Here is a 122,000-nt window from a genome sequence, read left to right as displayed (position 1 = left end):
ATCGGGTAAGTGTGCAGTCTGCAGTCGGTTAGGTCTATATTTCCTTCATACTTTCCATATCCAACAATATAAGCTAAAATAAAACTTGATAATAATGAAGATCCCATACACTTTTCAACTAATTTTATTTTGATTACATATGTATAAAAAGGAAGAGTTTATATTTGCATGCTGAAGAGTCCTTGCAGTGGATGGGTGGGAGTGTGGAGGAAGAGGACCAGAGATGGCCCCTGTGGGTTGCCACCACCCTCCTGGGGATGAGCCTGGGGGAGCATGGCTGTCAGAGGATGTCACTATGATGGCTATGAGTGATTGGGATTGCGAATCGGCAGGGCGTGTGCTGACAGGGCAGGGGGAGACGCGGCCTCACCTGGGAGAGGACTCACTGGCAGGATGTGAAACGCTACGGAACAAGGTGAGCGCAGGGGTCACCTGCTTACCTCGGGGTCACCTGTCAACTGTCACCGCTCCCGTGCGCCGTTCTCACGTACGATCGGAAATAAATTGTGTCAGAAAAGTATCCCTTTGTCTGAGATGGAAGTCCGGGTGAGGCGGGGAGGGGGTTCTTTGTGAGGCTCTGCGTGAGGTGATGCTCCAGACAACAACGGGTCCGGCTGAAGAATAGCAGAGCAGCAGGGGGAGGAACATGAGCAAACAATCAAGACAAACAAGCAAAACAAACAAACATGGCGTTTATAATAAATGCAGTGTTTCTGTATTATGCACACACATACATGAACGATCTGGGGACATCAAAGCCCCCACATGCAGATCTTTCACTAGAAACAAATCAACCATTAATATTTCATTGCTGTGTTTTCCCTTGCACGGATGCCTCGAAAACACTGGGTGCTGCCAGCATACAGCGCATTCCAGAGTCTGACTCATGTCTCGAAGGATGCGTCCGGTATCATTGATGTCAGCAGGGGTGGCAACACTTATTAGAATAAATGGCAGAAGGGGAGATAGTCCTCAACAGCTTACAGTCTCTCTGAATTCCTCCTTGCCACCGCCATCACCACCACCCCCGTCTTTGTTTGACTATGTTTATAAGACCATGCCCTTAGCATGTCTTATGAGAGGCAGGCTTCTGCTGTTGCCCTTTGACAATTGATCTGGATTGATCACTTAACTCTTTGCTCTGCTAAAATGGAAAAGCAACAGTACGAGAGACTCAGATAGATGGAGCGCGAGAGAGAGATGAGAGAGAGAGAGAGAGAGAGAGAGAGAGAGAGAGAGAGAGAGAGAGAGAGTACAAACAGGGGCGTGGACAGTTCCACAAGGTCAGTGATGTCCAGCCTTTTGTTTTGCAGATCTGAGATCAGCAGCTGGGGCCACGAGGGGACAGACAGTATAACTGGTGCTGGCCACTGGTGCAGGAACAGATGTTCTTTACAATGGACATGCGTGTTGGCCGCCCCGCTGCTTATTCACTAAAGCCAAGAGGCAGAATTTAGTGGGAGACATAAAAGATAGAAAGAAAGAAAGAAAGAAAGAAAGAAAGAAAGAAAGAAAGAAAGAAAGAAAGAAAGAAAGATAGATAGATAGATAGATAGATAGATAGATAGATAGATAGATAGATAGATAGATAGATAGATAGATAGATAGATAGATAGATAGATAGGTAGAAGGATGGATAGAACGATAGAGAGATAGGTAGATGGATAGATATATAGATATAGACAGACAGAAAGACAGACAGACAGATGGAAAGAAATATAGAGAGAAAAACAGCAACATATAATAATATAGGACATACATATACCTGCATTACAACTGTAGTTGTTCCCAACAGTACATCTGATAGGACCAGTGAGGTTTACGTTTCAATGGCTGTGTTAATGGAAACACGCTAAACAATGGACTTGCCCATGGCTTATATTTAATCACACTCCCATGACTCTTTCCTTCTTGTAAAAAATAAATACAAGCAGTTTGTCCAAATGATTTTTGGATGTAACTTGATGGCTCTGACCCCCTCTCTCCACACGTACGCATGCACACACACAAATACACACACGCGCGCACACACACACACACACACACACAACACACACACACCCCCCCACACACACACACACACACACACACACACACACACACACACACACACACACACACACACACACACACACACACACACACACAGAAATGCACACAATGTCATGATGCTTTTCACATTCAATTGAAAAAGTTCATTCTAGTAACTTCCTGTCATTGTGAGTTTATGGAAGTCTGATATATAGCCCCTTCGTTCAGGGACCAAGGACAGACATTAAGGTGAGGTATGGTTCAACAGGAGTTAGGAAGAGGACTCTCCCAGGGCTATTGTCCTCCCATCAGTTCCTGTGGTTAAATATGGGCCTACCTTGTATACGTTGATTGTATGTGTGTGTGTGTGTGTGTGTGTGTGTGTGTGTGTGTGTGTGTGTATTCCTTTGCCTTAATTACTTTTAAATAGACAGCAGGTATGAACATTTTGAGTCCGCGTGGAATAAACTAAACCCCCTCGTAGAGGATCTAACAATGGGTGAGGGTGAAGGGGGCCGTTTAAATCAAACAACAGAGAGCCCTGAAGCATATTTGTGCTCAATGAGAGCCGGTTCTCTTATAGCAGCCTGTTGATATGTGAAGGGTTCCTTTATTGGTTAATTATAACTATTTGCTACCCTCTGCTGGCATAAAATGTAATCGGCCTTTTCTATAGATTTAAACAAGGTTCTTCCAGTTTCTACATTTATAATATTATGGTAGCTATTTCGTTTCCTGCATGTTCATTTGAGTGTGAATAAACTATTTGATTTCATTTAATCTGATTCAATGATTATGATATATCAGGCGATGCTAGCGTTTTGAATGGTTACATCATTCCCTTTTTACTATTACTTTAGTTTAATTACTTTAATGTTCATTTAAACTTTCATGTGACGTAATTTTGGTTTGCTTTCACATATCACGATTCCACCATGAATCGATCTACATCCTATTCAATACACATGCACACATTACAATACATCTATGGATTTATTTGTTAAATTAGACTTTGTTGAATATTGGTGAATCATTAAGGTCATTGTTATTATATATTTTTATGAATGCCCTGAGAAATTCTGAAGTCATTTAAATGCATTCATTGAATTCTTCAATGTATTGCCTATATAATCAGCCACACACATTCAAATAGCCTCTCTCTTGTTTACATTAGTGTTATTCTTAATATCTAATGTATGTGAATACAATCAACCCTGCAGACGCTAGATGTCCCCCCTTCCCCGGCTACAGCGCTCAGCTCATGGGTTCGACGCGGCTTCCATCCAGAGGAAGGAGTCACCATTTTGAACACCAAATTGTTCACAGTACACCCGCCTTGAATCCTGGAACTATGCCGCGGGGCCGGCCTCGCAAACTGAGAGTTAAATCCAGCGACGAAACAGGTAACAAGTACCAAAATGGCACAAATAAAAAGTACAGATTCTAAGCTACCTAAATTGGACCCAGGAAGGAGCGATAACTGTTCTGCGACTAATATATTCCCACTTGAATAGAGTGTATATAGTCCCCGGATATAGTATTGCGGGTGGCCATTGCTTTGTGCAGGGAAGGAGTGATTGAGGCGGAATGATATTTATAACGTCTCGGTGGCTCTACTTATTGGGTTCCAGTCCAATTTGGTGTCCGCGTAGGAAGGACCTGCCTCCCGCTTAGTTCTGTGTTACGACTTTATTCATTCGCGTTTATTACAATCGCAACGTTGGCGTGTTGGTGCTAACACTGCTGTGTTGCTGCCATACATGCTAACTCGCTAAAGCGTTAGCACGCGTTGTTTGGATGGTCAGGGTGTTAAGAGACTCGCATCTAGCCGAGCGAGTGTGCGGCAGTTGGGGCTGCTGTCCAACAAACAAATGTCCCACCTGGCGCACAACAAGCACACGTTAAGACGAGGATGTTCGTTGTGATAATTAGCTTGCTGCCCCGCAGGTGCAGTTGCTAGTTCATGTTAAGTTCGGTGACAGCAGGTGCCAGTGGATGCTCGTCAAATTATCAATTTGTGCGTACATAATAAACGCCTACATTGTGTCAATGTTTTCAAGCCTGTGTTCATTAAGTGCAAAAGCTTGCGTGACAACTGGTTTAGAGTTTCCAGCTCCAGACGCGGCTTCTGCGACGCGTGTCAGAACGGTGAAAAATTAGCTACTTTTGATGGGGCTCCGTAGAAAGATGACATCAAGGGTCAACTCACTGTGCATGCAAGGGCGTGCATTTAATTGCAAACGTATATGGTCGTATAACAAATAAAGTCATAGCAACTCTGCAATGTGCGTAGCTAGGCAGCATGCACTGAAAGGCTCCTATGCGACTGAGGGTGTGTGTATGGTTGGGTGTGTGCTTGTGTGATAGTGAGGTGTTCACCACAGATAGTTAACGATGATGCCCAGTCTGGTCACAAATGTCTTCTTAGTTTTAATTCTGCATGTTTTAATCTGGTATAAAGCAACTATATAAATGAATTACAAAATCAAGTTTTAATTTGTTATGCAGTAAAAAACTGAGTGTCAGAATAACATCAATTTCACACACCAAAAACTGCTCTTAGGAAACAGCATTCACATTTTCAGATGTAGGTAGAGGAGGCAATAGGATTCTTATCTATATATTTTCACGGTTTGAAGTTGAATTATTCTTTATTAATAGCTAATAATAATGGGTGAAAAGAAAGATGAAATATAACTTCTAGAGCTTCGGACCAAATAGAAATCTAAACTCTTCTCTCTGAAAAGCAGAAGACAGCACAAGTGAATCCAAGTCGGAGAACTGCAACGATGGAGAGGTCCGGGAGAAGACATGCAACATGTGCTCTCAGGTGTTCACCACAGAAAGCCAACTACAGAGGCATCTCCGTGACCATGAAGCCAACGACAAGGCAAGTCAATCCAGCACTTTTGGGGCTAAATAGTCCTTATTCTACAGACTTCGGAACAGTGAATCCTCAATACAAATGTTGTGTTTTGGATGACTTCATATACTTTTATCCATAATTGAACTGATTGTGAAAAAAAAGTTATCAACTGTTAGTTTTTCTATATACTGCCTCATACAAATGACATCATCCTAGTTGAAGCAATCAGACTGTGTTTCATTCAAGTCTCTATTAGGTAAAATCCATTTTGGGCCAATACCAAGTAAACAGGAAATATTGTAGCATCAAATTATGGGTATGTCTCTGTTTGTTGGTTGGTCTTCCATTTGTGTTGCTCTTAAAGCATGATGAGCCCCTAATAGCAGCTCAAACGGTTGGAAGAAAAAGAATCTGACCTGAAGGTGAAGCGGGTAGCGGCTGGGGGGGTCATCAAAGGTGGACTACAGGCAGCTGTGTGACATTTGAAATGTGAACGTTTCCAAAGTTCTGTTGAAATATACACATCTGTCATCTCTGTGTGCATAGTTTAATAATTACGTTTAATATTAAGTTTCAAAATCAAAGTAGACAGATCGTTGTTAGTGTGTGTGCGTATATTTGTCTGAGAGACCGTCACACAGTATTGAAGAATCTGTTTTCAATATTGTCAGACAAAATACTGACTTTTAAAGACCAGATTTTTTGTACTTTATTTGTGCTAGTCTTGGTGTGTTTAACTTATAATGTAGAAGTAAAGGCTTTAGAGTATAATGCATCATTATTAAGGATATGTTTAATATGTGCTTTTTTTGTGTTCAATATAGATAAAGAACCATTATCAGCAAGCTGTAAAACTGGCAGCCTGTCTCCGATGTCTAAAAGCATATATTTTATTTTAATAGTGTGCAATAATCATAATATGCATAATAGCTCCATGCAATAGCTTTGAGCTACGAGCACAAAATGCTGTGCTGGGAAGAATTGATATGATCCAGTCCATTAACTGCTTTGTTTACTGAGATGTGAAAACTTGTGTTACTGTGTTATGTGTCACTGCTATCTTTTTAAAATGATCTCTTTAACAACCTCTCATTACAATTTACAGACGTATACCTTACTGTTTTTGTTATTGCTCACTTCAGAATTCAAAGCATATATTTGTTTTGAGACTAGTCCTTTCTCTTTTAGTGCAGGCAATTCAATTGTGTTTTTGTATTTATCTCTGCTTGAGTCCTCATTCATCTGGCGATTTTTAAAGTCACATAAATGCACATACAATCACTGTTGATGTAACTGCAGTGCCTCGCGATTCCAAAAGCAGGATTGAACTTGAGCGAATCCTGGTCTCCTGTGGGTCTCATAAATATTGCATTGTATTCTCTCTTGTTACCACACTTTTGACCTTACAGCCTCATCGATGCGGCCAGTGCCCACAGTCGTTCAATGTGGAGTTCAACCTCACCCTTCACAAGTCCACGCACACGACTTCCGACCCCACCTGTCCTGTGTGCCATAAGAAATTCTCCCGAGTGGCGAGCCTCAAAGCCCACATCATGCTGCACGAGAAGGAAGAGGTGAGACCACTTCATAGTGGATGACTGAATACATGTTTTATTGAGAAAGTGTGCATGGTGTAGAAAAGGGCTTCTCAACCTTAGGGTCACGACCCCATGTGGGGGCGTGCCGACGCAGTTTTGGGAATTGTTCTCCGTCGGGACCTAGGACCGGGCCGGCAGTCCAAGGACTTTCCGCCTTTGACTGTATGTATGGCATAAGAACATGGTTTATTATTATTATTATTATTATTATTATTATTATTATTATTATTATTATAATGATGATGATGATTATTATACTGTATGTGACGGGGTCATGAAATGTAAAACCTGAAATGGGTTGTAGGTCAAATAACGATGAGAACCCCTGACATAGAGGTTCAGGATTCCAAAACGTCTCTAACAAATCAATGCCGAAAAAGGTCCCAAATGAGCTGTTCTTCTGAACCATTGAGGAACCAGGTCTATTGAATTAAAACATAACTCACTTTAGAAACCCAATTATTTCAAGAGCAACGTGAACCTCAGCCTCACCACGTCCAATGGTAAATGGTACCCAATTCTTGAAGAAGCTGGGGTTAGTTGATCCTGATTAATGCTGTTGGTTTGGATTGTTAAGGCTCCCTCTGAGGACCTCCTATAATGGAGTGGTAGCCCACCTCAACGTGCATTCAGCGAGTTCCTATCATCTGTACCATTTTGCTGCCGCCGCCCACCGGCCCGATCCAATCACACGCTGGTCCTCCTGCAGAACCTGATTTGCGGCGAGTGCGGCGATGAGTTCGTCCTTCAGAGCCAGCTCTCGTCCCACTTGGAGGAGCACCGCAAGGAGCTGTCTGGGGTCAAGGTGTACACCTGTAAGGCGTGCCGAAAGGAGTTCCAGTCGTCGGCCCAGCTCAAGGAGCACATGAGGAGCCACGTTCGGATGAGGTGAGACACCCAGCGTTGGCCGCAGACAGGACAACAAGGAGCGCCGTGATTATGGTAACTTGTGGACGACAAAGTCAAGGTTTTCTTGTGATTATCTAGGGAAGCGGAGTCACAGATTCAGCTGGAAACACACGGCCCAAAACACACCAGTGATCAGTGGCACCGCTTTAGAATGTCAATATAATGGCAAAGAGGAAGTTCAGGGCTGTATTAATGCGACGTAAGGCACTTTGATTTGCATTCGGTCGTTAGCGGCGCTAACCTCGCTGACATAACGTGCAAGGTGAGAAACATTCTCAATATAGTTGAATCGCTAAAGGTTGGCTCGATGGGAGTTTAATCAAGTGAAGCTCCGCTCACGCATCCAAGCACAGCTCAGTCATTTCCGGCCGTTTAGACTATAAACTGTTGTGGCTGTTGGTTTACTGTGCTGCTGTTGAGTTGAGCTGAGTTGTCTAGACAAGTGCAGAGATTTTTAACACCTTTCTTTTTTGAACACTTGCGTAAGATGTTTTCTTAAGATGGTTTGTGCTTACTCCCCAGAACACTCACCGCCAATACCAGGAACTACAAGAAATACATAGATCGGAGCGGCTTCACAAACAGCTGTCACCACTGCGGGAAGACCTTCAAGAAGCCCAGCCAGTTGGTCCGCCACATAAGAATACACACTGGTTAGTTCCGGCTGACTGGATGCATATACATCCATCCATCCATCCATCCATACATCCATTCATCAAGTCATCCATTCCTCCAATCATTCATTCATTGCATGTCCATCCATTGTGTTGACCATCAAGCCATCCATCAATTGTTCCATCCATCCATCCCACCTCCCATCTATCCAACTGACACCTGAGAAGGGGAGCAGCTTTATGTTGTGTTACACGTCCGGCCAACAGGGGTCACCAGTGACTCTTTTTATTTTTATTTTTTTATGCTTTATTAATGGTACTCGCTCTACCCGGTGAGCCACCTGTGCACCTCCTCCAGTGACTTGTTTGAATTGATAACTCCAATTCAAGTTCAGTTCAAGAGCATTGCACTCACAACACTAGCTGTTGTAAAAACACTCTGTTTTCTTTTGTTTGTCACACAATACAAATCACTTTATTGTTAACGTTTGGAACAATACATCAGTAAATCATGAATTCTTTAAAGGTTAAACAAAAATGCAGTGACCTTAATTTACAAGAGAACAATGCCTCCTTTTATCAAAATGAACACTACCAGCCATTTTTGTTATCTTTCATATACATGTACCTCGAAGTACCTAATTATGCACATATTATGTCAACTGATCTCCAGAATGTGCCTGACATTCTGAGTTGTTTTTCTTTGTCTGCCTTTTTTGACATTTGTCCGGTCTCCTGGGTGGAGGACTAACGGCAGATAAAGATTTTGGCTCTTTGCTGTGAATCCTAGGCAGATGTTTGTTTGGGGTGACAGGGCAAAGGGATGCTCGGGGCGTACATGTGTGACAGTCAGGCGGGAACCAAACAAACTAACACACACACACACACACACACACACACACACACACACACACACACACACACACACACAAACACGGTCACGCACTCACTCACAACCACAAAACAGGTTGTCTTTTAGTTATTTAGGCTATTGCCAAATCTTTAAAGAATCACACCACACCTATGTTTAGTTTATGTTCTTCCTGTTTTAGTCTTGTTTTGTTTTCTTGCCCTCTTCTGAACACAGCATACAAAGCACGCATAGATCTGAGAGTGGATGCATAGATATGTGAAGTTGAATACAATATTATTCACTTTATTTATGCTTGTTACATGTGCAAAATTTGTGCCATGCGAAATTCATACAACCTCACAGAGATACATCACATTCTAGGAGCACTTGCCATAGCTCAGTGTAAGGCATAAAAAAGTAATAGAACACTTTGATATAAAGGTTTATGTTAGTAGTAAAACAGTATGAAGAGTTACATTTACATTCATTATTTTTTCAGTGCAACGTTGAGGGATTGAATGTGCACTATCGTCAAACTCACTATAACATATTGTTGTTGCTCTTTGCTGCCATCCTTCCAATTTCTTTCTCTCTGTCTCTCTCTTAATTTCTCTCTCCATCTCTCTCTCCTGCGCAAAGGGGAGAGACCCTTCAAGTGCCCCCACTGCAGCAAGGCCTTCAACCAGAAGGTGGTGCTGCAGACCCACATGGTGAAACACACCGGGGAGAAGCCTCACCTCTGCATGTTCTGCCCTGCGTCCTTCTCCCAGAAGGGCAATCTGCACTCCCACGTCCAGAGAGTCCACTCGGAGGTACAGACAGTGGGTGGGCGGGTCGGTTGCAGGGTGATGGTGTCTAACTGCTAAATGTTTTTCCTCCGAAGCAGCTGTAGTAAGGTTAAAGTCGGTCTCCAGCTGCCGAACGCTATTGTAGTCCACTGCAACATTGGTGTTTTTGTGTGGAAAACCTGCATCCACTTGTCATGACGTTGCATGTGCTGCTGCTACTGTTCTATTGGAATTGAACATGTGGAAATGGCATTTCATTGCTTGTTTTAAGGAGCACTTGTTTGTCCTTTTGTAACCATCCAGTTTTCAGGGTTGCGTCATTTCCATGTTTGTGTTTCCATTGGGTGTTACACAAAGGTAGACCCTTATTTGTATTAAAACACATGCTTCAACATAATCATTTAGAGTTATGATTCATAGGACCCATTCTTCTGAATTCCACAAATTAAAACATTTTGCAGGTGTCTAAACAAATAAGACACCTGCATAATGTGTATGTGAATTATGTATATCATATGCGCTGTATAATACTAACCATATTAAGAAAGAACAACAAACTGCTAAGCAGCTTGAGTCGTAAAGAGTAAGATTGAAGAGTTATTTGATTGTGATTTGTTAGAAACGGCATAGCCATCCCACAGCCATTAGTTAGTGAAATGAGCTTTGAGAATATCTGTTTCAAGCAGACTGTGCCTCTCGTTGAGCCGATTGGGATTTTCATTTTGACCATCCAGATCATTCCTGAGTGTCTCTTCCATGATTGGTTTGGACTATCTGTCCTTCGTTTCACCACCAGGTGTGGGAAATGCTACACTTCTCAATGGAGGAGAACCGTAGGGAGGCCCAGAGCAGATAGTGAGGAGCAATCTCTTCGGTTGTTTAGTTTCAAAATTGCCTCTCTCTTTGCTGGTCTCTGCCTTTACAAATCTCAAATTTTACCTAACAGCAGCTTGAATGCACTATTCAATGTTGTTTTTTAAAAATGTTCTTCATTATAGAACATGCCTCCCTCATCTCCATTGTCTGACTCAATCTGAGCTACTATGAATCAGTCCAAAGGGCCATATTTCCATATTCCATGGTTTACTTTTCTTCTCTTTAGCATCTTAACGGGCAAAAAAATTATATTCTGTGGTATTCTGTGTCCCACTTCTACAGTCCCATGTCCTTTGTAACGTCCCTACCAGGAGAAAGAGCCTGGGGGGGCGTCTTTGATTGATCTTAGTACCTCCAGCACCAGGACCCAAGGGCTGCTCACAGCACGCCGCCGCTACACTGAAGACAATTTAGGATAAACGACTTAAACAGCCACACGCATATTCACACACACACACACACACACACACACACACACACACACACACACACACACGCGCATTAATCCTTTCAGTGTTAAAATGCTTCCCATATGATCGTCTTTGTTTGGGGAATCATTAATATAATGTATTAAGCCCCCCACAGCCTTTTGATTGGTAAATAACAGATGAAAAGACCTGCAAAGTCCGGTCGTCGAGAAATCAGGGATGCAAACCTGTCACCTTTCGGCGAAATTCGCCGTTTTTGTTCCGAAAAAGGTCATTTGTGTGATTCATGGAGATCTGCAATACAAATATTTCGGGGGGGGGGGGGGGGCGTCCAAGTAATCGGCGAACGCAAGCTGTCATAAATATTTATTCCAAGCTTGTTCGTTTGGCAAACCCGTGTAATCATGTCATCTTCGGGTCTGTAGCTGCCTTGATGCCGTACTAGACAGGAGTGACGTTGGTACGCTTCAAAAACGTCAGGCTTTCTAACGTAGGCTAACATGCTAATGTCAGACAGTTCGCTGACATACGCATCGCAAATCACAACCATTTTTGCTGGTTACAATAACGGTGTTATCGGATAGTACAGTGTCTATTTCTCAGGAACTTTTAAAAAGTCTAAGCGAGAAAACAACGTTAAATGTACCTACCATACCTTCACATTAAAAAAGAAAACCTAAAATAAATAATGGAAAATCAATGGAGCAAAGGCTTACTCTGATATCGATGTAATGTTAGCGAATGAGGGGTGAGAAGCCCCCTACCTCCCCTTGCTAATATTTATTCAGTTCGTCCAGTCAAATCTATTCTTGAGGTTCCAAATATTTTCAAAGCAGTTTGTCTTTCAATGTGAGGAGTCGATCGAGTTATTTTATGTTCCGTCGTTTGAAGCAAACCTTTTAGCCCTGGCATTGGTCTCCCATTATTTATACCTTCACTGGAAGGGAAGTCCATTTTCCAGGCTCTCGCCAGCCCCCTTCAGTGAGGCAGAGGTTAGGTATGCCTTCCATGCTTTTTCACTGTGGTTTTATGTCTAAATAGCTTCTACACATACGTGAAATACACTACCTATTCTATGGATACAAACGACATAATAAAATACAAATATAAATTGTAAAATAAAATACCAATATTTCAGGGATGACAAACAGTGAGAAAGCAAAAGGCATGCGCTCAACCCAGTGTGTGAGGGATTGTCGCTGCCTCATCTCGCGAGTCTCCTCTCTGTATGAACAGGACATGGTCAAATTCAGCGATTTTGATTATTAAAATGTTTGGGATCATTGTAATCATATAAAAATGACATTTAAAGCACAGATCAGTAGATACATACTTATATGTATTTTATTTGATCATTATTTGTTTTTTGCGTTTCATAATGACTTTTGTTTAATGATGACGAGGCGGAATTACGCGTTGAAACGCACCGTTACGTCCCGTTAGCAAAAATTTAGAAAAAATTGTTCACAACGGTCCTTCATGCCGGCTGTCCAGCGAGACAACCTTACAACACTTAAGGAAGCTGCTCTTGTTTTACGGTAAGCAATCTGTATATTATATACAATACAATAAGTAATTATGCAGGTTACCTTGTCAAGTTAGTTTTTTTTCTTTTGGCTTGCCAACGTAGTTAGCTAGCCAATATTTAAAATGCCTTTTTATACCTTAACTGTTTTATAATATGCCTGTTTATTGCAATGTAAAGCACGTTTTAGTTGTTCTAAGTATGAAAGCCTAGCTAGCAAATTCGCCACTCTCCCACTTCAGTTTGTTTTCAGAATGAGAGATTTTGAGGAGGAGGATGCCATTACTGTGGCTCAACTAGAGGCAGGAGTAAGGTGCAAATGGTCCTGGTCCTGGCTGAAGCTAGACTCTAAGAGCAATGTAAAGGGAGTAGAATATGTGTTTCCACTTTCTCAATTTTTCTGTTTTCTGACCTACACACAGACCACCAGTGGGCTTCAGACCAGTCGAAATACCTGATTGAGATCTGTGAGTTTATGGGCATTCAGGGAACGATCCCACAACGGTTTGTGGCACATCGGTGGCTGTCGGTTTATGATGTGGGGATCAGCACTCGCCGAATGTTGCCGGCATACAAGGTGCTCTACTATGGATTCCTTAGCAAGTCAGACCAGACCCTCTACGAAGAAGTCCTACAGGAGATCTACAAGGGCCATAGTGTTGGTGAGCGGGCAAAGGCCAGGATCAACTATTTCCACCAGGATCTCTCCAAAAAAGGAATGACACAGGTTGGTAAGGACAGAAAAGAGAGGGTGGTGAAGAAACTCTGGTTCGAGAGTCTCAACACTTACCTCCAGCTGAGCGCTTACCTTGGTGTCCTTCCAATCCTCAAGGAGTATGTGATGGTGTTCCAGGGTAGCCAAACCCTTGTCCACAAACTGCATGACAAGCAGCTTGGAGTGGTCACCAACTTCATGGCATGCTTTGTCAAGGCTGAGCATCTTCACACCACACCGAAGAAGCTCATGGAGATGGAGTTCAGGGACAAAATGCTGCCTCTCAGGGAGTTTTATGTCGGACCGGTGGCTGAGAAACTCAAGGCAGAAAATCCAAGTCATCCGATTGTGCTGCAGTTTCTCGACACAGTGAAGACTGCATACATGTCAACAGCAGCCTACATGCAGAAAAAGCTGCCACTGAACAGCAGGACCCTACAGGCACTGTCTGCTCTGGACCCATTGGTAAGAGGCCACTCAGAGACTGGAATACTGCTGAAGCGGCTGTCAGGGCCAGGGATGATGGGCCACTTGGTGCCACCCCAGTGTGACGTGCCACTGGAAGTGGTGAAATTCAATGTGGATTCTACCCTTCCCCTGTACAGCGATGGTGACAACATGGTGAACTGGTGGGCAAAAGTGATGGACACTGGCCTAAACCATGTGGTTCGAGGGGCTCTCTCCATTTTCCACGGACCCATGGTAGAATCATCATTCAGTGCCATGGGAGACATAATAACCAACAAAAGCACCAAAATGAGCATGGCAACCTACAATGCTATCCAGACAACAGGTGCCCTCAGGTCCAGGAGTCAGACGGCCATCCAGATGTTTAAGAGAGATGATGTGAAGCTCTCCAGGGTCGATAAGGTCCTCTGCAGGAACATCCACACTGCAGGAACATTGGACAAGGCTCGCAGACAACAGGCCATGTTGAAAAAAAAAGAGAGGCAGGAAGAGTTTGAGTGCCAGCCATCAACCAGTGGCGAGCAAAGCAGGAAGACTGCAGTGGAGGAGGACAGGCAAGCCAAATTGAGGCACATAACCGCTCAAAAGCGGAAAAAGGCACTGGAAGTACTGGTACAGGCAAAAAAGATTTGAGATTTTTGTGTACCTGACATGTTTATTTTATTTAGTTTTGCATGTAGCTCAATATTGTATACAAAGGTTTATTTAAATATTTGGTTGTGTTTCTGTCAAGGGATGCTGGGTTGGGGTGGGGGGAGCCAAATGGGAAGGGAGTTAAGTAGGAAGTATTTCAAATGTTTATTCTGTGAGTTACCCATGTCAAATTCTAATAAACGGAAGTAAAAAACAAAGAACTGGCTTCATTTCTCATTCCCTTGTTCGGAAAAGAATCAAGGACGAGTTAAAGGGGTTGTGAAAGTTGATAACCATCCAAGCTAAATAGCCGCAACTTATTTGTGTTTTACTGGAATAACATTGAAGCATATGCAATATATATATATGTGTGTGTGTGTGTGTGTGTGTGTGTGTGTGTGTATATATATATATATATATATATATATATATATATATATATATATATATATATATATATATATTCCGCGAGGGGGTTTGGGTCCTTGTCACCTTTTTCATCCCTGATGAGTTTGCACCCCTGCAGAAATGAAACAATTTGCTTACATTTTTAATGGCTCACATATTTGAACTTAAACATCTTCTTGTAGCACAGTTAAAGTTAAGTGAAACCCTAGGGACGTTACGATCAATCGTTTCTCCCAGTGTGTCTTCTGCTCTCATAGATTAAGCTGTCAAAAGGTTGCTTTTAGTTCAAAGTCCACAAAAAATAATCCTGTAAAAAAATCCGGACTGGGCATATTGTTATCCTGCCAACAGGATTTTCTAGAGATGTTGGTAAAATGCATGTAGAATAAGCATAATCTAAATGAGAGAGAGAACACATCAATGAAATGAACTTTGCAGGGTAGTCAAGCTGAGTTTCGTGTTCAACGTGTTGGATGAACAATGGGCCTCCTCCATTGTCTTTGGTCCCACCTGGACCAAACAAGCCAGATATACGCAAATTAATGGATATCCAATTCAGTTGTCAGTTGTGCTCTCAAAAAATTACAAGCTGTTTACAAACGGCCCCCCTTACACAAGGCACACAAACACACAAAGACCTTCTATTTAACAACATTTATTTGGAAGAGTGTGTCAAGGCATTACGGGGGCTTTTGTCGTACCAAGCAAAGTGCCAATGATGATGGGCGGCCGGTTGATTCAATTAGCAGTGGAAATCCAAACAGCAGGGCCGTTTGAATAATGCATCTTATTTGCACAAGTGTTCGTCAATGGCCTTTTTCCTCAGAGGACACTGGCTTTATGAATAAATTATGGTCAGACGTTATATGCGAAGCGACTCATGACCAAACACAGCACGCAGTGGATGCGAGAGTGGAAAGCCGGCGTTGTTTGTTCCTCGCATGTTGATGCAAAGAAAGGATCAAGCCAAACATGGGGCTCTGGGTTCCTTCCAAATGTCCCTGAGATGGATGGAGCCGCTCCTTGTGACTATGCAGGGGGCTGCTGGGGGGTCGGCCTGCTGCTACAGGGCTAACTGAGGATAATAGCCATCCTTCCTGTTTTTTTCCTGTGCTCCCTCTCAGACCAAAGGCGTGCCACTGTTCCCTTGTATGGACTGCAGCTGTGTGTTCAAGAAGCTGGGCAGCCTCAACGCCCACATCAGCAAAATGCACATCTCCATGATCGAAGAGCCTTCCAGCACCTCGGTGAGAACACAGTATGAGCACAGAGTATCAAAGCACAGACGATAAACCTAGAGATTTTCGATTATTTCTTTTTTATATGGCTCCCACACAAGTAGGATTTATCCTTCCTTGAAGACAGACAGCAAAACCTAACAGGCCTTTTTATATGCCTTCCCCACAACTAAATATTTGCTTATCTTTCATGTCGAGCCATGATTTTGTGTTGTTTATTTGTATTATTTGCGGGTGATGGACTGTCACGATTATCAAAAATTGTGACAGTCCATCACCCGCTCCAATTACATGGAATTGCAGACAGACTCTTTCTCTTCTCCTCTCTCTTTCTCTGAATGAAATGAATGTAAAGACAGTCCCCTCCATACAAAACAATCAGTCAAACCCATATTTCCATGAGAAACCAATATAATGAATGTTTTTCAGTAGCATGCGTCATTCTTGCCCCAGACCAATTTACCAGGCAGTCTGACTGAAGTCAAGTTTGAAGTTCAGACTCCAATGAACTCGGTGGATTAATTTGAAGTTCAGCCACTCTTGTGAAGCATAAACAACAATAAATAAATAACAAATGCATTCTTTTGAGTAGCTTACGTTATGCTAGTTTAATCACAGGTTTTTCTTCAGTGTCATTTCTGGCAGTATTTGCCTAATAGTAATTAAGAATTATGGCGCCGGTTTAAAACGTTGTGCCAGTGTGGATACAAAAATGGCATGCCTTTCCCGTTCATGAAAATACGAACCATTGGAAACACTGAAAACAAATTCGGCCTGCTGTACCTCAACCCGTGAACATTTGGAAGATTATCTACCAGATGCCTGGGTGAGATGCTTAACACAGATGCCTCTGTTAGGCAATTAAGAGTTAGATTTGTTCAAATTTGTTCCAAATCATGATTCAGCAACTTACGCAACACTTTCTCTTTATTCTCTTGGAAAATAGTCGATGAAGCTTAGTCTGCTGCCATATTCTATTGCAAATACTCTCACAATTACAAAATGTTAATGCTCCACTTAAAGCCTCCAACCTTCAATCAGAAAGTGTTGGATTTTTGAAGTAACACTGCTAGCCCCCACCCCCCTGCCCATAAACTTTATCAAAAAGTATAATCATATTTATAATTAATGCCCTTGGAGAAATAACGGCAGAAGTAAAGTATTAGCAACGCAGAGAATAACATGCGTCATTTCCTGCAAACTTGCCCCTGTGCCGCTGTGTGGGTGGGGCTCCCCTCTCTGTCCCCTCACCACCCTGCGTCTCCTCCCACAGGAAGCGGAGGCGGTGTGCCAGGCGGCGGCGTCGGGGTCGGAGGTCGGCCAGGAGGGCGTGACCGACGTCATCCAGCAACTGTTGGAGCTGTCGGAGCAGGTCACCAACGAGCCGGCTCCGCCCCAGCCGGTCCCCGAGCCCCCCTTGGAGACCCTGGAGACCGCCATCAACCAGGACATCTTGCAGGTGACGCACGCATGCACACACGCATGCATGCACACACACACACACACACACACACACACACACACACACACACACACACACACACACACACACACACACACACACACATACACGTTTAGCACACGCACAAAAAAACACACATAATCATATAGGACACACGCACAGATGCACATATACACATATGCAGGAGGGCACCCACACATTCGCACACGTATACAGAGAGAAACGCACGCACGCACGTAATATTTCATTCACACATGCATGCACACATTTACACCTACACATTCACACACACACAGACTCTCTCTCAAGCACACGCTTTCTCACACACACTTTCTTTCTCAAACACGCCTGAAATTTGCATGTCGCTCACAGTGGCTGTCAGCTTAGCCCACATAAAGTGAGTGGAAGTGTTTGAGCTCAGCAGCGTGAACACATCTTCCAGCGTTCTCATCCACCTCATCAACGTGGTTGGTGGTGGAGTGCTGAGATAGACTGTAGGGAAAAGTGGTATTTTATTTGAGTATATTTTCGTCCTCCCCCTCTCTTTCGGCGTCACCGTGGCTCAATCTCTCCTCAAAGTGGTGGAGGTGGAATCGGTCGGCGGTATGGTAATGAGAGTTCCCCAGGAAGGTCTCTAGATGGCTGCTGCAGCGGCCGTGAATGGCGCCTCTGCCCCTCGGACACAATGGGCAGTAATTCTGAGAGAGGCGTTGGGGTGAATTCACTACTCTGTAATGCCTCAGTCTTTTTAAACACAGCTTTTCAACAACCCCCAAAATAAACCTGGATGTATTTGAGAAATGAAGATATTGCTGGTTTAAGCACCAGGAAAACACGGGTACATGCCTATTACGGTCAAGAGATCAGGTTTTTTTTCACCTTTCAAAACTTTTTGGAAACACTTTTCCTTAATAGCTCTTGAATTGCAGTTGATTATGGCGCTGAAGGCAGATTGAACCGTCCTAATTATTAACACACCAATGATGTCACTGTTTTGTCATATTTAACCCATTTGTGCCGGCTGCTGCGCGGCACAACATTGTATCTACTAGTTACAATGTTGCGCCGCGCAGCAGCCGGCACAAATGGGTTAAATAAGAATTGCAAATGCATGGCAACACATGCGTTGTGCTCATGTGAAAGCAACAGATGAGGAATTTAGTCAAATACTTACTGTGCTATTTTGTCCATATTTTAAATACGAACCATGTGGTCCACAGCAAGCCCTGGAGAACAGCGGCCTCAGCGTGGTCCAGACCCAGAGCAATGGAGCCCCCGCGCAGTCCCAAGGCCAGCCAACAGAGGGCGCCACCGCAGATAACAAGAAGACACTCGGCCAGGAGAGGTCGGCCAAAGAGAGGAAAAGGAGCATATTCAGAAAGCCAATACAGATGCCAGGTAGGATATGGCTCGCCAGTCCTTTAGTCTGAGTTGTATTCCCATTCTTTGCACTCAAAGAATGGGAAACCCCATTTTTCAATCCAGACACCGTTTGACTGCACCATGATATGTTTATGTGTATGGCTAAACGCGTCTAATATATCTTCACTTTGTCTTCATTGTATGGATGATTAGTTGATGGATTGATCGCTGGGAAATTTATCTTATCTGATTTGGTAATTGATTCATTTATTTATTTACATTACAGTACATTACAGTCATTTATTTACATTACATTACAAACATTAAGTGCAACAATTTTGGCTCAATGTTGCAGTTTAATTCAAATATTTGGTTCATAAATCATAATAAAAGGAATGGTTTAGTTTTTCCTGGCTGCTTGGGAAAATCAAGTAAGCACATTTAAGACATCATTTTGGACCCTGGTAACTTTTGCTATTTTTCCAGGACATTTGATATACTCAATTATTAATTGATTGATTCAAGGGGAGGGGAGCAATCATGAGATTAATCGGCTATGACGATAATCGTTGCTGCTCTTCTTAATGGATATTGTGACTCACTGATTCCATCTTGATTCTTTATGAGACACGGCAGCCACGATTTACAACCCACCTCCTGCTCCTCCTCCTCCTCCTCCTCCTCCTCCTCCTCCTCCTCCTCCTCCTCCTCCTCCCCCTCCTCCACCCTCCCGCTCCTCCCTCCAGGCTCCATCCGGGAGGAGAACGGCGTGCGCTGGCACGGCTGCCCCTACTGCGCCAAGGAGTTCAAGAAGCCCAGCGACCTGGTGCGCCACATCCGCATTCACACCCACGAGAAGCCCTTCAAGTGCAAGCAGTGCTTTCGGGCTTTCGCCGTCAAGAGCACCCTCACGGCGCACATGAAGACGCACACGGGCGTCAAGGCCTTTGAGTGCCAGTACTGCTTCAAGTGCTTCTCCACCTCAGGCAGCATGAAGGTGCACATGCGCCTGCACACAGGTGAGCCATGGCTGGGTGGGGAGGGGTGGGGAGGCTCGGATAGGCGGCCTATTGGATGGCAGCGTGGACGACATGCACTGATGAGTAGGGGGAAAGAAAAGCAAATTCTGTTTTGTTATTTAGTTATAGATTTGGGGGCCCTCATATAACCTGACTCGACTCGATCCATAATTTGTGGCATTAACAGCAACTTTAATGCAGAGCAGATTGTGGACGGATCCCTAGCTCTGGCTAAGCATCGTAAAATAAACCTCTGCTCTTTGACTACCAACGAGCAGATGCGCTCGAAAGTGTCTGCCATTTCCTGAAACCTTTTGTTGCCAATGGTTATTACACGGCAGCATGAACCACATTGTGTATGGAGACACTAACGGGTAGTGGGTCTGTGTTATTTGCAGCCTCAAAACGCTGCGGTGAGACTTGTTGTTGCCCTCATACTCAGCGGAGCTGAGTGAATTATATAGGCAGGAAAACAATGGCTTTCACTGGCACAATGGCCATCAACCAGAGCCTCTCATTTGCATTCATATGTTTGATTACCGTTTTTCTTTGCTTGAGGCCGTTGTTCTTGAGAACAAAGTGAACTTAAGCGTATATACTTGTGCTCTAATTATTTGCCAAATATGGCATGCCTCTCGTTCAATATAATGGGTCACGGTAATTTCTATGCACACGTCGTTTTTTAATTGGATGCACGGCGATAATGACTCCCTTTCCCGATTCCACAATGAAAACGGTTTAAACAATTTTGCCGTCGCTTTACATAAGATGACCTTTATTGGTTGTCGTTGGTTTTCTTTGGGTCGGACGCCTCAAACCCCCAGCATAAATGCCTGCTGGGTGCTGAGGGCTACTTGAAGAAACTAAATTAAAAACCCCTTGCCAAGAATATTGTTTTGTTTTGTTCTTTTCTTTTTTTCAAGGTCGGTAATTTGTTGTGTTCATCATTACCGAGAGCATCATCTTCTTATCGCAAAACAAAGAGCATTCCGCACAGCGAAGAACACATCCCATGTTTTGTTTATTTTTAGCTTATCCGTGTTAACCCACAGGCAGGGTTTGTTGCCACACGCGTAACTGATGCAAGACCTCTGAGATGTAATGATTCCCCCAGTGTTTGAAATGTTTTGTCACCGAGTCTGATTTCCTGTGAAATAATGGAGGAAATTATAGGAAGAAAAGAAGCCATAACACCCCACGACAATTACCGATCCATTACCACCGCCACTATCCATAACCACCGCCACTATCATCTGTCAACATAACTGGTTTCGAAAAAAAATATGTTACTCCATATGGTGGCTTTTCCTGGGGGTTTTGCTTAGTGTTTCATACTCGTATAATGTGTTTTCTAGTTGGCATTGTTCAAACGTTTGCCTTCCATAACTTCTTTTCATTGGCTCTTCCGGGAATTAATAAGCACAACGTACATAATTTAAAGGATCGATGCAGAGGAAGTAATCAAAGTGCACCAATGAGGACGTCACTGCAATATGGATTTAACTGAATGTTTGATTAAGTCATCCAGACACTTTTTTTTCTTTCCCCACATCTCTTCAATCAACTCAATACCCTAATTGTCCCATGGGGAAATTAGTGTTGGCTCATGCTACAATTAAAATACTTCAGGCAACAACCTATCAACAACCTGACAGAGTGAGCAAATGTATCGCCAAGCCATCGTCTTATTTTGCAACACTGCAATTTTTGTCTCTAGACCCGGCTCCCCAGGCACGATATTGCATAGCTTATAATATCGCACATTCCTAATATTATACCTTGAAAAGTTATATTCCATCATGTCTCAATTGCAGTTGTCTTGTTCCAAGAAACAAAGCAGCATTTGGTTATAGATCTAATGTCATTGTGTGATTGTTGTATTCCCTCCGAGTGTGCGCCACGTCCCATTGTCTTGTTCCAAGAAACGAGGCAGCATTTGTTTATTGATATGATGTGCTCATTGTTTTATATTCTTCTCAAGGCGTGCGGCCATTCAAGTGTCCTCACTGCGACAAGTTCTTCCGAACTTCGGGCCACCGGAAAACGCACGTCGCCTCGCACTTTAAGAGCCTGCAGCAGAAGAAACACAAATTCCCCCGCAAAGCTAACAAAGCCAAGGCATCCAAGAACAACCTCCCCCTATCAGACATCCCCCTGCAGGAACCCATTCTCATCACAGACCTGGGTGAGTCCATTTGGGTACATGTCAAGAACACTTCTGTCCTCTTACGTTCAATTTGGGAACATGTCATGACACTTCTGTCTATTTAAGGTCAATTTTGGTACATGTCGAGACATTCCTGTCCACTTTGAGTCAATTTGGGCACATGTCAAGACACTTCTGTCAATTTAACATGGGTACATGTTGTTAGGAAGCAGCTGGACATTGGGGATCGAACCCAGAACTTATCGGTTGGTAGAGGAACACCCTTGCCAATATACTACCGTACCCCTTCATAGGGAGCGACATAATAAAAAAAACAATAATCAGGATTATAAGGATAGTAGCCATATTAAATACAATAATAGCAATAATGATAGTAAGAATGAAGAAATCAATCATACGTTGAAATGTCCTTATTTTGGGTTTAGTGCTGTTTAATTTCCTTTGTGTCTTCTGTCTTGCGTCGTGCAGGGCTGGCCACGTCGCAGAGCGCTCGCCTGGGCCTGCAGCAGTACCTGGAGATGGTTGGCATAGACCGGCCATACAAGTGTCAGTTCTGCAGCAAGGCCTACAAGAAGTCCAGCCACCTCAAACAGCACGTCAGGTGCAGTGTGTTCAAGATCTTTAGCTTTTCATTTTTCTCCCCCTCATCACCAGCCTTGTGATATAATCCTGATATTTGCCCCTGGTCTTGGCTAGGCAGCAATTGTGTTTTTGAAATATTGCCACAGCCTTCCGTTTTTCTCTTCATCCCTCTTCATCAGAGGGACTCGTGTGTTTCCTGCACTCTTGCAAAAGATTTTGGGAAGTAAAGCAAATACCTATTCTCCTCTGAGAACATAATCCATTTTGGATAAAAAATTTTTGGTTGCTAAACTCTCCTCAGGCACATGCTAACTCAGAAATGGTCTCAGGAGGCTACCTCTTCGCACTCCTACAGTAAACAACGCAGTAAACAGTGTAGGTTTAAGACAATCAATCAATCAATGTCAAAGAATGTCTTGAAGGGTGTTCTGGAAGTGCTGGGTCTAAATCAAGGCTTTCCAGAATCTAGCGTCCCACACATCTGACATCGTCAACCGTCCATCTTTCTCGCTCTGTCTCTCTGTCTCTATCTGTCTATTTCTTTGTCTGTGTCTCTGTCTCAATCTCTCTCTCTCTCTTTCTCTTTCCATCACCATCTCCATATTCAACACTGTCAGGACAGAGAGAGGCGATGAAGGCAACGGGCCAAATGAGGAGATAATGGAATGGTTTTCTGAGGCATGATTTGAAAGGGGGTGGGGGTGGGGAGGGTAACACACTGGAAGGCTTTTATTTTTAAAGTGAAAGATCTCAAAAGAGATGAGAACAGAGCCATTTGGCTGGAGAGATGTTCCCCCCCTCCGGCAAACACATGATTGTAAACTCATAAAAATTCAAGCTAGCCAATTATATGTGATGAGAAGGAGGCAGAGAACACATTCAAACTTTGAGTCTAGCTTTACGGAAAGTAATATTCATTCTGTAGTCGGATTCGGATCTCAAATATCAAAATACAGTGATTAAAATGCTTTTATACTTTTTATGCGTTTTAATAAAATTTCTTTTACTATGTTAGCATTAGTATTCAGCCCGTATTACTCTTGTCTATGAAGCTTCCCTTTCATGGAAATTACATCTCTATCTCACTCACACATTCATGGCTTGACTTCCAGAGACCACACAGAACCGACTTTAATAGTCTTACCAGCAGGGCTAAGGTTAAACATTTTCCTTTTTTTTCCTCATTGTGAGTGACCTCGTATGGCGATCTTGGCTAGAGCAGAACATTAACCTTAAAAAGAAATCGCTAAAGCTTCCGTTTTTCTTTCCTGCCGAGGCCGGGTAGTACCGTGCCCTTTCCATTGATGGGGAGAGGGGCCGTTCTGAAATCCTATTTTATTGTAGTTTCTCTCGCTCTCTCTCTGCCACAACATTATCTTCAGTTAAACCAGGGCAGGGATAGATTGTCATTGCTACGGACTGATAGGAGCGTTTGAAGAAACCCAAATGAAATGACCACAGCAACATACAGAGTTAGTCGGCCTACAGATCGACAATAGGAACAGCATAAAGCATACATATTGGGCCTCAACCGGGAGGAACACTACACTACTCACCTACCACTCACACTGCCCCATTCATTATTAACATCACTTTCTTTTGTTGTTAAACGTTATGAGCATTCTCATAGGTGCTTGATGTGAGTTGTTACTTGTACAGCAAAGGGTAGTAATGCTGCAGGCCGATCTTATGACCGAATAAAGATGAATCATCTGTGCAATCTCGATTTGACTGTTTCTTTTTACTGCTTTATCATCATGACATTTACAATGTTAACATATTGTCTACATTTTGAGTGATAATTTCCCATTGTTCTGAAACAATATTTCTCTCTCGTTGGGTTATTGAAATGCGGTGCTTGGTACCCCATACTAATCTGTAGTTTGTGTGTGTGTGTGTGTGTGTGTGTGTGTGTGTGCGTGTGCGTGTGCGTGTGCGCGTGTGCTTGTGTGTGTGCCCCCCCCCCCCCCCCCCCAGGTCCCACACAGGGGAACGGCCCTACAAATGCATCCAGTGCAGCCGAGGCTTCGCCTCTTCCGGTGTGCTGAAGGCCCACATCCGCACCCACTCGGGCCTCAAGGCCTACAAGTGTCTGGTGTGTGACACCACCTTCACCACCAGCGGCAGCCTGCGGCGTCACATGACCACGCACAGTGACCTGCGGCCCTACATGTGCCCCTACTGCCAGAAGACCTTCAAGTCTTCGCCCAACTGCAGGAAGCATATGAAGACGCACAGGTGTGTGTGTGTGTGTGTGTGTGTGTGTGTGTGTGTGTGTGTGGGGGAACACCTGGCCATGTGCACAATCGCAAATGGCGTTGGATTGTTAGATAGATTTTTGTAGGGGCCCATGGTTGTCGTAAGAAGGGGATGTTAATGTTGGAGACGTAGCCCTACACACTAAATGCTTAGTGACCGTGGCCGTCTCCTGGATATTAATAAAGTTGATGAAGTTAATCGCTCGCAATTCCGTCTCATCAAGAAATAAACACTGATTATTGCTCATTATGACTACATAATGAGCAATAGTCTCTATGAGAATATAACAATCTATATAAGATAAGTGGACATAAGCACGGATTGATTTGCGTAAACTAAACAATGCGTATAAAGCACATCGACTTGAGTCGATTTGATTGCTTCTCTGTGGGAAGATAATGGTATGATTGCTCCCTTCCACTGCCGTCAATTCCTATTGACTGCACCATAGCGCCCAAGTTTCAACTGAAGGCCAAATTACACTTCTTCTTCCTGACGCTTCTCGGAGGCCTGTTCACAGCCTTTTGGCCGGTCGCTGACCGTCACATATGCAAAGACTTGAAGTCCTCCCAGGGGTTAGTGGTTAGGTATGTGTTGCCTTTCTATGAGGAGGTTTGTGCCGACTTAGCGCTAATTGGTCGAGCAGGGAACAGGCAAAGAGGGCAACCAGATACGAAAATAAAAATTAAGCAATATTTTCTGCTGGTTGCGATACACCAACCGCTTTTAAGCACAATGATCTATAACTTTTTGGACATCGTTCCACTGGCGCCAGCTCAGTCTCGCCATTCGCTCTCCAGGTTTACTCGTCAGTTCGTGTACATTTTGGGTCGGTATTGCTTTACTGCCTTTACCCCTTTTGTTCGTGGTGACGGGGATGGCTGGACAAATTGCAGAGAGACCCCCTAAGCCCAGTCACAACAGAATGATCTATCGCGAACGCACTTTACGTCAAATTTTAAATCGAGCTGAATGGTGAAAATATCAAGAAATACCCTTTCTGACACCCAGGTATGAGCTGGCCCAGCAGCTGCAGCCCCAGCCCCCTGAAGACTCCCTGGGGGGGACCACCGTGTCCCACGAGATCCAGGTGGAGATCGAAGATGAGGACCTGGAAGGCCAGGCGGCCTCCGGGGGCGGGGAGCAGCAAGGCATGCTGGAACTAGGCCAGGCGCAGGTGGTGGGCGGCGGTCAGCAGGTGACTCTGGAGGCGGAGCTTAGCGAGCAGCCGCTGATACAGACAGAGGGTAAGGCCGTCAACCCGACCCTTTTCATCTGGCTGTGACTCCATTTCTCTTCTGGGAAACACTTCTCTTCTCACAATCTTCGTGGTCATGACCCCGATGAGTCAGAGAGTCTGATTATCAGCACAGAATAAACCCATCCAAATCCTTCTCTCTAGACGTTCTCGTATTCGCGATTCACCTTTCCTTCAGTCAGTCTGTGAATGTGTGTTTATGTATGTTTGTGTGAGTGTGTGGGTGTGTGTGTGTGTGTGTGTGTGTGTGTTTGTGTGCGCTCGCTAGTAAGCTTAGGTTTATCCCGAGCACCATTATTCTTCCTCATTAATCAAAAGCTTGTGGGGAAGGCTTATATAGTTACGGCATATGGAGTTTTGAATGTTGAAGGTTAATTGCATCATTGGATTTGCATGAAAAGTAGTGCAGTCCCGGGCCCCCGATGGCTCACATTGCTATAGCTCGTGTGGATTCTGCTCCTCCTAGCGCCAATGTCAAGGGCTGTGTTAAAGCATTGCTGCTCTTGCCCCTTCGAGCGCCTCAAAGGAGTGGCTGGTGGACAAACCCCTGTGGGCAAAGTGCTGTTCATTTCCAGTGCAAACCCCCCCCCCCCCCCCCCTTTTTTTTCTTTGTTGTCCAGACTGAATGCATATGTATGTTTAATCCCGACGCCATCCCTTGTCTGCATTCTCAGCATCGGCTTTTTGTCTGCTTTTTTCTTTATTCTATGCAATCCAAATCGTACTTTCCCTCCCTAACCACCCCAGACCCTAGTACCATCAGGGGGCATCCATTCAGAGGCAGTTCAGGATTTGTGACCCTCTGAATATTTTAGCTGGGGTCGAAGGCATGCACAATGGATTTTAAACAACAGAAACATAAATAATTAGAATGTAATGATTTATTGTTGTGTAGACCAGTGTGACATTGGCAGATGTGTTGGACTCAGGCAGCTCACTCAATTGGCAGTTGCCTCAGCTATTATTATATTTCATTGTTTCTAGGAATTTTTCCCTCAAAATCTCTCATTTGTATTGTGTGTTTAATGGCTATACATAATGCATAGTCGGCCAGTCCTTACTCTTTGCACCAGGGGGAGCATCCCTGAGGAGAAAGACTTTCTATTAAATCTCTAGTTGGAAAGTTGGCTTTTAGAAAGTAGTCAAACAAAGTTTTGTTGGCCTTTCTGAGCAGCTTGTAACATTAATTTATACAGCAGCTTGCAGCATGAATACCTGATCATTGTATCGTCATTTCACCTGCTAAAATGTCATTTTTATTTGAGAATCAAAACTCTCCCTCTACTCTCCTCTCATCTTACTCTACTCTACTCTACCTCTCCTTCCTCTTCCTCTTTCCTCTCCTTTTTTCTCCTCTATCCTCTCCTTCCTTCTGCTTGAATATATGGTAGAAAGTGTAAGGACCCAAAGCCTATATACCGCTTTATATATACTCTGTATCGATCCCAATGTGGAGCTGTACTAGTCTAACCTGCTGCGTCCCCTTCCCCCTTGCTTTGTCCCTTTACTAGATTCTTATGTGAACAATCAACATGCTCTGCCCCAAAACATCAGCCAGTTTGAGACTCAAACGCTTCCTCAGCCAACCTATGACCAGCAAGCTCTCACGCAAGGTACACACACACTCACACACTCACTCACTCACTCACTCACTCACTCACTCACTCACACACACACTCTCTGTCTCTCTCTCTGTCTCACTTACACACGCATGTTGTGCTGTACGTTCCAAAACATAATGTTTAGCCTCAATCACAGCGTATTATTCAGCAAGAACAATCACAGCTAGAGCGATGGCCGACACTTTGATCCAGCTCTGGTCAGTTGGTTTGTCTGAGGTTCTGCGTTTCCTCCTCCTTCCAGGCTTCACCATCACCGAGGGCTATACTCAGCAGCCCCACTTCTCCAATGTCCAACAGCTCCAGGACTCCAGCACGCTGGAGTCCCAGGCCCTGTCGTCAAGCTACCACCCCCAGAACCTGCTCCATGTGACCAGCTCAGAGGTGGTGAGTCCCCCCGTCCCCACTTCCCCTTGGCGAGGGCCCTACCTTCATGCATTATTCCTGTATTCCTCCATCCATGAAAGTGTCTGTGATGGCAGGTTTGTAGGGTGAGAGCACATGTTGACGGGACGACCAGGACAATATGAGAAAACGCAACGACAAGCCGATGGCTGTGGATACACACAGGCAGAATTACACACGCATGCACTCACACCCACACACGCATACCAAGAAACAAATGGCTGTTATTTGTGAAGTCTGTTATTTGTCTTGTCATGTCTCGTTTGGTCTCAAAGTCCTTCCCGGTGTGTTGTTGTTGTTGTTGATGGTGCAGACAGCTGAGCTGCTCCAGCAGAGCGACCAAACGGAGCTGCAGCTGACCGAGTCGCAGGACTACCAGGAGGAAGAGGACAACAGCAAGAGAGCCTACAGGTGGGTGTGTGCGTGTTTGTGCGTGTTTGTGCGTGTGCGTGTGTGTGCGTGTGTGTGTGTGTGTGTGTGTGTGTGCGCGAATGCTTTTGTGCGTGTCTATGTCTATGCATGTGTGTGTGTGTGTGTGTGTGTGTGTGTGTGTGTGTGTGCGTCTGTGTGTGTGTGTGTGCGTGTGTGTGTGTGTGCGAATGCTTTTGTGTGTGTGTGTGTGTGTGTGTGTGCGCGTGACAGCGTGAGTGTGCGTGTGTGTGGTGGTGTGCATGCATGTGTGTGTATGAGAACACACCTTTTGGTACCGTAGCTTGTTTTTGTACGAGTGCTTTACTCCAAACACTCTGGGATAGAGCATTATCTAATATCAGCGGGGGAGCATATTTCTGTTGTTGCATTCGTTCTTTTGAGGGGCGATAACAGATCATTTGAGGTTCCCCTGGGAAAAAAACTAAAGATTATTTGATGTGATTTGATCTGCTACTATCTTACCTGAGGAGAAAAAAAACAACAACAAACCTAAAATACACCACCAAATAGTCTTGGTCTCCCTCGGTTATCTTTTAGAGCAGTCCTCCGAAGCGGCCAGGGTCAGCCCTCATACATTATGCAGTTTTCCACCATCTCTCGGTCTGTTCTTGTTGTTCCTTCCCTATCTTAAGAAGGGAATGATACAGAGTCTTAAAAGGAACCATTACTCAGTTAATTGCGTCGCTTGTGATCATGTGTTTGATGATAGTGGTAGTACGGTGCCTGTGTTTGGTAGGTCACGAGGCAGTCAGCCCGCTGAGAGAGCACAATAGGAGGGCTCGATCAGAAACCCCCCCCCCCCCCCCTCGCGCCTCTTTCTCTCTGGATTGTTTGCGCTCTTCCCGCCAGGATGAAACCCTCTTAACATATGAAAGACTGAAGGAGAATGGAAAGAGGAGGTCAGGGACTTTAGCAAAGAACAACGACCCCTTTGATGTCTTCCACAAACGCCGGCCTCCTGCCCCTTAGCGATGCATTTTTACGTAAAAATTAATGATTAGGACCCACCTATCTTCACAATTTCCTGTTGCAGTTAAAAGCGGCTGCGTTTTTGGTACGTTTTGGGTCGCAGTTTGGTACATTCACAGCCTCCATGGTGTCCTTCAGAGGATAGTTCTGCCCTTTGATTTGCCCATCTCACCAACTGTAAATACACAGACTTTGAGAGCAGCGCCTGAGTTCTGCCGGCTCGGATGCTAGTGGGAGACAAGCCTCCCTCAACCGTGCTCCTTTAGAGCCAACCCGGCCTACAAAGCAGCGTTTCAACATTAGAGGAGCTGCTAAATAACCACTCGCCTGAGAGTCATTGTGTGTGTGTGTGTGTGTGTGTGTGTGTGTGTTTCTGCGTCTGTGCGCGTGTGTGTAGTACTTTTGTTTGGTGACTCGTGAAAATAAATCCTTTTTCACTGTGTTTTTTTCTTCATCCCCTGAGCTGAGAAGAGGTGTATATATTGGGGGTTTGATTCATGTATTGAGTGTAATTCTAAACTACCATGAATAACTGCATTCACGATTGGTCCACCAAATTGGTCAATGCGGACCGTGAAGGACAACCACTCTTTTGCTGTTCATTATTCAGTCACATTTAGCAGGCACTTCCAGCCAAGAAGAGACTTTCATTACAGTACAGGGCATTGTTTCTGGAAGCAGGTAGGGGTCAGGGGGCGTCTTGCTCATGGATGCCCACAGGTCTAACAGGGACATCTGCCACCAGGCACCGGCGGACAGATTAGACCATCTGCAAGCTTGAATAATTTAACATATTCAAACTGTTTATCTTGGCCAGTCAATTCCACTAAATTGCAGGTAGGTAGCAAGTAGACTGCAGACAGTGTGGTTCAACCCCCCCCCCCCCCCAACAACAACAACAACAACAACAACAACAACAACAACAACAACAACAACAACAACTGCAGCAATCTAACCCCCTACCCCACCACCCACTCCTCAGATGCAGTTGGTGTAACAAGGGCTTCAAGAAGTCCAGCCACCTGAAGCAACATGTCCGCTCCCACACCGGGGAGAAACCCTACAAGTGCCAGATCTGTGAGCGCGCCTTCGTGTCTGCCGGGGTGCTCAAGTCCCACCTGAACACACACACGGGTAAGACATACAAACACATGCACTCACACGCACTCACACAGACACGCACACACACGGTTAAACCCACAAATACATGCACATGCAAACAAACGCACTCACAAACACAGGCAAGACACACAAACACATGCAGAAGCGCACGAACGCACACACAAAGAAACGAACACACACGCAGTAGAACATGCACACACAGGAAAGACACACCATCACATGCTTGGACGAACACACACACACACACACACAACTACATACACACACACACACACAGTTAAAACATGCACACACACAGGTAAGACACAAAAACACACACGCCACACACAAACACACACAGGTAAATCATACACACACACACGGGTAAAACACAGACACACACGCCTGCACATCCTTAATCCACTAATCAGCCTCGTCTCTTCTGCTCTTCTCGTGTGCAGGGGTGAAGCCGTTCAAATGCAACGCGTGCAGCGCCCTGTTCACCACCAACGGTAGCCTGAACCGTCACATGGTCATCCACGTCAAGTCATTCAAGTGTGCGTTGTGCGGCGAAGGTTTCCGCACCAACCTGCTGTGCAGGAAGCACATGCGCAAGATCCACCACGTGGAGGAGAGAGGTGAGCTGCGGCTAATGCTGGTGACTCTGATGTTATTGTTAAATCACCGCCTCAGACCCTCATTCTGCTATGCTACCTGTATTTCCTGCCAAGGTTTTTTCAGTCTCTCTCTGGCCGGACAACGCAGACCGATTTTCAAATAAGCATTAGTTTCACATCTCAGTTAATTTTTTGAACTTCCAAAATGCCTCTGGATGCGATCGCATAGACCTGGTTCTAATCACTGCAACACAACGGTTGACACATCAGTGGCAGAGATTTGTTGTTTTCCAAAAATGCCTCATTGACGCTCCCTTAGGGCACCCTCGGGGTGTTTGTGATCCCGACAAACGGTTGTGTTCGGCCAGAAACCCGTCCAAACGGCCAGACGCATATGCCAAGCAAATGGAATACGAACTGGCAGATTCATCTGCTTCCTCGGCTAATTTGTGCATTCATGTGAATCACATTTCCACATTTCTAGTTGTTGAATAACCAACTGCTTCGGGTCTGAAACCGAAGCAGTTTCAGACCCTTTTGCTAACTTGTATGCGCCAACGCTATCAAACACCCCCAGTCGTAGATCTGGACGGAGCCAACATGGCGGTGGAGGAAGAGGAAGAGGAGGAGGAGGACGACGAGGATGACGACGAAGACGAAGAGAGTCGGGGGACCCTAGGCAAGCGGCGGGGCGCCAACATCATCACCTTCACGGAGGAGCAGGCGGCGGCGCTGGCCAACGACCCCGGCGACACGGCCACCGTGTCGGAGCGAGTGCTGTCGCAGTCGGCGGCGGAGCGTGACCGCATCAGCGAGATCAAGGACAAGGATGTGGAGCTGGAGGCGGAGCCTAAATTCGCCAACTGCTGCAACTTCTGCCCCAAGAGCTTCAAGAAGCCCAGCGACCTCGTCAGGTAAAGTTCACGTTTAGAATTATTTTTTTTCTTTGCGTTTGAATTATGTTCACACACTTGTTAGTCTTCATTCGAACATTGAAGTTTTCCACCTGGTTAGTATTTTTATCATTTTGTTGAACTGTTTTTGTCCTTTTTAACATGACTGGGTGATCGAACCATCTTAGCAGCCTCTCCTGGCCTCACCAAAACATCTTGCAAATCATGTTATATATAAAATAAGATAATCTTACTACTATAATAGCAGGCCTGTCGCACCAGTTACTCAAGTGCGCATGTGCCAAGCGCGAACGCAAATATATATACACCGCAAGCAAGCACATGCGCACGAACATACACGAAAACGCACACACATGCGCACACACTACACACACACAAACACAAGCACGCGCACACACCGCACGTCAACACAAAGGCAGTGACACATACACGGAAGAGCGCACGCACGCACGCACGCACGCACGCACAGGTAAAGACGTTTAACGGCTCCGCCATCGGCACACGCGCAGGTAAGAACGTACACACCGAAGCGACACTTGTCCAGGTAAGAAGTTGTTTTTAAATACGTCGACAAACTCTGCCAGGTAACACGTTCTGTCTTTAGACTGTAGAAATTGCGATAAAATAAGGGAAGAGACAATTTCTCACCTCGACAAGCAACGGCGTTCATTTGTTCATATAAAAAACGTTAAATTTAAACATCGCACCGACTGGCATATCAACACAGAAATCACGTGATTCTTAAAGAGACAGTGTCCCTATAACACAGAACGAAAGACATTTTTTATTTACTCTCTGTGATATGTTATGATTATTTTTCATTGTTCAATCCTGTTGTCCGTCACTTTAATAATAAATGGTTTATTTGCTGTAATTAATCGTTGATTTAAAAATTCTCCATCTAGCCCTTTCTTTCTTTGTTCCTCAAGCTCATGAATTAGCGAACAGCGGTTTAAAATGATTGGGGCAATTTTCACCTAGTTCTCTCAGCCCACGTCTTTCCATTTCCAGAGACAAATGTGTTAATATGGCCAGTGCGTTGCCACTTTTAATTTCCCAGCCGCCCGAATTTGTTTCCAAGAATTTGCAAGACTAACTGCAGTGGGGCGGTGATGGCAAGAGACGTTCCTGTGTGTGTGTGTGTGTGTGTGTGTGTGCGTGTGCGTGTGCGTGTGTGTGTGTGTGTGGCTTACTCCGCCTGAATTATATTTGGTTTTCATTATATTTTGTCTCCCAGTGAGCAAATATGACAAGGCACTTTTTCTTGTATTTAATGACCTCCCACTCCCCTGTCTCTTACCTGCTCTCTCTCTGCCTCTCTGTCTTTTAGGCACATTCGCATCCACACGGGGGAAAGGCCGTACAAATGTGACGAGTGCGGAAAGAGTTTCACCGTCAAGTCCACTCTGGACTGCCACGTGAAGACACACACAGGTCAGCCGCTGAGCTCTCCAACCACTCCGTGCAACTCAAAATCCAATCAACATCCCTGACCCTCTCTCTGTTCAGGGTCAGGGACAAATTCCGAATTCAGCTCCCGTCTGTGTTGGGGTCGTCACGTCTAGAGGAGAGCGTGCAGAGACCTGCTGTATTGGATTGTTATTATTATTTTGTTTTTGTCACTCCTCTCTCTGTCTCTCCTCGCTCCGTCTCTCCTCGCTCCGTCTCTCCTGGCTCCGTCTCTCCTCGCTCTGTCTCTCCTCGCTCTGTCTCTCCTCTCTCTGTTCCTCCTCTCTGTGTCTCTCCGTCTCTCCTCTCTCTGTCTCTCCTCTCTCTGTCTCTCCTCTCTCTGTCCCTCCTCTCTCTGTTTCTCCTCTCTCTGTCTACCCTCTCTCTCTCCTCTCTCTGTTCCTCCTCTCTGTGGCAACAACAGGAAGAGGCTTTCCTTTTTGATTTAGAAATTGCTGTATATCGATAAGATAGGAATCCAGACACGCCAGTCAACCTTTGACCGATAGTGCTGTCTAGCAGATTGGTCACAGATACCGTGTCACAGATACCATAAATGCTGAAAATGCAGCACAATTTAGAAAATGCTACGGCTTGCGCTGGTAAAATAACAACTCTTTACACTAGCAAATTCTTAAGTTGTGTTTACTCTGTTTAGAGATGCGAAAATGCCGCTTACACGTGTTTAGCCTCCAATACAGTCCTGGAAAGTAGGGAACATGAGGGCATCTTTGGCATGGTGGTTTCTTAACACATTCATCAGCTTTTCACTTCCCCTTGTACTAAGTCATTACGTTCATGTCATTAGTTGTGTGATTACGTAAATGCAATTCCACTTCCAGACGTCTGGGCAGGGAGACCCAGGAGAAGGGAATAGAGTGGAATGGAACGGTGGTCTTAAATGGAAATTCTCCTCTTACCAGAACCAATTTGTCAATGGACCCACTACGCTCTTCTGCCCTCAAAATTAATTAACTTTTTAACGTGAACGGTTGGATGTAATGTCAAGTTAAAAGATCATCTCATCAAGCAGATCTCTTATTATATAGTCTTCCTAGGTCTATTTCAAGTCTGCGGTTGAAAAGCAGTATATTTGTCAGCTGAGTGCCTCTAAAGCCTGTTTCTCTTTGGGTTTGTCTGCTGAGTCCTGCCTCTGAAGCCTGTTTCTCTTTGAGTTTGTCTGCTGAGTCCTGCCTCTGAAGCCTGTTTCTCTTTGAGTTTGTCTGCTGAGTCCTGCCTCTAAAGCCTGTTTCTCTTTGAGTTTGTCTGCTGAGTCCTGCCTCTGAAGCCTGTTTCTGCGTATATTTTCTCCACTGAGACCTGCCTCTAAAGCCTGTTTCTCTGTATTGGTCCACTGGGGTTTGCCTCCAAAGCCTGTTTCTCTGTGTGTTTCTCCGCTGAAGGTCAAAAGCTGTTCAGTTGCCACATGTGCAACACCTCCTTCTCGACCAAGGGCAGCCTGAAGGTCCACATGAGGCTGCACACGGGCTCCAAGCCCTTCAAGTGCCCCTTCTGCGAGCTCCGCTTCCGCACCTCCGGACACCGCAAGACCCACATCCAGTGCCACTACCGGCCCAACGTGGAGATCCGCCGGTCCAAGAGGAACGCCGCGGCCGCCTCCTCCTCTTCCTCCTCCTCCTCCAACTCCACCACCTCCACCTCCTCCATCGGGGGACACGCCAACCACCAGGGACAGGACGCGGACGGGGGCCAGGGCTCAGGAGCCGGCCGGCACCTCCACCTTCACCAGCACCACCACCAGCAGCTGGGCACAGAGGGCCTCCAGTCGGTGGGGCTCCTGCACGCCTCCAGCTCGGACCCCAACATCTACCTCCCGGGGAACCATGTGCTCACGGGCCAGTTCGACCCCAGCCTGCTGCAGCAGGGGCTGGTGGGACAGGCCATCCTGCCGGCCTCCATGTCGGGTAGGCTCCAGATCCGGGCCACAGTCCCAGAGTGTGGTCTGTTTGTGTTGACCAAGTGAGATCCCCATGCAAGGCGTTTGTTGCGGGGTAATATGAGATCAGAAAAGTGTGTACAGAATATAACATAATGCAACATAATATAATAAGGATGACAAATTGGTCCGAAATGAGAAACCAAACACGCACACGCACACACACAGTACATTTCCTGAGCGTAATTGAAAGGACAGCAGATAGATTTCTATTAGCACTGGGAAGTGGGGGTGTATCAGCGGGACCAGCAGGGCATCAAGCCTTTTCGGTCTGGTTAGATTGATGGGGTTGTTAACCGTTGAAACATTTTGGGACTAAAGGAGTTAGCTCCTTAAGCTTATGCAGATGTGGGAGTGGACCTGTCTGTGAGGGTCTCATATACTTCCATAGTTTTTGTCCTGGCTGAGGATGCACCCATCGATCTGCCATCCGTATATAGAAGTGCGAACCCGAAACATGCTGTGCGTGTAGCTTTGTGTGATTGCTAAGCGGTGGGGTTTCCAAAGTTAGCGCAGCGGGAAAGGAGATAATCAAGCAGCAGCCGGCGCTGAATGTGTTCGTGACGGATAAACGCATGAATGTCGAAAACAGCAGCCGTGAAATACATTTTGCACTCTGGGGCACGAAGAGGAAGATGGGGGAGAGGGGGGCGGGGCAGGGGAAATAAGATGGAGAACAAAATGAGGGGGTACAGGGGAGGACTCAAAGAGTAGGAAATTGAATATCATTTTCAAAAGCTCTTTTGTCACTCTTGCCAGGACTCCTGATATGTTATTTTATAACTGCCAGGGGGAGACAGCATAGAGTCTGGCCCTCGGTGTGTGTGTGTGTGTCTGCAATGCATGCATGGTCCTGAGTGATTATGTGTGTGTCTGTGTGTGTGATTGTCCTTAAAGTGGTGAATGAGGCTCCTTTTGGTCGCAGGGCTGTAAGGATCCCTGGGTCGGGCGGTAGTGACCTCATAGAAATATTACTTGCATCACTATTGTAGACTATAGTCTCTGTCCACTTAGTCTCTCTCTCTCTTTCTCTCTTTCTCGTTCTTTAGGTCTCTCTCTTTCACCCTGTCACTTTCATTAAATTTAATTTCATTTAATTTCATCAACATTCTTATTTTTTTAAAAACAAAATGGAAACCAAGCCATTTCATGGAAAATGTTGTTAAAGTGTTGAGACATCATTAGGTATAAACACTGTGGCACGGCATACTGTTATATCACTGGGGATCCCTGGTTGACAATGGTTGTGTGTGTGCGACTGCGTGGGTCTGTGTGCATTTGTATGTGTGTGTGCCTGCATGCGCGTGTGTGTTTCGCAGGGGGCGACCTGACCGTGTCCTTGACCGACGGCCTGGCCACCCTGGAGGGCATCCACCTGCAGCTGACCCCCACCAACCTGGTGTGTCCCAACGTCCAGATCTCGGGCATGGACGCCGGCACCACCATCAACAACATCACGCTGCAGGTGGGCAGCACCGGACCCCACAACTCCCCCGACCCCCAAAAGGAAAACTTTTAAAAAACGTACAGTTTCAGTCTTCCCTCCTGAAGCGCTGTGCCACATCCAGAAGAGTGTTATTAAAGCAGTTTAAAAAGTTTGGTATTGGAGAAGTTCCAGCCCTCCCTTGAAGCAATCTGTCAGAGATCTCTCCGTCTGCTGCGGTTGAGGGGGGGGGCAGCCGTATTCATAGTTATTGCTCACCAGGAGGCTGCCACCGATTTCCAATCCAGATGCCACGAGAAGTGAACTTTATCTAATGCCATAAAGAGAAGGCATTGATTTGGTTTCACAAGTTTCTCAACTGTTGCTCAACAATCCATTCTCTCTCTCTCTCTCTCTCTCTCTCTCTCTCTCTCTCTCTCTCTCTCTCTCTCTCTCTCTCTCTCTCTCTCTCTCTCTCTCTCTCTCTCTCTCTCTCTCTCTCTCTCTCTCTCTCTCTCTCTCAGATCGACCCCGCCCTACTCCAACAGACCCTGCAGCAAGGGGGTCTCCTCTCCCACTCGCTGGGGGCTGACGGGAGCCTCATCTCCCACTCCGGGGGTCACCTGATGACTTCAGGCACCGACCACGGGGGGCCCACCAACGTGGTCCTCCACCCGCTGACCAGCCTGGCCCTGCAGCCCACCACCATCAGCCCGGCGCAGGTCACCATGGCTGGCCTGGGAGACCCAGACGCCCCTGGTAGGTCATGGCCCAAAGAGGAGCACTGGAACCAATTGAATATGCACAAAATAAAATTGTGATTGAAAGAGTAAAGGTTAACATTTGTGAAGAGTACAAAGAGGAGCACTGGTAGTGCCCCTCTTTGTACTCCGTCCTTTACAAATATAAATCTATATTTTTTCAATCACAATTTTCTTTTGTGGCGAATAATATTCAATGCCAATAAAAGCATCTATTTTTGGAGCTCAATGTAATACCACAGTGAGAAACCCTGCTAGACGAGACAGGATTGTTCTGTATTCTTAAGCAAGAGTGCTTATCCTCAGCCAGATCAGAAGCACTGCCACCCACGGCAACACAGCCCAGGGTGTCTGTGGGTGATGTTCCCTTCGCGGTCTACCTACTTTGAAACACATGGAGAACAAAGAAGCAAAGACGCCCAAAGCTTGTCAGATCGAAGTTATTGCGAGACTGGAGAATGAAAGCCGTCGTTCAAAGAAGAGACAACAAAGAGATGAAACGCGGCATGACCGCCACAATTCAACAATTCACAATTCCCCCCCCCCAAGGCTCCCAGGATCTCAGCCACGTGATCGGAGCATCGGGGCTGATGGGTGGCGTCGGTGGAGGCGGGCACGAGATCACCCTGACCATCAACAACTCCAGCCTGACCCAGGCTCTAGCCCAGGCCCAGCATCAGGGCCAGGCCGTGGGGCCAGCCAACACCCAGGAGATCACGCTCACCATATCAGGTAAAACTGCCTTGACAACCGATACCACCCCTACGTACACACACCACCACGACGGTGGCGTCAACAGCGCGAGACAAAAGCCAGCATGTCGAGAGCCGTGGACGCAGGTCATGGTCAATGGTAAATGGACTGCATTTATGTAGAGCTTTTGTATTAACCATTTGCCGCCCAAAGCGCTTCACAATATCATGTCATTCAACCATTCATGCACACATTCACACTCCGACAGCGGCGTCAGACATGCAAGGCGATAGCCTGCTCGTCCGGAGCAGTTTAGGGTTAGGTGCCTTGCTCAGGGACACCTCGACACTCAGCTAGGAGGAGCCAGGGATCAAACTAGCAACCTTGCGGTTACCAGCCAACCCCCTCTACTTGCTGAGCTACATGCCGTCATGCTCGCGAACGCCCTTTAAGGCAAGAGCAGCATGCATCGTGCCGCAGGGGCCCTGTAATTTATGGTCGAGGCAGGATCGTGCAGTTCATTCATGGCGAATGTATATTAAGATTTAGGCATCTTGTTCAGAGACACTTCAGCGCTTGGCTAGGAGGGGGAGCCGGGGAGCGATCCAGCAACCTTCTGCTCGCCAGACAACCCGCTCCACTCACTTGAGCCTCCCGCCAGGTCCCTGAGGTAGGGGGTGAGATAGACCACTAACCAGGCACTTCAGCCGGCCCTATAATCCCCACCAGCTCCTCAGTCACAGATGGATGCCAAACATGAAACCGCACAGTGCATCTTTCTCGTTTAAATCTTTTTCTCCTCCACATATTTTTGACTTCCAACTGCCAATTTGATCTGTGTTTATATACTTTTCGCCGTGTACTTTAACACCCTTGGCTGCATGGGAGTTTTACTGTGGGTTTGTCTAAGAATTGAGCTCAGGGGGGAAGTCAAGGCCAATATTTAGATGATTTGGTTTATAAAGATGGAATACATACGTATGTATGTAATATTGTCACAGTAAGGTTTAAAACTACTTTTGGTGTTATTTTGGAGTTTTAAATAAAGAGACATCTTTGAAGAGAGCAGAAGCGAGCAAGATTTTGAAACTATTGACATAAACAGATAAGCGTGCCCTCCCTTTCAGTTTTTTCAGCCGTTGAGAAGTGTTCCATTTAACGCAACTTTGATTGAATGGAAGGCCAGAAACAAATCAGGGATGATGATGCCCTGATTGGTCATGAATGAGCAGAGTGCAGTCTCAAACCTCGATTGCCAAGGGCAGTCTGCTCAAAATAGATATTATAACAGAGCATTGTAATCACTTATAGCTGACAAATGCTATGGTTATTCTAAAAACGTACTCTCCATAACCTGTTACAAATATTTGTAACATTTAGAATAAAACATTAAGACAACTACAAAAATCGATGGCATTGCCTTACTTACCATTTGCTGTTTGAAGTCAACAGGCTTCAACAGTTCTCGTTACCATCATAGAGCGATAGCGGCGAGAGACAGTGTAAAAATATACACCAGTATACTTTATTGATTTTCTTGGCTATACATACATGTCAGAAAAAATGATAAATGCTGTATTAATTTACATTTGATGAACACTTGAATGGCGGGCAATTGCTTAAGATCTAAGAAACATGCATTGTATGTTTGAACAGTGAAGTTTGAACATGAATTAACCCAAGTTTTTCACCATGTTGGTTGGTAGGTCAGGACCTGCTCCCCCAGCACAGCGCCTCAGGTGGACAGGAAATGAACAGCGGGATCAGGCTGACATCCCCATTGAACTCCCAGACCACCAGCGCCACACTCACCATCCCCAGCGACCAGCTGCTGCCTCAGTGCCCCAACAACACCGGCCTGACAGGTAGGTAACAGCCATCACCACCTGTTTTTGAGGCTGATGTGGAAGAGACTAGTATGTAGTTCCTCTGACCTATAGCTGGTTCATGATAGAGACTAGTATGTAGTTCCTCTGACCTATAGGTGGTTCATGATAGAGACTAGTATGTAGTTCCTCTGACCTATAGTTGGTTTATGATAGAGACTAGTATGTAGTTCCTCTGACCTATAGGTGGTTCATGATAGAGACTAGCATGTAGTTCCTCCTCTAGCCTGCAGATGGTTCATGTTAGTGAAAATAATTTAGATCCAACAACGGCTTCTAGGCGGTTTACAGTAGAGACTTGCATAAATATCCTCTAAAGGCCTGCAGGAGGTTCACGGAAGAGACTAGCATGTAGTTCCTCTAACGGCCTGTGGTTAGTTTCGCTGGAGTTGAATGGAGAAAGAGTGACCCAACACCATTCCAGGTCAAAGGGTGGAAATGCTGGCCAGCCCTTATCTCTCTCTTTGTGTACACGAATGAGCCACGCTGAGCCAGCCTTCCTACTCAATGGGAGGTGCTCAATCTTACACGTTTTCACAATTTTCATACATTGTTATGGTAAATATGGAACTGTTTTCGTGACTTTTTACAGAAATCTCAAACAATCCAACCTCTTTGTTGAAGGATCAGCTACATCCCCAACAAACCAAATGTAGAGCATTTGTCTGAGAATCGCCCATTTTCAAACTTTGTAAAATATGAATACAGTAAATGGATACATAGAACCTGACTGCATTGTATGAAATATAACTACTTTATGGTGAATATAAGGCCAGCCCATTTCCAAACTTTGTAAAATATGAATACAGTCAATGGATACAAACAACATGACTGAATTGTATGGAATGAATTAATGATTAATTTATAATATTATTATCAGGTTTCTTAAAAATATATAAGCCTACACACATCGATACATATTTTAGGACCCGAATCAACGTTTTAATCAAAATATTTAGTTTGTAGTATTTGTTTGTTCCCTGTGTCAATGTGATGTTTATTCTTATTGTAAGCCTTCTGTGCTAACTGGGTTCAGGGTTTTTAGTTTGCAGGTTTTACATGCTGCAATTTGCTAGTTAATGTTGCACTGACAGAAATGCGTGTATATCTTCAAGATAAGAAGCAATGATGGAGTATGGTTTGGACTAGTTAGGGAAAAGGAGCTTCAATGGTTAATACCAGACTGTATGGATAATTCACACTCAATACTGATTTAACCCAACATATAATCAAATGTGATAGTTTTGGCTGTGATAGGCTCTGCACGTACCAATAAGCACAGCCAGAGAAACAGAGACAGCTACACTGTTGTCAGTCCTCTACCTCTATGAAGGTTACTAACCTTTGGATTACAAATAATTAGTTAAGACCCATGCTCATTAATGTATCATGGTGTTCTGTGTACAGAATACATGTTTAGACTGATTTGACTGCATGCTGATGGATTGCGAATGTAAGTTGTGGGATCTCCAAGGTAGGGCTGTGCGTCATCGGCAAGCAGGTAACGACATGGCTTATCACCGATAGGTCCTGAGGCTGGGCGCAGCCGAGGCACAGGGTTACGCAAGGAATGACATTCCTCTCGTCAGACATTTCCCTAAGGATGCGGACAGAAATATACAATGCTTATTCATGAGTCACTGTGTGTGCGCCTTAATCGCGACTCGAGTCCCAAGCAGCAAACTGAAATCCCCGTCTCTGATACATTCTCATGTACGTGTGCACATGCATCTTACGCAAATGTTGAAAAGTGTATCAAATCATCAATATGCATCGGCGTGTGTATTTCCCATGCGTTATATGCTAATGTTCACATCTGTGTCATGTACTCAATCTATGTTTACACTGGGCGCATCTGTGTACTTGTTAGCGTTTCTCCAGTCTTCCTGTCGCTGTCTTCAGAGGCAGGCGTCTCTTTGTAAGCTTTGTGACGTGCTTGATGTGTATGAATAGAGCACTGCCTCTCCTTCTCTTCCACTGTGTGGAGGGCTCTGTGATCAGCCGGTAACAGGCTTTGCGTCACCGAGACGCGAGCGAGATCCGTGGCGTCAAGAGCTTGGCGCCTTTGAAAACTGCTTGTCTGATTGTCTCTCTTGGAAAGGCTGAGGAATAATCAAATCCCCCCCCCATCCTCATCTATCATCTCTTCATTACCGCCAGCACTGAGCTCGAGAAGTAGGGGTGTTGATTAAGTTATTTAAATCGATGTGCCTGATGAGAATTGAGTTGTGTGCTCATCAGGTGTAAACCAGGAACACGTGTTGCATTGATTTGGCTTTGAAATGTAATATTTTGAGGCTTTTCAAATAGACAATCCATCTTTGCCTGTGTTTTCATATTTGTTCGCCTCAGTTATCTGTATCTGTTTACAGTATTTCAATCTGTGTCTGTCTCTCTTCTCCCCCTCTCTCTGGCTCTCTCACTCTCTCTCTCTCTCCTCCCCCAGTAACCAGCCTTCCGTCGAGCACCAGCCTATCACACACCGCCGTGTCACAGAGCCTGGTGATGTCACAGGGAGGCGTGGCCGCCGACGGCAGCGTGACTCTGACCCTGGCCGAGGCGCAGGGCATGTTGGAGGGGGTGACGCTCAACCTCAACTCTCAAGTATGTGGCCAGCATACCGCATCGTAGCATACCGCATCGTAGCGTGCTGTAGCGTATCGCAGCGCAGCGTGAGCTAGCCCACAGAGGTTTCGCGCCCCAAACTCACTTCTTGTGAGAAGTTCAAGCACAAATGTGGGGACCAACATTTAAAAAAATTGACTGAATGATGTTTGTTGTAACATTGAGAGTTCTGGGGGGAAAACGGGAGTAATTCAAGGTAATATTATCGTGATGTCCCACCCAGCTCCCAAACAGGATTTTTTTCACCTTCATTCTAGGGCCAGACGTTTCCAGGGGTGCTGACCGATGCGGGCCTGCAGGGGCAGTCAGCCGGCTCGGTGCAGCCGGTCCTCCTGGTCTGCCATCAACCCCAGGGGGCCAACGGAGCGCAAGACAACGGATTCCACGTCAGTGTATGTCTAGTGTATTGTGTTGTGTGTTCATGATCTCTCTTGTAAAATAACCTCCCCTAGCTAACCCGTGAATGAGTCATTCTCTGTGGTCACACACACACACACACACACACACACACACACACACACACACACACACACACACACACAGCAGTCTATTCTGAGCGTGTGCGTGACGCCTGTGCCACAGCTTGTGGAGGACGGGCCGGCGGTCCAGGGGGCGAAGGAGGCCCAGGAGGAGTCGCAGCTGAGGAACCGGTGCTTCTACTGCAGCCAGGTGTGTCAGAACGCCAACGCACTGCGGCGCCACTGCAAGCAGAACCACGGCAAGGACCGCTGCCACGTGTGCCGGGTCTGCACCAAGGCCTTCAAGAGAGCCACGCACCTCAAGGTACATGCACACACACGTACTAAAAAGCAGGCATGCACGCACGCATGCACACACACACACACACCGAAACGCAGGGGAATACACACACATGCACACGGACATGCGCGCACACATACACACGCGCACACACACACGCAAGCACACACACACACACACACACACACACACACACACACACACACACACACACACACACACTCCTGAACACTGATATTTCACCAATTTAGGATGCACCTGGGATTAACACGCGCACACATGCGTACACACACCCACGCACGGGTGCGCATGTGTGAGTGTGGGACTTGCACATGTTGACTTTTTAAAACCATTCGCTGAACCTTTAGCTGAACTTCTCTTAAGACTAGTCGGGGAGACCTTTGCTCTCTATATTCTCTGTTGGATTTTCTCTGTTCCAATCTCCACCAGTGTAAGCAAGGTATTTTGTGCTGTGTGCACTCAGTTCCCTTGACCTTTTGATTGGGCTGTGCTGCAATAAAAGGCCATTGCTTCCTCCACTTCACCTGAAATTCAAGAGGCCAAAAAAACGAAGTGGAACCGTTTCGTTTCGTCAACCGGAACCCTTATCCGGCCTTCCACAGCAAAGATGAATGAATCAGCACCACACAATCGACGAGGAGGGTACCAGCTGATGCGAACAAACTATCTTTTTGCGTCGATGAAGCAAGGACGTTTCTTTGTTTCTTTCTCAAGTGGGCTTTTCGAGAGACCTCCCTCAAACTCCCACTCCCGAATAAAAAGAACAAGCCTTTACTCCAGAGAATTTGATTTCAGGGTCACTCGCCTTCTCCCTTCTATGACAAGCCTCTTGGACTAACACACAGTGTAATGCATCTAAGGGCTGCGGAGCTCTGCCCACAAGCAGTGGGACCCCCCCCCCCTCTCTCTCTTGTCTTAGTAGCACAAACATTGCCATTTCTCTCCCCTGGGTGTTGACCCCTCCGCCACCACCAGCACCGCCACTACCACAAGCACCACCTCTACCATCACCACCACCTCCATCACCACCACAGCCAGCCTGCATTGGCAGAATAAAATGCTCTGCTGGATCTGTAACGATGCTCTCTGCACAGGCTAATGGCCACTCTGGACCAGACGAAACCCACAGACTCCCAGAACTTCCATTCTCCTTTATGTACCCTCTCATGGGTGCTTCACACATGCCAGCATGAAGACATGTTTTTTCCTCAAGTGCGTCCGATTTTGGCCAAACTGTAACGACGAGGGGTTCTGTAGCCTGATAATAAAAACAGAATCATGTTATAAATCCTTTTCTGGTCCTCCACTACATTAAATCAGCCCGGCCAACTGACAATTCTGAGAGACATGTTTTATTTGCTCTGGCTTATGCATCTGTTCCACCGCCCGTTTGGACAGATATCCAGCCGACCTGGCAAGGGTCGAGCCAATCACAGCCTTTTGTCTTGTGTGAGGTTTGACACAATGAATAGATGATCAAGATTGCTGCCACTGATTTGGAGCGGTCATTTGAATCCACTATCGCCACAGTGCTTAACGAACTGGACGGTATTGGTTCTCGTAAAGAAGATCAAACAATTGCACATAGAGCTTTTGTTGATCAGAAAGATGTGTTTGCCATACTTCAAACAGGATCGGTTAAAAGTTCAACTTACCAAAGCAGCCCCGGTTGATAACGCCTCATAACGGAAGATCGGAAAATCCACCTTAGTCGAAGAGATGGATTGCGGCCTTCATCTTTAATCGCATTTTTAAAAGCACATCCAGTGTTGGGAAAGATGAGGCCAGTTCCCTTTGGTAACCCAATTTGTTGCCTTTTGGATGGCCACATAGTATCATTTAATTATTGTTCCGAGGAGCTTTCACCTCTTTGTCTGATTTGGCAGGGGAACAAAGAATACTAATGACCAGGGTTTGGTGTGCCCATGCCTCGCAGCGTGAATAAAGCGGAGTAGTAAATGGCCTAATGGCAATAGATCTCTCACAGTAAGGGTTGGAGAAACCTTGAGGGTTATATTTTAAGGGCTGGTACACGCACGATCCCTTCATCACTGACAGCTGGGTAGATTAAGTCGATTTAGTTCCACTGCCAACTGAGAGAAATTGAATCTTACCCTGGTCATCACCCCCAGTCATGTCTTGTTGGTTTCCTCAAGCATGCACACGCATACGCACTCACATGCACACATACACATACACGCACAGACACAAACCCACACACACACACACACGGACACAAACCGCCCAACACACATGCATACACACAGACCCAGACACACACACACACAAACATGCACAGGTCAATGGTGAAACTATAAGACATGCGATCATTGAGGCATATAAGTGATTGTGGGAGTGGGGGATCAGTTCACGTGTCAGCTAAAGCCACCGTGTCATTAAAAAAGGGACTTATTGATTTGCTATAAACTTTCCGGTGTCTTATCCCTCCCTCTTGAGAAATCTGCAGCGTGAGCATCATCAAAAGCCCGGGGTGGGGGCCCTGGCTACACCTCACCTGTCAATCATCTCCATGTTTGCTCATATTTTCCTGCGGTGTGTTGCTGCGGGAATGGGTTTGTAGACGGCTTGGCAGTGGAGATGAGAGATAGGACAGGTGGGTCTGTGGCGAAGTGACAGGTCCTGCATGACGGCTTTATCCCAACCAGCCCCCCAGCTTGTAGGAATGTGTGGACCCTGCACAACAACACCCATAGAGACCGCATCAGAAAACACACATGCACGAGGATTCGCCCCGCTTTTTCCACATTGCCTTATGCTACAGCCTTATTCTATGTCATTTTTTGCCCTCATTCATTGGGGGACTCATTCCTCTCATTCACACAGTACCACATAATGTCTGACATCTATGGCAATAACAATGTCTTCTTATGCATGATTCTGGATCCCGTTTTACCCAAACTAGACTCTCCCCCAAGACCCCAGAGGGACTCCCACAGAGATGAGGTGTTGTTAGTGCTGCCAAAAGCTCCATGATTAATATGAGTATATATTATGAGTCTATTTGGTACCTAAAGCTCCATTATTATTCTCACTATTAACATTTGAATGAATGTGTTTGTCTCCATCAATATATATGGTGGTATTACATATCAAGTTTGTGCAGTTAGGGACTCCCAGCCTTTTGATGTGTGACTGCTCTGTATTCCTGCTGTCTGGTTATCATCTCAACATCACAACATCACATTGGGCCTCATCAGGCTGGCACTCTCTCTCCGTGTCCCTTGTTCGCCCCTATGTGTTTGTGTCCTACCTTGTCTGTTTTGTGTTTCGTATGGTAAGCTATCCCTATTTCAACAGCCTTCATTCCCGGACTACTTTACCCATTATTCTCTGTGGTTTAACATAAATTCTTCTGGAAATAAAATAGTTTATCTCTGGGCCGGAACATATGGGAAATTCATGCATGCTGAAAGAATGAGGGCACGCACACACACACACACACACACACACACACACACACACACACACACACACACACACACACACACACACACACACACACACAGACACTAAGATAAAAAAATACATATTAAAAGAAGGTTAGCAGCCTAGTTGTCCATGCCCGGATGCTAGGAAACCTCCTGCCTGAGGGAAGGAGGGTAAACAGTCCATGTGCTGGGTGGATGGAGTCCTCCATGATGGAGGCTGCTCTGTCCTTGCATCGGGTGATGTAGATGGTTGATAGAGATGGCAATCTTCAGCTGATGATTCGCTGGGCGGAGTTGACCACCCGCTGTAGTGCCTGCTTCTCTGCCGCTGTGCAGCTGCAATACCACACAGTGATACAGGAAGTGAGGATACTCTCCACCACACACCTATAGAAGGATTCAAGTATGGCCATGGACATGTCTGCCCCTTCAACGTCATTAGGATGTACAGCCGTTGATGGGCCTTCTTGATGATGTGCATGGTGTTATCCTGTGTTGGTAGGGTGCAGTTCTATTTGAATGTGTGAACCCTCCCCACAGCTGCGTTGTTGATGTAGAGGGGGGAGGGGTAGGGTCCTTCCTGCAGGAGTCCACAATCAACTCCTTCGTCTTCTTTGCTGTTCAGGATCAGGTTGTTTTCCCCGCACCACAGTTCCAGTCCGCTCACTTCCTGCCTGTAAGCCGTCTCATCCCCATTGCCGATAACACCTATCACGGCTGTGTCATCTGCAAACTTAACTATGACATTACTGTCGTAGTGTGCTCTGCAGTCGTGAGTAAGCAGTGTGTACAGTAGAGGGCTGAGCATGCAGCCCTGGGGACTGCCGGTGTTGAGGATGGTGGGTGAGGATGTAAGGTTATTAATCCTAACAGACTGAGGTATGTTGGTCAGGAAATCCAGTATCCAATTGCAAAGTGATGGAGCGAGACCGAGTGCTGACAGCTTGTTGATCAGTGTCTGTGGAATGATTGTATTGAAAGCAGAACTAAAATCAAGAAAAAGTAGTCTCACATATGAATTGCTAGGCTCCAGATGTGTGAAGGCTTGGTAGATAACGTCTGAATCTGCATCAGCAGTCGAACGGTGATGTTAATGGTGTTCTTGATATGTGTCATTACCACCCTCTCAAATGTTTTCATGACGATTGGGGTGAGAGCAACAGGTCTATAGTCATTAAGACAGGTGACCGTCTGGGCTTTTGGTTCCGGAATGACGGTGGATGTCTTAAGACATGTTGATACATTGGCCTGTGTCAGGGAGGTGTTAAGGCTGTCACACATCACCCCTGAGAGTTGGCATCCACAGTCGTTTAGGACCTGCCTAAACGACTGTGGATATCAACCTGGAACCTGGAATACCGTCAGGTCCAGCTGCCTATGGCTGCAATCCCAATGCCCGCACACAGCCTAACTTGCAGCGAGCACCGTCCGTTACTCACCAGCCAAAGTACTGCTTTATAAATGGAGAAAATGTAAAAAAAAAAAATCTCTTGCGCAAATAAGTGCAGTTGGAAGATATTGGCACGGCGACAGTGTACATTCTATAACGTGGAAGATACCATTTTCAGGAGCAAGATCAATATGGTATATTAAATCTGTATAGCGGGTTTCACTATCAAAGGGGACTAGAATTTCCCTTAAAATTGGGATGGCCAAGGTCACTTCTGTATTTTACTTTGTATTTGCAAATACATTTTTTCGTTGAACTCATTGAATCGTGGTCTTTCATGCAACATAGAAAAAATCATGTATAACTCAACGTTTGATAAAAATAAACTTGAAAATGATCAGAATTCCCCCTGAAAAAAGGCACTGGTGTAAAGGTGTGTTGCATAATTCTAGTACAAACACATTTCTTAACTTTATCATAAAGAGCCTCGAATCAGATGAGAACAACTGGGTGGAAAGCAGATATATCGGTTCTTGTTTTACTACCACATTAAATCCTGGTATCTTTCATTGCTAATGTGATTTGATTCGAGCTGAAGCACGACTCTCAGAGGGAACAGACAGGGGGATGTGAGCCATGCTGTGGGGTATTGGCTGTGTTGTTCTATGTGGAGTGCTGATGCTCATACCAAAGTGGAAATACCATACCAAACAAGGAGTCCTTTGAAGGAATCCCACTGATATGGACTTTGTAAGTTCATAAGTTCATAAATGAACTGAGACTTAGTGAGACACACATGACCTTTACCCTGTGTTTGGTGCAACAAAACACCTCCAGTGCTCTGTGAAATGAAAGGATGTGATTTTGAAGATTTTTTTAAGAACTGCTTAAGTGTTACAAATAATGACCTTTATTTAAAAAGGCTGAGGGAGGTCTCCCAACAATCATCACAAACGCTTTACAAAGCGTACAGGATCATTTCTGGTTTGGTTACAGATATCTATAGGAAGTGATGCACCCTTTTGGATATGCCACGCCCAGGGCCACACCCCCTATGGCTGATTGGCCTGAAAAGTGAACCACTTGTAACTTGGTTCGTAGCCAAACTACCCACCTAGTCTGGTGCAAATCCGTGCTCAATATTTAGAAAAATCCCTCACACAGACTAACAGACACAAAGACACGGACACAGAGGTGGACAGACACAGGGACAGAGAAAAACAGAGACGGGCAGACACACAGACACAGAGATGAACGACACACAGACAGATAGACACGGAGACGAAAGACAATCAAACGGCCAGAAAACATAACATCAGGTAAAAGTTTACGAAATTACAAAATAAACTGTACAAGACAGAGAAGAATGAAAGGATAAGGTGCAAAAGCGTTAAGAAACACAGTCCCTACCCGACCGTAGTTGATCGAAATTCATGAGTAATAGGTTTTCCTCTTTTCTCAAAGAGATCGAATTAGCTGGCAATACTTTTCTGTTCGTGGGTGTGAGTGGTTTTCAATTTGATCAGATGAAGCTTCAAATCTGGGGTTTTTAAAATAAAGCTCTAGCATAATAAAAGTAGAAAACTATCCGGATACTTTGTGATTGCACGGTGCGTGTGTCCGTGTGTGTGCTCACCCACCCTCTCCCCCCCCCCCCACCAGGAACACGAGCGAGTCCACCAGCCCGGGCCCTCGCCCAGCTCCCAGAAGCCCCGGGTCTTCAGCTGCACCTCGTGTGACAAGGCCTTCGCCAAGCGCTCCCAGCTGGAGAGACACAACCGCACGCACACAGGTAACGCCGCGGCACACAGCGTTGACACCGTGACACGCACAGGTAACACCGTGACACACACAGGTGACACTGTGTATCAAACACGCCGTGACACACACAGGTAACACCGTGACACACACAGGTAGCACTGTGACACACACCGGTGACACCATGACACACAGGTAGCACTGTGACACACACAGGAGACAGTGTGAATCACACATACCATGACACACAAAGGCAATGCAGTGACACACACAGGTGACGCTGCTACACACACACTCTTCACACACACGTCAGCTCTGGGTTCTGCAATGACGTGCATGAAGATTTCTGTTTTAAAAATATTGAAATTATTAAAAACATAGAGTACAGACTACATTAGAATACATTACGTCAAAAGTTTTTTTAAAATAGAGGCTTGTAAAAAGAATGGGCGATATGCACGTGGTTCCATCTGCGCTCGATTCCCACACATCACACAGAGGCGAGCAATCTTTCCATGTGTGTCCATGTGGATTAACCAACCATGAATGGGATCGCATCGATGGGGGCGCTAATTGATTGTGCTAATGATGATTCACCAATGAGGTGAGCATCTGTGAAGAACACAATCAAGCCCACTTGAGCATTTGAATAGTTGTTGTGGTGCATTAGATGCCAAGAAGACAAAACAAACTGCGGTTATATCTGTGTTTTTGCCCGGGGCTTTTGTGCGACGACAGCTTTAAAAACGTGCAACACAGGAACGCTCCCCAGTGTGACCGTGTCACTAAAAGCATAGCCGCGTGTTGTGAACAATCGGCGTAATCAAACTGTGTTTGAATCAATCAAACAGGGTTGATTACGTGTTTTCCGAGGGCTGCGAAATATGTATTTCGGTAAATACATGGAAATGCCCTTTTCCCTAAAGCACGGCGGAGACATTATGATAACGTGTCGGTAAATAATCTGTAATTCTAGTTAATTTGTCTGTGCATGTCGGTACTGGGGAGCCGCGGTCCAGGGGAAGACGATAACCTGCTGGCTCTGTATCGAGGGTTACACCAGGATACACTGAGGATACACTGCCTTTACGTAGGTTTTACAGGGGAAGCGAAACCAACAACGGTGTTTATTGTTTGTCTCAAAAGTGGTTGTATGTTTTTTAAAAGATCTTCAACTATGCAATGCAGGCCATTTTATCATTGTTAGTAAAACAAGGCTGTCATTAAGAGAAAATATTAAAAAAATGAACGGCGTCCGCCGACTAGTTTATGAGGGCCCTTCGAAGTGTTCATAAGGGGACAGCGCTGGCGAGGTGTTTGTGACTGTGTGGTGCATTTCGTACAGCACAGCGCTCATTATAACGCTCATACACAACCAAGGGGATGGCTTTAAAAAGTATCAGAGAGTTGGCCTGGGGCATAACCCTGGGGATCAAAGGTCCCCCGTCCTTCATAGAACTCTCAGCCCCTTTCTGTTCTTCTATTATATTTTTCAATCTAATAGTGTTTGAGTTGGAGCAGTTAAAAAGGGTTCACTTGTATTTTATGATGGTAAAGTAATCCATGGCTGGCAGTCAGTGGTTATTGGTTCTGGCTTGTTTGTTTGCTTTATCTCACCAACAGCGTTCCGCTGCACCTCTCCAGCTCAAGAGCGAGGAAGGGAGACGGGGGGAGAGAGTGCTCTAGAGCTGTTTTCTAAGTGGAACATTATCATAATTATAGTCTGTATTACTTTAGCACTGTCGCTTATTATAAGCTTTTATGGCTGGGTGTGTCCACCTGCTTGTGTGCGTGTGTGTGTGTCCTCCTGCGTGCGTGCGTGCATTTGTGCGTGCATGTGGTTGCATCACATCAGCTCATAACAACCAGAGTAACTGTTAGTAATGAGCTGATATGATGCAGCTGCTCAGCGATTGACTCTTCAGAGAATTCCACATCGGATCGACTGAACGCCACAGCGCCAAGCCCTCGAACGCCCGCCCTGATCCGTGGTGTGTGTGTGTGTGTGTGTGTTTGTATGCGTGCGTGTGCGTTCGCGTCTTTGTTCTTATGTCCCTACCCTCTCATCCTCCAGGCGAGCGGCCCTTCAAGTGTCCGCAGTGTGACAAGGCCTTCAACCAGAAGAGTGCCTTGCAGGTGCACATGGTGAAGCACACCGGCAACAAGCCCTTCAAGTGCGACGTGTGCAGCATCAGGTTCACGCAGAAGAGCAACATGAAGCACCACATGAAGAGGGCCCACGGCTACGGTGAGCACCAGACCCCCCCCCCCCCCCCAATCACACCCCCCTGCCCTCTTCGTGCTGGGGCTACTCCAGCGCCACAGGTGGAGCCGTCTGCAGAGACGTGCACACGTGTGGGGCCGGAGGGGGGAGAGGGCCCACCCTGGACGTCCATGACAGGAGCGTCGAGAGGGGTTGTTGTGTGGAAGTGTTTCACGCGAGCGAGTAAACAACTTTCTGGTACAACCTTGTACAAGGTCCCTTCCAGCACGCTGCCCTCCTTGTTTTCACTTGAAAAACCTTGAGGAACGTTTTGAATCAGATTGACTTGATGGAACGGAGGGCTCACGTGGTCTCGAGAGGCACACACACGTTCAGAGGTACATGCGAACACACGTTGCGCGTGCAGACGCAAAACACTGGCAGGCACCTTGGCATCTCGTTATTGTAACCCGCTCAGCTTTAGTGGGGCCTGTCTCTGCACTCAAATGAAAAAATGAAATGAAATCCCCCGTTGTTGGACATCGTGAATATTTCAGCAATAGCCAAACTCATTTAAAACGCATACAAGACAACAAACGCATAGACCCAACCCGGTATTTTCTCCAAAGAGGCTCCGGGCTGCCTTGTCACTTTCTCGAATTCATGCAATCGTTTCTCGTTCATCAGATTATTTCATGAAGCCGATCTAATGATCTTCCCGTCTGATTGACGACCACTTTCTGATTAAAGCGGAACGAGTAGCCCGAGGTTAGTTTGCATTTAAGACACACACACGCTCACACTCGCGCACACACCCAGACACACACCCAGACACACAACACACACACACACACACACACACACACACACACACACACACACACACACACACACACACACACACACCCTCCGGCAGTATGAGACAGTCCAATTATCGTCTCTGAAGACTGACCTTGAAGAGACTAGTCTATCTAGGAAGCTGCCTGCTCTCCCTACTCTCTCTCCACGTCCTCAAACGTTGTGTCCCATCTCAACGTATCAACGTCCCAACTTCTAGCTGAGAAGCATTCGGCCTCCTCAAGAACCTTTTCCCTCACGTCCGAAGGCGGTGGCGTCAAACAACCAGCAGCGGCGGAAAGGAGTAGATACCTTGTCGTCCATAACCTTTAATTTAAACGGGGTTCAGCATCAAGAGCACCACATGCGACCCTTGTTAAGGCGTAAAGTGTTAAGTGTTACATGCCCCGTTACATACGTTGTGCTTGACTCTGCCCTGAGCGCCGATCACTTGAACCGCCCGTCTATATCTGGCCGCTCTCAGCGGTGATTATGCCAACGACGAGGAATCATTTCTCGCCGTTGCCTAGTGTAGGAGACGGCCTCAGAAGCCACCGCGACGACAGCTAATGGGAAATAAGCGACATCATTACATCATTGGTAATAAAGGGAACATAAACGGATGCTTCAGACGGAGGGACTCGGAAAGCTCTTCATCCGGGCCAACTTTTCAAATGACTCCCCGAAGAGTATTGATAGCTGCATTGCTTAAAAGTTTGAATAATTGTCGACAATGTAATTGCTGAGTTTCCAGAAGACGGGGGCGGATGCGTGATGCTTATGAATAAATGACATCCGCTCTGGGTTTTATCTGGTATTGGAAACGAATAGTATTAGGATGCATACTCGCAATGCACTGATACGGTTTCCCCTTCTTTTTTTTGACAACGCCATTTCCAAGTTCTGAAACTAAAGTATCCTCCGAACAAACTTTAAACTTTGCTCGATTTTGAGTTGGTGTTTCCAGACGAAGTGGTTTGAATGGCAAAATCTGCAATGGACATTACCATTATTTTTATTCAACATGCACTTGATCCACAACAAACCCGCCTTACCCTTCCCCCACCCTGCCTCCCCCTCTCTCACCCTGCATCACCCCCTCCCCCCCCCCCACCCCGGTCTTCGTCCCCAACAGGTCAAATGCAGGATGGGTCGCTGGGCCAAGACGACCATGTGGGCCAGGCGGAGGTGACCACAGACCTGGACCTGGTAGTGGTCCCGGAGGCGTCCGAAAACTGGCACGTCTTCTCCTAACCTCCCCCCCCCCACCCCTCAGCTCCCCCTACTGCGACCAAGCATGAAACCCTTAGCTCTTCACTTTATAATGCAGGGAGCGCGGTGAGTATTCTGAAAGCACTTGAAGCAAGCACTATGTACAATTTAAAAGAACAAAAAACGAAGCGAAAAGAGTTAAACAAAGGACCTTCCTTTAGTCTGGAGTCCGTTAGATCTGTTGCAGACCTGGTGGCTTTTTGATGTTTCAGGGCCCCGGTGACTCATTAATGTTCAGAGTCATTGTAAATAAACACCCCCCTTTTTGATTGAGAGAGAAAGGACCTTATTTATACTCTATGTTTAAGTTTGCGTGTTTTTTTAATAGTTCAGTCTGGCATCATTTTGTTGTTATTTTTGTATTATTGTCAGTTTTTACACTGCATTGCATTTTGTAAATAATGTATATGGATATATTTTTGATTGAACACCAAGACACAAGGTGGTTTGTGAATATGTGAACGGTAGCATAGATTTCCATTTTTATGATAAAGCCAAACTAGTGTACAGCCTTTTTTAGTTGGGAAGATTTTATTTTGTATCGGTCATGTATTTAATAAAGTAAGGCATTTTTCTACGAATTTAAACTTGTCTTTCTATTTTATACCATGAAAAATAATCATTATTTAAATGAATTCCACTTTTGAATCCAAATAATGATTGCATTGTCCAAATGGGAAACACACTTTCTAGCATTATCCCTCTGATGTTCTCAATGCTAAATCATATTTACTTAAATAATAATCTCTCTCAGCTATTTATTCTCATAATAAGATTACTAGCAACTTTTTAGTGTTACGATATGTTATGTAAAATATGATATGCACAGGATATCAAAAACATCGACACTCATATTTGGTTTCATGGTTTTTAATTAAATTATTTTACATATTTGTTTCAAGTTAAGTGACTGGTCATGTTTATTACAGGTAGAGCATTCAGTTGATTACATAGGGGGCCTTGAGTTTTAATATACATTCATTCACAGGGCCCATAGTCCAAGGGAACTCAAATCTTGTGTACACACTTGATTATACAGCCTTCAGACCTAAGCACACGCAAGGAGTTGAGAAATGCATGACGGATAACAGTCCGTTTTTTGTATTTTTTCTACATGATAAACTATCGAAACCACATTATCTGGAACCATTCACCATTTACGAGTTAGGGCAACCTTTCAACATTCAGTAAAGAGCACCTTATTGAAATGTGTGTTGTTTTTTTAAATAATTTTATAATCCACACAGTAGAAAAACACAGCACCTAGTTTATATGTTGGTAGCGGAAAGCATAATGGATACAAATAGATGAATTGCATTTGAGTTGAATTAGTTGTGCTATGTGTCTGCAGTTGTCAAGGGAAATCCATTTTCCACCATCATTGTTCAGGCGCTGTCTTTTGTATCAGACTGAGCGCAGAGTAAATGTTGTTTCAGACAGCAACAACGGTTCACAACATAATGTTTATGACATTATAGAAGACTTCATCACACACTATTATTTTATGAATTGGAGAAAAAGAAACACAGCTGGGGACAATGTTAGACATTGCAGAATTATCCATTTTATTGGAATTCAATGCATTTATTGCAAACATAGATTTTATATCGCCCGATGTTTATTCAGTGTTCACCTCAAAGCTTTACAGCAGGTCACATTGTTTTATTAACAAACGTAGATCAGACATCACATTGAAGACAGAACACATGTTTGACCCCATGAGGGTCTAAAGATGAGAGGAGGAATACAAACATGATGAACATGTTCCATTAAAACGTGTAACGTTAAAACCATGTTAGATCGGTTTAGAACATAAATCATAGCGACACGTAAACAGGGTTCTTGGAGAAGACACGACAACGGAGAAGACGAGACAAAAAAACACCTCTTAAAAAATAAATGATTCAGAGCAAAACCCGTTCTTCACACACACACAAGGGTTGTCCGCGGTCAGGTCAGAAAGACCTGCGACCGGCCCTCTACTTCCTGTTCGGGTGACGTCCGCTTCAGCCAACTTTTATGTGAGCAAAACGACTAAAGACACAGACACTTTTGAAGCACATGTAACGAGAGGCCCAGCAGGTGTCCAATCTGCGCTGCGCTTGTGAGAGAATGCAGGAACCACTGCAGCAAACACAATACAACGCCGACGAACACTACATGGGACTCTGGGACTGGGGGGGGGGGGGGGGGGGGGGAGCAGGCACAGATTGTAATATCTAGCAGCCGCATGGGGAGAGGGAGGTGAGATCAAGGTGGTAAGGGTGAGGTCGTAGGACAGTTAAGGCAAGTGTTAGCGTGTTAAGATGCAGGAAACAGTTGAGGTTTTGGAGAGTGAGAGGCACGGAGATATTTTAGTTTCTTCATTTTTTTTTTCCCTCTCTCGTTCGTCCCTTGCTGTTGTTGTTTTTGTTGTTGATGACAGGGGTTGGGCCCGCGTTGCCGTTGGAAGAGGGTAAGCTTCCATCAGGGACTTCTTCAGCGCTTGGCTGGTGAAGCACTTCTGCTTCCCTGCAGGACGGATGGAGAAGCTGAGTTAGAGCATATCTGGGCATGTTCTTCCTTCTGACCGCTGGTACATCCAGAATTTATACAACAGTGGTTTCATTTGGAAATCTGCAATGCTAATCTATGGTTAGTAACTTTGTGAGCTACTTGCAGATGTTTTGCTATGAAGTCATTGAGCATTTTGTTAGCGATTGAACGCGCAGTAGTTTTTCTGATGAGAAAATAATTCCGAGCCACTATTATCTTTGACAAGAGAGAGATAAAATTTAAGAGAAAATCAAATGGAACTGAATAACAATATTTGCATGCCCCGGGTTAAAGCACGTTGCAAGGCAGGCCCTGCCAAATCGTATTTGCATTTTGACTTGAAACACAACGCCTGATGACGCAGACCCTAGCAGTTCCTCTTCAGTTGTTTTCTCCAAAAATAAATGTACAGATTAGGCTTCCTGTGTTTGTGCTAAACCTGTGTCACATGCAAAGAGATGCAATTTCCCCCTTGGCTAGATCAGATGGTCGGAGAATAGAAGAGAGGGAGGTTGTGAGTAGCAGGAAGATTATACAAATGAGACAAATCTTTGTGGAAAATGGCTTTAAAAGACCAGAAATCCACATCTTCTTTGTCTCCCCCTTCAGAAGACAAGGCCATGGAAGCAGCCTTTGTTCTGACGCTTTACTCTCTGCAATTGGAAATAAATTCATTATCTTCCATTGAAATTGGAGGAGGAAAGTGGAAGCTATTTAACACACAGCTAGAGTTCTGCGATGTAACGCAGAGACGTTGGAAGTGGAAATGGAGACCGATAGATTGGGAGAATACTTGGAAAAGAGGACGGCATTGGTGGGGTTTTGTGTCCGTTGCTGTTCTGGGCAGTGTTGCGTGTGATTATGTGCAGAGAGATGGTTAGTGTTCAGGGCGAGATTGAGCTCCAACTCAATGCTAATTAGCTGTACCAGAAGGGTTTAAAAATAAGTGGCACAAAAGTTAAACGCTGGATGCGCTAGACCGCGCTGATGCGGTCTTTAGGAAACGTGAAAACGTCTTAGGTCCAGCCAGACAGTAACTGTAATTCCTGGGGACGGGGACGGATGGACGGACACAGGAGAAACAAATTGTGGCAACAAATCGCCATAGATGTCCGGGAAACAGATTATAACAAACACAGTATAACTTCATCAAAAGAAGAGAGGCAGTTCAAGCCCATGGGAGTAAAAAACACAAAGGCCACAGATGGGGAGAGGGTGAGGCGGAGAGAGTGGGAAGTGTGTGGCGTTTTGGGACTAGTCTGGTGGAACTAGCCACCAGATTGTAAACAGGCTTGAGTGGATGGGAAAATCATCAGGCCGAGATGAGGGCTAACTCAGACCGCCTTTGATGACAGAGAGACACCCTTGAAGTGAAGGCTTCAGTGGGCCATCTTTTGTTTTAATCCTTTTCTTTCTTTTGCAGTTTTTTCGTCACCTTTCTTTGTAATCTTATTTTTTCTACACCATTCATTCATTGTTTCATTATCTTCCAACCACCCATCACACAATGTCCAAAAATCTGTTGGACACCGAGCTCCTTTTGACGAATAGCCTGACATCGGCTTAAGCCAACCTCATTATTCTTCCAGAACAGACCTCCATCTCCTTTGTTGTGTATTTACGACCATCCTCTGTCCATGTCCTGGTCACTTATTACAGCTTAGTGGTGGTGGTAGCAGCCCAGGCCTATTGTATATACGTATGGAAAGCCCAGCCTTGGATCTAAAGCGTTAATGCTGCAAAGCCTTTTAGCGTGGCCAGCAATATAGACCGCTATGCCCAGGGAGCCTCTGGTGATTTCGTCAGGCCCGGGTACACACGTCTCCTAAGCACTTTGGTGATGATGGAAATGGTTAGGTGGTGCAGCAGAAATATGTGTCGTATTGCATAACGGCTACTCACTCTGAGCACGATATCATCACTGTGGTAGGAAAAGAGCAGCGTCATTTAGTGAAAGAAGAAATTACATTCTTGAATGAGACAGAGACTTTGAGAGAACAAGACAGAATAACTTTAAAGAGAGTTGTATTCGTATGAGAACAAGATCCAATGGGAGTTGGTAGATGAGAGGAATGATTAGTAAAGAAATTCTATGCTTTAATCAAACCGATGCCAGTTGAGCAATAAACTTTGAACAGGGAGATTCTGTTTTTTAATAAAAAAAATACGTCAATAGGAGAAAAAAAATATAGTGGAGAAATGCTATTTGTTTCATCAAATCGACTTCTGGAAGAACGGGACCGACTTAGTGGAGGATGAGCGAGACACAGAGTTAGTGTAGAGAGGGGGGAAGAGGGAGGGAGAGAGAGAGCGAGGGATGAGGGTGAGGCTTTGGAGAGCTTCCATCGTTACCATTTTGAAGATCTTGGTCAGGCTGCCTTTACCATCCCCGGCTGCCGCCTTCTTTGCTTTTGGCTGTGACTTCTGGCTCCCCTGGGGAAACAGGTAGCATAGGAGGGGTCAACGCACAACCTCAGAACCTGGGATGAATGAGTGATGAGTCTCTCCAGGGCTTTAGCGCAAGGCCTTGAACTGACCCACAGGACGAGGGGTTGAATTGATTTTCCTTCCAGCCAGGAAAGATTTATAAAAAATATATCCTTTTCTTTTATTTTACAGGGTAGCAGGGGCTGGAGAAATGATCGTGGAGTTTGAACGGAGATTATAGATCTCCGTTCAAACTCCAGTGTGGAATCCAAACTCGGGGTTAATCAAGCTAATTTAGCTGCTGCAGGACTTGTTTTTCCAGAGCAGTTTTAACAATGTCCGCAGGCTGACATCTGAGTGATCTTGTTTATTCCTCATGGAGAGACTACTCAACTCAGGCGGATGGATGCTGAAATGTGAGCCCATTTCAAGTCCTAACTATTAGGATGAATTACAGTGAGTATGACGGTGGGTGGATGTGTGGGAGGGATTATATTATCACACACTTACCTTACCTAAGACTTCATTCATTCTCTCCTAACCATCACAAACATAAGCACACAAACAAACACACACACACACACACACACACACACACACACACACACACACACACACACACGAACACACACACACACTGACATCTATTGTTTTATGACTTATTCTGTCTGCAACAGACCGGGCTCTGCATAAGATATTTCTAACAGATGAATCGTGGAAAATTAAACCAAGAGAATGAAATTGGAAATACATTTGCCTATATCTTAAAAAAAAGTGTGGATTCACTTTAGCTACCCAGAGCAGAATTCCACTTAACAAGATGAGAAGAAAAAGAAAAAGGGCAGTCATGAATATACAAACAGAAACTGATAAGAGGCCTAGAAGGCAGACAATCGAGAATGGGACGATTGAAGATGAGGTTGGAATGTGTGGAGCGGTGAGATGAGTTTATCGATAACGGGCCAAAACTTATTTAGACGCATGGATAACGGGCCAAACTGCAGATGGGAAAGCCAAGCGCTGGAAATGGGAGGTGAGTGATTTCCTCATTAGGTCAAAGATGTCATGCACCAGAGCAGCTGGGTTGGACTGTCCCTACGGCCAGCTTTAAGAAGCTCTTCTTTTAAAGTTGTCCTATTTATTGATTTTACACTGATTCTACCAGGAGAGCCCTTTGAGATCACAACTAACCCATAACAGCACACGAACCATTAAAGAGGGCCACTTCTGTCCCTGAGCTCATCCTGAAACTTTTTTTTTTCACGAGGTCTGTGCGAGTAATTATATATTTTAGTAGGCTATCAGGGGGGCTAGGAGGGTGACACTCTGAGCTTCTGGGTGCATGACACCTCTGCTGTATATTCCACGCCCAGCACCTACCAGGCCCATCTTAGCTGCCATTCCAGTCCACTGGACATGCAGGACGCAGGGTTTGGAGGGTGAGTGGGGGAGAACGACACACAAAACAGCTATACACTTAGATCTTACTCAGAGCGAAGGGCAAGGGCAGGACAGGGCAGAGGGGCAGGAAAGGGTAGGCGTTGTCGTTTGGGAAAAGAGCACAGGTTCAACAACAGCAAGGTAAAAAAAGACCACATCAAGGTGTAGAAAGAGACAGGGAACACATCAGTTGGAGGAGGACCTACCACAAACGCTATTGCTTTGGTTCTATGTGTTCTTCAAGTTAAAAGGAGGAGTGAACACAACACATCATTACTGTGTTGAAGATATGTTTTTGCAAGGTCTACATTTAGAACTCAGAAAAGAGGGCAAGACAAGCAGGACTCACCCTAGACTTAGGTGGGGCAGGGGACACCTGGGGGAAGGGCGTTTGAACGACAGAGAGTTTGAAACGTTAGTGTACAGCAGAGGCCATAAGTCAGGCAGAGGAAACATAGTTCAGGAATGCAAGTGACGGACAGGAACCCTGTGTGTGTGGGGGGCGGGATGTCTTGTCATAGAGACTCACAATAGTTCTGAAGAACGTCACCACGGCGTTCTCGGTGCCGCGCTTACGGGGAGAGGCGGCGGTGGATTTCTGGGGGGCGGGGGACAGAGCTCCACGGAAGGACCCCTGGAGAGAGACAGGGGAGGATGATGGGAGAAGATGGTAAATAAAGCAGGAAAATTGGGGTGAAAGGAAGGCATTTAAAACACACCAAGGGGAATAGAACGCGGCAAAAATGTAATTGTCCTACGCTCACATACGTCTTCTCTCAAACCTATTAGACGTTGCTTTATCTTTTGGAAAAAAAAAAGGAAAAGCCCAATATGTCAACCTTCAAAGGGAGGAGAGTTGTCTAGTGAAGGCTCCAGTGAATGCCTATGAATAATGAAGGCTGTGTTGTTTGTGGCTGGTGTAGTTCAGTAGCTAGATTGAAAGGTGAATACAATTGTCACCCTCTGTGACTTTTCCTTTTCACTTCAAAGAAACTTCTTCCCTCATTCACATGCAATGGTTCACTGAGTCATTATGTGTGTGTGTCTGATGTTACATAAATGCAACATCAGTGTCATCATGTATTGATCAAAATGTTTAAATGTTTTTTTTCCTAGTATATTCCTGCATATTAGTGGAGGAAATAAGAAATAAGAAATCTGGTTCTTGTTTTTACCCTGGTCACTAGTGTATCATTGCTGTGTCTCGACCAGTGTATTCTTGGACATAAATAATGCTTGAGGAAATCTTCTAGAGAGACAATACATTCCATTATACATGTGCGGGCTCTTTGGTGTGTAGCCTGATTCCTGGTATATTTATCTCTATTATCTATTGACACCAAAGAAAAATGTCAGTGTACTACAGTGAACAGGGAGGCAGATGAAATATGAATTATTAGACACTGATGCGTGTTGGCAGATTGTTGCTGTGGAGTTGTGTTCCCTTTGATACAAGTATTCCCTTCTGCTCCTCACCTCCACTTCTCTCTTTCCCTCTCCTCTCCTCAACTCAAATCCTCTTCTTTCAACTTCTCTCAACTCAGCTTCTCTCAACTCCTCTTCTCTCATTTCCTCAACTCCTCTCTTTCCCTTCTGCTCCTCCCTGCTCCCTGCTTCTCAACTCCTCTTCTCTCTTCTCCTCTCCTCTACTCCTCTCTTCTCCATGCCTCAATTCCTTTCTTCTCCTCTTCTTGTTATTGTTGTTCTCTCAATGTACCTTACTTCTGCTTCTAAACTTTCAGGGTATGGCATTGCCAGGCCATCAGTGACCAAGAGCCCTCTGTGCAGCAAGGAAGGAGCTGATTGCTCTTTGATGTAGCAATGAGGGTAGAATGGAGCTGCGTGTGTGCACATTCAGATAGGAGACTTCAGTGTGTGTATGGGCCTGTCTCTGTGTGTGTGTGTGTGGCAGAAGAGAGAGGTTGAGCTGAGACTAGGCGATGGAAACACACACACACAGACACACACATACATACAGTACATCCCTGCCTGGATATGAAATACATCCCAGCGTAACCCCTTTCACCAATAATTAAGCAGAACACACACATACACACACACGCCCCCACACAAACCCGTTTCGAGTGATGTTCCGAGCTAAGCCTTCCCCCTGGAGAGATCCAGCAGTGTTGAGTCCCCTCAGATGCTCCAACATGTTTTATGTGTGAGGAGAACACTCGTGGGAGCAGCAGGGGGAGCACTCAGTATTCAGCACAATGTACCCCAATTTATTCAAGCTCCCAGTGCACTGCTAAATGATCCCTGCACTCCGAGGTCAGTAGGGCGGCGCTAGGCCAGCAATACACTTAATCACCGGCAACGTTCAATATTTAATCTAAAGGAGATGATGGAGACGAAACAGACACCCCGCCAACGCAGACCAAAGCAGATAAGGGCGCACCTGGAGTTGAAGCTTTTCCATAAAACACACCATTATCACTATCCCCCACAGACACCCCCCCAACCCCTTCTCTTCCCTTTCACACCAATATGGAACACAATCAACTGCTATTTTTTCCGTTCATACCAATCCATTCCCATCCTAAAGAAGGCTTGTTGATAATGCCGTTTTCGATAAGCATTGGTACAATAAGTGGTCAACATGACTGGGATGGTCGTTGTGTCCACTAATTGTGTGCAATTATTAAGCTGCATGTGCTTGTTAGGCTTAATTCTAGACTTGAATAAATATTTCTTGTATGTGCACTCTTCCTTAATCACTGTCTGGAAGGATCTATTAATTTTTGCTTTGTTTTTGGGTGCTTGACGAGAACCCAAATATTTTTTTGTTGTTGTTTACCCCAACCCTTTGTGAAAAAAATTATCAAAAAGTATATAATCAAAAAGAGAAATATATAGAACCAGTGTTGGCATGGACTGCGTACTGATCAATGTCATACAGGAAACAAGGAGGGCCAACACCTGGCAGGGACTTCCTGTTCACTTAGGCGCTGGAGCAAGTTGCAACCCCTGTTGGCCTCGAGAAAACGTGATGAGACACCTCACTGAAAAAGGCTGTGCTCAGAAGAAATTGGTCGTATGTGTCAAGGGGTTTATCTTCAGAGGCAAACATCATCGAATTGTACTGCTTGAGTATTAAACAAACTTTGTAGATGGATCAAGGTTGATGAGGACCTGACACAAGCGAGACCACACTTACCTGTCTCCCTTAGATTGTTAAATTGTGAATATATGTTTGTATATGTATAACAATATACTGTATATGTCAAATCAGGAATTATATGAAGTCGGTAAGTAAGCATTGGGTATACATTTTATCTTGTTATTCATTACCCTTACGCTTTACACCACAGCATGATGACTTTGACTAAAGAAAAGTTACAAAGTTTATTCTTTTTTTTTCAATTATTTACAGATCTAGATCTAGATCACCCACACACATTCCTTTCTTGCTCAGCGTGCAGAGCAAAATGCAAGTAACTTTAGGTGTTGGGAAAGCAGTTGGTTACCCCCCTGATCAAATTATTAGAGATAGCATATATCTAAAGCCAGCACCATGGCTACCTGCCCAGCACTGCTGGTTCCTCTGGAGGCTAATCAGGGCTAGTCTGGTCAATCCTCAGATGAGCGATCAGAAAGGGCTGGTTGAGGTGTAGGAGGGCCAATAGTGGCTGCTCATCCCTGGCCTGTGTGTGACTCAGTCCTGTTGATTACCACCGTCTTTCGGATGAGACGTTAAACCGAGGTCCTGACTCCCTGTGGTTGCTTGGATCCCATTGCACTCATCGTAAACGTAGGGGTGCTACTCATAGTGTCCTGGCCAAATCCCCAGCCTGGCTCTGGCCCTTGGTCTTTGATTGTATTCCATTAATCCTCACCTCTCGTCAGTGACAGCCAGTATGTGATGAGCGTTCTGACACATACTGGCTGCCATGCGTCCCCCAGGATGGTGCTACTTACAGATGGTGGATGTCATACCGCCCCCCGCTCACCACACACACACACACACACACACACACACACACACACACACACACACACAGAAACACACTATGTTAAGCACCTTGGTAGTCTATATGAATGCAATTATTGTTATTAAAGGTGACATATTATTCCACCAAGTGTGAGTGTGATTAGCCATTTCAAGCAAAAACTGTCTTTTCTGACATCAAAAGTGGGCGTGTCCACCTAGATGTATGACGGATAGATGAGCAACGTATGTTACAGTCCACTGGGTAGGCTGGTAGACTGATCTATCCAGCACACATCTAGGTGGACACGCCCACTTGTGATGTCAGGAGAGGCATATTTTCATAACGGCTTGTAATGGCTATTCACATTCGCACCTGGTGGTATAATTTGTCACCTTTAAAGTTGAGTTGTTTTAGTTTCTGTTGACCAACGAACCACCATTCAGTGTGTCTCTGACAGGAATCACGACCCTGCTGTTCAGCAGTGGCGTGAGGGCCTAATACTAACCCTCAGACGGGGAGAGTAAAGGACACCGCGTGGCGGGGACATGTTTAGAATTTACCACGAGGCTCCGAGACAAAGGTTAGTTAGTGGCAGGTACATCTGGGGAGAGAACAGGCGTCGGCTGTTACACCGAGGTAGGGTTAGCGTCCTGTTCAGAATGTGCCACAGCGACACGACACTGGGATACTTGTAACTAAGGATTTAGGAGGAAAGAGGATGGAGTAATTGCAACTTTAGTGATGGAAATACATGTTCTAGATGTGAACTTAAGTAAGGAATTATTTAACCTTGTGAACAAAAGCCCCCAGGCTACACAATGCTAGGATTACTCAGAGAAGAGTCTTATTCATAGTCCAACCCGGCTCAAAGCCTGGACCTGACGTAAATGGCAATATATCTTTTGCAGGTTATTGGACAGTTTTGTTAAAGGTTCACTAGATACAATCCATCAATGAAGAAAAAGTATAGGTGTATCCAAGAATATATATATATAGAATATATCTGATGAAACATCATGCGATGTTTGTTTCTAGCTTTGGAAAGGTATATTTTGGTGACAAATCAAATTTGTACTGCTGTCTTCATCGAGCTGTTAAATTGGAAGTACACACAGTTAAGGGGTTCAAACATTTCAAACATCTTGTTTAAAAATATATATATAACATTGCATGAATCCTTAGTTGCAAAAACTTTCTGACAAATGAGAGGGGAGAGGTCTTTTAATTAGCGGTGTTAGACATGCATTTTTACTTAAATTAATTACACAAAACATTAAAATATGAATCTGTAAAGGGCAAATGGTCAAAAGACAACACACTCAACAGCAAATACATAAAAGATTGAGAATGCAAAGTGTAAATTAAAGTTTTAATCAAACCACAATCCAGAATGTAATTATGGAACCCAGGGTTAGCGGTAAATATACTGGCTAATATTTAACAGGAGACCTAGAAATTGTTACAGGCAGAAAATAGTTAAGCATTAGAAAATAAAAAAGCACAGGGAAGATCTCCAAACTCTCTTCCATGCAAGTACGCACACACACACACACACACACACACACACACACACACACACACACACACACACACACACACACACACACCCACACACACACACACACAGATACACACAAACAAACCGGTACAATAGACGCAAAGATTTGTTTTAGAACAATAGAAATAGACAACCTGAGGTGTGTTAAATTTAGCTGACATCAAAAGAAGGGGAACCCTTCATTCAAGACACTGGGGGTAGATTACAGTGTCATCTTTTGATTCTTAAATATTTTTGGTATTAAAACTGCAGTAACAGTGAATTCCCTCGCCATTCTTATCTTTTGCGGTGTTATTTATGGTTAACTATCAGCTAGTAACAAATTTTTCTGGACGCAAGTCAAGAAAAGACCCGGAAAATGTAGGAATATATTATCTATCCTTATGGAGGGAAGTTCTGCTGGCATAGCTGGTGTTCATGCAAATATTGTTATCCCTAAAATGTTTCCTTATCCTGCTCATTTGAGATAGCGGATGAACTCAGTCCAGTATCATGTCCTGAGGATCTAACATTTTACTGTATCTGATTTAATGCACACTCAACAAAGGATACAATATAAGTACAAATATTTTGGATGTTCCTGAGGACTGGGTCTAGCCAGGTCCTGAAAGCGACACTCACGCCAATATGCAAAAATAACCAATAACTGAAGTGACACATTAGAGCGTAGTCTGAACTTAATTACTGTTGTGTGGTTTGCGCCGTAAGCAACAACCAACACACAACACAAATGTGTCACCCAACGTGGTGGAAAAAAACACTGGGGGTTAGTTTGCTGCATGGCCAGCACATTTTAATCTTGCAATGCGATTGTAATTCTATTTCAATCATTTTTTTCAGCAATAAAAGTAGAAAATGTTGCATTTCCCTGTATTTTGAATCACAGCAGAAAACGATTAGGCTTCAGGCATCAAAGGTAGGGCATTCATGTTCTCATTTATATTTGAGTCATCAAAACGCAGAGCTGCAAGGCAAACGGCCGGTGAAAACATTAACATATATTTCAAATGTTTCTTTTTGGACGAACTTCAAACTTTGTTTTTTTCCGAAGATGAAACATTTGAAAAGCCAAAGAGAACTTATTTCAACAATCTCCAGATATCCTATAACCTTTTTAATTCCAGCCCCTCACAAAAACATCCTTGTTTTCGTAACCTTTCGTGAAATTCCCCAGAAGGGCAGAATCAAAGCGTCCTTTTAACCTGCCTCTCAGCCTTCCAACACTCTGTATGGTAGACACAATATTAGTGAAAATGCATATTGCATTGAGATTGTTCAGCGTTCGACTTTGCAATTTCTCTCAGCCTTAACTGAATCAATCTTGTACTCTCCCTGATTGAAAAAAATCTAGATGGCAGTAATGTAATAGCAATAACATAGGACATGGAAGCAACTGTTGGCACAGTGAGCTGTAAAATCTTTCTTGAAAGGGCAATCAATAATGATTTAAATTGGCTAAGAACCGTTTAACAAACATTTCTGATGGATGAGGCTCCTCAGAGATGCAGTTATTAGTTATTCAGTATTCCGTTTCTGTGAGAATACAGAACTATCAAAGACATAAGAAATATAGCGCTATGTAGTGCAGAATCAAATACTGCCTAGTTACTTTCTGATAGAATACTTATATATACACATGTCTATGTACAGATGTGCATATTTAATTTATGCCCAAACACGTTCCAATTTCTGTACATGTCTGTCTTATACAGTAACATGCATAAGCAAGCAACACTATATATTTGATCATAAACTAAATGGGAGTATCTAGTCTTTGTGAAGTGAAAGTGAGAACTACCCCTACAATGCAAAGTTGTCATAACTCCCTAAATAAAGATGGATCATTTGCGATGAAAATATTAATAATACAATAACAATACAAATAAAATAACCCCAAAGCAAATTTTAGATCAGGCTATTTCTTCAAATCTGCAATGTAGCAGAAATCAGAAATACCTATTATCAGACACATATAACAGTTAAAGAGCATATATTAGATCCTAATCAATACAGCTTTTCTTCCTATTCCTAAATTCTTATACTGAGTTTTTGGAAACATGCTGAAAGCCAAGAGCCACTCAGGGAACCACTGAACAATCTCACTTAATGTATGGCAACTCACATATAAACATATATATATATTCAACATATTTAGTGATTTACTCATACAACTATCTATGTCAGTACCATTGAAACAATAACAAAAACAAAATATACAAGAACACAAGAAAATGAACACTTCAAAGTCACAGCCCCTTGAAAAGGAAAACATAACCCCACCCAAAGTCAGAATCCAGTGTCGATGCAAGAGAGGCTTAGCACTTTCTGAACAACGTGAAACTTTGGCACGACTAAAATGAAAAAGGCAAAGCCACCCGGATAAAAAGGAACATTTAGGAACAGTTTAGCATCAAATGCCTGCAGCTCACTAATCACAAAATGATAACAGTTTTAATTCTAGAGACAGAGTGAGCGTTCAGAATGAACTGTTGCGGCCAAGCTATTACTACCACAAAACTCTTGGGAGTCACCCTCACCTTGCTCTTCCTCTTCTTGTCCCCTCCAAAGAAGGTCCCGATCTGATCCATGAGGGTGGGGGTCTTCTTTTTCCTGCCCAGCCCGAAGGCTGCCTGAGCGGAGCTGCTTGCGGAGGCCATGGTTATTAAGAGTTTAAGCTGGGGGGGGGCAGTTTCTCGGTAATAAGCCAAACGCTTGGGTTCTCTTTATCCCAGACGACGGGGTGAGAGGCAAAGGATGCGAGGGGTGAGTCGGGCAACGGAAACGTAAAAGGGAATGCGAAAAAAGAAAAGGCAAAAGCTACTCTAGGTCCTGCTCAGGGCTTTCCGAACCGCACTCTGAACCCGCTGTGCTGTGCTCGTGGATGGTCTGCAGCTCATCTGACTCGGAGGGGCGGTCTTTGAAGGTGTTGTCCTCCCGCCCCGGCGCATCTCGGGAAAAGAGGCGGACCAGGTGGGGGCGTGGCACGGCGCCCTCCGGGTCGTCCGCCTCGGCGGGGGCCTCCGGGCCGGCGGGGCCCTCAGCGCCCGTGGCGTCAGTCACCGCTGGCCCCTCCGAGACGTGGCCATTGTTCGGGTTCACATCTGCCTCACCCAGGCCTGTGCACAAACAAACAAGGGCTCATCTATGGCCGGTCAGAGAAAGGGCGGGGGGGGGGGGGGGGGGGGGGGAGAAGAGAGAGGGATGGATGGAAGGGTGATGGTGGTGGTGGTGGTGGTGGTCATGGCACAATGGAGTCCTTTGACCCTGCTCTTTTTCCGCTACAGCAGGGCACTGAGGCGCTTTCACCACTTGAAATGAACTAAACCCTACCTGGTTAAGGAGAGGATTCACACTGATGGATAGTTCTATGGTTGTTTGTCATCTCCCTTGAAGCCCCCATGGCAGTTCGTGGTATGGACGCTTTTGTGCCATGCCATGCATGACTGTAAATGTGTTACTTTAATAATTACAAAAGTTATGACGTATTATGGACAATATTATAAAGGCTGAAATATGCAGTTGTGGGGTCTACCTAGAAAGTGATGATTCAGAAATTCATCTGCAATCGCTGAACGGTTTCACAACTCCTACTTCAACAGCAGGTTTTATCGCTCTTTGTGTCTGTCAGGAGGTTCTGAACGGCGATGTACAAGATGTATAGCTTATTTCATATGTTGCAGAAGCATGCAAAACAGATGAGAGAGCAGGATGTTTATTGACGGTAGGATCTCATGGTTGGGTTTGTTGTGTGGGTCATTTCATATAGTTATATAGGCTGCTAGGCCTTATTGTATGTAACCCGAACATCAACCAATAGGCGAGCCCATTTCTTGAAATAGCATTAATTCTATAGTGCTACATTTCATACAACGTGGGAGACATACATTGCATTGTACATTTGAAAAGGATCAATGCCGTTGAACACAGATACAGCCTAATCTGCCCATAAGGCTCTGCAATGTCCGCTAAGTGCCATGCTAGCTAGCTCCCACAGTGCAGGGCATCCAGAGCATTCCTGTCCATACAACAATTAGCACACTGTACAGGCCAGCAATGCTGTAGCACTTCACCGGGGAGCTCGAATGCTAACGTTGGCCTTGACAGAGGCCTATTGTTTGGGCCTGCATAGTTTTCACTGGCGAACAAGGGGCACCAGTGTCACTAAAATAACTCCTATAAGTATGGATTTTCAGCTCCATGCTCAGTGAGATTCATCTGATTCCTGTTGAGGGCATCGGGAGGACGGTGTTGTCTGTGGAGTAGGGTGCACATCCTTTTTCTTCGATGTCGGTTTATTATATAGCGGAAACAATTGGACAACACTATATCTTGATAGAATGTTCACTTACAATTGTTTGCCAAAGTCAAAAGACTGCTTTGACAACGTGGTATCCCAGATGTTAGTGGAATACCTGATACACTGTAATTTAAGTCAAATTTGTGTTTTATGTGACATTTCTAAATGTAGTAACAAAGTAAAGCACTTTCTTAAACTATCAACTGAGGCTTACGACACACATACACACACACACAAACAATCTGTATGCTAAAAAGCTGCCATCCATCTCCACCTTTCATGATACATTCGAGTTTACGCAGAGGGCAGATGGGAAATAGTTCAACTAAATGTCATGATTTATATTTGCTTTTAAGCGTGTGTCAATCACACATCACAGAGTACACAACAGTGAAAGACACCTCAGGAAGATTAAGGAGGGAGAGAGAGAGAAAGACAGAAGGATAGAAATAGAGTGTAGGGCCTTTAAAGCGCTGCATGTTGTAATAAGCTGCCGGAGAATTCTCCTCCACCTGGACAGCCATCTAATGACCAGTGCACTTCCCATAATGGATACCATGAAGACCCATTTTGTTAAATAGTTAAAGTGATATGTACCCTTAATGCACACCCTGCGGAATTTATGCATTTGCACTTCATGCTAAACTCATAGCAGCAACAATAAATACATAAAAAATAGGATTTGTAAAGGTTGTATGACGTAAGTTGAAAATTTGATTTTTTCCTGGAAAACACACAATACTGTGTGCACAGGACACACAGCATTCTTTGAAAAGACGTGTTTAATATAGCTTTTTGAAGGAGTAAACTGTGTTGTAAATTGGCACAAGCTTACTGTCAACTCATATCAACTCAATACATATCATCTGACCCTAGAAACGCTCAATCACCACAAAACATTACAGCAGTCTTTAGTATCGCACAGGTCTCTCTCACACTCCCTCTCTCTCTCTCTACAAACAACTCCCCCATCCCCGCCCACCTCTTCATGTTTACTGTGTCTCAATATTTCTACAATCTGTCATTATGTTCTGTATCTACATCCAGAATAACACATTAATCATGCATCCACCATGAAGGTTTGGATGTTTTTGTTCTGCATTCTGCTTGAAGGAATTGGCACATTCCTTTTGACAATTGGTTTAGTCAAAGGAATGAGTCCATTTGTCGTATATATTATGTATGACAGAGGGACTCATTCCTTTGATTTGAATGTGTATGCTGTGTTCCTTCATCCCCCTATTATGCATCCAGATTAAAACCATGCAAAGGAATATCTCTCTCTCCCACCCTCTCAATCTCTCCCTCACCCTCTCAATCTCTCCCTCACTCAATAAATTAAGATATATCAAGAGACCAATGGGCCAGATTTGAGTGAAAACAAAAAAATGAGGAATCGATTTAATGCAAAGCCTTGTGGAAATTGCATTTGCATTTGTGCAGCTCAAGGATCAATAAAGACTAAGATATTAATAGCCACTTCCGGTGTTTGTCTTTGCGATCCATGCGTTGATTTGTTTCAGCGTCCAGACTAACAAACTGCCGACCCCTGATGGCTGTGCTGTCAAGCCACTTGGAGCCCGATGTGCTGTGGTTGTTAATTACACCTGGGGCCAAGGCGGCAGGCCCTCCCGGGCTGAAGGAGGCCATCTACATGCTTCATCCTCACAGGAGTCCTTTAACAAACGCCTTTCAGTCAGCCATCCACTATTACTTGATGCAACACTCTCAACCACTCACTTTCACCCTTTTTCTATCTCTCTCTCTCTCGCTCTCTCACCCTCTCACTTTCCCCCTCTCTCTCCCTCTCAATTTCCCCCTCTCTCTCTCTCTTGCTACACCTCTCTCGCTACACCTCTCTCTCTCTCTCTCACACGCTAGGGATGGACGATAGTTTGGTTGAACTGTTTGGTGATCTTGAACTGTATCACGAGCAATACAGTTAACGTTTTGTTCATATAATATTTTTAGTACGTTTGTTGTTCTTTTCGATCATTCGTTGAATTGTCCATATACATTCCGAAAACACACGCACGCGCTCACACCGACACGTCATCCCGCAAACCCCATCCGATTTAAGAAGTGGAGACAGGTTTACTATTCCAACGATTGAGGGGCTTAATCTATCGCTAAGCTTAATTGATGGAGCTCCTCAATAGACCTTGCAGCCTATCCTTTCCAGGAAATCTTTTCCTCATTACAAAGTTCATCTTTTTCCCATCCTTCAGACTTTATTTGTCTGGAGCATATGGGAGCAAGCCAAAGGTCTTGTCCAGGGAACAGGCAAATAAAACACAAAGGAGGACGTCTCAAAGCAAAAAACATTGATGGAGAATTCCCTCTCCATGTGATGGCACCGATACTCCAGGCTTATGTGATGAAGTGGTGAATGAGTGGGGGGTGGGGGGAGGTAGGGGGGGGGATAGAAAGTCAGTCATGATACGACATGTTTTTGTTCTTTGAGTCCATAGTGCTTCATTGCATACAGATTTCATGAAAGAGCCTCTACTCCTCGGCGGCCGAAACCATGTGCCTGCATACAAATGTGGATAAGGACATGCTGACTAATGTATGGTAATAAGCATTATTGGCCCTTAACACTAATATTCAGAAACAACACTGCCTCAAAAGGCTATTGGCCTAAGCAACACCAGTAGCGGCATATGCTTTTCCCTGAACGTTGCAAACGTGCAAAAAAATAATTAGATATTTTTGTGGAATTCAGTCCAATGCTTAAAATACATTTGTGGCATTCAGTAGGCCAATGCTGTGGTAAAGTGTGTGTAAAGTATGACCAAGTGTTTCTTTCTGTTCAATTGAAACAACTTTATCAATCCCCTGTAGGAGAAATTTGTTAATGTTTGTCCCTATAGAACAATAATGGTAAAAAAAAAAAAAGAAATACAAAACGTGACGGTAACTCTAAAGTCACTTCCAACAATGCAAAGAGAACAGAACAGAGTAGGGGAGGGCGTAGCCTAACTCGTTTGTGAACGACCCAGAGAAACGCAACGCAAATTGAATGTGAACATGTATGAGGCTTTAATAAAATCCTGGACACATTTTTTTTAAAGTGTCTCAAAAGGGGAATTTCGGGCAAAAGAGGATGACCCTACGTACGGGGATCCCATTTGATTCCTACCTGTTCCACTGTTAAATAGCGGCGCAAGTTGGTGGGCGCTGTCCTGGTAATTTCTTTGCGTGAGAAATACGAAGTGTGGCGTGGGTGCGTGTGCATGGGTTGAAAATGCGTGTGTCTCATGCCCAATTCGTGAGACTTGAGAGCCCTGCGAAACCATGGGTGGCTTTCAATGCGGAGGTCCCTCATGCAGGCAAGAGCTGTAAGTGAAACTAAAGGGCCGCTTATCGAACAGAGCGCCATGTTTGGTTTTCTGTTTCCCTTTACGTGGTTGGGTCATCTAGAATGCATCATAAATATTGCACTGTGTTAAAGTGTTCGGATGACTCCCCGTGCTGACAATGGCCTCTCCCAAACATTGAGATTTACATTTAGTGCATTAAGCAGACTCTTTTTTCCAAAAGCGACTTAAAATAAGTACATTTGTCATAAGAAATGAAACAATAAATCGCTGTTGGTACAGTAAAGATGTTCATAGAACCAAGTGCAAATACTCATAATCGCTATGCTAACCCATTCCCTGTATACAGCAGTGATAGCTACCTACTGCAGATGATACACAATGAAGTACTAACCATTCATCCTTGGCTTGGAGACCTATAAGGACAGCAAGGTCGGCACATGCAACCCTTGCATCAACCACATTGCTGTGTGCCATGTCTTGTCTTCAGAAACACTCTTTTCGAGGTCTCTGCCAATTATTGATGTGGGATAATACTGCTATGAAAACTCATCTAAAACTATCCCAGTCCATGGGAAACGTCGAATTCTGCCTGCCATTCCAGATCAGATCTAATTCATGTTGACAGCCCGTGAGACCAGGTCAGCGACGCTCCCTGTAGTGCAGATTTAAATTCTGAGTGAATATTTATCTTGCTCCGATCAGAGCGAAAAACAGAACAAAATGTCGGCACTCCAGCACCACTGGCCTCTGCAGCTGCTTTGCACCACCACTCCCCCCCCCCCCCCCGGCTCCAGTATGTGTGGTTCTGAGCACCAGCTTTCGAGAACAATGACAGTGGTGGGACTCATGGGAATGGGAAGTATTTGTTTGGGACAAACAAGAAGAAGAAGAAGATGAAGAACTGCAAGTATGTGGCCGCTGATCAGATCCTCCCACGCGGAACCGGCAGAATTCATTATGTATCCACCAACACCCACTGGCATCGGGGGGGAAAAAGCGCCCCTCTGTCTCTGACGACCGCATCAGGCATTCAGGCGAGGCGTTTTTCCCTGTGGAGACAGTTTCACTGGCGGGGAGATGAACATCTGCAGCACATGTGGGACTAGGATTGCTGCTTGATTTCATATTTTTGGTTTTACCCCCTGGCCTCTTGCCACAAGCCAGTGTACAACCTGTCACCATGCACTTTCTCTTCCCCACGTCAAGCAAGGTGTGTGCCATGCTCGATGATGTAACAAGATTAAAGGATAAAAAAATGTCAACACTAAAAGGGTAAAAGTTCTGAACTTGATAAAGTTCCAAATTCTTTTTGAAACAATTGTATTTTTAGCATTCAAGCACAAATCAGTTAGTGCCAAGAGAGAGTAGATTCAGCAGTTTGAGTAACCCGGAAAAAGAGTACTATAACAACAAAATTAATAAAGTTTGGACTAATTCAAGTTGTGCAGAGTGCAGATAAGTAAAAAGCAGACAACCGTGACAGCTGAAGCTAACATACATGTATCTGATTTTTGATGCATGGCTGTTTTCCATAAAGCCAACTATTCTAATCATGATGAATATGTCAATCCATGTTTTGGACGTGATCAAATTAATAAATAGATAACTGCTGGAACTGCTTGTTGAGCCTTGGGGTGCAACGGGTGCGTCAAGCAAAATCGTGAGTCATATCCCAATGGTGGAGGCGTTTATCCTCTGAAATGTAGAATTCTGTCAAATTCTGTCCAAGACAGATCAATAAGTGGGCTGCTAGACCCCCTACTCATTGGACAAAACACCTTTCTCCCTTAAAGCACAACCTAAAAGGTCTAAAACTGGCAGGTCTTTGGAAAACTAAAGATTCTAAAGAGGCTATTAAAGACACACACTTTCATCCCCTCTATTGTTAGAGTGTAAAATAGTGTAAAATAAATTCAGATAAATGCCGAATGTCTGGGTTACAACATGCATTTCACTCATCATTCAGGGTATAATATCAAGAATGCACAAGCCTAGGATCATATGTTTGCATTTTGTTGCTTGCAAAAGAATATACAAACAACTAAAATCTATGACTAGATTGGATTGCATTACTTGATCTTGGAAAACCTCTGTCTCTAAGTTTAATACCAATGGCCATTAAAGAGGGCACTATAACAACCCTATATGTTGACGGCTATCTTTTCTGATCGGTCAAACTTTCCATATCAGATCCCAAACGCAGGCAGATTGCGAGCTGCCTACATCGCTCGGCACATCAATCCCACTGCAGCGCTGTCCGGACAATGGAAAACTCAAAGAGGATCGCAGAGTAACTTCGGTCTACCACAATGGTTGTTGTCAAGCCAGGGGACAATGCAGCTTTATGCTATGTCCCAAGCATTTCTCTTTTACTCTCTGAGCCACGCTTTGTCTTTTTTCACATTTCATCCAACAGCTGTAGCTTATCCAATCAATAGGTGAGAGGTATAAAGTGCGAACAAGACTTTCATTTCTCCACTTCCTTCCGTGTGTTAGTATCAGTGGGCGCCATGACTTTAGGGGTGAGTAATGCCCGGTTCGCGGGTCCGTGGGGTGATGAGGGAGCAGGGGCAGGGAGGGAATGAGCTCCTCTTTGAGGATGGCGGTGGTGTCATCGCTCTTGTCCTCAGGGACCATTTCTTAGCCAGGGATGCTCAAACACACACACACTTAAACAAACACAAGGCAACACACAGTGTGTACACACACACTCACACACACACACACACACACAGCCAGAGGGCACGAATAACGTCGTCGTAAATTGTGTGCAAGCAGGACTCCTCTCTTCCAACGCTGCAATTTTAAGGATTAGTCCAGAGACCCTGGTGTCACTGCTGTTGAATGAACTGCACATCCTGGGAGTTTAGGCCGAGTGTGAAGCGCTGCCGGGGTGACAACACTATTACAATTCCCGCTTGACTGATTCTGAGATATCTGCACCATTGACACGGAGGATAAAGGATGTGTTCTGCCGCACAGTTCAATAACCAGCCCTACGCTTCCCCAGGGTCCAACAACAAACAAACATTTTAGAGCAAATGTCACAGACACACGCACATTTACACAAATACGCATACACATACACACACACACATACACAAACAGGGGCACACGCAAACAGTCGATGCACACACGATGCATGTCGAGTGTAGAAGGCTCAGTAGGAGTACAGTATGTTTGGCAGCCATGTACATGTACACCCACACATGCTTGCACACACACACACACACACACACACACACACGCACACACACACACACACAGGTACAAACACACACACGCAAGCACCGCACACTCAAATAAATCCCATGTACACACACACACACACACACACACACACACACACAGGTACAAACACACACACGCAAGCACCACACACTCAAATAAATCCCATGTACACACACACACACACACACACACACGCACACACACACAAACAGGCTATTACACACACATGGACTTGCCAGATGGTCAAGACGAGATGACGTCATTGCTATCTATTTCAAGGCTTTACAAAATGATATACACAAACAGAGCTAGACCAGGCTTTTTTTTGGGGGCAGGGCCTGCGATAAGGGTTTATGTTCGAAATTTATGAGTGAAATGTTCGTGTGCCTAGCGTCTGTCAGTGAAAAAAATAAAAAGCAAGATGGACTAACAGAGGGCAAGAGAGGACAGATGTAGAAGAGGACGAGGGTGGAAAGGAGTGAAAGAGGCGAGAAATCGAAACAATGAGGTCAAACCAGTGAACGCTAGGGCACTGAGAGACGTTGCCGCTAACAATCAGATCTTTCAAGACGGGAGAGAAGAGCTAGTGGCCAGAGGCCGGAGGCAGTACCAGCGAGTGTTAGCCTCAGCCACAGAGACAAATGACTGGGCCAACACACTTGTACATGGCTGCCAAACATACTGTTCTCCTACTGAGCCTCATACACTCGACATGCATCGTTAAGACATGCACTTCAACGCACGTGTGCGCACATACACACACGCGGGCACATGGACACCGACTGCGCAAATGAATGTGACATCTCACACTTATTGTGTTGTTATGTGCAAAACACAAATATAGCAATGCCAAAACCAGTTGACTGAAGCTACTCACACATTAAATTTGTGTTGATCAACGTTATCGATTTCTAAACCGATGAGCCTGTGTGTGTCAGGGTCACCAGGCCTATGGTGGGGTTGTCATGACATCCAGTCACTCCATCACATTAACTAAAGGATGGAACAACCTCCACGCCAGGATAGAATCATTCAACCCGTACGAAGCAGTTGCAGCAATTGGTGAAAAAAACAAAAACAAAAACACAGCATACCTTCAGTCATCCAAACTACATATTGGCCTTTTTGCGAGCCTAGATAGGGAAACCCAGCCCTACACATCCATACAGTGCGACTCTAACTTTGCCTGGAGTTTGGAGAGGTCTTCTGGTACTAATTATATAGGAGTTCATTTTAATTATCAATTATGAAATTAAGGGATATGTAATATGCTTGCAGCGGCCAGGGAATTTGATTCATAAAGATCCCTCTGCTTTGATTCTGCAATCTGACCTTTGAGCCTTCAGGCCTCACAATACAGTTAGTAATGAGCAGACATAGGCATAGTGGCCTTTCCTGCTCTCTCCAGCCCTGTCTCTCTCTCTCTAGCACTGTCTCTCTCTCTCCAGCCCTATCGCTCTCTCTAGCCCTGTCTCTCTCTCTCCAGCCTTATCTCTCTCCACCCCTCTCTCTCTCTCCAGCCTTGTCTCTCTCTCTCCAGCCTTATCTCTCTCTCTCTCTCCAGCCCTAGCTCTCTCTCCAGCCCTATCTCTCTTTTTAGCCTTATCCCTCTCTCTCTAGCCTTATCCCTCTCTCCAGCCCTATCTCTCTCTCTCTCCAGCCCTATCTCTCTTTCTCTAGCTTTATCTCACTCTCTCTCCAGCCCTATTCCCCTCTCTCTCCAGCACCATCTCTCTCTCCCGCCCCATCCAGTCCTCTCGAAACCTAGCCCTCTCTCTCGCCCTATACCTCTTCCTCAAGCCCTATCTCTCTCTCTCTCCAACCATTACAAAGCAAAACGAGTAGCCAGGAGAGCCCCAAAATGCAATTAGAAAAACCTAGCCTCTTTAGACCCAGGTAAGGAACGTAATTATTATTATCTGGTTCTTCCCATTCATTGGAGAATAGGCCGGTTTGTGAGCTACACCCGTGGGTCTATGGAGTGACGGTGACTATAATGCAGAATGACACATGCCTATTTAAAAAACAGAGGGCGACCGGAAGAATAATCTAATGGGAGGCTGCTGACGCCAGACTACAAATAGGGCAGAGTAGTAGCACGCTACATAACCAATGTTTTGCATAAGAATGGAGTGACCTAACCATAATAGAGCTTTGGTGACCTGTTACGATTCATCAATTCCCTAAAAGACTCTTTCTGGGCTCAGGTGGGTTGGGGAGCGATAGGGGCAGGGAGGGGGGGGGGGGGTCTTTTTTAAAAACAACAACTACAACAACAACCCAACTCATTAGGGAGAAAGCACATCTCTGGCCGAGATGGGCGGAAGCTGCAGAAAAGCTCATCTTATCAGTCTTTGTTTTGTGCCAACGTGGATGAGAGAAAAGCCGTCCAGGCGCACGATAGTGGCTGTTGGGGGGGCTCACTCTCTCTCTCTCGCTCACCACTCTGTTCTCCCTGCTTTCCCATTTCTCTTGTTTGGCTCCACTAAGCCCTAAAAAAAGCTACAAAATAACACATTCCCTGAAAACTAAATGAAAAAGAAAAATCCAGTGTATCCTTCCAACGCGCTACGTCTGTGTGTGCTTGGGCTGGTTTTGTCTCCCACTCGTCACCACCTGGGACATTGTCACAGCCATGACCCCCCCGGGGCCAAGGTGGTACGAGCACGCAGGCTCGCGGGCGGGCCGGGTATAGGGGCTGGGGTGGGGAGGAGGGCTTATTGTGCTGAGAGCGGAGGCCTTGGTAATGGAACAGTAATGGGCTTTTAACGGCCCCGGCTACACTGTTTGCCCTTCCTCGGGGGAAAGTAGTGCAAACAGGAAGTGCAGCAGGAGACGTCCAGCGTCACTTGGAGTGACCCGGCTGAGTCACGGTACTGCGCTGATGACAACTCAAACAGAGCGGGGCCTCGGCAAAGCACCACTAACCGGGCGCTCGTAAACCACTCAGGACATGAAGAGTCCTCTTTGTTTCCCCTTAAACATTGGTAGAGTTAATCCGATGGCGGCGAATAATTGCAGCCTGGTCGCACAGATTGCAATCGGCTCCAAATCCGACGTTCCCCTTTATCTTGGATGACAAACTGATAAGACGGCAGTATTTTTTACACACTCAAAGAGAATGCAGCGCTCTTGAAGCAAACAAGCGAGTTAAACATTAAGCGCAGTGTGTTCACGCGGCGTGGGGCTACTCAAACTTTGGGCGTCGTGTTGATGATGCGTTTTTTTCTGAACATTAACCGTCCCCGTGACATTCGCTTGAACACCATAAAAAACAATGTTTTTTTTTATGTTCTGAAACCCTCGTTATGGCCACCCTTCATTTGCATAAAGTGGGCACTTAGAAAAATCTCAGGAGTCAGGGCCACTTTATCTCCAAGTGGTTACCATTTATACAATCATATAATGGAGCTAAACATCCATCTTTTTACTCCTAGCTAAGGACATGAGGCAGAGCTATTAAACAAGCTAGCTTCAAGGAGGTTTGCACCAAGAGTCTTTAGAAGATTTAGCCAATCAGAGCTTTTGGTTCTGCCAAAGTCTGAATCAATCCATTTCCAGGAGCCAATAAGAGTCATAAAACTTCAGCCATGCGGTTTGGAATGTCAACTCATGTTGGTAAGTAGTCCCGTGGGTTTACTGTAGAAGTAGCGGGGTGTTCATATCAATGATGTTGTCTCCCTCGAAAACACTAATGAAGACACATGGTTCTGCTGGAAGTTGTTTTGCCTCACACTAGCACACTTTACTAGCTTCCCTTGATGCGGTAGGTATGTCAACTGCAATCATTGGCATCTCAAGGAATGCATATTCAACAGTTCAGTTGAACGGTGTAATATGCATTCTCTGAGTGCTTGTTTGTGATTCTTGAGGAGCTTTCAACAAGGGTTTTCTTAATTAAACAGAAGGGTCCCATTGAACTAGCAAATAGACACGCTTCAAACGATACACAATTACATGTATGGACTTAAAACATTTATACTTTTGAAAATCCTGTGTCCAGACAGTTCACATCATGAGGTCGAAATGCTTTCATAGAAAACACAGTGACTTTCATAGTGTTATTCTTGTGGTTTATGACAAAGATCTCCATTTTAAAGAGTATGGCTTTGGTATCCTTCCTTTCTTGTAAGAGTTCCTTTACCATGGCTGCTCAGTGGATTCTCAGTAGGCATCCAACTCCTAGCTCTTTCATTTGCATTCGATTGTGCCCTCATCTGCCGAGTGGAAGTACTACAAAGGCACTTTCCGATTTTGCCGTCTCGTCATAGTAATAGAAATGAGGATGTAAAAGGGTTCAAATGGGGAAGTGAAGCTGGGATAGGTTCCTGAATCTGTCTCACACCACTCGATACCCATATGGCTTTCAACCTTAAAAGGGATGTCACTCCATGGGACCTGCTTTGAAGGGAACTGTAGCTTTAGGGTAAAACCTGCGCTAGGTTTTACCTTTCACATTGTTGAGGCATGGCAAGGCAACAGGTACAGCAGAGCTAGGTTGAATCAGTGTTGGCATAAGTAGACATTAAACAATTAGAGTCGTATCTACGCAATCAGGTAAAGAAAAAAGGGTATTTATTTATTTAATAATTAACGCTCCTTCACGCTCCTCCATTCTCACCAAACACTTCGTCTTGCGAGTCTGTTTCCACGGTTGATGGTTCTTCAGCTGCCGCCTCATTCTGGTTGGCTTCGGGCTGGGGCGACGGAGCCTTTAAAGGAACACACGCAGAAAAGAACAGACAATCTGGTTAAGATTGTCATGAGGTGTCATGGCAACAGAGCAAAGGAAGCGTCGGAAGTTGAGAAAAGGGTAGAGTGGGTGGGGAGACAAAGAGATAGCAGAGCCCTTTAATTCAGCTCAAAGAACTACGATCGCTTTTTTCAGATGCTTGTTCAATATATCTCACTCTCACTTTTTATTGCCATTCACAACGTATTTCCTGGTTCTGTGTGTCCGTATTCATGACTCGTAAGACCTGTGCCAAGTGGCACGCACAAAGACACACACACACACACACACACACACACACACACACACACACTCGCACACACACACACACACACACACACAAGCCCTCACTTTATGTCTGGATAGAAAATTGCCTCAAAAACCCTATTTCCAGGATCTATGCTGCTGTGACAAAGCTTGCTTCCAGGATCTGAGCTGCTGGGGCTTGTGGTGTGTGCATGCGCATGTGTGTGTTTCTGTGTGTATGTGTGTGTGTTAAAGGCAGCTCAGCAGGACAGGACTTTCACGAGACGGGTATCACAAGCAGGTACCATTTTTTTGAATGCACTATGTTAATGTGTACGGTGCCGATGTTTTGGAATACAATCAATAATCAATTTCCAACAACAACAAAAAAAAAGTCTGCCATTTTTACTAATGCACTGTCGTAGTTAGAAACAGGATTCAGGAAAAGTTGGTGAAGACCAGAATTAAAAGGCGCGGATCTGCGGATCACCATCACCTCTCCAACAATGGAGGCGACAAGTGGCTCCCACACAGAATGCAACAAAGATCTGAATGCTAATTTCCGTCCAAATTGGCATTCAGCTCGATACCTTCAAATAGTTCCCTGACAATAAGGTGCCCTTCCCTGATTTCCCCTGTTTTTTCCTCCTCTGGAAATTAGTAATTTGCTGTGCAATAAATCTTGAACAAGTTCCAGACAATTTCAGAGAACCAGAAGTCTTTAAAGATCTACGGAGACTGGCCTTAATTTAGGATCATTTGTTTTTCTCTTTAACGCTGCCATATTTATAAATAATAATGAAACACTGATCAGAACCCATAATTGACTGCTCTGCTCAGTCTGTAAATAGAATATTGATTGAGTTAATTGCATTATGAAATTGGTAGAACAACAAACAACCCCTAAACAAGCTCTATCTGAGGATGGAGAGTGTGAAGCCTGAACACTGATCGGAAACGGATGGGCCCAGATTGTATTTCAGGTTGAATTATCGTGGAAGAAACTAACATTTTCAACATAAACCGATGTTCGCTCGCAAAATATGAAATCACTTTTGTTACAAGCTGCTGGTTGCTGTGATACAGCAACATGCAGCCCTAGGCTTACACTTAGCATTTGAAACCAAGGATCCCACTGACACTTTCAAAAGCTTTTATCTAGGATCTCAGCATTGCCTCTTAACTCTTGAGTTTAAAGACCCTCATCAATCTGTTTCACAGCAATTCCATAACAATCCCATTATGACTGTCGCCATCAAATGATGTTATTGGACCGTGGATCTCTGAGCCTCGAGGAACCACTCTTTTCCTTTTTCTTTTTTCAATAAACACTTTAGAAATATGTATGTTTAACAAGTTTGATCTGCGGAGGTGATGTAATGACCTTGAGTGTCTTTTAAGCTCTACTGCAGTAATAAATGCATTAAAGCTACCATTAGATCACCAGAAGAACATTTAACTGACTATGATTCCCTTCAGGCTATGTCAGCCCTCCAAGTGCTTCTTCAAAGCACAGGGCCCCTGAAATGCTTACGTCCACATCCTATTTCCATTAGCTCTCAAAAGAATCCCAATAAAAAAAATACTTTAATGTGTTCTGCTGGAACCTTCCACCTGAAAAGTTCTCAGTGTGATCCTTGTGCGCAGCCTATCTCCAGATTCAGATTCAGATTCAGCTTTATTGGCCAGGTTTACGTAACAAACAAGGAATTTGACTTTGGTTAACCCTTTAACCTATCTGTAGCTGAGATGTGCTTAACCCAACCCTTTTCCCCTCTGCCCTGCCTGTATTCAAGTCACTCTGGATGAAAGCGGTTCCTGAATGGATTCATAATAATAATAATAATGATACTAGCACTGTTCCACCTGGAGCTCTCTAAGTCCCGTTGGCTCAGTCTCCCTGAATCCGTTTGGCTTCTGATGAAGGGGCAAGCGAGGGCTTTGATTCACACATCTTTTGTGGCTTGACTGATTGGAGGCTGTGGGCAGGTTCAGAGTAAGCTGAACTCCTCTCTGCCTTGGAGATAGCTGCCCTTGTGATAGACCTTAGAGAATACATCTTCATGCTTCTCCCATCAGGCATGATCTGTTCAGGCTTAATCTCGCCTTTCTGGAAAGAGTGCTAATTGTGATAGCGCTCTCAAATGGTCTCTTATTCCTCTAGAATATATGAGGGTGACATTCATCTCCCCCTGTTTCTGGTATACGGCTGAAGGGGTTGGGTGAATGTGACTACCCTTGGGCAATGGTAGATGGATGCAATGCACATGGGTCTCTATGGGGGTTCATGTAGAATGAGGCAAGAAGCACTGACCTCGCCAGGGGACGCTAACGTCTTCCCCTCAGTTGTATTTCAACATTCCAAAAAGGTTTATTTCTGTTCAAGATGTCACATCCCCTGACGCACGAATAAGCAAATAAAAAATATTTTATGGTGAATTACAAATTGGTTCAGAAATCCCATTTAAAACACTTGATTCCCTTCATTACGATAATCAACTAAAAATAGTGGTTGTGCAACAACCAGGAAATGCTGAAGCTGCCTTTGGCTATTGTGTCATAAACAAGTAATTCAGTAATGATTAAGTTGTCACTCTGAAGCTACCAAAGAGTGACAGACGCGCACGCACACACACACACATTGCAGTATATAAGTGGTACAATGGGGATTCTGTGCGCCTGCTGCTGGTTTCCTAAGCCTGAAGCTCCCTCCTCTGGAGACTCTACTGTGTTCTAGGGAGACATTTGCAGCTCCACACAAATCATTTCACATTAACACACGTCTGCCTGACTCAAGTTAACGATAAGTAAAGAGTCGAAGCTACCACTTTTAAAACATACCTTTAACTTCAAGCATAAACTTTATACATATTTTTAGAATGTAATGAATAAATTGCAGTGTTCCATGGAGTACTGTTAGTCAGCGGGCTTTGAAAAACACACATTTGAGTTAAATAGAGCATCTTTGTGTGACATTGAGAGTCTGGCTAACGTGATATCACCTTCTTCTAAAGTAATAAGGTGGAGGAGCATCACAACCCCAACAGCCCCGCCGTCCCAGTTTGGCTATAACCATAGCAACTGGCTCCCTTGCCATCCCTTTTATTATCTTAACCAAATACAATCGACTTTGGTTAGGGTGATAAAGTAGATGACGACTCAGAATATCGAAACGCTAACACAAAGGAGAATTGAAAACCAACGGATGATAAGGAATATACATAATACAGAGCGACGAGGCGTATTCATTAAAAAAGCTGTGTAGAAACGGGGGTATAAATATTCACCCGCGATTCAGTTCTAGTCACGATATTGGGTTCACTATTTGCTACTCTCACAATTATCTTTTTTTACACCATGTTTTTATATTTTATTTTCTGAGGCCTAAGATCATCATAGCTAGTTTTTTCAGGACACTCTAGTCATTTTACTCATCTGACAGCTAACGTGGTCCAAGCAAACACACATACTGATAGGCCGTCAATTTAAGACCTTGCATCTTACACACACACACACACACACACACACACACACACACACACACACACACACACACACACACACACACACACACACACACACACACACACACACACACTCTGCAAAGTTAAGTGTGTCGAGCTGAATTTCATTTTTGCTTTGGTTCTGCTCTGTATTGCATTAAACCTACACAATGGCTTGAGATACATAATATACCCTTTGGGGGATTGTATAGTGCTCCCTGTGGTCAAATGTCGATATGCTGGTGGTATTCTGTATCTGACTTTCTGTACAGGTATGTCATGCTTTAAATCCTAAAAGAGGAAGCACCAGAAATGAGTGGAACCATACCACCAAATTAAAGTGTTGGACCATTTAAAGTAATAAATGGTCAAATCTATTACATGAGTGATTCCTGATAGAACAATGCAAAACGAACCAAACCTAGTTACTGTTACAAATGGTCTAGTCGTTGGGCCAGAGGCATAAAAAAAAGAGCGATGAAGAGAAGGGAGAAGACAGGAAAAGTTTGTGGTAAGGGAGAGGGCGGGGGAATTGAGAAAAGTAGAGAAAGGTTAGTCCAAAGTTTAAAGCTTGGGTAGCAATTTAGAGAAATCAGAGTGAGCTAGATATTTAAAGTATAATACATCCAAAAATATTGCACACTCCCTTCAGGCCTCCTTCCAAAGCTACTCCCACAAAACATGTGACTAGCTCAATAGCTGTTGCAATAAGTCTGCCTAGCCTTGTGGAAGAATCTGGTCATGCGCAATGAGTGGCTGCAAGTAGCCAGGTAGGTAGGCAGACAGACAGATAGCCAGGTAGGTAGGTAGACAGACAGGTAGCAAGGTAGGTAGGTAGACAGACAGATAGACCATCCAATCATTTCATTCAGGTCGGATAAAATATTTGGCCGAGATTATTACAGATTTACGACCGCCACAGATACCATTATGTTCTTCTCAAAGAAATGGTCCACCCTATCTTTGAGTGGTGAACATAAATCACTAAATGTCACACTACTATATTGTTGTTGCTGACTCAAGCAGCGGTTTATCCAGGGATATAGAAAATAATTATTACAACATAACTAACGCTTAATGATCCAACGAGAGATCTGAATACTTGAATGCGCCATTGCACCGCAACGGCAATCTACTTAATCAATTATTTTTAAGTACTTGAACCATGGATTCTAATCACACACAATATTGTTGGAAATGCAACGTATTGCATGTAACCATAGTTTGATTTACGTAACACACGGCAAGAAAATGGTCACGTTGCCGTCCACGTCTTTCTCCTAGCGGCGGTCAGCTTTGCCTTCGTCCTTCTTAGTTTACTTCATCCATTCATCTCCTCCTGTCAACGCACCTGCTGGCAATCTACTTCATCAGCATGCATTATATACACTCCGGGTTTCCTGTCACACACACCGCTATATCGTTGTTTAGACTTCACCGGTCACTATTTGACTCTAAGGAGTAATTATTGTGATAGGTTATTCTGCTGTTCCGGCGTTCGTGCTAGACGCCATTCTCCCCGTATTAAGTCCGACGGTCAGCCCGTTAACGAACGCTGGCCTGTCTGACTACCGGCCCCCCGTTGAAGCCCCGCCTATCCAGCAATCAGCCCATTGCCCCCCTCCACTTTGTCCCTGCCTGGCTTGCCGATATATATGCTCTTTGCTGCCCAAGGACCGGTAAACATTTGTATTATTTCAACGAAGTGTCGGTTTTCTCTCCTTTCGCTCCTAGAAATGTAACAACAATGTTGAGTGAAAAGCTAGTGATTGATTCGAGCCAAGTTAAAACGTACGTGTGCTGGGGAACTTCATTGTGCACTATTTTGCTCGAGTAATGCAATAACAACAAAAACGTCACCTCCACGACATCAGGACTTTTCATGATGCGCGTTGAGACAGCTTGACATCACAATGACTCATGTCACGCTGCATCGCTTCACCCCTCACAGACCCAGGACAAAGTAGGATTCAAAGCTATCCATGTAAAAATGTAGTGCTATATATCGTTTCCCGAAAACCAGTGGCGCCTTCACACTTCTCAAATGAGTCCACTTTTCTTTGCCCTGCTCCCCACTCTTAAGAGTGTGCCTCACAGGCTCAGGAAACAAATCAGTGGTGTGTGCCCGGGCTGTCCGCCTCCCTACAGGTCTGGTCGGCCCTGTCCCTCCCCTGCAGTCGGCTAACACAATAGCCCAAAGCCCATTAAAGGGACTGGGCAGGCAGTCGGTTAGCAACAGGCTAGGCCAAAATGGCCCATCCTACACAAATGACACTGCTCCGACAGTTGAGAGTGCTTCTGGGACCATCCGTGTCCCATCGCCTCTGCTGTCTTTGCTGTGGTGACTCCTGTCCTCTATCATCTACCCCCCCCCACCCCCCACACACAGAAACACCCTTTTCCAGGCCTTTGAGAGGCCGGTTCTTCGTTCTGAAGCTTATTGCGTATTCTCCGCTCACCCATCCTCCCTTTCTCTTTCCCCTCCTCTTCCTCACCCACTCTCCTCCCAAAATGTGATTCCAGCCAAGCCTGAATTATCACAGCTTAGACCAATTTTGTAGCTGCTGCATTTTATCAAAGCAGTGACAAAAGGAACTTAGGAAAAGGGGCTGAGGTTAATTACCTGATGTCATTAAATGGCATTACTGCCCCTGTTTAAAACCTATCCCCTGCCCAGACTCCGCACACAGGAACAATGGGTTGGGCGGCAATTTATGGATGAAAAATAAGAAACCAATCTCTGAAGCGTCTCTGTGGCATACAATTACCCCCCTATTAGAGTCAGCGGTTCTGTCAAGTTGTAGTAACGGGGAGGAAGAGGCCTCAGACTTCTTTCCGTCATTAAAATGGTTATTGTTAGCTGCAAAACAGGATTGTTTGGTGAAAAAAAAAAAACAATTATCTTTAACAAAGGTAGATTTTCAAGCCACACTTGAGCTTGGATGTGTGCAAATGTGTGTACAGACTTTGTGTGCTGACGTCATTTCATCAAAGGGTTCGGATATTCTTTGATCTCTCAAGGGCTCAAACGCGCAATGTTTTCTGATGTCAGTAGCTGCACAGAATAGGTCATGTAGCAATGATAGTATGGTCACATAGCAATGAACAGACACTGAACTTCATCTAATTCAAAATGCCTCCTTCCTTATGGCGCCTTGTTTTCCTACTTTCATGCCATAGGGCTGTCTGCAGTACTGTCAGTCCGCATACGTGGCCGACGATAGCGTAGAGCCTTGTTGCAATAGATTTAAAGTAGTCACAAACAAACTTTTCACTGTCAAGTGTCAATTGGATTGGGATCTATCCAAGTCATCAGGAATAGATTTAATTTCTCCAAAAATGTAGCACATAATAACCAGGATCAATTTCCCGCTTCAAAACCAAGTGTACATTCCATAAGTGATTAAAGATACAGCTCTTGGCATAAGGAAGGAGATACAATGGAAATATGGTTTTGATTTCCAGGAGCAGAGCTGTTTCTCCAGAAGTCTGCCAGGCCCACATTGGGCGACTGACCGAATCAAGAACTATTACAATGCTTGACTGACCAGCGTTCTGCTCTGCCCTGGTCGGACATATACAATGGGATCCCTACCTTTCTATTGCAGCAGAGAACATTCAAATCATTTGAGTGGTCACTGGGTCTTGCTTGGTGAATAAAACATATGATGATAGGGTTGTGGTAAAAAATCTGATGTTTTATTATTGTTATTCTTTTTAAGTACAAAATGATTAATTTTCAACAAATTCCAGGCGGCTCTTACAAAAAGGCATAGTCTGAAGAGAATTAACCAATCCACTAACAAACCAACCAAAGAAGTGAGTCAGAGTGTTGGCTGTGTCTAATCAGCTGTGCTGTGCTACTGATTACATATGCAGGGGGAACAATAAGTTACAAATTCTGTGCAAAACATAATAACATTAAATGGAAATCCATGTGAAATTAATAAACCACAGTAAGTTGATTATTTGTGTCGCCTTTGGTAGCTTTTGAACCTACATTTTAAGATTCCCAAACCATGCCTAGAATAAGTGAATTTAGTGAGTAATCAATGAACAAACTACTATTTTCTCGTATGTAATTAGGGTCCAAGTGAGCCCTTGACTTGACAGGGAATTCTGCTGCTTATTTTGATTAACTCACTCTGTCAATTTTGGCCAAGTAAATATAATTAAACAGGAATGATGGGCCTCCTGCAAAAACTGTGATAAAATATTATTATTATATAATTCATGGAGTACAAACCTTTCATATTAAGAAAGGAAAACATAAAAATGTGTTCAGTCACTTAAAGTGCACTTAATGCACTTTTTTAAAAATCTAAATAGTTTTGATTTATACAAGTTGGTCTTAGCAGTGAACAGAGTAAATGCTGGCAATTGACGAAAGACATATTGAGACTAAAATATCAAATAAAGAGATTCTGAAAGATAGATGGATGCTCAACAGATGCTTGGTAATTAAGGATAAAGGGCTTCCTTTTGCAGCTCACTGCAAAGGTAGATTTCGGAGTAGACAACTCTCTTCTGTTACAAAACATTGTTAAAATGCATACATTTTTCCAAACGTGTACAGCTGGTACCGCACTTTTTCTTCATCCTGCAGGAATTGTTCTGTTTTGTTTTATCCATTGTTCTTAATTCAATATTTTGGTAACACACACACACACACACACACACACACACACACACACACACACACACACACACACACACACACACACACACACACACACACACACACACACACAATTAATTTACTCCCCTACCAGGTTGTGTTTTCATATACAATGTTTGATTTTGTTGTACCTGACTTTCCCTGAAACTTATAGTTAGGCATTATGATGTAGATTTGCATGGAACCAAACCAATCCTTTTCAATTCCTGAGCTTTTAGGCATTTCATTGTAAGCCTCCAGTTAAGCCATCATGTGCATTTGCCACTCTGGCTACTTTCCTGAAAGCTCACTTGGCTGTAGTTTTCCATCTAGTGTTTCATTTATTTGGCTCCAAACTTTGCTGTTTCATTCTACTGCGACATTGACTTTACACAATTGGAAAGCACATAAGAGAGGTATGCATCTCTTCATGAATCATGCCGCAACAATTGCTTTAGTATCTTGCCATTGGGCCTGGTGATTCAGTTTCAAGTATAAAAAAACGTACAAAAGATTATTTTCAAACCAAGCCATCTGTTCTACCTTTTTCATTTGGGTTCTGCGCCCTTCACACTAAAGCAATGCAGGAATCTCAGAAATGATCATATCTTAAATATCCGCGCATCAATTGGATCAGCATTTTGTGCTTCTCCCTCCTTCCTACTGCGACGCAACTCCCAGTAGATTGTTTCCTCAGACAATCCAAAACTCAAATATTACTATAGAACCCATCATACTAAATTATTCAGCACATGGCATATGCTAATACAATTTTGGTGACGGATGTGAAAATACTGCCGCCCATGGCAAAAAAGTGCTAGAAATGAGTCCATAAAAATAAGCTTGAGCTATGACACATGATGTGGGTGGCTGAAAAACAAAACCGCTAATTACCATTAAACAAAATCTTCTGTTGGAAACGGCCTTCAGAAAAACATTTTGCACTAATTATTCAAACTTTGGCATACATTGAATATATTTAATCCTTAAGTGCCAGATGTTCCAGTAAATGTCATAACTGGAATAAACTCAATTACTATAATGACTCTTGAGAATTTTTTTGAATTGTACACTGTTTTACAGTCAAATTATTTGAACTGAACAGGATCACTTTGAGACAAAGAACCTTTGTTCCACTTTACGGTCCACAAGGGGTGAGGTTCCGATTGCACCAACCCATTTAGCATGCTATAAAATGTGAGGCACACTACAGGTACAGCCTTTTTGAGAAAAAAAAAGCAGGGTGCTGAGCCTTTTTATTGTTGCAAAGCAACCATAGAACACCTACAACTAAACCTACAACCATGGAATATCTACACCTTAGCCTACAACCATGAAACACCTACATCTAAACCTACAACAATATTGCACCTACTCATAAATATTCATGCATGCAAAGCAAGTGCTAACATGCCATGTACACGATAGGAAAAAATTCCCATGCAAATATTATTCGTTAATAGTTTGATGGGATGTGACAAAAAGCCATGTTGAGCAAGGTCCAAAGTTCTGTGACATTCTGATAAAGGCCAGTGGGCACAATGATAAGGTTAAATGAAAATGCGGCAACACATGCCCTATTCTCATGACAAAACTCTTATCCCAGCACCCACATACACATACACTCAAGAAAAAACAGACTGGTACAATGTTAGGCATGCGGGGGACACGACTTCAGTGTTGGACTGTACAATCTTTTCTTACCCTGATGTCTTCCTGGGGCTCCTTCTTTCCTAAATGCTGTCCCATGCTGCCGACAGAGACTGTAAGGAGAAGAGAGAGAAGCTTGAATCAGTATATATATATACACATTAGAGCGCATACCTATTGTTTAGGGGCTACATGGCTTTCTTTAGAAGAAGCGCCAAGGCCGGGAGGTCATCACTGCAATTAACAGACATTGCATAAATGCAGCGGGACACACAAAGGCTGCATTGTTGACTGATATCAGGGACTGCTTTAATGACAAATATACGTGGACTGAAGGAGTTCCGATCGCAGCAGACACTACCAGAGGACGCTTGAGGACAGGACGGATATAATAATGACACAGAGGATGGAAAGATGAGAAGGGGAAAAAACATGACCTGAATATATGTGGGTTTGTAAATACAGGGATCCAAATCATTGACTTGGATATACATATTTATTGGCCACCCATACTGAACATATTACATCTGCTCGGCTTTTACAGCTGTCCTCAGATGATGGGTGAGGTGGGAACATGGGGGCGCTGGCCTCTACAACTGTGATCACTGCTGTGTGGGCCCTTCAGTTTCATGTCCTCCAAACCCTGATATTCTCACCCCATATCTCTGTAACTTCATCAACCTTGACATATGCAAATTCATTTAAAAACTCATTATTTTTCCAACACTGTTACACCGCACAATACTTAGTGCTCATTTGACCGGTCCACTGCCTTTCCTGTCTGTATGCTATGTTTATTTGTATATTGTATAGTATGAATTCATTTTGTTTGTTTGTCTGTTATATATCAGTCTCTGAGAAGCTCCCCTCGAGTGGGAGAAAGGTGCTAAATTAAATAAAGTCATTACACCCACGATGCCCGCTGGAGGACGAGAGGCTAGAGCCCATGGGAATCAGAAACCAACGCTCCTTGCCAACGGAAGTGAACGGAGCCGGCCCTGAGGCGACCGGATGCAGAGGAGAATTACATTAGTTACTGGGGATCCTAACGCAACCCTTCTGATGTGACCTAAGCTGAAAAGAACAAACTAAAATCAGGCTCCAAGAATTAGCAGCCTAAAGAATTGATCCATTGTGGCATTATAGAAGTAATTTAAGGCAACAAAGGACTTGTTTGTTGGCCTTTGGGCAGGAATGAGTCACTCAGCCTATATCGACTCTCTCAGGGGCCAAGGAGAGGTCTTATTGCTGAAACATAACGGGTTTCCCATCCGGTTCCCATTTGAAAAATAATAGAAATGATATGTGATCGGCTTGTGTCCTTGACTGTGCGAGAGTGGAAGAATTAAATCAGATTATTTTATCTAGTCCTCATAGTGTTCCACACGGCAACCCCACATCACAGCGCTGCAATATACTGGATATTCAGAGATCAATAAATAGTCTCAACTGCCAAAACCAATAGTTTTAATCTGACGGCACCCAGAAAAACAATATGAACTACCTTTCATCGAGAGGTTCTCATTTCACATGGTAACCTGTCTTGTCACAACAGGGATGGGAGTTGATTCGATTCCATTTAGGTGTGTGTCATCTTCTTTGGAATAGAGCTGATGGATGAGATCAGAAACCCCCCTGGGAATGTAGTCATGGGAGAAGGCGAATACTGAAGTAGAAGGAGTAGAGAATGTCCACCACTAAGGGATTATAGGGTAGATGAGGTTAGAAAGTACATTCACAATTCCAGTCCACCATTAAAACTACTGTTCTGTATATATAACTGTACTGTTATATGTATTCAACTTTCAAACTGCAACCATTTTTTATGTTTATGCTTTTATTACACTCTTTAAAGACCGCCAACATTTCTGTTCAAAGGAGAAAGTGTTTAAACCATCAATGGTTTATTCACTTTTATTATGACGGAACAATTATTTAAAATGTGTGGAGGAAGTGATGAGAGGCACCTCCACCTTTAAAATAACCAAGCTCTTCTCAGCGGTGGATTCTTTCATTATTTTTGGCATAAGTATACGCCAAAATCAAGTTCAATTGTCCACAAACCTTCAATGTCGCTTGTAATTTAATACTGGATATTATGAAATAGTTTGCCGGCAAAAAATGGACTGAGAACCTTTCTGCCCACTATTCTTCCCCACTCTGTCTCCCTACTTTCTTACTCAACTAGTTAACAAGAATCCTTGTTTCACGAGATAAAAGCTAAATCCCAGATGCATGTGGAGCCCTGAGGGAAGAAGTGGAAGTGGGGCTGTGACAGATGAGTTGTATGTAAGCTCAAACAGCTGCGGTTTCCCTTGTGGTCTTGTAAATAGGTTGGCACCGTTGATCAGACGCTAATATCACCCAGCCTCTTGCTAAGCAACAAGTGTGTTTAGGACCCCATTCAGCATGCAGAATATGCACTGGACACATCAATGCAATTTGGCCAGGGGCAGGGAGGCCTTTACCCTAAGGAGTCTGAGCAAGGAAAACGGAGGATGGCAAGGAGCTTGAAGGAGGAAGGCACGATGAGGGGCATGATGAGGAAATAATTCCTCTATGATGGGAGCAGGATGAAGCCTGTTGGCTGTAATCATGTACATATTCGGAAATAATCAGGTATAATTTCATTACATTTACCCAAAATAAATCCTCCCACTAAAACACAAGTAGCAAACAAATGTTAAACTGGTAGTTGTTGTTCAGCATCCCCTGCAGCGGTATTGAGTGCAGCTGATTGCAGTGCTGAGTGCAGTGATTCATATCGGATCAGAGTAAGGCTAATCTAGGCGTGGGTGAACAAAGAAATGATTGACCTGCCTTGGCTGAAATCAAAGTGACATGAACATCCATAATAGTATGTCACATTGACCGTGTCTGTAAAGCAGGATAAGGGTTTCTGTTCATTGTGTTTGGCAGTTTAGTGTGATATGAGAATGAGACATTGTTCTACATTCCCAACAGCAGGTAGTGTCTTCATATTTATCATCAATTACCAAACTCAGGTTTTAAAGGATAGCGGAAGTAGGGGCAAAACATATGACAATGATGTCACACCTAATCTACTTCTACTTACCCATTATGAATCTCCTTTTAACCTCACACTTAAACATACCCCCAAACAATTTGGCTAGGATATTAGATGTTTTAAAAAGCGACAATCTGCATGAATTTGCATGAAATACAAACATTTACAAACTCCTTAGCAGTCTGCTGACCTAACACTTGGAGATGGCTGGATCCCCTACTGTGTGTATATATATATAAATATATATATATATATATAGATATATATATATATATATATATATATATATATATATATATATATATATATAGATATAGATAGATAGATACATGTGGCCCCTGCTTTTCGCTATTATTTTTCCAATGTGCACTCACAAGCAATTTAAGAATAGACTGAGTCACTGAAGAGCATGTAGGCGGATCCACAGGGAGTACAAACAACCACATACAAAAATAAGTTTAGACCTCCTGCTTGAAAAACAATAAGGTGCAATTATGGAACCTATCAGAATTACATTCAGATGGTCATGAGTTTCAAATGTTTTCCATTTAGTCAGGAAAGATATATAAAGATATTCTATTAATTTGAATGTGAGGCCATGGAGCCAGTTTCAGCAGCAAACTTACACAATCACTAGATTCTGCTGCATTGCTTGTAAAGACTTGCAAGTTGTAGGCAGTTGCCGTATGAAAAGAAAAGGTAAAGGCAGCCTAATAAGAGGGAGTGGAACTATGTGGGATTCAAAAAGTAAGTAAGACATTCCTTGATTGAGATTTCTTTACTGGAACTTGGGTTTTCTTGTAGGAAAAATATGAATTCATTAAGACACATTTTACCTTCAGGGCATTGTCACTTAATTACCATAGTTTGTTTTTGATTAGAGCGAATGTATTCAAACCACAACTTGATCCATGTAATACAATCTAGCCAGCAGGATTCACATGGATACTGGATTATCTCAATCTAGCAACAGCTCCAAAATTAAACTTTTCCAAAGATTTACTGAAACACCTAGACTTACTTAAGTCCTTTAGGGGACGCGTAAACAAACTTCTCCTTAGGTCACTCAATTCCGCCAAGTGGAGATCTGTAGACCGTGAAAGGACAATACCGGTTCTGGGTGACCAGACAATAGTAGTTGTCACTCCTGGCTTCATTGAAAAATCCGTCATCAATATAATTTGTCAAATTGACTGACGTGTAAGGATTCTGCCAAAGAGCATTAAGCGTTTGTGCGCATGCCACAATTGTAAACAATGGCACTCTATGTGTGTCAGTCACAGAGTTTGTGGACAAAATGATAGTGAATCGCCACACAAGTACTTTACAAAATGTCGCATCACAAAGACCAAAGAGCTATATTGCAATTGTTTACATTCGTGGGATGTGCAAGTCATTTAGCCTGACTTCATTGCCAACAAATGTTTTAGTGAAGCCATAAGAGACGGAAAAGATGGTTTGATCACCAAGACCAGCATTGTCGTTAATGTGTCTTCTACGGCATGCAGTCATATGCCCCACGGCTAAATGGATTTCAAACCACGCTTTTGGTAGGTCTATAAGGATCGTACTGAGAGTTCTCATAAAATATAGATAGGAAATCCAGCTGCTGCTTCTTCCACACATTGCAGAAAATAAAAGACGGGAGAGGGTGGAAGCGTGCACGTGAGCGATAAAGAGCGAGACACAAACTGAACATCATCAGTGGGTATAGAAACACATAAAAAAAAGGACAGACATCTGGGTCTGTCAATGAAGGTATTTATGTTATATTATCTTACCGCCATCTGCCCTTTCCCACTATGGGATCTTTTGAATGCCAACAGAAAAAAGGCTCATTAGATCCATGTCTTATTCCCGTTATATTAAATAATAATTATCATTGTTTAGTATACGCCATATCCATCTGACTTGCAGTGAATACATGTGATTAAAGAGCAGGTTGGGGAGCAGGACCTTCTTTAAATAGATGGAGGTGGGGAGTGCAATATGTTTCAATGATGATGCATTCACAATAAGTCACCGGGTGTCAATAACTCCCTGTGAGGCTTCTGGGAGACTGGGCTTCAGAGTTAGTGAGCCTTGGCTCGGCTCAGAGAGGTTAACAGCATTGGAGCTCCCCCATCCTCCTCCTCACTGACTAAACCTAAACGGTCTGAGGGAGAATCGCGTTAGATGAGATGTCAGAAAGGGTCAAGTTAGTGAGCCCACTCATCTGCCTCGATCTTCTGCACAACAATCCCTTGCTTTTGAGACACACACGTTTGAGCAGGTGAACTTCCACCTAGGGAAATGAAAAAGGGGAGACTGGCATTTGTGGAAGTTGACGATGATTAAGAAAAAAATGGGGCCATTGTCAAACATTGACAAAACCAACGTCAAACACACTGGAGCGAGGTTTAGTAGCCAATAGAAAAGGAAAAGTGCATTTATCCTGAGGTAACACACCTAATGTATTTGACAGAGAAATCCAGTTTCTCAACGATAGAGATTTTTGACTTTTAAAATAACACTGTTAACCTTAATGTGGCCTCAACGGGACTATTTTCAATATAAAATAATATAGGCCAAGGAGACACATCAACACCAGCAGCTAAACTGCACAGAGAGAGAGAGAGAGAGAGAGAGAGAGAGAGAGCAAAACAGAGTGAAAAAGAGAGTGAGAGAGAGACTGAGATTGATGTGAGCGAGGAAATGACAGATTGACAGAGAGGGAGAGAGAGAGACCAAGCCAGAGCAGTATCAGATATGACAAACAGTTATGAGAGCACACATCATTTATCAGAAGGATGAAACCTCTGCGCTCCCTGACAGAGATTAAAGGTCATGGATAACATCTGCCTTGGGAAAAGGAATCTGCCGGAACACTCCGGCTGCAATGTCAGTCACCCTTGCTCTTTCTTCTAGCCCCCTCTCTCTCACAACCGCTTTTTACAAAACTTGTCTGGCTAAAGCTTCACCCTCATCCTCCTCTTCCTCCTCCTCCCAACCAATAGGCTGCCCTGTTACTTTTAAATCAACAAACTTACGCTCATCCTCCGCTGTTGGTATCATCAGCACCAGCACTCTGGTTGCTTGACACACCACTTTGGTTTGAGGCTGTGATTGAGTAAATGCAGGGAGAGCTGTGTGGGAAACCAGGCCAACATAGTAGCAGAGTGCTATACTCTGGGGTTATAGCCACTCAGTAACAGGGCAGCTATTATAGTGTTTGGTGGAGGGGCAGTCGCTGCAACTGGCGTGATCAGAGGAAAGGCTGGATTCTTCTGCCCCTGGAGCTGGTCCGCCAACTCTAGGTCTCTAAGCAATGCAGGGATTTTCTTGTCGTGTTTTTACATTTAAAAAGGAAAGCTGATCACTCCAGCACCTTCCACCTGGAGGACCAGTAGTCCTGAAGACAGAGGTCATCTGAGTCTTCATGACCCTCCCCTTCCTGCTGCAATGAATTGTATCGAATGAAATCCAAACACAGCCACAGAACTCTGTAAAACCACAATGATAGGTGGGGAACCAGACTCATTTGCGAGCTTGTGCTTTATTTGCTCTTGCATATGCATCTGGCCCCCCTCCCGTTCAGACAGATTTCCAGCATACCTGGCCTTGATTGGGCCAATTACAACCATTTATTCAATATGGGGTGGGTTTAATATGATTACTGTACAGAGGAGTGCCTCATATGAGCACCGTAGACGTAGAGGCCTTTTTGTAAGCATCCAAGATGGCTGCGTCTGATGTGTAATGCGTGTCGTTGCTCTGATTGGTTGTAGGCCTACCTAATTGAGTCTGGGGGCATTTCGGTCAGTGGCCGTTGATAATGCCCCTTGGGAATCGATAATGAACTGAGAGGTCCCAGACTAATCTGCATTTGCAAATTGGTCGGGCGATGTCAGGCGATGTCAGGCTACCCCAATGCAGCAATAGGGTGGTAAGCGAAACAGAAAAAAATGGCAAAATCGAGTATGTTTCAAACGCAGTGCAGTATATTTGAAACGGCTGCCAAATGGGTTTATCTCTGAGTGAACCCTATTGGCTGCCACCGACGCATGTGACTGTGGTATCAAAACAGTTTTTGATACCACAACCGTCCCTACCCTCGGGCAGGGACGGGCGGATAGGCATTACAAATATTAACACAGTCGATGTTGCGCTACGCAGGTTCTGTTTATTTAATGCACCAGAATAAACAGGCACACCCAACCATGTACACAGTTGGGCTCCCTGGTCTTCTTAACCACATCAGCGAACCCTCTCTACCCACCATTCATAGCCTGATATGGTTTACTCACTACTACCTTCAGGCTAGAAGATTGAACAAACACACACACACACACACACACACACACACACACACACACACACACACACACACACACACACACACACACATTTCCACACATGTTGCTTACAGGTAATGTGACAGAACCTGTCTGGCAATGACACAAATGGGGGAGGGGGGGGGGGAGTGATAAGTGGGAGGAAGCAGGAGATTGCAACGACGGAAGTTGACTAACCTCAACACATCCGTGGGTTGCGCTGTGCAAATTAATTTGAGTCAGAGAAAGTAAAGGGTTACTCTTACGTATGTACGACCAAAGAACGAGCACATGTGTAACACACAAGCATGGGCAGAGTAATCTCTTGTAAAACCGCACGAGAGAAAGATATTAAACTAAAACCGCAGACGTTCACGCAAACGTGAGTATCAGCATGGTCTTGTGTTTTAAAGTGAAAATAAACCAGCTGTTATAAAGGCTGGCAAAGGAATGCAAAGCCTGACACGTGATGCTGCCCCCCCCCCCAACTCCACCTTGGTTGAGACAGGAGTCGTTCAGGTGTGATTTCAGAGGAATGCCTGGGTCTGAACTCCAAGAAACAAGAAAACATACCTTTACTCCAAATATTCCTGTTCCTGTATATAACACAGGTTCAAGGTGTTATACCCCACTTCAGGGTGTTGAAACAGCTTAGTGTAGGCGAACAAGATCAGCCAAATAACCAGAAAACAATGCTACATAACTGTCACACACAACTCTGATTTGCATTAACATTAAAATTTCAATCACAACTACCAGGCTTACTGTCTTCAAGCATATCGAGGGACCAAACAGAGTTCAAATCATGCATAACTAGCTCGTATTACCTTAGGGTTCCAGGAGTTTACTTACAACACGAGATTGTGTAAAACGGAGCTCAACTTTTTCACAACTAGTATGCAATTAGGTTTTGCTTGAATGGGATAATAAAGATAACGATTTGTAACGTGTGTGTGTGTGTGTGTGTTTGCATGTGTGTGTGTGTGTGTGTGTGTGTGCGTGTGTGTGTGTGTGTGTCCCACTCGCATGAACCAGTCCAATCACCGAGAAAGTAAACACATGACCAAGAGAGTTATAAGAGAGGAACACGAAATAAAAACGTTTAACAGCATATGCTTCTCCAATACATCCATTTAGCTTGAACACTGGTAAGCGTTTCAAAATCGTGCCATTAGAAACCACAGAGAATCACAAGCGCGCCGTCAACACGTCGACGTGGATAAGGGTTTACGTGCGTTAAAAGATAGGGCACCTCGAAAGAATAAATTAAAAAGCATTGTCCAGAGGGAAAGTGTATTCATTACGCGCTGTTACTCGTTTCCAAGCCCCTTCGCCGCTGAGCGTTATGATAATGCACACAGGCTGTATAACATACCCTTCTCCGCTTGGACCGAATCAGATGCATGCACAGCAGAACCTCAGCTGGACGGGCTTCGGTCTCGGTGTCGCTCGTCGCTGTTTTATCAACGGGACGCTAGCGAGCAAAACACAACGCCTTCTTCACGGTTGTGGTGTTTTCAAAACGTGTCTTCGTAGAGAATATGTCACGGTGCTTCCTGATTGAGGTGGTGATGGTGTTTCTTTCTTCGGGGTGGGGCGGAATGCTGTTAGTCGGCGAAGAAATGTGGGCAAAAGAGCACGTCTGTGCACGCATCGCACAGTCGTTATCTCAACTTGAACGATTACAACGCAACCCGTCTCTCTGACTGTAGTACGCTTTGCGGTTAGGTTGTTGCAGGCCTTCGAATTGAAACCCATGCATAGTATACGTATTAATAAAAAAATACATTTTTTTCTCAGTAGGCCTACTTCTTTTTTTTAATGTTGTTTAAATATTAAGTATTTCTAGACGGTAGTAGTAACATTATGGATTATTTATGATGGGCCATGCTACAAATAAATGTCATGTGATTCACTTCCCCTGCCAAGGGGATGTTGCACGTTAGTGCGCGTGCGTGTAAGCGCGCCTGTGCGTCTGCATGTGCTTGACTCAAGTGGTCATTGCAGGAGAGGAGGGTGCTGTGTGTGACCGCCAGTCTGTCCTTACTGATGTCCCTGACGGACCCTACGAGCCTGACCAGCCCAGCCTCATAACAACTTGTGTTGGTTCACAGTGGAATAAGAATTCGTTTCACGATAACGGCTCAAGGTGGCTGACATTATTTTTTATTCTCAGTGGAAATGCTATGTTTGTACATAGTTTCGGGATTAAAACGGAGTTTGATAACATTTCTAGCGAGAATAGGCGTCTAATTGTCATTCGTCTTCAGTGATTGTAGGCTTATATGACGTTCAGTTGGTTATCAGAGCTGCCAACTCTCACTCAAAATATCCTCTTCACACGCTCTTACGGCACAAATTATACTATACTGTGTACTCACTATACTGTAAGTATAAGTCATCCTAGTTTCCGAATAGCCCAAAGTAATTATGGAGGTAAGCTCAATGATGCGGAAAACGTCAATTGCTTTTCATTATCATTCAATATGGCATATTGACAGTGGCGTAGGTAGGTCAGTAAGTGCCCCGGGCTATAGGTGTTATGGGCCCCTCTACTATACAAATTTGTTTCAATATATATATATTGGTCCAATTCCACTTTGAACAAATACAATAACATAAGATGAGGCTGGGTTACTTTAAACTGACAAAATAATTTGATTCACGTTCAATAGATAAAGAATATCATATGATAACAAAAATACCCACGTTTTTCTTCAAAGGCATGTGGCTTTCTAGAATATCTGTTAGGGGTTATGGGATACAAATTCAAAATCTATGGGCATGCTTTGAACATACAATATTCAGGACGTTAGTTTTTTTCGAGTTGCCATGAAGAGATTAAAAAGTAAGTTGATCAAGTATTGCCAACTAAAAAGCAAATACTGCAGCGATGGAGGGGGCTCTGTGGGCCTGCAGAGGTTGGGTCTGGGTCAAGAAGTATACCCGGTGTTCAATACTGATTTTTGACCACCTATAATTATTTTATGGTTTAGATAAGGATTGGAAGTTGTGAAACTTGGGAAATGGGTGTAAGTAGTCATGTCTTCAGTGTGTGGTGGCGACCCTGAAGGGACCCCGGTGTTCGATCGGAGTGGCTATGGTTTCTGAGATATCTGATGCAGGGTTTTTCGAGCTACAGACTGGCTGGGGTTGCAAACGATCGCAATGGCTGGAATTTTTGAGCGTTCGGATTGGTTGGGGTTTTCGAGCGATCGGATTGGCTGGGGTATTCAAACGATGGGACTGGCTGAGGTTTTCGAGTGATTGGATTGGCTGAATTCTTTTGAGCTATCAGACTGGCTGGGGTTTTCGAGCGATGAGAATACAACATTTCCATTGGTGTAGCATAAATCCAATATTGTTTTCAACCGGCAGCTCAAGTCGTTCCACCCAGGGAAATACTCAGAATTTTACAATATCAGACATAATGTTGAGATATGTATAAATCTTTAAACAGTTAGATATGGTTTGGCCCCATGCTGTTTCCCCCCTCCCCTGCCAGAGCCTGGTCCCTAACCCCCACTGTTAGTTTCCCTACCACCCCCCGCTGGACCCCTTGTTCTGACCCCTAGCTTTAGTTCATCACCTTCATCCTGTTTGTTATTCCCCCTCCATTCCCCAACCATCTGTATGTGTATTCACCTTCATCCAGTTCTCATCCAACCTGCTTGACGTTTGTCTTCAACCCCAAATGGCCCTTACCTTGTCTTTCAGCCCAACATCAGATCTCTGTCTCTGACCCCCACTTTTAGTTTATTTAATGAATCCCCCTCAGACGAACAAGAAGAAGAAAAGAAAGAAGAAAAGGATTTGGAAACCTTAATTTTTGAAAAAACTTCTACAATGCACTAATCCAGTAAAGGGCATGCATTGGTTCACAAATGAAAGTCAAAGACAGGTTGCTTGGCTCCCTGTTGTGAACTTGACCAGCTGTCCAATCCACACGGAGAAAAGCATCGCGCACCAATCAGGGAGTAAACTAGTAGACAGGTCCATGGAAACACCATATGAAACACCCGGTTTTCCAATACTATCATCAAGATTCAAAGTTGTTTGTTTTCTTGGTTTAACAATAAAGATTTGACCATAGTACGTTTGCCTGTTCATCTCTGTTACTATCACAGTGTTTCGGAGTGAACATTTTTTGGGCAGCATGAGAGCACAAGGATGAAGGGGAAAGCGTGTGTCACACGCCAGAAGCGTTAAAGATGGCAACCCTGAAATAATGTAGACCAAGGATTATCTGCAGAGCTGCCAAGTCTCATGCTTTGACCGTTAGACTCAGGCTTATCAACCAGTTCACACACTCACACACGATACTTTGTATTTATCAGGCTGAGAATTCCAAAATACATCAAATATATATTGAAATATTTATTTTAATTCTTTGCATTAATTATTTAACTCGCCCAGGATTATGATGACAGGATATCCTTTCTACATGCACGTTACCTGAACACCCACGTGCATCATCCATGTTGGAGTGCAGTCAAAGCTGGGATCACTGTAAGCTGAATATCTTTCAACTGAAGCGCAAGGTAACGGTAGATATTAGGGAACCACCTAGTTTTTCAATCTATGTCATGTTAGAAGAAAATACCATTTTGCTCGTAATAAAAATCGAAATCACGGGGGGGGGGGGGTTACAGAAATAAGGGTATTTACACCAGCTAGTGTCATCCCTTCACTGCACACTTTGCTTCCATGTTGTGAGGCAAAGCGCACTAGCACGTTATTTACTAAGACCCAAGGGTGCAGATTTGTTCATGTTTTATTTAACAAAACATAATCAATAACTTTAACAAGAGTTGTTTATGTGTGAATTATTTCAAAAGTGGTGTTGGCTTCTATGAAATACATATTTTTCAATTTCCTTAATTTTGAAATCATTTGAAATGGGGGGACAACTTCATGTTCTTCAGAAGTTGGGAAGGACATGTCCCCTCTGTTCACCCTGATCCACTCTTACGGTAAGACCACATAAATAATTAATAATTATTTAAAAGTGCATGTTATATTTGATATTTCTTTTATTCTGTTAATGTCCATCCCCAAAAGCTGTTGAATTTCACCTGTATTAGTTCCCTCACACACATTTCCAGGTTACGTACATGCAACATGAAGTTCCTAAAGTAATAGCAAATTATTCAGTGCATGACAAATTAAACAATAAATCATTTGGCCAGCTTTTACTCCAAACCATTACGCCCTTGTTGCCATAAAGACGTTACATGTGGCAGCTAAGCAGCCATAAATGGTTTTGTAGCTTATATTGAGCTGCCTTTCAAAATCAAACTGAAGTTAACACAGTTTAGTTTGAATTAATTTAGACTTTGTAATCAACGTGACTCGTTTTTAAAAATCGTGATCACTGTCTGAAGTTAAGTCACTCCTAGATATTTGTTAGCACGGACCGATTTGGTAGTGACACAGCCGATAACCAATCTGTGAAAGCAAAACACCAAGCTCATTGATTTAACAAGGCATATATATTTGACACAATTCATTAATTTATCATTTTTATCAATGTCATTCTCAGTGTGTATTAACTATTTCTGATGTTGCCTGAAGTGCTCATTGCAAGCTTCCTATTTACTTCCCACAATAACCCCATCCCTGCTCCCCATATAGATCTGAAGAATTGTTGCCAAAGTGCTATGGTGTCTTTCATATAAAAATAGGCATTCAAATATACTAGAATGATCTGTAAGGAGGACTAGCCCTAGTAACTAGTAAGTGATGCAGGTAGTGGGTGACTTAGTGGTCAAGGACCCTACCTAACAAGTGAGCTATTGTCGTGGGGTCACTTTTATATCAAAAAGGGTCATCAAGGGTCAAGGACCTCAATTTTGGGACTCCAGCCTGACAGGAAGTGACTGACAAAGCCTGAGCAAATGCTCCATCTGGTGGTTCCTCACCCAGCGGCTCTTTTGCAAGATTTTGAGAGGAAATTATTTCTAGACCTACATCCGACCCATCCAACATGCACATCTGAGAATCAGACCTTTATTCCCTAAAAAAAATGTTTTGGGTTGGTGTTTTTTTTTTTTTTTTCACATTAACTTTTATTAATCTCGGTGGTACAGTCTCCTTTTGACCTTCTGACCCCAGATTTAAAAAAACATGTCCACAGGCCAGCTGTGTTAACACAGTGGTGTAATGCCCATTTACTCTTCAATTCGAGGTCACGCCCCTTTTATCGCCCTTTCGAGAGTGCTAGAGATGCTAAAATGCACGTTCTCCTGGGTTCCCGTAACGACAAATCCAAGATTTGAAGATCAAACACTTGATCCCCAAGAAAAATGTTTGCAGGGCTGTTTTTTTGACAGAGCATCTCAGAAGTGTGGCCTGCAAGACCTAGTAGATCAGAATTTGGTGAAAATAATTTGGAGTTTGGAAGGTCCTATTGTCTTGAGACTTGACAACCTTATTCCAGGGTCTGACTCTGACCCCAACACCAACTTTGGCCCCGAGGGCAGGGTCTGTGGTTTAGAGTTAGGGTCCACCTCATCGTTTAGAGACCCAAGATTGAACTTTGTATTATAAATAAATTCTTACAGCCTGAAAAAATATTCATCATGAATGTCATATACAATCACTGAACAAAGATTATGAAAATAAAATGTACCTTTCTCGCTATCTATGTTAATTAAACCCATTTTAATGCAAAAACAATATATTAAAATATTGCATTTACCACTGAGAATGGAAGCCATGTTTGTTTTTTAATAACTCATAAACATAAGGTCATATACAACACTGAATGAAGATTATGACTTTATATTCAAATGTATTGCAATTTTTTTTACCAAGACCTATTTTAATGCCAAAACTGTATTAAAATATTGCATTTTCCTCTGATAAATAGATGTAAGCCATCTTTTTTGCTATGGAGACAGAATTTATTTATGTATTATGTATGTATACTTGTATGTCTGTTTGTTTGTTAGTATTTATGTATTTTCATGTACTACTATGTATGTCTGTATGGTTGTTAGTATTGATGTATCTTGGCCTATCTTTATTTATCAAGTACTCCATGATGAAAAGTGTTGTTGTCAGGAAGGAAGTATCTCTCTGGGGGGAAGAAGCAATCTGTTCAAGCCTCACATCTGAGCAGAATCACAAGAGCTCCAACAAATTGCCATACCATATATCTGGGTTATTTTCCATGGGCCACTTCTAATTATCATCCGTGGATCTGTTTCATTCAAAGTTGCTTTTGTTTTCATATTTGCGTTACACTGACAAGAATGAGGGTTGTTGGTGCTGCCTTCCAATTAAAAGTGTAATATCACTGTTGTTTACATAAAAATATAGGCCTACACAAAAAAAAAGGGTTTACATTCCGCCTCTAGTCACTATCCATCCGAATAGAAAAGTGTAAGGTTTCACGTAACGCAATCCGGGTATATAAGATATCATCCATCTTAGGCCAGCATTGTATGGTAGGGAATATCTACAAAGCACCTTACTATAGGTGGCTGACTGGTGTAAGAAGTTGCAGACATTGGCATGTGTGTTCAGTGTTGGAACAAAACAACCTGACATGAAAAAAATAATGTGTATCATCAGGAGAAATTATCAGTCGGGGCTGGATGATGCGAGATCATGGGTAATGGGGTCATAGGATTATCATCGTTTCGCAGGGCCTGACCCATGGGCTACACCATTGATTTCCCACACACCTCTCATTAGACCTCTACTCACTAACGCACTGTTGTCAACAATGATCACCCATGTGACCAGGACTCCCTTTCCGGTTCCATATTCATGTGATTTATTCAGTATTAGTTGAACTTAATATTGCCCACTGAAAACAAAGTGTGTCACTTGAGCAGCCTCTGTGCGTTACACAGAACAAGGTGAACGGCTGGCTGAACATTGTCTGTCATCTTTTGATAACCCATTACTCCTTCTTCCAGCACAGCCTATTTTCTACAGAGATAACTGGTTGCCATAGAAATGACCAGGCCTCAGTAGGGATAATGAGCCCTATGGAATGGATTACCCATTGCAGCAGTTCAAATCAGGCTTTTGTTGTTTTCGTTGTGTTTTTTCGTGTTCGGGTCAATTTGCAATGTTCTTGAACTTAATAGCGCTGTAGAGGAGGTGTATGTTTACTATACGACTGTTGTACATGGACACATTCATACATATACAAACATACATACATACATGCATACATACATACGTATACATGCATACATATACATACATACATACATACATAAATACATAAATACATACATACATACATACATACATACATACATACATACATACATACATACATACATACATACTTACAAACATGCACATGTACATACATCATATTCAATAGTGTTAATATTTACATATATGTTACTTTATAATAATAATAATAGCGATTTACGACGATCATCATCATCATTATTACTATAAATAGTAGAAATATTATTATCATCATTATTATTATTATCATCACCATCACTAATAGAGCATTGTTAGCATTTATATAATGCACAATTTAAACATCATGTGGGTTTGATAAAAATGAGACCAACATATGGCTTCCAAAGGCATATGAACACACCTACAGGAGCTCAGTCAACAACTGTCAACTGTACCAAGTTCATACAATTCAGTGACCATTTACAAATGTGATTGTAAGGTTGGCTACTTATGGTCATTTGGCCCTATGGCACGCTTTGAATGAAGCAATACCTCCAATTTCTAATTAAAATGGAGGGTAATCACCGACTTTGATTAATGACTAGAAACTAAATGTAATACAGAGACGGAGGATCTGTTGGCGTTCATAACCAGCGTCCTCCACAGGGTTCAGATGGGGTCACATGAAGGCTATGTGAGCCATGGATTAGGCCTACTGCTGAACAGATGGCGTAGCCTCTCCAGTCTCCAGCCGTGTCTACGTGATGAGGAGACATGCTGGAGGCTCCCAGGGCTGCTGATGGATATTAACAAAAGGCCTGGTTTCCCCTCTGTGGACTTAATCAAGATGAGTAGGGTCAAAGGCATCGATAACATCACACACACAGAACAGAACCGTTCCCCTCATGAAAATGATTACAAAACTGGCCGATATGCACATGGAAGCCCCTTGTGAGGGACATGTGACTTTTATATTTTCCAAGGACGATATAAAAGTTTGTTACTACCAATAAAAAACCACAGTGGTACCCCTTATGTTTTTTTTCATCTTTTTCATTTCTTCTGATCGTGATGAAGAATGGTTCAGCAGCTATTCATGTCTTACACTCCCATCAGATGCCTGTGAACTCTCACTTGACCCAAACACAGCCAACAGGCTCCTCTCTCTCTCTGAGGACAACAGAAAGGTGACATCCCCCAGAGATATTGGACTCCCAGTACCAGGTGGTGTGTAGAGAGGGTCTGACTGGCCGCCGTTACTGGGAGGTAGGGTGGGAAGGAAATGTTTGTAGAGGAGTGACATACAGAGGAATCACAAGGAGAGGAGAGGTTGGTGACAGCAGGCTTGGAGGGAACAAAAATTATTTTCTTTATTGCCATGATGATGGTTACTCTGCCTGGAACAACGTTAGTACAACAGACATACGTCTCCCCCCCGCTGGCTCCAACAGAGTAGGAGTGTATCTGGACCGGCCTAGTGGCACTGTCCTGCTACAGAGTGTCCCCAGATGTAGGAGGGTCCTCATACACACTGACACACATCCACACCTTTCAGTCCACCCTCACCCAGGAGTACCTCCTCCCTGGGTTTGAGTTATGATGGGTTAGGGGTTCCTCAGTGTCACTTTGTCGTTTGTAGAAACTAAAGCACACATGCATGCGAGCGGACGGACTTGCTTAGGCGCATATTTTCTTTTAACACACACACACACACACACACTGACAAAAACACGCTCACATTTCATTTACCTCAGTAACATTTTGAATGAATTACCTGTAAGAGTAATTTATACAGTACAGTACAAAGTATATATAAAGTACAATGCTTTTGACAAGAAACTTTTGATTTCTTGTTGCTGTTTTTGCCTTCAATCCTGTTTTATTGTGTGTTTTATTTGAAGGGAAACATGCTGTTTCATATGTTGTTCATGTATATAAGACATGCTTATACAATGTTTCATTTGACTATTCACATTCATCTTGCTCTGCTCTACTTTTCCTCCAAAAAAATTCTCTCAATATATATAAATATTCACAATATCATTATTCTGTACATCCTTTTTCTCCGATTTTTATTCTCTCCATTTGTTTTTTTTAAAGGGAGAGAAGTTATAAATTAAAAGGATATAGTTCTAAGGAGATGATGGAGAGAATACAATAGTTAGAAAAAGGAAGAATAGCAAAATTATGGATAGAATACAAAATCAAGAATAAATTGCTATGGAAAAATGGAGAGAATACAAGTTTGAGAAAAGGAGGTATATATTTAATTAATTATTATTTATTTTTAATCTCTTCATCATATACCTCCTTTTTCCCCTAAAAAATCTCATTTTCCATCGTTTTTTTTTAAAGGGAGATAAGTTATAATCTATAAGGATGTAGCTAAAAGGAGATGCCAGAGAAAATAAACATTTGAGAAAAAGGAGGTGTAGAAAAATGATGGAGGAAAAAATTTTGAGAAAATGAGATATAGAAATATGGTGGAGAAAACACAAATCTGAGAGAAGGGAGGTTTAGAAAAATGGAGAGAATATTTTTTGGGAAAAATTTGATATAGAAAAATGATGGAGGGAATACAAATTAATAAAAAACATATTCTCTCCATCATTTTTCTATATATCCTTTTTCAAATAAATATTCTATCCATAATTTTTTCGATACCTCCTGTTTCTTGCTTTTTTATTCTCTCCATCATTTTTCTATACCTCCTTTTTCCGACAAAGTAGTCGCTAAATTTTTCTATGCCGCCTTTCCTTGAGTTTTAATTCTCTGCATAATTTTTCTAGACCTCATTTTTCCCCAAAAAATATTTGTCATGAAAAGTTTATTTTCATGACGGCCGATAAAAGAAAAGGGTGTTACCCCCTTAATGTTTTTTTTCATGACGGCCGATAAAAAAACACAGTTTTACGCCTTTTGCTATACTGTGTTTTACACAAATTATGTAAAACTGTGTCTTACAGTTCCCTGTCGGCCATGTGCACAGACTTTTCTGTAAAGGTAAGCCTGCGCCGCATCGGTATCGGAGCTCCCGTCTGGCAACGACATGGTGAGCACCCACCTCTCCCATCTCTGATTGAGAACGTATTTTCAGACACACACACACACATTCACACACACGCTGCCACACACACACACACACACACACACACACACACACTCACACACACACACACACACACACACACCAAATAGACACAGGCACAAAAGCATAAAGGGGAACAGATATCTCAAGTGAGAAAGAATCCCGGGCGACCCTGTCAGAACATTAACAAGGTATCCAACAATCTGGGATTTCTGGTCAAAGTCGGTCTTGTTTCAAGGTCTCATATTTGCCCATGGGTGTGAAGAGGACGTGGTAACAGGATAGTAGAGTGCATTTTATTTGGCAGTCAACAATGTCTCAAACTTGTTCTCAGCAGGGGAGTTGAGAGGCAGATAATAAGGCTTTAGAGATTTCCTTCACAATCTCAGGAGTGTGCCGGCCATACAACGCAGATGGCTTACCAATGGTCAAAGTAATGATAATCTAAGTCATAAATAATAAGTCTCATAGAGAGAGGCTGTTTAAGTAAGTTTTGTTTATTCCTCACAAGTCTGATACTTTTATCATCCTGTTGGATGATTGGAAAATATTTTGTTCTGCCTAGCCATTATAGATGGTAAATGAACAGGTGTATATATATTTATGGACAGTGTGCTATTTTACATAATTTTACATAATTTCTACATCATATGGTGTCTTGTATACATGTTTTTGCTTTTGCCTTTTAAATGTCACTGAAATATAGTCAGCAATCTGGAATGCCTTGACAATCCTAGCATGTCAATGATTCAATCACGCATGTTACCTGAAATTGGATGAATGTACAATGCATACTGAGTTTGACAAAGGAAAAGGCTCCGCAAGGTTAATTTCTTCTAAGTAAAACGTCCTGCCACTCAGAGGTTATTCATTCCATTTTCAGTCAACACATTTTGACAAAGCAAGATTAAAAAATGGCAAGCCTGGTGACTTCATAATGGGGCAAGGGGGATTGAGGGAGATATTTTAGGAATCCAGAACACATTTCTTAATTCCCCCGCTAACTCTGCTATACTTGTAGCAGCACTAATTGTGGGCTGTCTCAGAGGGGTCAGACTAGGTTAAATGTTAGAATGTTTTGCTACAGATACCCAAATAAAGCATTACTACGCTCATAAAAGCTGCTCAGCCCACATGGCCTAGAATTCCATGCTCATTACTCCGCCCCTGTGCATAGTTTTTGTGTGCATGAGTGTCTGTCTGTGAGTGTGTATGTGTGTGCATGTGTGTATGTGTGAGTGTGTGTATGTGTATGTAGGCGTGCGTGTGTGCCATTACATACCACCTTTCTTTATCATTTTTTTGTTTCACCCAATCATATTGCTGGAGGCGGGTACCTATGAGCACTAAATCAACAGTAACTTGGCCAGCAGTAGAAAACTAACCCTAACCCTGGCTGTTAAGGTTTCAAGATAACACCGATGTGGGTACTGTTGAAACACTTACAAATTCATCTTCTGAAAGTTCCATTCACACACAAAATTAATTTTCTACGGTTGGATATCTCCGTCATGAAACAGGATCAAGGCATTCCGCTGCCCCTTCCGGTTTCTGGTTTCCGGCCCAGGCTCTGTGCCGTCTCGTCCCAGAAATTCTGGAATAACATCGTAGGACACCAGCAGACCTATGCTATAGCAGAACATCTGAGATTATATATTTCATCACAAAGGGATTAGGTCCTGAGGAAAAGGGCTTCATTACTATCCAAAAGTCAGAAGGCATCATTACTTTTATAAAAATAAATGAATAAAGATCATTCATATATAATTACATTCTACATCCCAAATGTACGATTGTTGAAACTAAAGTGTGTTGACTAGCATTTTGTCTTATAACAAAATGGTTGGTCGCTATAAGGAATCTTATGGAAAAAAAACCACACATACATCCCATACACACATACATTATTTGCACCAATTTTCACCAATTGCTGCCTGCTAGCATTGACCAGGGCTTCCAGCTCCAAAAGGTTCATAGGCATAACAGCTTCACCAAGTAGGCTTGACAGCTCCAATGGAAAAGCATCTCCCCTTCAAAAACTGTGCTCCATCTGGTTGAATATAATTAACGTCAGTTGGAAATGATTATGCATAAAGTATGGTATAGGACTAAATTTAAGGACAAAGTAGCGCCATGTTTTTTCCCATTCATATGTTATTCATAGATCTGTTTAGGACACACACACACAAATACTGAAAACACACAAAACTGGCCATGACTTGTTGACATATAAAGCAATCGACCTTAATAGAATAACAGTTCTGTATATGCAGTTTGACACGGGTTGATTGACGATACAGCTAAAGGAAAATATAGAATAATAACATAAAAACGTGGATAAAGTTGAGCCCTGCTCCCCCCCCCTCGCTCACATCTCTGAATGAAATTGTATTTGCTGACTGTCCTTCTGACAGCCAGGTATAGCATCAAGCCCAGCTCTGTTTCATTGCATAGGTCAAAATAGACAAAAAGATAATGGGTTCAATTATATATCATGTATCATCTAATATCTTAAGTCTAACATCATTGCATCCACCGTTTTATTATTGTAATCCCTGTCCATAGTGCATCGGCCATCTTCATTTTATTCCAATACTGTGCATATGGTTTTGATTTCAGGCTGACCTTTCAAAGATTAATATGCTATCCGAAAGCCGATATGGATTATGGTTAATCAGATCCTGCACAAACTGTGATCGATTACTTGGGGGGGGGGGGGGGGGGGGGCTGAACTGCTGAACCGCTGAACCTCACTGTCAGGTTCTGCACACACACCAACACGAGCAGAACCGATCTAGACTGGATCCATACGAGCTCTGCTGTGGGTAAAGATAAAGACAAGATTGATGAACAAAAAGAAAAGTGTTTATTTTCATGAGTGATGCAGCTGTTGTTGAGTTGAGCACTCCCAGTGGTGTGTATGCACACGTGTGTGTTTGTGTGTGTGTTTATACAAATTTGATGTTGTTATGGTTTGAGTTTATTATCTTCTTATTATTATCTGTTTGTGTGTGTGTGTGTGTGTGTGTGTGTGTGTGTGTGTGTTTGTGTGTTTGTGTGTGTGTGTGTGTGTGTGTGTTTGTTTGTGTGTCTGTGTATTCAATGGGTTGGGGGTTGGTAGGGGTTCTTCACTCCTTTCTTGATAACTTCTCTATACCTTCAACAATAGGCTGTCTAAGACCAATGGGCTTGGATGAAGCCTAGATGTGAAGGGACATTGCATCTTTCACAATGTAAAACCAATGTTTTGAAAAGTGTTTGGACTTGACTTGATGGTTGATTGAGACGCTCCCTTGAGTAAGTTGACTCAGGTTCAGCATGCTATCCATATAGGCAACTAAAGAAGACGCACATTCAGAAGCAAAATTCAAGGCATCTAAGGTTATCGCCCCCCATTTCATGTTCGGCAGTGGTATAGGCTGACGTTACATTCGGAGCCCAGCCCCTCCAGTGAGGGGAGGAAAGTCGAAGCAGTGATAAATTCTGAGCCATTCTGTCTCCTGGTGAAGGCGCATCAGGTGCGCACGGATCACCGCCTGGAAGACAATGAGGATTCGTCGAGTCTGCTCATTCTGGGCTTGATAAGTTTTATTTTACCCGTAAAGTGGCCTATCAAGCAATAGTAAATGTTTAATCTCAATTAAAACTTAAGCCACGGAAGTTTTCCGAACAGCGAAACCCTGCATCAAGTGGAAAAAACCTGAATGTGGAGGATTTGGAGACGTGCGTTTGTCGTGCGTTCATGCCCAGCCCGTACTTTAATAGACGTGCTAACACTGTTAACACTCTTCAACAACACTGACTGAAACATGAATACGTCCGAGTTTCCCGTGCGCTTTGAGGAGCAATGGAACATGAGCTGGATGGAGGAAGAGAGTAATAAACTTTTATTCGGGATCGGTACGGATAATTTCATCACGCTTTTGGTGTTCGGGATCATCTTTACGCTTGGCGTCCTGGGGAACGCGATGGTGATCACCGTGCTGGCCAGAAATAAGCCGGGGAAACCCAGAAGCACCACCAACATATTCATCCTGAACCTCAGCATCGCAGACCTGTCCTACTTGTTGTTTTGTATTCCTTTCCAGTCGACCATTTACATGATGCCAACTTGGGTGCTCGGCGCATTTATTTGCAAGTTCATCCACTATTTCTTCACAGTGTCCATGCTGGTCAGCATCTTCACTCTATCCGCTATGTCTGTGGACAGGTACATTGCTATTGTGCATTCGAGAAAGTCCTCCTCCATCCGAGTGGCAAAGCATGCTCTCCTCGGAGTGGTGGTGATATGGGTGTTATCTCTGACCATGGCAGCCCCTGTGATGTATTATCAGAACATATTCCAGCGAGAGGAGAACCGCACTTTTTGCTGGGAATGGTGGCCGGATCCGTACCAGAAGAAAGTCTATGTTGTGTGCACCTTCGTTTTCGGTTACGTGTTGCCCCTGCTTCTCATTTCGTTCTGTTACGCAAAGGTAAGTACGCACGCACTGTGGCAAATTGATTGATTGGCAAAATGACAATTCAACGTATTTCTGACATATTCCTATACTTACAGGTGCTAAACCACTTGCACAAAAAACTAAGAAACATGTCCAAAAAGTCAGAGGCATCGAAGAAAAAGGTACGTAAGTTCAACCTCACGACGAATTGTGTTTGCAGGTTGCCTGATGTGAGTTCACTTTTGACATGTAAGATGGTGACATAAATCTGAATCACTATATTTTAGATTATTATGGTCAAAGTATTTTAGCATCATTATTTAAAAGGTTTGATTGCTTTCCTTCCCCCTGAAAATAGTTTAGAGCAAATAAGAATGTTTGTATAATAATAATAATAATAATAATAATAATAATAATAATAATAATAATAATAATAATAACAATAATAACAATAATAATAATAGAAAATAAATCATAAGAAATAAATAAATACAACCCAAATTATACATATACTATTATCTTTCTGTGATTTACTCACCTCATGAAATCGCCAAAAAACTGGTGCAGATTTTGGAACAAAACGTGGAAAAAATTGAACAGGACCCAATTCTGGCTGGAAAGTAATAATGCTTATGATATGATATGTGTCCCAAGCACAGGACGTGCCATGTTGCAATATCTTTTTTTTCTCTTTCCCTCACACGTACAAGCATATAGCACGTGCACCCACACGCACACACACATATACAGAAAATATAAATCTGTCTGAATTGAAATGGGTCTTTGCCGAGCTGTAGACATTACCTATTAATCTATGCTGAGCCATTGCAATGGACCGACACTGTGATGTTGGACTTGAAGGATGGGCTGTGAGAATTTATACCTAACCCTATCTGGTAGGGTATTTCATGGCTCATGGTTATTTTTCATCCCTCCAAAGTCAAGCAACATAGAGTGTCAGCGTGTTAGCAGGGGAACAGGAAGTTATTGGACATCTTTAGTTCATGAAATTCAGTGATTGCTCTGTATGTTTTTTTGTAAGCAATGATTGACATGCAAGGATCGGAATTTTAAACAGAATCTGTAAAAACCTCTAAAATGATTTTCCAAAATGGTGATTGTCATGTGTTTTCACTGGACTGAACTATTTCCCCATTCCGCTTGTCCGATTGCTGAAAACGTCTCAATTGCTGTTGTGCAGCAATCCACACAAACATCCCTACATGATCGTACTAACTACTAACGTTTCCACGCAACGTCTCTTATCACTCATCAAATGCTTCATTAGTAAATTCTGTACTACATTAAGCAGTCAAAGTAAACCCAAGTAGATAAGATTCTATGGAGCAGATATAGAGGACCATTGGCAGTTCACTGCTGCACTAGTTTTGTGTAATGCCCTGTTAGTGACAGCTGAGTGACCAAGGTCTCTCACAATGGAGCTAGTCCATCTTCATATTGACCCTGCTGCATGCACACAAAGTCACATACACAAACGCACACACACACACGCACGCACGCACGCACACACACACACACACACACACACACACACACACACACACACACACACACACACACACACACACACACACACACACACACACACACAGAAACAGGCACAAAAGCACATCTGGGCTACAGAGACACCTCTCCAAAGACAACCTTTATTCTGGTATGTCATATTAGATATGGCATAAGTAATTTGTAATGAAACAAACTGCAAAAGTGAGAAAGAATCATCTGAAAAACATTTTCGAGGCAGAATCTTTGATTCGTGGTTATAGGCTGTCTTGTGTCAGTCTCATAAATTGCCCATGGTTGTAAAGATAAAAGAGGAACAGGCTAGTAGAGTGGATTTAATTGGGCAGTCAACAATTTCTCAAATTTGGTCTCAGCAGCGGCAGATAATTAAGCTTTAGAGATTTCTTTCACAATCTCAGGAGTCAGCTGGCCGTAAAACGCAAATGGTTTTCCAATGGTCTAATGATAATCCAAGTCCGTGATTCTTAAAGTAGGTTTTGTGTATTCCTCATAAGATGGATACTTTTTCCTGTTGGAAGATTGTAAAATATTTTTTCTGCTTAGCCATTATTGATTATCTCATATGGGGTCATAAAACTACGTTTTTGCCTTTTATTTTTAAATGTGGCTCTAAAAAGTATTGAAATATAATCAGCAATGTAAAACGCCTTTATAATCCTAGCATGTCAGTAATTCAAACACACGGGTTACCTGAAATTAGATGACTGCACATTGCATACTGATCTTCAGTGGCGGCCTCAGAGTGTTTGAAGGGCAGGGGCGAAAAAATAAAAAGGGCACATTCTTGCTCTAGAGGGCACATCGTCATAATTTATTGTATTAAGGGGCACCAGAGGGCACCCATTCATTTTTTTCACATGGCAGCCAATAAGGCACTTCCTCTCGTATTCACCCCTCTAGAAGGCACTTTTTCAACCATGGAGGCACTGTAAGGGCATTAAGAGGACACTCATTGAGGCACGTTGTCGAACTTACCCTAACCCTAACCTCTTATCTAGAGGGCTTATCATCGTAGTTAATTGTATGAAGGGGCACTAGAGGGCACCCAATAATTTTTTTCACATTTAAAGGGCAGCCAAGCCACTTTCTATCGTATTCGCCACTCTTGAGGGCACTTTTTCAACCATGCCCCCCCCCCCCCCCCCTGAGTCCGCCACTGCTGATCTTGACAAAGGAAAAGGCTCCACAAGGTTAGATTATTCTCGGTAAAATGTCCTGACACTCAAAGATAATTTTCAGTTGTCAGTCAACACATTTTGACAATGCAAAGTTAGAAAATTGGCAAGCCCGGTGACTTAATAATGGGGCAACGGAGAGTGCGGTAGGGAGTCAGGGGCCGAGAACACATTTCTTAATTCCCCCGCTAGCTCTGCTATACTTGTAGATAATGGTAGCCTGTCTCAGGGGGGTCAGACTAGGTTAAATGTAAGAAAGTTTTGCTACGGATGCCAATATAAATCATTGCTACACTTATAAAAAGCTGTATACCCCCAATTGGACGTAGAATTCCATGCTCAGTACTCCCGCCTGTGTACGCATACATGTGTGTGTCCTGGATTGACTTGCTCAACATTTTGTTTTTCTTGACATTTCTATGTTTTACTCCCCCCCCCCCCCACACACACACACACACACATATACACATACACACGTACACACACTCTCTAGCTCTCACACCCACACACACACACCCACACTAACACACACACAAATGCACACACTCTCACATACACACACAAACACACTCACACACACACTTACACACACACTCTCTCACTCTCACACACACACACACACACACACACACAAACACACACACACACAAACACACATACATACATACACACACACGCGCATACACACGCACACACTCTCTCATTCTCACACCCACACTAACACATACAGACACATACACGCGCGCACACACACACACACACAAAAAGGGAAATGTTCACTAAAGTAAGAATTGTATTTTTACCGATGGAGTTTGAAGGTCAGCTACCCTTGGGGTGTTTAACACAACACAGTCCTCATCCAAAATGGATACAAACCTAACTCCCTATTCATCCCCGTCCTGTCCTCTCCGATCTCCTCCTCTTGCAGACCGCCCAGACGGTGCTGGTGGTGGTGGTGGTGTTCTGTCTGTCCTGGCTGCCCCATCATGTGGTTCATCTGTGGGTGGAGTTTGGCACTTTCCCCCTGAATCAGGCCTCCTTCGTGCTGCGGGTGGCCGCCCACTGCCTGGCCTACAGCAACTCCTCCGTCAACCCCGTCATCTACGCCTTCCTGTCTGAGAACTTCCGGAAGGCTTACAAGCAGGTGTTCAAGTGCCAGATCGGCACCAGTGACTCGCCGCTGAACGACGTCAAGGAGATACGCAGCAAGGTGGACACGCCCCCCTCCACTAACTGCACCAACGTCTGAAATACCACTCTGGCCTGTCTGCGTGGGAGATTTGTTAGCATCGGTAAAACATGACTTAAGTGCAACGTCCGTATGCCAGGGGAAACATTTTTTTTTTTATTTACTTCTTTATCTTTATTAAAGTAGCTTAGCTTACTCCATCACCATTTTTAGTTTGCCAGGTCCACAAGAAAGAACAGACAATTCACAAGCCTTTACTGTGAGAAGGTCACCGGGACTTCAGAACACACCATCGGCAAATCAAAAACCATGAATAAAAACACGTGTTGACAATGGACTCCAGGAGTTGACATGGGAAATATTGACCTTCCTAGACAATGCCGAGCAAACAATAGATTTCCATTGGGCAAAAATGTCATGGCAATGCCAAGGGACAGACCACATGATGACTATGAATGTTTCATAACAATGCATGGGGATAACAGGGTAAGTGACAAACAACAGAGGAGGTCGCTTCAAGTTACATTGTTCTACATTAGTGCTGCTCATTGATACTAAGGGGCCCTGTCTGGTAATGGTCCCTGATGGTCCTTGAGGGCCCTCTTCATTAGTGCTATGTCTTTCGAAATCTGTAATTTTTTGTTTTCACAAAGAAAGTCTGTGTTTGGAAACAGTGGCACTCGATAGCCACTCTGGGAGCAAAAGTGGACAGGAAATGTTTTGGATGTCGACGTCCGACGTTAGGATGGCGTGAGTGAGAGAGAGAGAGAGAGAGAGAGAGACAAAGGGAGTGAGAGAGGGAGAGATACATATATGTGGAAACTAAATGTGTAATTTATTTAAATGATGTTAGACATATTACAGTTCACAGAGTGCACTTGGTTTTGAGGCTGTGTTGTTTACTTTGCTTTGCCATTGTGATGAAAGCCAATATTGATCTTCTCCTGAGAGAATGTCTTGCTGTTATTGAAGCTTGAAAAAGGTTGTTTTTATATAAATGTGTTAAACGTTTGTAGTAGTGATAAGCAGGGCTATTTGAATATATCTGTGCTGTGTACAGTATCTAAACTCCCACTCTCACTCCACTTCATCAGGAAAGAGATCAGAAGGTTTTATTTTCCAGCAAAAGTAAAGTAGAGGTGAACAACCATGCAGTATATTAGAATGCGGTACCACATTGCATGTTTGAGGGTCATTAAGGCAGATATGAAGGTGGTGCAGGGTTGTTAATTTATGCCACACATATAATACGGCTTCAGCAGTTACATATCAGTTATAATAAAAGTTTAATAAAACATTTTAAAGGATAAAAGGAAAAAGTACAAATTAATGAGCACATGAACAACTATTTTCAGTTAATATAACACCGAAACCAAATAATATTACACCCATCCAAAAAGTGTGAAACTTGTGGACATACATGCAAAGTCAAGAACGATATGAATGAAGTCATAACACGTGTTGCTGTATGTAGGCCTATAGACTATATCTCCCTGCTTTAAAAAAACGACTCAACTTCAGCATTGTTTTCCACCCTAGTTATCTACATAAAAGTACTTGATTAAGAATTCTTACTGCAGTAGAAAATAATATATATTTGCTTAGGTGTTGCTGTGCTTCAAATATGAAAGTAATCTTCTCCTTCGTACTTTAACAGCTTTTTGCAGTAGCCTATTCTTTCTTGGCACATTGTTTCTTAACTATAGATTTCATAATATACTTCCACTGTGACCCTGTGTAGTGCTGATTAAAGTGAATGTTTAAGGGCTGTTTCATTTTATTGATGAAGAATATTATTTGTATGCTCTTTCCTTTCAGGTGGGATGCTGAAATGATGACAACATTTGGGCAGCCTCTGTTGGAAAGGAAGCCAATTATAATGTCAGACTTGAATCAATTATAACCCAGTGATTCAACCTTGATTCAACATTCAGTAACTAAATAAACACACTAAAAAATAAAGCAATTTATAAAAATATTTTATCCATTCAAGCAATAATACCATCAACTCTTCTACTCTATTTAGTTGTCAGAGCTGCTTGGTCCTTGACCATTTGCGTCGTCGGACATGGAGAGAAGCAGTTATGAGGAAGGATGTCACACAAAGCCCTGACAAATCGCGTATAAATGCATGGTCTACAAAACACATTCAACATATCAAGGAGATGATTGCTTTGAATGATATGCATTACATGGCCACCACATTGCTAGCAAACTGCATATTCCCACCATGTATTATGCTGCAGATTTCTCATAAACATTGACCACTTTATGCAAAATGCAGCCACCCATTAACAGCCATTCATGGGCAGTGTCAATGCACTGACAGGGCACTGTCATTACCCTTGTGGCTCACTCACACGTGGATACAGATAGGGGGTTGTGACACCGAACGCTGGGCACTGGACAAGAACAAAAAGTGATTATTTTATTGGTAAAAAGAAAGCAAGATATAGTCTAAAGGTATGATATGTTCCTACTCCGTAATAGTGAGAAACTGTATTTGCGAATAGTGGCTTTAGTCTGTAGTATTTAATGCAGCCACGTTTAATCATATCCAACATTTAAATTTTTCTCTGGTCTCATTTTCTTGTTGCAACTACATCAAGGGAGACATGTTGGGTTGATTTTAATTTGGAACCTTAAGACTTAATTTTTACCTAACCCTAACCCTTTTTACCACTTTAATCAAACACACCCATATCATACATATCAGCCTGGATATTATCATAAAATCTTCAAACAATCTTTTTGTGTAAATCCCATTGTGAAAATCACTTTGGTGAACTGCTTGAAGATTTTCAAATGTTAGGTTCTAGTCAGTGTTTGAAAGACTTCTGTAACAAAATCTCACTGGACATGTGAGGTCTATTAAAGACAATTGGGGGGTTGAGGCCTGTGGTAGCCATGCATCCCAAGACGAATGGCAG

General features: G+C 43.7%; 4 protein-coding genes across 7 annotated transcripts; 2 read left to right on the top strand and 2 right to left on the bottom strand.

Moving 5' to 3' along the window:
* Positions 1 to 3,355: 3,355 nt before the first annotated feature.
* Positions 3,356 to 55,138, top strand: znf236 (zinc finger protein 236). 3 transcript variants are annotated; one of them, XM_079729204.1, is made up of 32 exons: positions 3,356 to 3,434; positions 4,782 to 4,921; positions 6,307 to 6,471; positions 7,205 to 7,383; positions 7,927 to 8,057; positions 9,511 to 9,683; positions 15,837 to 15,959; positions 17,224 to 17,409; positions 18,633 to 18,810; positions 19,521 to 19,793; positions 21,775 to 21,978; positions 22,429 to 22,561; positions 24,520 to 24,780; positions 25,813 to 26,048; positions 27,571 to 27,672; positions 27,923 to 28,065; positions 28,397 to 28,494; positions 30,467 to 30,618; positions 31,047 to 31,223; positions 31,780 to 32,116; positions 33,447 to 33,550; positions 34,969 to 35,490; positions 36,842 to 36,987; positions 37,470 to 37,704; positions 38,256 to 38,438; positions 40,106 to 40,264; positions 42,732 to 42,889; positions 43,168 to 43,302; positions 43,493 to 43,693; positions 50,192 to 50,321; positions 52,362 to 52,535; positions 54,463 to 55,138. In XM_079729204.1, the coding sequence occupies exons 1-32, from the start codon at positions 3,383 to 3,385 to the stop codon at positions 54,579 to 54,581; spliced, it is 5,709 nt and encodes a 1,902-aa protein (XP_079585330.1). In that variant the 5' UTR covers positions 3,356 to 3,382; the 3' UTR covers positions 54,582 to 55,138. The 3 variants fall into 3 exon arrangements, with proteins under 3 accessions (XP_079585330.1, XP_079585331.1, XP_079585329.1); XM_079729205.1 differs by having other exon boundaries at positions 3,382 to 3,434; positions 4,779 to 4,921; positions 43,168 to 43,296; XM_079729203.1 differs by having other exon boundaries at positions 3,382 to 3,434; positions 4,779 to 4,921.
* Positions 55,139 to 56,749: 1,611 nt separating this feature from the next.
* LOC307070602 (myelin basic protein-like) lies at positions 56,750 to 69,155 on the bottom strand. Its single transcript, XM_079729124.1, has 6 exons — positions 69,032 to 69,155; positions 61,531 to 61,635; positions 61,351 to 61,377; positions 60,942 to 60,971; positions 59,487 to 59,567; positions 56,750 to 57,110 (listed from the first exon to the last, which is right to left on the bottom strand). Exons 1-6 carry the CDS (start codon positions 69,149 to 69,151, stop codon positions 57,078 to 57,080), a joined length of 396 nt encoding a protein of 131 aa, XP_079585250.1. The 5' UTR covers positions 69,152 to 69,155; the 3' UTR covers positions 56,750 to 57,077.
* Positions 69,156 to 69,159: 4 nt separating this feature from the next.
* LOC307070593 (myelin basic protein-like) lies at positions 69,160 to 101,074 on the bottom strand. 2 transcript variants are annotated; one of them, XM_079729101.1, is made up of 5 exons: positions 100,850 to 101,074; positions 93,638 to 93,799; positions 92,188 to 92,246; positions 81,967 to 82,057; positions 69,160 to 69,610 (listed from the first exon to the last, which is right to left on the bottom strand). In XM_079729101.1, the coding sequence occupies exons 2-5, from the start codon at positions 93,642 to 93,644 to the stop codon at positions 69,312 to 69,314; spliced, it is 456 nt and encodes a 151-aa protein (XP_079585227.1). In that variant the 5' UTR covers positions 93,645 to 93,799; positions 100,850 to 101,074; the 3' UTR covers positions 69,160 to 69,311. The 2 variants fall into 2 exon arrangements, with proteins under 2 accessions (XP_079585227.1, XP_079585228.1); XM_079729102.1 differs by lacking the exon at positions 93,638 to 93,799 and having other exon boundaries at positions 69,162 to 69,610; positions 100,850 to 101,072.
* A 13,454-nt stretch (positions 101,075 to 114,528) lies between these two features.
* Positions 114,529 to 119,130, top strand: LOC307087855 (galanin receptor type 1-like; the record flags this gene model as incomplete). The annotated part of the gene is made up of 3 exons (XM_079753526.1): positions 114,529 to 115,194; positions 115,278 to 115,343; positions 118,810 to 119,130. The coding sequence occupies 3 exons, from the start codon at positions 114,529 to 114,531 to the stop codon at positions 119,128 to 119,130; spliced, it is 1,053 nt and encodes a 350-aa protein (XP_079609652.1).
* Between the last annotated feature and the right edge of the window lie 2,870 nt (positions 119,131 to 122,000).

This window comes from Pollachius pollachius (genome assembly GCF_949987615.1).
Source record: "Pollachius pollachius genome assembly, chromosome: 1".
In the NCBI taxonomy this organism is placed as follows: Eukaryota; Metazoa; Chordata; class Actinopteri; order Gadiformes; family Gadidae; genus Pollachius; species Pollachius pollachius.
The sequence above is the reverse complement of the archived record's forward strand: the minus strand, read 5'-3'. Positions and strand labels throughout refer to the sequence as shown.

Bases quoted from the DNA above. Each gene is read 5' to 3' on its own strand.
- znf236 (XM_079729203.1), top strand. From the start codon at position 3,383: ATGCCGCGGGGCCGGCCTCGCAAACTGAGAGTTAAATCCAGCGACGAA. The intron at 7,384-7,926 runs GTGAGACACCCA...CTTACTCCCCAG, and splicing joins AGGAGCCACGTTCGGATGAG to AACACTCACCGCCAATACCA. The intron at 31,224-31,779 runs GTGAGCTGCGGC...AAACACCCCCAG, and splicing joins CCACCACGTGGAGGAGAGAG to TCGTAGATCTGGACGGAGCC.
- LOC307070602 (XM_079729124.1), bottom strand. From the start codon at position 69,151: ATGGCCTCCGCAAGCAGCTCCGCTCAGGCAGCCTTCGGGCTGGGCAGG. The intron at 61,636-69,031 runs GTGAGGGTGACT...GTCTCTCTCCAG, and splicing joins ACAAGAAGAGGAAGAGCAAG to GGGTCCTTCCGTGGAGCTCT. The intron at 60,972-61,350 runs GTGAGTCCTGCT...CTGCATGTCCAG, and splicing joins CTGCCCCACCTAAGTCTAGG to TGGACTGGAATGGCAGCTAA.
- LOC307070593 (XM_079729101.1), bottom strand. The intron at 82,058-92,187 runs GTAAGAAAAGAT...GTTCCTTTAAAG, and splicing joins AGCCCCAGGAAGACATCAGG to GCTCCGTCGCCCCAGCCCGA. The intron at 69,611-81,966 runs GTGAGAATGGAG...GTTTGTGCACAG, and splicing joins CTCGCAAGACGAAGTGTTTG to GCCTGGGTGAGGCAGATGTG.